This window comes from Hesperophylax consimilis, chromosome 12 (assembly GCF_061612785.1).
Source record: "Hesperophylax consimilis isolate HC1 chromosome 12, BYU_Hcon_1.0, whole genome shotgun sequence".
In the NCBI taxonomy this organism is placed as follows: Eukaryota; Metazoa; Arthropoda; class Insecta; order Trichoptera; family Limnephilidae; genus Hesperophylax; species Hesperophylax consimilis.
Window position 1 is genome coordinate 17,754,585 of NC_142847.1, and position 133,251 is coordinate 17,887,835.

At 33.9% G+C, this 133,251-nt stretch overlaps 4 protein-coding genes across 9 annotated transcripts; 3 read left to right on the forward strand and 1 right to left on the reverse strand.

The window, feature by feature from the left end:
* Positions 1–7,078: 7,078 nt before the first annotated feature.
* LOC149419252 (acylamino-acid-releasing enzyme-like) lies at positions 7,079–26,047 on the forward strand. 4 transcript variants are annotated; one of them, XM_089637752.1, is made up of 15 exons: positions 7,079–7,123; positions 7,473–7,519; positions 9,387–9,598; positions 11,618–11,784; positions 13,113–13,261; positions 13,542–13,679; positions 14,085–14,214; positions 16,492–16,637; positions 17,028–17,205; positions 17,545–17,660; positions 17,748–17,898; positions 21,336–21,473; positions 22,529–22,826; positions 24,546–24,755; positions 25,264–26,047. In XM_089637752.1, exons 2-15 carry the CDS (start codon positions 7,508–7,510, stop codon positions 25,361–25,363), a joined length of 2,145 nt encoding a protein of 714 aa, XP_089493878.1. In that variant the 5' UTR covers positions 7,079–7,123; positions 7,473–7,507; the 3' UTR covers positions 25,364–26,047. The 4 variants fall into 4 exon arrangements, with proteins under 4 accessions (XP_089493878.1, XP_089493877.1, XP_089493879.1 ...); XM_089637751.1 differs by having other exon boundaries at positions 7,116–7,186; XM_089637753.1 differs by lacking the exon at positions 7,079–7,123 and adding an exon at positions 7,179–7,237.
* A 3,481-nt stretch (positions 26,048–29,528) lies between these two features.
* On the forward strand, positions 29,529–36,165 carry RpL29 (ribosomal protein L29). The gene is made up of 4 exons (XM_089637755.1): positions 29,529–29,568; positions 29,766–29,820; positions 31,895–31,959; positions 35,913–36,165. Exons 2-4 carry the CDS (start codon positions 29,784–29,786, stop codon positions 36,030–36,032), a joined length of 222 nt encoding a protein of 73 aa, XP_089493881.1. The 5' UTR covers positions 29,529–29,568; positions 29,766–29,783; the 3' UTR covers positions 36,033–36,165.
* A 2,116-nt stretch (positions 36,166–38,281) lies between these two features.
* On the forward strand, positions 38,282–61,146 carry LOC149419254 (sodium-dependent nutrient amino acid transporter 1-like). Of its 3 annotated transcripts, none has more exons than XM_089638170.1 (14): positions 38,282–38,580; positions 39,442–39,576; positions 40,654–40,906; positions 41,328–41,547; positions 43,210–43,253; positions 43,897–44,044; positions 49,930–50,008; positions 51,093–51,196; positions 52,524–52,716; positions 54,770–54,946; positions 55,035–55,134; positions 57,236–57,412; positions 59,058–59,149; positions 59,847–61,145. In XM_089638170.1, exons 1-14 carry the CDS (start codon positions 38,530–38,532, stop codon positions 60,033–60,035), a joined length of 1,962 nt encoding a protein of 653 aa, XP_089494296.1. In that variant the 5' UTR covers positions 38,282–38,529; the 3' UTR covers positions 60,036–61,145. The 3 variants fall into 3 exon arrangements, with proteins under 3 accessions (XP_089494296.1, XP_089494299.1, XP_089494298.1); XM_089638173.1 differs by lacking the exon at positions 38,282–38,580 and adding an exon at positions 38,638–38,765 and having other exon boundaries at positions 59,847–61,146; XM_089638172.1 differs by lacking the exon at positions 38,282–38,580 and adding an exon at positions 38,971–39,347.
* A 105-nt stretch (positions 61,147–61,251) lies between these two features.
* LOC149419255 (sodium-dependent nutrient amino acid transporter 1-like) lies at positions 61,252–106,327 on the reverse strand. The gene is made up of 14 exons (XM_089638174.1): positions 106,097–106,327; positions 80,634–80,744; positions 79,478–79,733; positions 78,002–78,215; positions 74,800–74,843; positions 71,876–72,023; positions 71,196–71,274; positions 69,286–69,389; positions 67,959–68,151; positions 66,546–66,722; positions 64,579–64,678; positions 63,579–63,755; positions 63,071–63,165; positions 61,252–62,711 (listed from the first exon to the last, which is right to left on the reverse strand). The coding sequence occupies exons 1-14, from the start codon at positions 106,106–106,108 to the stop codon at positions 62,505–62,507; spliced, it is 1,917 nt and encodes a 638-aa protein (XP_089494300.1). The 5' UTR covers positions 106,109–106,327; the 3' UTR covers positions 61,252–62,504.
* Between the last annotated feature and the right edge of the window lie 26,924 nt (positions 106,328–133,251).

Below are 133,251 nucleotides of genomic sequence, written 5' to 3' on the forward strand. Positions count from 1 at the left end.
ACGATCCATCCGCGAAACTATGGAACAAGGAAGCTCCGAGCCCCGAGCTACTTGCATCAGTATATAGCTTAATAGGTAAATTAGGAAAGTAATTAGTTAGTATCCTATTACTACTCATTAGGCATTTAATCTTGTCCACAGCGTCTGAACACCTATGATCGAACTCAAACCTCGTATTTTTCTTTAAGAGATTATGTAACGGTTCGCAGATTGAAGACATATTCGGAATGAAATTCCTATAAAAATTAAAAAATCCTAATAAACTTTTTAATTGTTGAACATCTGCTGGATACGGTGCTTTTTTAATAGCTTCTAATTTGTCACTTTGAGGTTGAATACCCTTTTCCGAAATTACGTATCCTAAAAAATCAATTGTTTTAACAAAAAATTCACATTTCTCCGTATTGACGCATAAACCACATTCTCTTAAGCGATTACACACCGCGCGAATATTATTCTCGAGATCCCGCTCATTGATCCCTGAAATTATAATGTCATCTAAATAAAATGCCACGCCTTTTAAATCTTGCAAACAACTTGCTATAGTTCTCGCAAAAATTGCCGGTGCTGATTTAAAACCGAAGACCAGCCTATTAAACTGGAATAATCCCAAATGCGTATTAATGCATGTAAATCTTTTACAATGTTCCTCCAATTCTAACTGACAGTATGCTTGTTTTAGATCCAGTTTCGCAAATAATTTACCTGAACTTATCTTATGAATAACCTCTTCTATCTTGGGTAATGGATATTTTTCCAAATTCGTAATCAGATTAAGACTTCTTTTGAAGTCAGCGCAAACCCTAATGTTACCGTTCTTCTTTACGACAGGTACTATCGGTGATGCAAAATTGCTACTCGTTACCGGTGATATTATCCCGTCTTTTACCATAGACTTTAATTCCGCCTCAATTTTTTCTTTAATTGAAAAGGGAACCGGCCTTGCATTAAAAAAAATTGGACTCGCATCTTTATTAACCTTAAAAGACACCTTAAATTTATTAAATTTACCCAGCTTTTCAGTAAAAACATCCGGAAATTCACGAATAAAATTATCCTTATATTCCTCTTCAGGGTCCACCGAATTAATTGTATTTTGTACTGAAGCGATTTCTAACCCAAAAATATCCATGAAATCTCTACCTACAATTAGATCTGAACCTCCCGCAACAATTATAAATGTAACATTATTGTTTTTATTTTTGAACTTCACGTCAAAAATAACTTTGCCAATAACTTTCAAAGGATTCCCTGCGTACCCAGTAATGATACGGTTATCCGCCAATAATTTTAATGAACCAAAATGACGCTTAAAGATTTCTTCCTGCATTACACTTAACGAAGATCCCGAATCGACCATCGCTCTAAAATGCTTGTCGTTAATTATAATGTCTGCTGTGAACGGTTTTATTGAAGCTATCACATGATTATTACAACAAAAATCCTCAACAATTGGATTTACACTATTTGAAAAGTTATTATTCACACAATATTTTTGCAGATGACCTACTTCATTGCATTTGTAGCATCTCGCATTGCGAAATTTGCATGAATTAGTACAATGACCCGTTTTCTTGCAAATTCGGCACTGGGTTTTCGCACCCGATGGTACTGTATACGTCGGTTTGTTTACAGATGAACTCGCGGCAAACTTTTGTTTATTGCCCTTAGAAAAATGCCTATTGCTAGTATTCTTACTGATGATGTTAACCTCTGATTTAACTGAATTATTTGGAACGTCTAAAACTGACATACTATTAGCTATTTCCTCTAGTTCGCTAAGTGACAATTTCAGCCCTTCCAAGTAAATCTTGTCTTTAATGCGACCCGGTAATAATCCAATGGCAAACATATCTACTAAATTTTTCTCCAACCTAGCTTCAAACTCACAATAAGTTGACAAAGACCGTAATCTAACCCCAAAATCTTTAATGGATTCGCCCGCCTCTTGTCTTGCTGAAAAAAATACTTCGCGTTCTTTAAATACTGAACGCTTTTTACTACAATGTTTTTCAAGAAGTGCCCATAATTTTTCAAATGAAACGTCCGTAACTCTAAGTGGAAAACACAAATTTATTAACAAAGAGAGTGTATCCGGCTCCAAAAGATTTAACAGAAACGCCCTTTTTTTATCCGCGTTAATCTTATCATTTATAACGAAAAACTGTTCTAGACGAAGCTTAAACACGAACCAATCTCCCTCGAGATGATTAAAACTCGGAATTCTTCCCGATTCCATATCTACACGAAGCACAGACCACAATAAAAACACATAAGAAAAAAAACAAAACCCGGAACAATAACCTCCAACAAAAAAAACAACTACTTAACTCAGGAACTCTTCTCTCCGCCGCCAATCTTCCAGAAATTCCTTCAAAAGTTGTTATTATCCACCGCTCGCCTTGGCAATAGATAGATGCTGCAAACACCGCACGTCCTGGCAATGTTTTATTGTTCCAAATTAGCTCCACCGCTCGCCTTGGCAATGGATTATTTTCCTTTGTTAAAATGGTCCTCTGGTAAATTGCCTCTTAATTCCTAGAACAGAAATCGTCGATCCTAGGCCTCCACGGCCCTGGATAACCAATCTTGTCTCCCTTCTCCACGAAGGAAAACACAATTGGAAGTCACCCCGTGACTTAGCCCTCACGTTCCCGATTGACAAAATTTTGCTGCCGTGTGACAACAAAAAAAAATTCTCCAGTTATCCTTCGACTGCGCCAGCTGTGATGTTCTACCCTTCAGGGTAGTCAGCCGTGGACTTCTTGCCACAGACTTCCAACACTCCTTGGATGGAAGATACCTCTTTCAGTAATAAATAGGTTACTTGTTATTAACTGGTTTATTAAGAATATCGCGTGTACAATATAACCGCGTTGGTCAACCTTTATCGGAACTAGCTAGATTCGATCTCCAGCGGGATTCCAAATGAAACCTAACCTGAAGCTGAGACGCCCTCTGTCGTCGGAGGCTAAAACTAAGAGCACTGCCATCTGTGTCTAAAAGCCCGAAGCTTTATACACAACAAACACATCATTTTTTGGTTTGACTGCGGATTGAACCTTCTTCCTCATGGACTGGAGCCAACCGCGCTAACTAAGCCAAATCCCAATTAGGTAGGACCTACATTTTTTGCGTATACTAAGTGCTGTGATGTCATCAAATTTAAATTTCAAATGCGTATGTGTCCACGTGTGTATGCGTGATTGCCACCAACAATTGATAGAATTCATTGTCATTGACAACGAGTATATCTAACCAATTTCAGCTCAATTAGATCTCGGGATCTAAAATGGTTAATTTCATTCATTCAAGATATTTAAATTGAAATACAAATATTTTAAAATAACAAATTTGTGGTTTTCGTGTCAGTTATAAACGTCTTTATTCGATCACCAATTTGTCCAAAACTACTTATGGCGAAGGTGTTATGAACAAGGGCGACCCTGTCTGCACAATGTAGACAGAGGAACTATACCGCCACCCGGTTGTTGGGCAGGCAAGGAAAGGGAATCTTCTTACGAAAAATTAAATGATTATCACATGGAACGTTAATAGGTTTAGGAAAATTCAATATTCGGCAGGTAGGGGGTCTACGGAAAAAAAAATTGACAAGTGGTCTACGGGGCAAAAAAGTTGAGATCCTCTGATTTAGACTGATGAGTTGGTGTAAAAAAAATAAGAAAACACAACTCCGAGAGAGTTTCCACAACTCTCCAGATCTCTTTTACACGAAACAATTATGAAACGCAGATATTCCAAAAATTGTGCGCAAGATGGGTCCAAAAACAACCGACAGAGCAACACAAAGTGAATCAGCTCGTTAGCGCTCGCGAGTTTCTTTAGCGATTTGAATTGGAAGGTAAGGATTTTCTGAGCTCGACTGTAACTGGAGAAAAAACCTAGGTGACTCATTACACTCCAGAGACAAAAAAGATAGTCATCACAATCAATTCAAAAGCTCCACTTCGGGTAAAAAAAATCATGGCCACTAGGTTTTAGAACCGAAAGGGGGTCATTTTGATTGAATTTGGGTGATTTGCCCGTGATAATATCCTGTGCGTTATTAATAATAGTTTTTTTAAATATATTTAACAAAAATATATAGCTTAAAGAAACCTAAATGAAGTTTCAATTTCGTCAGAAGTAAAGTAGATAGATGATACTTTTATATTTACTAACTAGCTGTACCCCCGACGCGTTGCTGTGGTTCAGTCTGTCTGTGCAGATGGAGAACAAATAAACATGTTTTTACCTATCAAGGGTGACATTTATATAATATAGGTATATAAAACACACGCGTATTCGAATGCAACGTTGTATCAAAATTTCAAAGCAATTGGTGGAGAACTTTCGGAGATTTAAAATTATGAACAAACGAACATTTACTATTTTATTGATATAGATAGATTTCATAAAACTCACAAATACAAATTTTCGTGCAAAACCAGAAGAAATGGTATGTGATGACGTCATAATCAACAGATTCAGTCGTGCCAACCAAACAGGGCGTTTTGATGTGTTGTTGTATTTTTAATTGAATATCGATTTATAAATTCTGCGTATAATAATATAGAAAGAACTTTTCGAATAACTCTTTCCGCTCTTTTTAGGTTTATGGTGTTATTATTCTACTCAAGGGAATTTAATATTAATACTATTCATGTAAAAGAAAAGGAGGAACGAGTAAAAAAAAAGAAATTACTTAGTTATAAACACAATTAAAAATTTATTAAAAAAAATGTATAAAGAAGGGTTAGTCTTAATCTAGGCTTAATAATAATCTTAAATTATAATTCTTATCTGGAACCGCGGATCTCCACGTTCGCACTTATCACCGATAAAACAAGCGGCAACTTGGGTTGGATCCGAAGTGCGGAATTAGTTCAGCCTGGGCCAAGGCTCCGAAGGGCGGAGTCGGCAGGCAGCGACTCCTGAGAGGGCAGCTTCCTGGTCGGAAGAGCCTCGGCGCCCGCTCCAAGGGGGAGGACAGGAGGTTTCTCGGCGGAGGCGAGACGGTAACTCCTGAGAGGGCAGCTTCCTGGTCGGAAGAGTCTCGGCACCGTTCCGAGGGGGGGGGCAGGAAGTTTCTCGGCGGAGGCGAGACGGTAACTCCTGAGAGGGCAGCTTCCTGGTCGGAAGGGCCTCGGCGCCCGCTACAAGGGGGAGGGCAGGAGGTTTCTCGGCGGAGGCGAGACGGTAACTCCTGAGAGGGCAGCTTCCTGGTCGGAAGAGCCTCAGCTCCCGCTCCAAGGGGGAGGGCAGGATATTTCTCGGCGGAGGCAAGATGGTAACTGCCGAGAGGGCAGCTTCCTGGGCAGAAGCGCCTCAGCGACCGCTCCAGGGGGGGGGGGCAGGAAGTTTCTCGGCGGAGGCGAGACGGTAACTCCTGAGAGGGCAGCTTCCTGGTCGGAAAAGCCTCGGCGCCCGCTCCAAGGGGGAGGGCAGGAGGTTTCTCGGCGGAGGCGAAACGGTAACTCCTGAGAGGGCAGCTTCCTGGTCAGAAGAGCCTCGGCGCCCGCTCCAAGGGGGAGGGCAGGATATTTCTCGGCGGAGGCGAGATGGTAACTGCCGAGAGGGCAGCTTCCTGGGCGGAAGCGCCTCGGCGACCGCTCCAGGACGGGGCGAGATGATGACTCTCGAGTGCCAAAAAATCAACTGTTGGTTGCGGAATCTGTCTTCAGCTGCGCGATCCGGTGACCGTAGCACGCCTGTGGTGGGGTGCTGGAACTAAAGTGGTTCCGCTTTACACCACTTCGGTACGTTGTCTGAATCCGTGGCGCTGGCATCGCCATTCTCAACGCTAGAGTTATTATTATTTTAAAATATGTTAAAATTACATTTGTACAAAAGACCTTCAAACAATTGCAATATAGTCTAGCCTTGGGCGAAGGTTTTTATTGCTGGGTCGCTGGCTTAACGTTACCCATTTCAGATTTACGACTTTATGGGTATATTTCTAAGTTGGCTTTCTAAATTTTTATTGCGCTTGCCGGCCAGGCTATTCACTAAATATTTAAGTTCTAATAATGCGGACTGCCGCCTCAATCTGCGTGTGAAATTACAGAGACAAATGCTGGCGCACGTGTTCACTTTGGTCTTTCTGTGAATTCAAGTCACGTAGATACCTAGGGACATATCAATGGTTACTAAAGACCGATTCTTTATTCAGTTACTTTTGGATGTGTTCATCAAAATATTCCCTTACAGGGGAGCGAAGTTCTAAGAAAATGAGAAGAAAATTCTCAAGTAGAGGAGGGGTGGCTAGAGAAATTCTGAATGAAGGAATTAGTTCCTCAAAATTCAAGCGTATTTGTCACATTTTCTAAATTTTTGATAGATTGATTCTTCAGAAATATATTATTTTCGACGGTACCCGTGACAGCTAAGGAACCTGCTCTCTTGTAACTGGGACAGGAAAATTACATCTCTACGTGAACTTAACCATAGATTTAAAAGTTAGTCGTTTTCGTTCGCCGAAACAGCTGACGCTGCTAGCGTAATCAATGTTGCCAACGAAGGCGATTTATCGCCATTTAGGCTACTCAGAACGAGAATCGGCGACGAAAAAATCTAAAAGGCGACAGGTCGCCTATTAGGCTACTTCAGAAACAAGTTATTTAAATCAGCCAAATCACAAATAATAATTTAAAAAAAAAAAAACAAAACAAATATAACAAAAACTTCTTGAACTTACCTTTTAAACAAAAATACACCGGTATTTGATGTAATATTTTTTTGCGACGGGAAAAATGTGAGGAATTTTTCGAAATGCAATTCCGTAGCAACCCCCCCCCATGGATTTCGAAAAATTTTTGTGGTGAATTACATATATGATGTTTTTGTCTGTGCGGAATTTTTTTTCAGCGAAGTTTTGTAACAACCCCTCCCCATGGGGGGGGGTTTTGTGGGGAGCACTCATTTAGAATTTTTTTAAGGGGAATCAAGCTCACGTAGAATATTTGTGGGGAATATGTGGGCAGAATTTATGTGAGTTCATTAGAATTACTGCAACTGAAAAATTCGGCTACATTAGGCTACTTAATGTTTGAAAAACGGCGACATTATGCCAAGATCTGGTATATTTATGCCAAGATCCGTTGGCAACACTGGCGGTAATTTCGTAAGTAAAATTAGTAAACATTTTTGATTTGTGCAATTTTAATTTTATTTGAGGATAGAAAAGGTTACAGGAATTTATTTAAATTGTTTGAGCATCAGGTTGATTGTAAATTTGGTAATTATTGTAATGGTTTCGCGGTTTTAATGGTTTTCTGTCAAAATCTGTCATTCGTGTTGGTTCGCTCCGTTTGTTAAACCTTGTTTATTTGTCTGCTTCATGCAGATGTTTGTTATTGCATTACAAACTCAAGATAAAGGTTTTTAATTTAATATTAAAATTGTTTAGTGGTAGATTGGAAAATAACGGAGATAAGAACATAGGAGACATCTATTTCTGTCCATTGTTTCAGTTCATCAGTCTGAAGAAGTTGAGTAAACAACCAAGATGTCATCGCAGGTAAACAAATTATTATTATTAATTTTTACATTATTAGACTTACAAATAACATATTTTCTCTAAAGTCTTGCAAATAAATTAATAATTGTACACAAGTTTTGAATAGATTTGCCGAATTAGGCTGCAAGCAAGCATTTAAAAAAAAATAACATTTGATTTTCAACTCAATTACTATCTGGTTCTGGTACCACTATTGGGGAGATGGAAAACATGCACAAATAGGTTATTTGGTTCTTGGTTTGGGTTATATATCATTTATGCGTATTTCCTAACCTTCAAACTTAACTTTTATTACGAAAAAATGGAACTTCAATGCTTTTTTTACCATCTCCCTTGACATAAATAGTTATTTCGGTAAAGGTTACGAATTCCGCTTCACTCTTAATACGCAATATTTCACTTTCAAATAAATGGATTTAGCTTTATTAATTCAAAACATGATTTATTATGTCGGGGGAGACGGAAAAATAAGCACTTTTAATTTTAATTTCGTTTATTAAGTCACTTACGCGATATGTCACACGAGATTTCAAAGAAACAAAATAATATGACATTTGCCGGAAATACCACAACTAGTTATTTACCTAGCCAGTGCGCGGGTTAGGTACAGTACCTACCTACTAACTAATTCAGTTAAAGAAAATAAAATCTTGAAAATATTAAATTAATATATATATTATATAACCTAACCTAATCTAACTGTGATTTTCTATAGCAAAAAATGCCCCTTTAATAACGCCTGCTCGCGTCCCCTTTAGAGTTACATCCCAGTTTTCAAATAGTATGTGGGCTACGCTAGGTTTGTATAGACTGGTTTGTGATTTAATTCTAATACCTATTTTCCATGTTCTAACCTAACCTAACCTAAACGGAATACGTTTAATCACATTTTATTCTATTTGTTTGTTATTCGGGTTATTTTATTTAATTATCTGTTGATTATTTGTTATAAATAATACATTGACTTACATATTAATATGGATTAATTATACACGATGATATTATTTATTTAATATGGCAATACTAATTTTTTTGGTTGGCAGCAATATCTATGAAATATTTTGTAGGTACGAATCACGATATTATGAATATAATCCAACTCTTGATATGAACATAGTCGCTTTCGGCGGCGCCGCATACTAATTGACATATCACGTAAGTGACTTAATAAACGAAATTAAAATTAAAAGTGCGTACATTACCGTCTCCCCCGACATAATAAATCATGTTTTGAATTAATAAAGCTAAATCCATTTATTTGAAAGTGAAATATTGCGTATTAAGAGTGAAGCGGAATAGGAGAAAATTAATGTTATTTCTTGTAGTAATTATGTTAATTATTTATTTTGCATATCAAGCGGAATTCGGCAACTTTATCATTGTTCTTGTAGTAACCAAGTATTTTAAACAATATATTATATAGTAAGCGTGAAGCGAAATTTTTTATAACATAAAGCTCGAAAGATGAATGAAATAATTTCTCGACAAGTAAGTAAGTTGTAATACAGTATTTGTCTTTAAGTATTGTCTTTCTACTGATTTATTATAACTATATTATAACTTTATTATAACTTTTTTAATGTTTTATGTGTTCTATTAATGGTTTTTTGTCAGGACGATTCTAAAGGTATGTAGGTACACTCTAAGCCTTTGTGAAAAAAATATAACATTATTTTCATTTGAAAACCTTTAGCATTATTTATATTATGATAAAAGAACGTGCCACTCTAGAGTAGAACAAAGGAATTAAATAGTCACATCTTCCAGTTGTTAAAGACTATTAACTTCATGAATATTAGCGCGGTAATCTCTGGGAAATAAGAAGTAAAATTAGATTGCAATGCATTACAAATTGCTTGATTTTCAGGTAGACAAAGTGGTGTCCATTTTCCGGACCCTTGCCCAGATCCCAGCCCTGACCTCAGCCAAAATCAGTAACAACGGGTTGACCGTCGCCTCCATCTGGTCCCAGAGGATCCTCGAGAGGAACAAGCCCATCAAAATATGCATAACGCAGACCCTCAACTCTCAACTGGAGTCCGTTGCTGAAGACCCTTTTGGAGTAGATGTGTCTTCTGAGTAAGTCAAATCATTATTTTTTTATGTCATTTATCATTACAATTTTCCATTTTTAATTTAGAGCTTGCCGGCTTTCCGAATTGTGTCATTGGTCTGGGAAAATATGGAGGGTAATGGTAATTATTGGGTATCTACTTTTATGGTGGAACAAAAAGTATTCATTATTTAGGTACTTTTTATCATTAATATATTTTATTTCAACCACCGATTAAATTTTAATTGTTTTTTTTTTGTAATCAACTAAGTTTATTTTTGGTGGTAACACTGAATTATGATTTTTAAATGAAAACAGAAATTTTAAATGTTGTTGGTTTGCAATCTTGGCATTTATGTTAAAATTTCCAATAAAATTGTTTTTATTGAGTAGGTAGTTATTCTTAGTTAGGACAGGACGAGTTTTGCACCTTTGTTTTGTTTCATACATTTTAATAGATTGTATGTGAAATACATTTTTTATTTTACATTAGTAAATTATAGACGTGAACAAAACATAACGCCATTTTTTGTGGTTTGTCAGTGATACATCCGTAATCTGCACATAAGGAACCTACTTTTTGGAACATATCAAAATACAAATTAGAAAGCGCAAAACACCGCAACCAAGTACTAAATAAATTCAATTTGCCACCATTGAAAGGAATGTCAACGTCAATACGCTACACTAGCGTCTCTAGCGGACAGCGTTGTTAATATTGACAAATTTTTACTGGAGTTGGAGGTATTATTAATATTATAGGGTACGGTTATAATTTCTATAGGTTTGTGCATCATAATAGAAGAGTCTAAGGCCGCCCACAGATGAGCGACTTGCGGTGACAGTTGAAAAGTCTTCCTAGTGTCGCATCGCTCATGTGCCCACCTCCATATAATGTAATGGATTCTTATTTCATTAATTTTCTCTTATTCCGCTTCACTCTTAATACGCAATATTTCACATTCAAATAAATGGTTTTAGCTTTATTAATTCAAAACATGATTTATTATGTCGGGGGAGATGGAAATATACGCACTTTTAATTTTAATTTCGTTTATTAAGTCACTTAAAAAACTTATGTCAATTAGTATGCGGCGCCGCCGACGGCGACTATATTCATATCAAGAGTTGGATTATATTCATAATATCGTAATTCATACCTACAAAATATTTCATAGACACTGCTGCCAACCAAAAAAAATTTAGTATTGCCATATAAAATAAATAATATCATCGTGTATAATTAATCCATATTAATATGTAAGTCAATGTATTATTTATAACAAATAATCAACATATAATTAAATAAAATAACCCGAATAACAAACAAATAGAATAAAATGTGATTAAACGTATTTCGTTTAGGTAGTTTAGGTTCGGTTAGGTTAGAACATGGAAAATAGGTATTAGAATTAAATCACAAACCAGTCTATACAAACCTAGCGTAGCCCACAAACTACTTGAAAACTGGGATGTAACTCTAAAGGGGACGCGAGCAGGCGTTATTAAAGGGGCAATTTTTTGCCATAGAAAATCACAGTTAGATTAGGTTAGGTTATATATATTAATTTAATATTTTCAAGATTTTATTTTCTTTAACTGAATTAGTTCGTAGCTAGGTACTGTACCTAACCCGCGCACTGGCTAGGTAAATAACTAGTTGTGGTATTTCCGGCAAATGTTACATTATTTTGTTTCTTTGAAATCTCGTGTGACATATCGCGTAAGTGACTTAATAAACGAAATTAAAATTAAAAGTGCATATTTTTCCGTCTCCCCCGACATAATAAATCATGTTTTGAATTAATAAAGCTAAATCCATTTATTTGAAAGTGAAATATTGCGTATTTACCGTGAAGCGGAATTCGTAACCTTTACCCTTATTTCCGCAACTGCTCCAACGCAAGTATTGCTGCAACTAAATTCTCTCATCTGTGGGCTGTTTATACCATACATATTATTTATGTTTGAATATTGTTGAATCATAATCTTGTTATTAAAAAATTTACCATATCCACCTAATTAATGATTGGAAACGATTTCAGAATCATATCTACTATTTCACCGCAAGAAAATCTCAGAGCGATTGTCAAAGAGCAAACAGATGCAAAGGATGTTAAGAAGCAATACCTGGAAATTTGGAAGTACCGCCACCTGCAACACTGCATAGACCTTCCTGCTTTGGAAATCCACGGAGATGTTTATGCCGATAGTAAGTTGTGTCATTTAAATACCATATAAAATATCTATTTACTAATAATACGCTGTTGGATACGAAATTTTAACAGAAACACCTAATGTGTTTCAGTTTCTAACTAATTTAATAAGGGTATGTGACTGTAAAATTATTTGCTGACATTGTTTGACGGAATTATGTGAAAATAAAATAAATGTAAGGCAATGATAATTTATTTTTGCTTCTGTAGCTGTACTTGCTTTAATCACTCACAATTCATTTTTTGACGCCACGAAGTGAATATCCAATTTTTGAAGAAATAATTTAAATTTTGGATTTTATATAAAAACAGAATACCATAGACTCGCTAAGATAATCCATGTTCCAGGCACTCAATAATCGACAAAGAAAGTACAATGTACGATCTATTTAAAACTAAATTTTCTTTGTCTTAAAGATTTCTAATTTGGATAGTGACACTCTTAAAAATCATCTTCACTTTATCATTTATGCATGGCCAATTTTTTTTCTCTTTGTCTGTAGGGAGTGATTAATGCTATTGTTACATCATTATCTATTTACTATTTATTGTTCTTATGAATCTAAAGAAGATTAAATCATAGATAACATTATTGAGTTATTGAAGTTATATTTAAAAGCTTGTTTCTACCCAGTATCGTCTCAACTATAGATAATAGAAACAAAGGGATTTATGACATGAAATCTTGCCGACTATTGCCAAGCTACAACAAAACTGCACGGACTGGCAAAGCAGCGGAATCAATGAAAGTTATGCGTTTGGTGTGTAGTATAGGCGAGGTTCCGCTGTGCGTAGATGTGATTTGCAGTTGGCAATGGCATGTTTGGTGGTCTGCACTATACTGCATTCATACATCGCCACGACTGTGGTGTTCCCTTATCCTATTGAAGGACCAAAAGTCTCTCAGTTGTCTTTTCTCACATCGACCGATTGCCAAAGTTTCCACCCATCTTCTTGAGATAGAGCTAACTGGTTCATGGCCCATCTCCCTTTTTCTATTGTCTATGGATTCTTGATATTCAGAGGGTCCATAGAGACTTCAGAGGAAAGAGGGGGGTAATTGAAGTCACTGGAGGTAAGGTGACAGATGATTACTCCTTCAGGGCAAGACCAATCCAAGGATTTTTTTGTTTAAATGACTACATTTATTATAAAAAGAATCTAGACCCGCAATGTCCCTGCGTAGAGGTTAGAATACACGATGCCTACAATGTGTACATTGCCTACAACCTGTAATTGAAGTCAGTAAGGGGGCGGCGAGGCAATAAGAAGGCACTGAATTTTTTTGTTGTTATTAAAATGGTTTTAATATTTATAATTTCAGCTGAGTTTGGGGGCTTGAACTGGGACAAAGAGGAGAAGCGTGTGCTGTACGTTGCGGAAAAGAAACTTCCAAAGTCAGAGCCATTTTACAAAAGACAATCTGCCAAAAGTAAATCCAAGAATAACAAAGACGATGAAACTCCAACAAAGGTTTTTTTTTTACTCTACTTATTGCTATAAATTCGCCTAATGTAAGTTTTTATTTTATAAATATTTTCAATTTAACTTCCTTTTCGACTTGTAGGCAATTTACATTGATTTTATTTAAAAATACAGTGTACAGTGAAACCCACCCATTATTAAAAATTTTCGTGTTTTTTTTTTAGTCCCTTGAAGACAGAAATTTATTTCACATTCCCCTGTCTCTTGGAAAGCCTTATATGTATGTATATACTACCATAAAATGTATGTACAAAAATGTTTTTTCAAGGGTAATGAATATGTGTACAAACAAGAATGGGGCGAACAACTGGTGGGCAAGCACCTCTCCTGCATCATCATTTGCCAACTTGAAACTGAAACATTTACAGTGGTTGATTGGCTGTCTCCAAGTTGGTGCCCGGGACAAGTGAGTCAATTTTCATATTTTTATCATAAGCTAAAAATTATTTGTAAACTAAAAACACTTTTAACGACCCGGGTGGTCAAGTTAAAAGTAATGAATAAATAATTTTTTTTTATTAATATGTGTTTCTTAATAAGCATAGTATATTTGTGGCACGTTCCAGAGTGATAGATACTCTCAGTATCGCCCTGGTGAAGAACCACTATTCAGAATCGAAACATTGCTTGAAATGTGTGTTTTTTGACCAGATCCGAATAGCCAGGCACTTCGCAACCTTCCTCCTTCCCATCTCCTTCCAATCCCCACTCCCTTTAGCTTCACAACATACCTCAATTAGGAGTTAGGAGCAGTTGGGACTCTTGTGCAGCCTTTACAAAATATTTAACCAATTTTCCACTCTTCTTTTAGGTAATGTGGTCTCCAGATTCTGAATCCATTGTGGGAGTAGCTTTTGAAACTGAGCCCAGAAGACTTGGACTGATCTTCTGCACAAATCGTCCTGGCTTCATATTCAGGACCACCCTCGATGGAACTATCAGTAAATATATCATCTTTCTCAAACACATATCCCTTTTATGTAAATATTATAGTTTACATTACCTTTACTGCTGCTAAAGGCATTATGTATCATATTACATACAAGGAAACATATCATAGGTACCCAAAGATATTAGAAGAACGAGATATGCTATGTTGGCCGCTGGACCGTAGCCGGAGTACTACCTAATTAGGGTACTTTGAACGGTATCGGGACGTGTACGCACAGAAATCTGTTCTATGTATTAGTGCGGATACCTTAGCGCAAGCGAAGGTGTGCAGTAGTATTGGTGAACAAAACCGGCGACACTCGGCAAAACAATTCCACTCAGTACGAACTGCGCATAGCATATCTCGTTCTTCTAATATCTTTGTAGGTACCCAACATAAAGTATCTAATTCCTGTATAGAGTTTCATCACTGTAAAACATGTACTGTTTGTTTCTATAATATAAAATAAATATTATAATTTACGAATAATTCGAGACAGCATTTTCAAAGAACTAATTATATAATTGAAAAGTGTTCGTTTTTCTAAAATCAAACGTATTTCAATGTATTTGTGGCGGGCTATGCATTTAAGTTACAAAATAAGTTTTGTCACACAAAGTTCATGCTCCGTGATGGTTTTCTGTATGGCGAGGCAACAGCGTTGTACATGAAGTTTTGTTAAATTTCGTCTTCAAATTTTTTGATGCTATTCTATTCTGGCTTCCCATTTGCTAACCAAATGTACAAATTACACCATACAACTTGATGTTTAAGTTGGTGCTCTGTGTTATTGTAGTCGCACATCCCATCGAATCAATTTTGTGGACTGTACTCAATATGTTGAGCAGATGAGCAGATATGTAAACTTTCCAGGTTATTTTAGCAGACTCGATATTAATACACTTAAAGGTGGATACTGCACGGCTAGTCTTAATAGAGTACATATAAAGTTTATTGGTTTTCTTAGCAGACTCGATATTAATACACTCAGAGGATCACTTAAAGGTGGATACTGCACGACTTGTCTTAATAGAGTACATATAAAGTTTATTGGTTTTCTTAGCAGACTCGATATTAATACACTCAGAGGATAACTTAAAGGTGGATACTGCACGACTTGTCTTAATAGAGTACATATAAAGTTTATTGGTTTTCTTAGCAGACTCGATATTAATACACTCAGAGGATCACTTAAAGGTGGATACTGCACGACTTGTCTTAATAGAGTACATATAAAGTTTATTAGTTTTCTTAGCAGACTCGATATTTAGATTGTTGTTGTCAGAACAGGATAGGTAATTGGGTAAGTGAATGAAGTGGGGGAATGCAGGAACATATGTTAGTAGGTATGCATAGTTGCATCAACAGTTATTTTGGAGGGAAGCGTACACTAAAAGAACTAGGCATTAGAAGCAAGGCAACGGAATTCGATAGAGTGTTAAGTTATAAAATTACCGGTTCCACGACAAAACACAATATAAAAAATAATTCAGTCTAAGATTAAGAAAAGTGAAGAAAAAAAAAGTACATATTCTTACCTACAATAACCTAACCTGATCTTGTAAGTTTTTAGATTCTCACGGCCAAAAGCATTTTTGTTGTTTGTTTTTGGGGTGTCATGCCGTGTTGCGCTAACTCCTTCTTTAGCCGACGTTTCGGACAGCGTTGCAGTGTCCATCATCAGGGCAGATCCGGTAGATCCGAAGATGTGTAAATTTTGGTTGTCAAGTTTGTGCTTATTTGTTTGTGGCCTGGGCCCGTCCAAGTGCGAAATGCCAACGGAAGTGGCGACATCTTGTGGCGAATTCTGAAAGCACAGTATGATAAGCTGATGATGGACACTGCAACGCTGTCCGAAACGTTGGCTAAAGAAGGAGTTAGCGCAACACGGCATAACACCCCAAAAACAAACAACAAAAATAACCTGATCTTACTCAGAAAAGACTTTGTCTAATGAGGCGGGTACAGAAAACCTTGTAATAATTAAATAAAGTAATAAATGCCCGGATTGCCAGTAATGAAACTTATTATTTTATCATGTTCCTTTAACCTAAATTACTCATAGGTGGGCTGTATCATTTTGAAGTTTTGTATGAGAAGCCTAATATAATAGTTCATACATCGATGGTGATCAAAACATTTCTTGAACTGGCTTTAGCTCTATTGAGTGACCAGATCTGAATAGTCACGTAACTTCCAGCCTTCCTCTTCTCCTTCTTCCCCTTTTATGTTTTTGTTTATGAAAATTTATGATTGAAATGAGTATAATTATCTCATATTTTTCCAGCCAAAATATCTGGCGAGGGCAATGCGGTGAGGTCACCTCGCTTCAGCAGCAATGGGGACTCCCTGGTCTGGCTGCAGCGGCCGGTGGGAGGGCCGCACCACGCCTGCCACCAGATCGTCAAAACCGCATGGCCATTGGAAGACACCGTAAGCCATTTAATTTTTTCATTATCATCTTTATCCTTTTGTCCTATTCGAGTCAGGAACCCATTGTCTCGACAAGGTGCCTCCGGGAGTGGCTGTCCTGCACTACTTCGGCCGCCTCCATCCATGGTAGGCCTAACCTCTGTTTACGCTGCTTCTAAAGTCGCTTCGACAAACTATACCTGTTGTGGCCCACTGGACATCTTCCCTTTGGAATCGCACCCCGCATTTTCCTCAACTCTTGCAACTCAAATTTCTAATTTCGGCAGCTTGAACCGTGCAACGTATCCTCTCGTTTATCATTCAGATTTGGTGACCACATATATAAAAGTGGGGCGATATTTAACTTTATCAAATAACTATTATTTAATTCCGTCTAATTTTTTTTTTCAGCCGAAAGTGGAGACAGTCATTGACTTTGTGGCTGTAGAAGTTCCCATTGAAGGTGGAAAATCTTTCACTGGAGTGTACGCTCAAGGGTTTCCCAAGAGATGCTTCTCCTCGGACGGGAAGAGACTATTGTTCTCCACTGCACAAAAGACGGAAGTCAGAAGTTATGTGGTTGACATAAGTAGGTTAAAAAAATTTGATTTAATTTAAAAATATATGTTTGGGGCTTGATAAGTTTTATACAAAATGTATTTCATCTTTTTTGTGTTTAACGTTGTCTCCTTTGAGGAATGCACACTTGGAGCAGCGACTTTCCTATATTTCCAACCCAATAAAAAAAATCTACCGTCAAGCTCTGCAAAATAGTTGTTGACGGCGTACATTTCTCCTGATTCGTCGATAATTTCTTCCAAACAAGTCATTTTTTTTATTTTGAGAACAAAAAAAATCGCATTGGGTCCCTAAAATATGTTGAATGTGGAATTATTTAGAAGAAATAAAATATTCATATTTCTTGCAGATACTGGGAAAATAACAGATATTTCCGATGAGTCCTTCCCTTGCAGTACTACAATCATTGATGTTCACCAGGATATCATTCTGGCATCAAGGAGTTCCTTAAAACAACCATCCCAAGTAAGCTAATATTGTGTGATGGTGATGGTTCCATGTAGAAGCTGTGCAGGGCTTGCTATATATTTCATGTATGTTCATCCTTTCTAGCTCGTAATTGCAAGGTTACCGAAAGCGGGAGAAGAAGGTGCCATTGTCTGGAAGCTCCTCAGCAAAGAATCAGTTCCAGTTCCAGAAGAAATCAGCTCTGCCACTGTCAAGTATATGGACCTGGTGCACGAGGATGTCAGTGAACCAGTCAGTAAGTAAAATATTATCTCATTCGGAATTCAAAATTTCAAAAAATGATCAGTCTGGTGGATTCCTCTATCTTAAGTGGTAGTAAGAGATTTTCAAATATTGTCAAGTTATCCGTAACCCGGGAATGTTACGTTATCTTTTAAAAAAAAAAAAAAAATTGACTGATTGTAGTCCTTAACATCTGATGCGAATATTGTCCTTGTTCTACCAGTATTTTAATGGAAGTTCGCCTGAAGGACTAAAATAATTGATCGCTTTGACTTGACAAACACGTTACCAACATAGTTGACATTTCATTTATTTATTCCTCACTCCTGCAACATTCATCTCTTCAAGATTCTGTTTTACTCGTTCCTTTCCTTAAAAAGGACCTTCACAAATCCTTCACGCTCAAGCCTTCACTTAAGATTGTTATTGTTAAATTGATTTCAACTATGTGTATTAGTGCGGAACGAAAATTTTATTTTTATAATTTTTGTTTGGAATACTTAGTTGTATTAAGTTGCCAATTGCCATCAATTACCTCAATTAAAAATATAAATAATATCAGACAATGGTAAAAGCCCCCGCCAAGACATAGAACATTTACAAAAACGACAGTTTATGGGCTATTTGCGCCGCCTACAAAATAGTACAGAATTTATTAAAATTGGTTTATATTATTTAATAACATATTCATATAGTTAACTAGCTGTTGCAATCAAATATATCATTATTTTAATATACTTTGGCGCTGTGACAGAGGAGCAAAGTGCGGGACGAAGCAGGGGGCATTGTTTTGTTTAAACTAGTGTCGATAATTGTCTCAAGGTGAAAGGTCGCGCATCAATTATATTCATGAGTACTTGTTGATAAACGTTTTTTAAGTGATTTAACATGACTTCTACAAGACAAAATTTAAAATGTCCGATATTTGGTGAAAGTGCAGAGTTGAAAGAGAATATCCTACCTACGTATGAAAATGTGATGAAATTCTATGAATGGGTTCGACAAGACTTAAAAGTAAGGAATAACACAACAAAAGAACCTACGTTTTTGGAAATTGCCGAAAGAGTTGGAACGAAAATTGAAGAATTGTGGATAAAATCTTCTATTCCAATTGTCACAAACAAACGAGTCTTACAGTTACTAAAAAGTTATCACTCAAAGTGTTATAATTTGAAAAAGTCTTTGAAGAAACTTAAGGAAGAAAAGTTAGAAGAGTTCAGAGTACAAAGTAGAGCGCTTTTTGACATAGCTGCATGTAAATGTAAAGAATTTGTAAGCTGTACTTGTTTGAGAGAAAAAAAAGTGCCAAAAGAGGAACAAATGTTTTTAGAAGACCAACGTACTAACAGACTAATGGTTTTAAGAAGAACGGATCTTATGCAGAGTAAAAAATTGCTGAATAGAAGATTACGTGCTCTAAAACGAGAAATCAGGCATAATTCAATGACACGAATTGAAGAAATTCCCTCTGCTTCGTATCGGCTAAATAGATCTGAAGATAGTTCTAATACCGACCTTCCTTCTTGTTCTTCAGCCGCAGATGGTCTTGTCAACGCTGACACATTGAATCATAAGCCTATAAAGCTCACGGATGCCAGTCTTCATAGTTTGACGACTGTATGTGATAGATATGGAGTATCAGACCGAGCTGCGGCGGCTATCGTATCATCTGTTTTATGTTCTACTTTTGATGCCGACTCTGGGGCACAGTCGACTAACGTCTTAGATAGGATGAAACTAAGAAGAATACGACAGAAAGCACGCGAGCAAATTTTAACCGAAGAAAGAGTAACAGAAATTCCTGCATTATATTTGGATGGAAGGAAAGACAAGACGGCTAAAACGGTTTTAAAAGGATCGAAGAGATTTAGAGTGATTGTACAAGAGGAACATATTCACACATTTCGATTATAAAAGAACCAGGTTCTGTTTATGTTGGGTATGTGGTTCCAATATCGGCAGTGCAAGAAATATTGAAAGAGCTATCCACAGCTTTTTAACCAATGAAAAGATATCACTAGAGGGTTTAATGGCTGTTGGCTGTGATGGAACAAACACAAATACAGGGAAAGTGGGAGGCGTGATTCGTCTTTTGGAAAACCTCGACCATTGCAATGGATAATTTGTCTCTTACACGCCAATGAGTTACCATTGAGGCATTTGTTTACCTATTTGGATGGCCCTACTGCAGGACCTAAATCATTTGCAGGTCAAATTGGTAAAGCATTAGAGATATGCGAGACGCTGCCGTTGGCCAACTTTGAGAAGATAGAAGGTGAACTACCTCCACAGATCTCAGTACAGACCAGAAATATTTACAAGAAATTACTACTGCTGTCATAAATGCATCATGCTTTCCTGATTTATTACAGAGAAGCCCAGGTAAACTACCCCATGCCCGCTGGTTGACAAGAGCTAATCGCATACTGCTTTTGTATATTTCTACAGAAAATCTACAGCAAAATCTTTTGACTTTAGTAACGTTTGTCGTAAAATCCTACGCTCCTGTCTGGTTTGCTATCAAAACACATTCATCCTGCAAAGATGGTTCAAATCATTTATGGAAGCTCATTAACAGCACTAGATATTTGTTCAACGAGTTGTTAGCGATAGTGGACCCTGTTATAATTCGAAACAGTTACTTTGCTCATCCAGAAAACTTGTTGTTGAGTATGATAACAGATTCACGTAAGCAAATTAGAGAACTCGCTTCAAGACGCATTTTAAAGGCTCATCAAGTTAATAAAAATTGTGTTTCACACGTGTTTGAGGTGCCAAAGTTGGACGTAAATGTACATTCTTACATAGACATGATTGACTGGCAACAAAATATATACAAACCCCCAATACTGATGAGTATTTCCGATGAGCAGTTACAAGATCTTATTGAAATGGAGAAGATACAGTGTTGGAGTTTATGAGACTGCCTTGCCACACCCAGGCTGTGGAAAGATCTGTAAAGGTTGTGACACAAGCAGCTCTAAGTGTATGCGACAAGGCAAGAGGGATTCATAAAATCTAAATTAGCATCTCGAAAACTCATGCCAAAGTTTGAGACAAAAAAGGGTTTTTGTTACAAAAAATGATGTTATTCATACCAACATAACTTTCTTAACATGTGTTTACTTTTGAAATAAATTGTTTTATTAATTAAAATCTACTTTTATTTTATCATTTAATGCATAACATATTATATTTACGTATTATTTTGTTTAATGGGTGTTAAATACAAAACGTCTATAAAAAATTAAAAAATTAAATTTCAAGTCTATGGCGGGAACTAAAGCTGTCGAGCTAGAACTTCCAAATAGAGGAGTGTTATTTACAATTACATAAAGCAACTTTTACCTGGTGTTCCAATTCGACATTCGAAAAAAATAAAATTTCATATAAAAGTGTTCCACCATGTATATGGGTATATTATGTATTAATTTTCTGCTTTCTGTGCAGAGGACTTCACGGCGCTGTTTATTGGGGGTCCCCAGACCGAGGGGCTGAAGCAGCCACTCATCGTGTGGCCCCACGGAGGGCCCCATTCTAGTTTCACCAACAGTTACAGCCTGGAATCTGCAATGTATACTATGCTCGGTAAGAATTGAGAGTTTTGTGCAACTATTTTGTGAATGTGTATCTACAATATCAGTGAAGTCATTATATTTTTTCAACCATATCCCTTCTAGTTTAACTGCAATAATAGGCTAGTAACATTAACATTCTGCATGTGCAGGATTGAATCCATGCCCAAAAGTTTTATATTTGGACTCTTTTATGAATTTAATTTGTGAATTAATTGTCTATAAATATTTTTGATTCATTTTGCAGTAAAACTTACGCAAAAATAGTTTTTATTTTATTTTTTTTTTTTTTTTATAGTGAATACCTCACAAGAGTCCCAACTGCTCCCGTCTGGAGCCAGTGAGACTATGGCATCCCCAATTGGGGGATGTTGTGAGGCTGAAGGTAAGTGGGGAAGGGAAAGAGGAAGGTGGGGAAGTACCTGGCTATTCAGATCTAGTCACTAAACACGGCTAAAGCCATTTGGAGCAACGTTTCAATTCTGAATGGTGGTCTTACACCAGGGCGATACTGGTAGTATCTTCCACTCTGGAACGTGCCGCAAATATACTATATATTATTTTAATTAATTAATTGTGAAATAACACAAATTAATCAAATAAAATTTATTTGCGCACGCCGGGTTCGAACCCGCGACCTTCGGAATGGCAGTCCAATGCGTTACCACTGGACTATGCCGGCCGAATTTTATAATGAATTCTGAAAGTGTTGAAATTTTGATAAAGTATTTTTTTTTTCAATCTTATCAAAAAATTCTCAACATAAAAGCTCTGCCCATGACTCAATTTGTGTTATTATTAATCACTTCCCGGGCTAATTATTTTTTAATAATTTTTTTTTTAATCTGTTTATCTGATGTCAACGATTTAACCCTTAGCAGAAATCACGCACATTTTCATGAAAGCCCAAAATGGTATTAATTTTTTTCACAAATACTTTTGTGATCACCTGGGATTAAGCTTCTTTCTGTAATTTATGTAATATTATCGACTTGTATCCCACTCTCATAGCGAATAGACTAATATTTAACTATTTATTAAATAAAATTTATACTTACTTTTTGCTAGGTTTCGCAATGGTTCAAATAAATTTCCGAGGATCGACCGGCGCTGGTCAAACAAGCGTGGAATATCTCGCCTCGAGGGTGGGAGACGTGGACGTACGGGACTGTATCCTCGCCACGGACAAAGCCATCGAACAATTCTCCATAGACAGTGACAGATGCGTCCTGATCGGGCGGTCTCATGGCGGTTTCCTCGTAACCCACCTCAGCGGGCAGTTTCCGGACAAGTACTCAGCCGTGGTCGCTGGCAACCCCGTCACCGATGTTGCCTCTATGAGTAACTCTAGCGATATTCCTGATTGGTAAGTGATTGTTATCTGGAAAAAAAAAGAGTCTGTTGTTACAAAATTTAAAAAAGTTACCCCATGGGGTCATTTAAATTTTATATATTTAGGACTCTTATTTAAGTGAAAATGTTTTGACCAGCCCGGTAGATCAGTATTTGTAGTTAAAACTGTAATACAGTTAATTCTTTTTTTTACACATTACTGTTCATTCCTTGAATATTATTGGGTGGATTCGAAACTATTCTAATAAGAACAGTGTTATATTATAATACTCATGTAAAAACAGAATTGACTGTGTTTTGATATTTTTATAATATTAACTATAACAAAATTGAATTAAAAGTTTTTTTAATGCTTTAAATTCAGGTTTTTCAATATTGCAAGTTAACTACCGCGGCTCTACCGGCCATGGTCAAGACAGCCTGTTGAGTTTGCCGGGGAACATCGGCCTGAACGACGCCGGAGATTGTATGCTCGCGATGGCGACCCTGATGACAGAAAAACAGTCATCCAAAGTAGTTGCCTATGGGAACTCTCACGGGGGATTCCTCGTTACGTTGCTGGTGGGACTCCACCCAGAAGTGTTTTCTGCGGCTGTCGCTAAAAATCCTGTGACTGAACTTGTGTCCAAGTATAACACTACTGATATACCAGACTCGTAAGTTGTGTAGATAGAGAACTTAGAAAACAATTCACAGCAAAAGTTAGAACTAACACTAGTTTGAGGGTTCAACAACGCTACCTCCTCCTGTGTGATAATTTTTGTACATTTTCATAATTTTTATTTATTTTATTCCTTCTTCCTTCTATTTTACTTGCATACATTTTACAAAACTACTAGGTATGTATTGCTATTTTTACTATATAGAACTTGAATGGTATAATAAATATGATCCTTCACAATTATGTATCTCCAATGTGGAGAAAAGAATATTTATCAGGAGTGAAAAACCTATTGTTTGCCTAGTATTTCAGAAAAAAACACTATTTAATATATTTTTAATTTCTTTATATTATCAATACTACTACATTTTAATAATATGTAAATGAACTCCTCAGCATGGGAGATCCCAGTGAGGAAATCATTATATCTATTTGTCACAAAAAAAAATTAACACTTATTGTAATTTTTACTAAGCAGAATAATGTAGGTGGACCTCCAAATAATATTTATTTATAATAATAATGGTATTAATGTATACACAATAAATAAAACGAAATGGAAGTCTCCATTTTTGACCAAGGGAAGTCTCATTTTCCTGATTAATGTGTTTTTTCACTCTCAAATTTATAAAAAAAAAAAATTCAAATGTGAGAACTTATAAATTCATAACATGTCGCCTATAACAGATTAAAATAACAAATTTTAACTTCATCTTCATTACAGAATGAAGGCTTTTGCAAACATATTCTCTGCTTCCCCCCCTCCCAATTTTTTTTTTAACTTCATCTTCATTACGGAATGAAGGCTTCCCCAAACATATTCACTGCTTCCCCCCCTCCCAAACTCTCATTTTTTAACTTCATCTTCATTACAGAATGAAGGCTTCCCCAAAAATATTCTCTGCTTCCCCCCCTCCCAAACTCTCTTTTTTTATAAGGTTTTTCAAAGGTTAAAATAGGCATTTTTCATTTCAGTTTTTAAGGTACCGTAAAACATAGCCTTTCATGTTGGATTTACTGAATGAACAACTTATGTGGTACGAAAATATTATTATGTATTTACCTGTACAGGTGCGCCTATGAGGCAGGTACAGAATTCAACGAGGTGGGTCCCGTGAGCGATGATCTGCTGCTGGCCATGCGCCGGGGCTCCCCACTGGCTCACGCCCACAACGTCAGGGCCCCCACACTGCTCCTACTCGGCTCCAAGGACAAGCGGGTGCCCTTCTTCCAGGGCCTGGACTTCTACCAGAAGATTAAGGCCAACGGTTGCAAAGCTAGGTAAATATGTATTTATTATAATGGCCTTCGAAATGTTGTTTGTGTGTTTTAGAATTTTTAGTGTCCAGATCTGAATAGGCATTACCACTTCTTTGATATGGTTTCCCCAAAATGTTTTCACTTGCTCTGGGCATTTGAAATAAAGTTTAAAAAAGGTGGTTTTTATCATGAATCATGAATTTTTTTGTATACTTGCTCATGCTGCGAAACTTTGGGGACGATTGTTAGTGACGACTGATAATAATCTAAGTTTTTACATATACTGTAACTTAGTGGCCACCTGGTTGGGCAGCGTTGTGAGGCGTGTTAAAGTAGGGGCTGTAGGAAGAGATTATATGAAGGAGGAAAAACGGATGCCGGTAGCTCGCTCCACATATGAGCCGACTTACACAAAAAACCAGTTAAAGAAACAATCCGTTTTCTTCAACTGTGAACGAGTGTTTACCATAATTGTATTTCTTTAATTTTATAGCCCTTACCATAATATTGTGTCTTTTGTGTGTTCTAGAGTACTGGTGTATGAAGACAATCACGCCCTCAGCTTGGGGGCGGTGGAAGTTGATCATGTAATCAACGGAGCCCTGTGGTTGATCGAACACACCCAATAATACATCGCTGAATGTGTTTGTTCTTTGTCATCAATTAATATTGATATAAAAACCATAGAGAACATGAATCTACCCAAATTTGAATTTACTGTATTTTTATAGCCTTCTATCGATATATTGTAAGACCCCCTTTTTAGAATATGGCTAAGTGTATGTTTAAGGTTTTTTTTTCTTCTTTTTATATTCACAAATCCCACCGATATACACACAACTAAAAGCAACATTATTTACTTTATATAATAAATTTAGTTGTATGCAAATTTGATTTTTTTTAAGTACCATAACAAATGTTTGAATCAGTTTTTTTCATTAATAATTTATTAATATCAAATAAGCTTTAAAACAATATTGTGATTTGCCCGTAATACTTGTACTATTTTGATACCAGAAAAATATAATATCTGTAATATATATTTTTTTATTTTATTTTTTTTTTATTTAATATTTGAAAAAAATATTTTTTACATTGATAAGTATACAGGATATAAACAAGAAAACAATAGAAATTAAAGTAGCCCTTCCTCACCATAAAGAGACAATGCTCTTGTGTTTCGTGAGGGAATTCTAGCTCAATTATATATATGTTAGTATTAAAGTAAATAAATTATTAAGAAACAACACAAGATTTAAACAATATTACTTCTAGATGTAAGTAGTGAACGTATTTTGGACTTATAATAGTAAGGTAACTTTTAATAAATATATTTAAAAAAAAATCTTACTCATTTTCTTATTTTTGCAATCCTTTGAACACAAAAAAAAAAAACAAAATGTGTAACAACAGAACAATTATTTAGAAGATAAGCATTTTCGCCCTTCATTTACACATCGCTGTAATTTTATTTAATTTATGCTGGACACCTATGCCAGTGACATCAACTGTAAATTGCAGGTTTCTTCTAGAGCAGTCATACTCAACCTGCGGCCCGCCGAGCTATTTTGTGCGGCCCTCAATACATTTAATATCAGGAACATGATTTACAAAATCTGGCATTCTATATCACGTTTCACGTTAATTTGAGATTAATTGCGACTTTGACGTACAGACATTGAAACCCGAAGAGGATAGTATAAGTATAATATACTATCAATATAATATGGTATAAGAGTGTTGCTACTGCACACCATAACTGCACACCATAACTGCACACGCTAGATATATCTCTAAAAAACAAAGATTTGACAGACAAATATACGCGCAAATAATTTTGCTTGTGGCAACACATAAATTTTTGACAGTTCCAAATTTAAATGGTTAACAGGGTTACTACCAACGAAGGCGATGATTATATATCTATTTGATATAATTTTTTTGCAGCCGGAAATTTTCTAAAATGGAATTCTCTAGCTACCCCCCCCCCCCCACGGATTTCGAAAAATTGTTGTGGGGAATTACATAAGATGTTTTTGGCTGTGCGGAATTTTTTTCAGCGAAGTTCTATCAACCCCCCCCCCCCCCCCATGGATTTTAAATATTTTGCGGGGAGCAATCATTTTGTATTTTTTTGGTGGGGAATTATTATGTTTTACAGAAATTCTCTAACAACCCCCCCCCCTTATGGATTTCGAATAATAAAAGGGGGAATCAAGCTCACACCGTTGGCAACACCGACCAGTATAGTGTTGCGGCCCGCGTAGCTTTACAAACATATGAATGTGGCCCGCAGAAGAAAAAGGTTGAGTATCACTGTTCTAGAGGGTACCTTAGGTAAGGATTTTAAAATGAAACACAGACTTCGGAAAAAACACAGAAATCCAGTTGGACAAGGACTAGCGATTTATTGAGCCAAGTATGTACAGTTTCTACACTTTTTAATGTGGTTAGTTATTCTTGTCTCTAAAAGGAATGCATGGAAGCCTGGATCAAACAAATAAATAGCCGAAATTTAAATACCATGTTCCCACAGCTTGTCGTGCGAGTAATTCTGCCTTGCAAAGGCAATATGGCAGGTGCGCTGTGATTTAAAATCTTACCAAGATGAGTAATTGTGTGAGAACAAATAAACAATTTCTTATTGATAAAATTTTATGTAATAATCCTCTGCTGTCCGGTACAGCTGCTTTCGATTCAATAAGTATTCTGTGTTCCGTGTCTCTCCCACGTTTTTGAGAGTATGATTTCAAATGTCAGATAAAAATGAGCTTTGCCATACATGCACAGTCATATGAATATATAGACTAGAAATTAAAGGTGAGGGGTAAAATCAACTGTTGAAGAACGAAGGGGGTAAAGCTGACTGTGATTCGTCAATAAATCAATCTGACAGTATATAGGCATCTCGCATTATAATATCACCATTTAGTTCTTAAAATTAAAATCTGCTTTTGAATGAATAGACATTTTTACATGGGAGCGCAAATTACTCGCCACGTTATGAACAAATTTGCGAAGTCCAAATTCGGCAAAGAAAAAATTCTTCTATTGTCAGAGTCGAATATTTTGTTTACATATTTAGTTAAGACACTTTTATAAGTGTTCATAATTTAGTTCCCAGTAACCAACGATGCGTACAGATATATCTCGATGTGATAGTATATGTTTCTACAAACTGATCCATATTATACGATGTAATTACGCTTAAAATAATGCTTACATATGGAATGTAATACGACAATTGGGTTTATTCTCTTTTTCACATCTATTTTTAAAAGTTTTCATAGCTAAGCCACCATTTTGCCGTGTTATTTCGTAAAATGCCTCGACCATAGCTCGACGCTAGTTCGAACAAGAATGATAACGTCACATTCTCAAGATTCACGGGAAGCCATACGCGAGCCCAGCCGGCTCCAATGGAACCGGTATGGGGAGTGGGGAATAATACGCTTTTAATCACTTAGGGCAGGTCTACTAATATTCATATGTCTATGCATACATGCAATTTATTAGTTCCACATATAATCTTAATGCCAGGTGTATTTAGAGATATTTAAATGGTACAAGTCGGCGACGCCCGAGGAATACTTAATGCAATATCTCTGCACCGTAGTGAGATACGGAGTGGAATTAAAGTCGATGTAATGTAGTTTTTTAACAGTAATATTGTGGTATACAGTAGTGGATGGTGAAAGAAGTCGGAGACATTAGCAATAGCGAAGCATTGCGGGATCCACTAGTAATTATTAAAAATACTCATTTCAGTTGTACCTCTGTCTGTGACTCCGGCAACTCCAGTTTAATGAACTCTTAAACTTTTGCTTTGAATTTAAGCTCCATTTTCTAATTTTTTTGTTTAGAGAATAAGTACGTATTGCTATAAAGTACCTGCTTATAATATAATATTTTTATAAGAAAATTACTCTAATTGCCATTTACGAAATTGGATCTGATTTGTCAGGAATTCAGACTATCCCGATTGAAGTTTATTTGTTTGTTCTACTTAACGTCCCTTTTTCTATTTTTGTACTGTTTTGTATGTGAAACTTATAATTTTGATTATTATTCTATTTTTGTACTGTTTCGTATATTGTGAAACTTTGTATATCAAAATACCAATGTAAAATTGTACCTATTAACTCCCACCTATGAATTGTAAGTTTTTCTCGTCCCACAATTTGTAAACTCATTGTAGGATATTTAACTCATTTACAAACTTACCGGTATTGCTCTAGCAAGAAATAAAAATAATTTATAATATGTTAAATTTAGATGAAACATGATGCGAAAAAATTGGTTCCACTTTGTGACCTCCAATGCTCTAACGCCGATCGACCGTAAACTTTTGAATACGCTCCCCCCGCACTGCTACTCGCGTAATAATAGTGGAAAACGTTTCTAAGAGATATTGATATGCAATAAAATTTCGCATTTCGATTTTTCACTAGAACATAATAAAACTTATGTATTCAGAATAAGGATTTGTTGATCTGTTTTCTAAAGGAATAAATTTTTTTACAAGCCTCAATATTTTGTTGCACTATTATGAAGTGCGAATAACTTACTGATATCAAAAACCGGGGTGTAATTTAATAAATACTGGTGTAGAAATAAATCAGAATATTTTATCATACGTACGTAATTCTTTATTATTTTTATAAATAATTTTAACATTATTTTCATATCGAGTGAACTTCAAACTTGGCGACAAAAATATCATATTAATCTCTATGAATTATGAATATTCTCTTGTCTGTGTTTTTTTATGAAATGAAAACAATTTTTGTCTATGGCAGATAGTCCTTTTCCGGTTTTAAAATCTGTCAAGAAGGCAAGTTTATTGTCGGTTTCAAATAATTTACGATTTTACGAGTAATCTTTGTGTTTTGTACTTAATCGATGCTTTAGATTTCCTTATAATTTGTTTTTATTTTATTCAGTGATCGTATTTGTCACCTTCCGTGAGTTAAACGTCAATGTTTTCGTAAATCCCCCTGTGGCTTCTAACCTACAATATTTGTTTTTCAGGAATAATCCACATTCGCCATGGCCAAGTCAAAGAATCACACAAATCACAATCAGAGTAAGTAAATGTGATATATTTTTAACCCTTCGTATAGTTAAACGCATATTTGGTTTATCTGTACTTCATACTTTTGATATCTCACCTTCTGTCAGTTTATACGTTGGTTTGCCAACTTCGCTTTTAGTAAGCTGTGCAATAAACGAAGCTATTTTAATGAATTAAATATCAACTATAATACTCATCTTTGTTATAAGATCATTTATTTTAAGTGTAAGATCTTATTTCATGGTGAAATTTACAATTTTTCGTGTTCCTAAGTGGCAGAAGTTTTTGTATAATTATAATATCCTATCTTTAAAGTTACTGCCTTCAAATTCTAAAACTAAAACCTTGTGAAATATCGACTATTAGTAATATAACTGCATGGTTTTGACAGATGCCAACAAATTGTGAACAATCCCCAATAAAAGTTTTATGAATCTTGTCGAATTCCGCTGCACGCTTAACACGCCATAAAATTATAAACAGCACTTGGTTTCAACTAAATTACTACGAGAATTAACTATTTATGTGGTGGGAAATGGTGAAAGATGCATTAACCCTATCCCCGCGGGAGACGCACGCCTGCGACGCACTGTGCATGCCCTGTACGCGGGTGGCACATCTGTGCGACGCAAAGTTTCTTCGGCGTTATGGGTATGAAACATGCTTGAGCACGGTAAAACTTATACTCCTAAAAAATCTCACATCTTTACACTACTGACATCTTACGATATTTATCCATAATACGTATCCTAATCATGGATACAAAGATTTGAAGGGATCTTCCAACTCAGAGCGAAAAATGAATCAGTTTGAATTCTTCCCGCGTCTTTACACACGTTATTGCGCAGGCGCATTTTATAAGATTCTCAAACAGAGACGCTCGCCGTGTAGATTACATTGTTTTATCGAATTATTGTTTGCTTCTTCGTGGATATGAACTATTTTAATTACAGTGTACATTAATCTGATTTATCATATTTTAAAATAAGTTCAGTTACATACATTCATTCAAACTATTGAAGAAATATAAAATTTCGTCAGTGTTAGATTATTTTCAAATAAAGATACGTGGTTAAAACTTTTTTATAGTGAAAAATCAAGTGTAAAGTTGTACAAGTTTGACTTTTTATCAATTTTTGAAAGTATTTTTATTGCCAAAATACAAAATGTCGGGTCGTGGTCTTAATTTGGTGCTACTTTAGAAATAGATTCAGATTTTGAAATTAGTGACAGTGACGTCGATAATAATTGCAAAGCTGCTGAAATACATGAAAGCCATGATTCTGCCGTTATGCGTTGAGAACTGTTTCAAAATCACGATAAAAAAATATATTAAGTGATACATATTTACGGTGACATAATAACAGAAAAATTATTTCATTATTTTTGTAAATTTAAGTGTAGTTATTTTTTATTATATGAACCTTTTTAAGTGTGTCAATATTTCATGTATCCAGTCAAACGCGACATCGCACCCATAAATCAACCACTTACATCGCACCACAGTTGAAGAGCTCTACTCCGGCATGTTTATAATCATGTGTATCGTTATCCTTGAAATAAACATGGCCGCCCGGGCATACCATATCAGTTACATTATGAATATATACTTCGAATTTTTATCAAGCCCCATTGATGTTCGGATTGTTTATTTATACTTGAAAAGATAATTCAAGACATAAGCGACGTATTTTTTAAAACAAATTTTAAAATCCATGCGTGATTATTGTTTAAAGTCATAAATTAGATTGATGATAAATAGCCCCGCGTGTGAACGAAGTGATACAAATTAATGACGCATAGAAAAGGTTAAAGTTCAATTTTTTCCTCAATAAAAGTTCGAAGGTTAGGAAATACGCACAAATTATTAAAATAAACCAACTAAACCCTAAAAACATACTTTGTGTATGTTCACTTAAACCTACAACCTAAATAGTTGTCTCCATTCGATGTAAGTTGATATCAAGTTTTGTTTTTTAAATAGCCTTTGCATACAGCGGAATTCGACAAGTTTTATCTAAATACTGTATTTGAATGTTTTGAGGTTTCGTGAATGGTAGATAATTATTTTCTTGTTAATTTCCAGACAGGAAGGCCCATCGAAATGGAATTAAGAGGCCAACCAAGTTCAGGTTCGAGTCTACCCTCGGGGTGAGTTTACAAAGTTCATTATGTGAAGTGAAAGTGATTAGTCAATAAAATCTGTGATTTGGTGAGAATTTACTCAGATGCCCCGAGATTCCCTCGAGGATATGATAATTGGTGATTCTGTGAGAGTGTATTTTAAAGAGAGAAAAATAGTGAACCTCAGTTTTATACAAATTGTTTATTAGACTGATGGGCTAAGTGTGAACTGTGGACGTGTCTTTGGCATATCTCGACTATACCGGTGTTAAAGGGATCAATAATGAGTATCTTGCATTGAAATACTGGTTGAATAAACATTCCTGGCACGAGGTCACCAAACTTTAATCAAATTATGTATTTACTAGCTGAAGTGTACCCGCTCGACTTTTCTCTACTTTCTTATATGGTATGCATGTATTATATCGTCACCTTAAAGCAATAGTGGGATATCTTGAAAAATGCTGTTCTGAGATAATAGGACTTTTAGGTTTGCGTGAGCTCTAGCAGCATCAAATTAACTAATCTTGCAGATTAATGATATGGTATAAGAGAGGTTAATTATTTAACATCAACACAAAATTGTAATAATAGAAAAATAATTAATTTTTTCATACTAATTTTGACAAAGTATACGTAAATCTGGAAATATCTCACTGTTGCGTGGAGTGTTTGGTAATCATCTCAAATTATCTCAGTGTAGCATTGTAATAATATTACGAGTTTAGATGGATAAATGAATTAATAATTGTTCCTCGCGAGATTTTTTCAATGTGGACGACTGTTTCAGGCTAATAATTGCTTAAAATAATTAATAATTGCTTAAAATAATTAATAATTCTTATTTCTGCATGTTTTTCCATGATGTTTATAATCATAAATACATTTTAAACAGTACACACCCACTCACTCCTATAGTTTGTCAACACGACAATTGACGATAGTAAGGTGGTATAAAAATGAAAAAAAAATATATATTTGTGCTTATAAATTTATTTATGAGAAGCGTGATATAATGTATGTAACAAAAATAACAGAAAAACCTTAAGAATAAAAGTATGTAACAAAATTAACAGAAAACCAAGAATAAAAAGTAGGTATGTATCAAAAATAACAGAAAACCTTTAGAATAAAAAGTATGTAATTTTTTTTACAGAAAACTTTAAGAACAAAAAAATATAACAAATATGTGTTGATTCCCTGGAAACCTACAATGAACCTTCATCGTTATTTTCTTCTTGTACATCGCAGTCTGTATTTGCAGTATTAATTAATTCAAAACAAATTATGAGGTTTTTTTGGTATAACACCACTTTGGCAAACAAATAAGAAATCACGATTTTTATTCGGTGGAATTGTAGGTGGAACTGTATAAGCTGGTCCTAGAATTATACTATTCTCATTCCGAACATTCTTTAGTCGCTCTCTCACATTAATACTCTGATTAAATGGATCCTCGGTGTAGGTGCTTTTGTATTTGATAACTGACGGTTCGTCTTTAGTGATCTGTAAAATCTTAACTTTATTCCAAATACATTTATTTTTGTCCATAAACATCCAGAATTTTTTCCAGTCTTCTCACATACCTTCTTCCAGTCAATGAAGTGCGTTGTTTCCATTTCTGTTAACTTATAACGAGGTTCATTCTTCTTGGAACACTTTATGATCATCGCTAACTCCGTTGGAATAAATATTAGGCCTTCTTTTAAAACCCTGACCTTTTCTCTGTCTATGCAATAATGAATGGAGTCTCCTTTGTTCTCTGAGTGCCCAACAATTAGGTATATATGGGTAATGATTTGAATATCAAGTGTTCATAGTGCATGCATGTACATAGAAAATAAATAAAATTGTTTTTATTCTGTGCCACACAGTTATCAGAATAAAAGTTCACTTCCCGTTTCCCTTGTCAAAGGTCTTTTAAAAATGTGTACACGCAGGTAGACATTTCAATTGCGCATCTTTTAGCTACACCCTCATGCCGCATGTACAATGGCCCTGTCGTGTTTGATATTGTAAATACAGAAGTTATAACGTTTAACTTGCTCTTATAAAAATAGATATATTGCCATTTGGCAACGACATAACAGCTTGAAAGTCATAAATGGCAACTACAGTATCATCAGTATGGTCTTGGTAATGTTTTTATCTTTTTCTTGTCGAGATAGCTTTACATTCTGAATGTGTTCAGAATATTATTATTTTTTTCTAATATCTCATTTGCAGTACTATAGTTGTATTATACACAAAATGCGCAAAGGTTCTTTTTTGGTTTAAAAAAATATATATTGAATTTGGTATTGAATATTTCCTGTATGTAGAGTGTGTAACATAGAGATTACCTACCGAGACACACTTCTATTTGTTCAAATTGTACATCTTTTGGATATTTGGAGATCCGAGCTGATCCTGCACGACAATAGTGCGATTCCACACTACTAAAGCTGTTGATGTGATTCATAACACCATCAACTAAATCATCCTTTTGCAGGAAGCTGTCTGTTTTCTTTTTTAATGCAGTGCTTATGGTATTATTGCTTATATCTAAGGTTGCCATAAAAAAATCTTACACATACGTATGTTATGTCCATCTCTCTCAAAATAATAACCACTATTAGCTAGCATTCATGGAATCATAAATATTAAAATATTTTAATCGATCAACTTCCAAAACAGATTCAGAACATTTGTATTTACAATTAGTACACAGTACAGGCTTAATTTGTTTTGCTCTGCGTATCTTTCCTGACTTTGCTACATACTCCTGACCAGTATTCACCTTCAGTTTCTTTATGTTTCTCTTCCAAGATCACCCAACTTGTTGAAAACTATAGAGCTACAGTGAGACAATAAATTTATTTCAGTATTTTAAACGACCTTTTGAAAGCAACAGTGGGACAACATCAATATCTCAGTGTTGCTCTGAGTGACCGAACATTTCAATACTGAGATTTTACTTGTAACACTGGCAATTTTTTTTTTACAAAATATCCCAGTAATGCATCATGTAGAGCTCAAAATTTTACATCGAACTGCATACTTATCTCAAAAGTGTATTTTTCGAAGATATCCCACTATTGCTTTAAGGTGACGATATATAAACATAAACCTTCTGGAAGAAATTCTCTAAATGATGGTGAAAACCCTATCAAAATCCGTAGCGTAGTTTAGAAGAACTAAGCGCACAGAAAGAAGCAGGTAACATGATTTTATTTTAGTGTAATAGAGATTGCCAAATTTCTATTTTTGCACTTGTGTTATTATTGAGTTAAAAAATTGAAATGCGTAATATTCACATATATATTCAAACTTTTGCGTGTAGCTCTGTCTGTGTAAAACCTACAGAAGTAATATTTACACTAGCGATGAGTTGTTCATGAGCGAGCCACACAATTACGACTTATTTGTACGACTCCCATTAAAACGTACCATGGCTCAATTGAACAGTTAACCCTTTTTATCAGGAGATATTTAAGTAAAATAGCGCCTTTAAAATTATCGATGTATTATTGTTATTACCTACTCAGAGACGCCAATGGTGTCTGGCAGTCCAACATCTGAACTTGAACGTATGTACCTAAACCTACCAATTACCTCGCATATTATTTATCTCGTGTTACGAGGTGGCGTACCCATAACAAGAGTCATACGCTTATTTATATGCTGGGGTCCGTATCAGGGGAACGGTAGCGGGGGAGTCGTATCGAGCGAGCCCAGTATGCTATACGCTCTGAGCTCACGGCTCCTGTTTAATTGAGCTCTACGAAAATATTGAGCTGGTATTGTAGCTCCCGCTCTTAATAACATGAGTCGACCCATCGCTAATTTAGCGCGATACCAAAAAGGTGATAGGAACAAAAACAACTTGTGCGCTTTTAAGTTGTTATTGATCATTGATCAGTGTGTCTTAGCCACATCACCACCCAAACTAAATTCAAACTTGTATTTATGGTTAAAAAAATATTTGTTTTTGTCTGCAGATGGACGCCAAGTTCTTGAGGAACCAGAGGTTCTCCAAGAAGCACAACCTGAAGCCCGTTGAGCAGAAGAAGAAGGCCGAAGAGAACGCCGTCAAGCGCGCCGAAGCCAAGAAGCCTTAGACACTAGGATTTAAAACATAATTTTACTTTTCGGTATTTTGTGTCCTCGTGAACACACCTCGTGATATTGTAATTTCTGTTACAATGTGATAAAAGACGATCTTTGTTCATGGAAATATAAAATACTTACAAACATACTGGTTTTACTTGACACCTCTTTATTTTACATTATTGACTTGTTGAAGGATTGCAATTTTTGATACATATCTGCAAAATTGTGTGATTATGTTCTCATCAGATTAAGGCTGTGTTATTTTGGTTGGTATTTAACGAATTTAAATTAAGCCAAAACTTTGTTCCATTCATTTTAGCCGTAGCTTCAGTCCAAATTTTAAAACATAGTTTAAATAAAATAAAAATTTTGTGCCCTGCCGAAGACTCCTGATTTATTGTAAATATGTCCCATGTAAATAACATGCAAATACTTATATGCTGTTTCATTTTCAAGTACTTTAAGAAAAGGAGTTTTTTTTTATGAATGGCACAGTGTGTTGAATTATTCTTCATAAGCACAGAGGCACCGACTAATAAAAATATCAACCACGCATGCTACTCGGAGCTAACAGGTTATACCTATGGAGGAGTTTAACAAAGATGACAGAGTTGGCAAAATACAATGTTCTAAATCTTAATCTGCGCACAGGGGGCCTTGAGGAGAGGATTCTGTGCGGATGATCTTTTTAAGGGCAGGCGGGAGAGAAAGTTCTGGAAAGGAAAAGGGTATGAGGGGTCAGTGTGCTCAGGAGCGACAGATGCATGAATCTGTCCCAATTCAGTGCAAGTTAATAGGTCGAAGGATCGGGAGATCAACCGCTCTGGCCTGCAACTGGTAAGCAGATGCATATGCCGTCAAGACCTCACCCTACGTACACGGGCATCCCTGCTAAGTCATCAAATGTAGTATACGACCTGGGGTGACCTATGTCAAAGGTGTTAGTTATCCAATGAATGGTTTGCCTCCCGAATTCATATATGATTAAACCCCATGTTGATGGGAACAATTCACTAAATTGGGGTTATTACACAATGACTGACTGAATGAACTCTTAAGGCCCCCATACATGATCGGGTTTGTCAAACCTTATGGAAAATCTTGTGTCTCGGTTTGTGTGTGGCCAATTCATTCCGTCAGAGCCCGTGCAGTAACCTCTGTGGTACTTGTGCATGACACTTTTAATCACCTTTTGTATTTGATGTTTTTTTTATTCAGTTATCTTATTAAATTTTGTTGTATAGTTTGCTGGCCGGCCCAGGTACTATCTGAAGCCATCGTGTCGAAAGGCCTCACCGTCCTTTCCTTGAGTCATTTTTATTACCCTTTCCACGTTTTCTTAAAAACTTCTGGGCAAACGAGTCGTCTGTAGCGGCGTAACACAATAGTTCATTTTCATCCATACACGCATTCACCCTCGCAACAAATCGGTCAGAACTGACGTGATTGCATTGTGTATGGCCACGCACCCTTTCAGGTCAAACTGAAGCAATTTGGCCTGACTGTGTATGGGATGGCACCAGGCAATGAAAAAAAAAGTACACGAGAGATTCAAGCTTGAAAAGCAACTGAAATTCCAGCCCTAAGTATATATAATGAGTAGTGTTTTCAAAATAATTTAACTAAGAACTTGTTAGTTCTTCTAAATGGTTTTCACCTTGTGGATGGCATTATTCATTTAACTTAAAGACAAATAACTTTGATTCCATTACTTTATTTTGATAAACAATCGACATGGTTTGCAGACGATATTCACTTCTTATTATCTTTTATTCCTGAAGAAGTGGACACCGTCCACAAAACATGGGTTGTGTATCAAAATAAATTTATGTAAACAAAGTTATTTCATCGCTCTAGTTTGTTTTTGTCCAACAGACCATTTTTGGCGAAATTGAGTTAAGTATGCAATTGTTCTCAGAAAGCATTTACATATTTATACCATAGAAGTGAAAAAAATATTTTTAGTGTGTTTTCAAGACTCAGTTGGTCTTTAGTCCACCAAAATTAAACAACATTCCGAGCGTGTTTATCCAACACTTTGTCCTACATCTAAATTAAAAATGTATTTTCTGCGTAATTTTAAACATTTGGAACTAATTTTACTTAAAAGTAATAATTTCTATCACTTTAAATCATTTAAGTAAGCTTAGAATTGATTGATGCTTTTCTCCCCATTACAAATAGAAATAGAGCGACGATTTGTCTTTTAATTAAATAAGAACCCATGCTGTAACATGTTTCGCCAACCAGAAGTATCCAAGTAAAATAAATCAAAGTTAGTACCTAACTAACAATGTATGAAATTTTTTTATAAAAGCAGTGCAGTGCCAAATAACTTTTTTTCTCAAATATTACTCATATATCACTATTTAGGATAATGAAATCCATTTAACCAGATGACAAAATAATATTATGATATCAAGTTAGTAAATACACAACATGTCCTTTCAATTCTATGTCATTGGCACATACAAAAATTGATCAATATTGAAAAAACGTACATGGATGATTGGTCAGCTGTACGCAGTAGAGAATTTTGTCACAACTGCAATGTGGGTAAGTTTTCGAAATTATTTTCATTGCCTACTGTGAAAGTAGGGTTGGTTATTGCAAATGGCATGTTTCACATAACTTTGTTAAAGTGCTGCGTATTTTAATTGGTGTTCAATTAGATAGCTGACATCGATTTAGTAATATCTGGAAAAATTTCACACAAGATAGATAATAAGGTTGTTATGGCGGTGAGTTTCTTGTTACAAGATATGAATATTTATCAATATTATTTATTAGTAATGCAACATGTGATTATTTTTGTTTTTAACTGAATTAATCTATTTGGGATGCAGTGTAATGATCGGGCAAATTTTGTTTGCTCAAATAAGTAATCTGCAATAATACGAGGCACTTAAAAATAAACCAGCCTAATTGCACATTTTTTAATCTGCTTTGAATAAATTTGACTGTTTTTAGTCTTATTGAATTATTAAAAAGAATGCATTTCTTTTTAATAATTATCTTTCAGTCATTTTTTATCGACTGCAGAGTGAAGAGCTCAAAACAGATTTCGCAATATAATGCATTTGTTGAGGAAGGTTGCATGAACTGTTTTCTACTCCAAAAAGTTCAATTATCGTATCTATCAATCAGCCGATACAGCTGGAATCAATTAATTGTCTAATTTTGAAACATAAATAAAATTAATATGAGGTGGTTGATAGCCCGGCGGACAGGACGCTCGGTTAGCAGTCAGACGGATAGAGTTCGATACTCACAGCGGGGACTTACTTATACCTCTTTCAAGTCAAGTAATGCTTAGTGAAAAGGTCTGTTCTACAAATATTGTTTTAAATAAATGTGTTTTTTGTTACAAAACATTCTCTGGTGTTATTTTTATCAGTATTTTTTTTTTTACTTTAGAAAAATGAGTTTGGTGAAGGAACTTCAGGAATATCGGAACACAGAAGAAAGAAAGTTTTAAGGAGGAACAAACCACCATCTCCACCTCCTACAGAATCACCTGAAGAAGAAAAAGAAGTTTTCATTTCAAATGTGGTGAGTATATAAAATATAACAATCAATCCAACCGGTCAGTGGCTGAGTTGGCATCGCGTTTGGGTCCCACCCAGGCGTATTGTCTTCTATTCCTCGGCTGGCTAAGTCCTCCATCACAACACAAGTAACATTTTCCGCTTACTGTGGATGTAGGAGGAGATTTTCAAATATTGTCAAGTTATTCGTAACCCGTGAATGTATGTCTTTCTTTACTGGTAGAGACAATTGCGTTGCTGGCCAACAATAATATTTAATGAGATATGCACTGTGCTGTGATGTTTGAATTCAGTATAACCCCAATTTAATTTGTAATGATTACTTATTGAATTCTTGTAGCGTAGTAGGTAGTAAACATTTTAAATTATCATTAACATGCCGGTCTCAGTCATTCTTGACCTTTGTATTAATTCTAAAATATGCCACTTCATTTATAAGGATTTCTCGTGTTCCAATTGCAATATGTTTATGAAGGTAGTGTCTCACTTATTTACAGCACATTTTTAGACAGTTGTGTCACAACTAAACTTAAGACTAATATGTTACGTTTACATACAAAGAAATACGCCGATGTCATGTATTGTGCCTACAAAGGGGGACAACTCTGTACAAACTACAGAGAAAAGTGCGTATTCACGGTAACTTTGCACTTCTGATTGTAGAGGGTCCTGTGTTACGATGGTACAGATAGACTTGACAGTAGTATCGGTAGTGCCAGTTATATTCACAAAGCAAAAGCAGCATATTACGACATACCTCAATGGGTTTGTTTTAAAATTAAATGTTAGATTGTAGGCGAACTACTGTGGTAGGCTGCGCAGGTATGTTAGACTGCATACTTTTCGATTTTAATTGCATAACATAGAATATTTTGTTGGCCTTGAAAATGGCCATTTTTATTATTATCTTCTGTTGATGGTTTGTGGCTAGATTGACCAATGAGAGTAAAAGTAGCTTACCTATATACATAATGCGGAGTATACATTATATTCTATCTGAATTCATCTTTTCAGCCTTTATGAATTGCACGTTAACATTAATGCATTATTGTTATTAATGAAATGTAACTTTATATGTTAGGAAAAGGACGACCGCCCAACATGGTCCCACAGCCTGGAGTTCCTGATGTCCTGCATCGCCATGTCGGTGGGCCTAGGAAACATTTGGAGATTCCCATTGACCGCCTATGAGAACGGTGGAGGGGCATTCCTCGTTCCCTACGTCATAGTCCTGTTCCTTGTGGGGAAGCCCATGTACTATTTGGAGATGATTCTCGGACAGTTTTCTGGCCGAAATCAAATCAGAGTGTGGGCCATTTCACCAGTCATGACAGGTTTGACTATTATTATAAATTCTGTTTTATCATTCACCCATTAAAGTGTAATTTTTTTAATGCGCTTTTAAACACCCATTCGTTAAATTCAATCTATAACTTTATGCTACAACTCTTAAGTTCCCAATTTATTGTATATGCAAATTTTTACAACTTTTTTGCACTAATTATAGCATAATATTAAACCTCCCAACTACTACATCCATTTAAATACCAAAAATAACTCTTTTTCTATATAACTTTGTTTGAATTTTATTAATCTCTACGCCGCTACATGCACATAATATATACGTAAATAAACCATGCCCTCAGCGCTATTTACATAGAAAATGTATGAACGTCATTAAGTGTAGCGTACAACCGTGTCAACATCAAAAAAAATTAATATTGTTTGAATAATTAGAGACACAATTTTTTTCAGGAGTTGGCTACGGTCAACTGATTGCTACATTCTGCATCGTGACATATTACGTGTCCCTAATGGCCCTAACTATATTCTACATGGTGCAGTCCTTTGCGTGGGAGCTCCCGTGGGCTTCATGCATGGAGGAATGGGGCCCAATCTGCTACTCGTCCACATCTAAGAATGGCAGCTTCCACGACAGCGAGAACAAGACGAGCAGCTCGGAACTCTATTTCAAGTAATGATATTGTTTTAACAAAGAGTATTCAAAGCCCTACAATAGCAATAAGCATTCAGAAGATCATTTATGCACTTCTACTCACAGCTGACACAGGAAGAGGGATAAATGTTGGTTTATCCCGCTGGTACTGTTTAAAAAACTATTTGATTAGTTTTGGGCTGTTTGTGCTGTATCAACAGGTGGAGGATTACTAGTATGCAATACTAAATACCGTTGTTGTATCAGATGGTATTATTTTATTCAATATATAATATTGATAGTTTTATACCAACATGAACTGAGGCGTTGTTCGTGGAAAACATCAACATCTGTAGGAAATGTGAAGAGGAGGAAGAGACTCCAATTCACCTATGATGCCAATGTCCCGCTATGCTGGGAATAAGGCTCAGATACCTGGGAAGACACAGTGTGGAACCAGAAGACATCGCCACATATCCAATGACAGCCCTGGTGAACTTCATAAAAGGGACCGGGTTACTGGCAAGGGAATGAGGTAAAATGGGAGATAGTACAATGGGCCTATGGCCTAAGTGCTCGCGGGGAACGTAAGTAAACCGCCTCCAATTTAAAAAAAAAAAAAAAAGAGGCGTTGTTCGAAATTAATTTTTTTTTTAGAGATCTCACTCCCTTGGTGAATTTTTTTATTTAATTTTTTTTTATTTGGTACAATATTTTTTACATTTCAAAGTTTTCCAGTAATGTTGGCCACACTGGGTGGCTTGCCCATGCTGAGGCCTTCATTAAAATGAAGGAAGATAATTTTCAGAAATCAATTGTTCATATGAGCAACTCAATCCACCTTGCATTTGCGGTTGATAATAAGTTAATTATTACCCATAGTAGAAATCTCTATTTTGGTAAAACTATGTAAGAATGTTCATTTGTTGATTTCATTGGAAAAAAGATGTGTCAGAGAATTTCTTTCCTTGCTCATGATTTTTTTTTTAAATAAGGAAAATAAATTGATTGATTTTGAAGTGAAGGACAGACGAATGATAAATGTTTTGCAATATTTTTACAATAATCATAGGCAAATACAGTGGCGGCTCGAGCACTTCTTCGATGGTGGGGTCCGACATTTTTACTTGTACTAAAATTTCACTACCCTGAGACTAAAATATGATATTTATCAAACCAAAATATTCATGTCCAAGTCACGCAAGTAATCAGATGTTTGGATGTAAAATAAATATAAATCTCTGTACTATTTAAATATATATAGATACTATACCAATTTATAACGTAGAATAATAAATATAAAGAAATTCCTTGCGAGATTAATATCAAACTTAATTTGAACGCTTGTGATTCCCGCCCAAAACTACTTAACGTGGTAATACAATGATCTGTCCTCCAGCTATTTGAAATTCACATACAAGTCAATTCGCATGTGCGGTTTATTGATTGCCAACTATCGTGAAAGAAATGCAAGGATGTACCTAAATCCTTAGAAGGACGCATCGGAATATCTTCAATAAAAATAGCATTTTGTGCACTTTATCTATATTATCTGCAGTTGCGATGCCCTGAATATGCAGATAAATATAAACATATTTACACTAAAGTTTATATATATATGTATCATGTTTAAATAGTAATAAATTACTAATACCGAAAGTATTAAAAAATATTTTGAAAATTTTATTTGATTTTTTTCAGAAAATCGGTACTGAGTCAATATGAGAGCATTGCAGATGGAATAGGTAAGTGTTATTACATTTGTTTTGATATATCTTTGGATCTTGAAATGTGATTAATTTTAGAGTCCCAATCTCGAGAACTAGAGATGAATCAAACAAGACAAATTCTTTTTATAATCAGAAAGTGTAACTTATTTAATAAGAATTTTAATGATATTGACATATTTTCTTGTAATTCAAGAACATTTAAAAAATATATCCTTACTTACATAGAATAGTTTATATTTTTTAATAACATACTGCAAGTTATCGTGTTGTTATGAATCCTGTTCAGTTGAATACCATTCATTTTATGAACATTTGTTCCGTGTAGTTGTAGATATATATTAGTGATTATTGCTGTTGGTAGTGTAGGGAGGATAATTTGTTGTTCTATATTGTTATTTATTTGTGTTCTTATATCTTATTTTATTATTTATTTAATATCAACAATTTTGAATTTTGGTACATATTTTACCCCACGGGTAACTGGACCCTTAGTTTTTTGTTATAATTCTATGTTTATGTGAAAATCTGTCATTAGATTTTATTTGTATTGTTTATAAGTTTATTATTTATAGATGTAAAAATCTCCTAAATAATAAAAAATACCAAAAAATAAACTCAAATTGACCCATTTTAATAATATATTTTTTAAATATTTTAGGTTATCCTGACTGGCGTCTTGCTTGCTGTTTGTTTGTCTCCTGGTTCTTTGTGTTTCTCGTCATGATGAAAGGAGTCAGGAGTTCGGGAAAAGCTGCCTACTTCATGGCGCTATTCCCTTATGTCATCATGATCGCACTACTCGTAAAGTATGTACATTTACATCACTATTTCCTATAACGTAACGGGTTCTAAAAATGATGTATGCAATTACAGACCTATTTGTATTCTATCTAGTATACCTTATAATCAAAGAGTATACCTAAGCTCTTTGAAAAAATTATTCTAAACAAAATATCTTCTAATATTAAACATGTTATTACCAATTGCCAACATGGGATGTCTCATCTAGATCAACTCTCACAAACCGTAAACTACATAAATTCAGCATTGACTAACAGGAAAAAGGTAGACTCCATATATACATACTGATTTTTCCAAGGCGTTCGATGAGGTCTGCCACTAATATACTAATCAATAAACTTGTAAAATTGGGGATAAGGGGCAATTTACTGGCATGGTTGATCAGTTACTTATTTATTTATTCATTTTTTAGGAAATCGACACTTTACATTTAATCAGTTTGTACATAAGTATTATATATTAAAATAAAACCAATTATGGATTTCTTCCTTGTGACTTTAACTGAGACAGCATAATATGGAATAAGTTATTTAAATTTGTGAGAAAGGAATATGAATTAAAAAAATTATACTAAACAAAAGATTATATAAAACGAAAAATTTAGATATAAACAATAGAGACAAACATTATTCACAAACCATCAGAGAAATATTCTTTTATGGACCTCTTGTATATGGTAAGTTTGTAACTGAAAATATCAACCTTAGATAATACGCTATTGTAATTATTGCATAGTCTGTTCAGGCAAGAATTCTGCTTGGAGTTCGTTTTGTTTTGATCAACCCTGAACCAGGGCCGTATTTGTACTTTTCACAAGTATAGGCCACTTCGTTTGCGCCGCCCCCTACCCCCTTCTTGGAAATTGCCACCGATAATATCTATCATAAAAAAAAAATTAAAATTAAAAAAAAAATTAAATATTAAAAAAAATAAATATAAATAAAAAAACATAATCACTCACTTTTAGGCTGCCATTAGGTGACACACAATTTTCAAAATAAATATTCAAATGTAGGAAGTTGGTATTCAAAAATAAAATAAACAAACGAATTAGTACAATTTAATTTAATTAGTAAAATTAAATAACAAGAATTACAATTTTTTTCGGGTTTTTTTATTGACACAATCATCTATAATATCTTCATAGCTTATACCTAGTATTCATTAAGTCTGCTTCAATGCTCAGAAGAGCCAAAGAGTTAAGTTTTTCTTGCGACAGTGAAGATCTTTGGTAATTTTTCACACGCTTTAAACAGGAAAAACTCCTTTCTCCAGAACAATTTGTGGCCGGGGTGCAAAGTGCGATGCGGAGAGCTATATCCAAGTTTGGATAAACATTACACAGAGATTGTTTCCTCAAAAACTTAAAAAGATTCAGTAATGATGTCGATTCAGGTTTCTCTGCCGTCTTATTAGAGGAAATGTGAATAAAAAGTGTACACATTCCTGAACTAAATCGTCTTCTTTTTTTTTTTTTTTTTATAGTGAATACCTCACAAGAGTCCCAACTGCTCCCGTCTGGAGCCAGTGAGACTATGGCATCCCCAATTGGGGGATGTTGTGAGGCTGAAGGTAAGTGGGGAAGGGAAAGAGGAAGGTGGGGAAGTACCTGGCTATTCAGATCTAGTCACTAAACACGGCTAAAGCCATTTGGAGCAACGTTTCAATTCTGAATGGTGGTCTTACACCAGGGCGATACTGGTAGTATCTTCCACTCTGGAACGTGCCGCAAATATACTATATATTATTTTAATTAATTAATTGTGAAATAATTAATTAAAATAATCTAAATCATTACAGTAATATTCCACAAGAGACTGAGCTTTTTCCAAGACTCTTTGTGTTGAAAGTTCACTCATTCTTGTTAAAAATGAAAAATTTTCTTTAAAGATTATATATGCACCATGTTTTCTCTCTAATTCAGCTCTCAGTCTGTCCAGAATTATCAAAAAGGTGTTGACTCTGAAAGAGTCTCTGGAGGTTATTTCAATTTCCTCATTTGATGCTTCGTCTATGAAGTTTTTTCTCTTAGGGTTCCTCTTACTCTTAATGTCGCTCTGATATTGCTTAAGTGCGCTCATTTCAATTGCACTTTTTTCGAAAACATCAAATTTTCTATTGTAAATTTGAGAAGAGATCCATAAAGATCAGATACCGTCAGTACATCAACAGATGAGTTCTGAATCTGAGCACTCACTTTATTTAATCTGTCCAAAATAGCATTCCAAAATACGATCATAAATGCCGTTTCCAGTTTTTCCAATTTAAGGCGAATTCCCTTTGCTTCGATTCGTGGGATGGGTTTCTGTGTAGCGTCATTTTAAATCATTTTTAAAACCGTAAGTACTTCATCCCAGGAATCTCTTACACTTTGACAGGCATCTGCTCTTGCTGACCAACGTGTAAGGTTTACTCTCTTCAGCGTCTTTCGTTTTCCTATTTCATTGGCCAATTTTTTCCAACGATCGGTTGACTTCACAAAGAAAGTATATACCTCTTCCAGCAACATGAAGAAGTGACAGGCTTCTGTACAAGACTCAGCGGCCGAGGTTCCCACCAAATTTAATGAATGAGCTGCACAAGGGAAGAACATGGCAAGTGGTGCTTGTTCTTTGATTTTGGCTAGTAAACCATTATAAATTCCTGACATGTTCGAGGCATTATCATATGACTGACCTATTTTACCTCTATTTTACCCCCTCCCAAGTTAAAATGATTTATTACCGGTTAAACCAATTTACTGATAAAAATAATTGTGACAGTAGATTTCATATTCTGTGGGGGTATTTTGAAGTCTGTTTTCCCCACAGAATATGAAATCTACTGTCACAATTATTTTTATCAGTAAATTGGTTTAACCGGTAATAAATCATTGTAACTTGGGAGGGGGTAAAATAGAATCATATTAATAAGTCGTCAAAAACGTGGCTTAACCACAGTTTGAAAATGGCCTTGAAAGCCGAAACAGCTGTAACAATGACAAAAACCAAAAAATACTTGCAGAACTTAATAATTATATTATCAAATTTGATTTTAATTAAATTAAAAAAAAAAAAAAAAAGGGACGTTTTTGTTTATAATCGCATACACGGCTTACCAAAGCGAGCGAGTGCCGCCCCCTGAACTCTGCCGCCCCTAGGCCGCGGCCTATAAGGCCTATTGACAAATCCAGGACTGCCCTGAACAGGATACAAGAGCGTGTTGAACGTGCAGGTACATTGAATGGAATCTTGTTTAGCAACTCTGGGCATTGAATATTATTGTTAACTACTTTATACAGGAATAGTGCATCCTTATGATGCCTCCGTACACTCAGTGAATCAATTTTAAAGTATGAAGCTGCATCTGCATAATTATTAAATCTTACAAATGACTTGTAACAAAGATATTTTAGTAATTAGTTTTGTTTTGTTTTATCTGATAGATCACTTTTTGTTAAGGCAATGCCATACGTAGTAATGCAAAATCATGTGTTTTTGGTTTGAAAATTTGGTCGCTTAGAAATGTTTCAGATGCTTTAATTAAATACTGCGAGTAGAATACATCTTGGCCTTTGAAATAATCGAGAATTCTTTAGATAAGTATTTTTATAAGCCCAGAAAAAAATAATGTATAAGGCCCATGAAAACTGCTTTAAAGTTCGAAATCTCCTTCTTACGAACCCATTTTCGGTTATTATTTTATTGTATAATGTGGCAAATTAAGTTATTTATAAAATAAACGAAAAAAAAAATATATTTATGCCAGAACATCCACAAAATAAAATAAAAGGCACTTTTTGGCCATGTTTTTTCTTGCATAAATCAAAACAGGCGGATGGTGTTAAGCGGGAATTTAAACCTTATCGCCATCTACGTAAGGGTTGTTATTGATAGAGGCTCAACTTAAAATATTACACGACGTAGTGCATCGCGTTTAAAATTAATGACTGTCTGTCCTATGATTTTATTGCTACCAGCGGAGTCCCACAAGGTTCACACCTGGGACCTTTATTATTTACCCTGTTCGTCAATGACGTTACCAGCATTTTCTACAATGTCAAAGTTTTGCTTTTTGCCCACGATATGAAGTTGTTTAAGGTCATTAATGATGCGTACAACTGCATAATCTTGCAAGAGAACCTTAACAACTTTTTCAAATTGTGTTCTAGTAATAAACTTCAACTAAATATTATAATTATTAATTGTGTAATGTTGACTTAATTTCTGTAATCGAAATACTTGACTTAGGCATAATGTTTGATCAGAAACTCTGTTTTGTATCTCACATAACTTCTATCGCTAACAGGGCTATGAAAATGTTAGGTTTTATTGTAAGAATTTCCAACAATTTTAAAAATATCAACACATTAAAAATTCTGTTCACATCTCTCGTCAGAAGTATTCTAGAATACAACTCTACAATTTGGTCACCTGTCTTTAATAATCACATTAATACCATTGAAAGTGTCCAACGCAAATTTTTGAGGTGTATTAATTTTAGGCTTGGAATTCCTTTAAAAACAATTGATATATAATATGATTTTTTATTACATTTTTTTTAGAAAATTTTTTGATCCTATATTTTTATACAAAATTATAAATTATCAGTTGGATAGCCCTGATATATTAATGTTGATTCAATTTCATTTACCTACCATTAGATCAAGGTCCTCTAGTATGTATTATTGTGACAATTATATCACAGTCTTGGGATATAATTCAGTTATAAATAGATTGCACACACTTGGGAACTTTTATGCTAAAATCGCAGATACTTTTAATATGCCCCTTGTGAAGTATAAAGCTGTCCTAATAACACATTTTAACACCACTTATTTTAATGAGGTCACTACATAACAGGTTTATGTTATTGCTTCTTTCTTTACTGTTGTTTAAGGATTTAATGTTTCACTCATCAAAATTTAATACTGAACTATTATGGATGTGTAAAAAAAAAAAAAAACTTATGTATGTAAACGGCACTAGTGCCGTAAATTCTAAATAAATATATACATATATAGAATATAGACGCGCTGTAAAAATCTCGGTAAAGTTCTCGAATTCCCCCGCAACCACGCATTTAAAAAAAAACACTAGATTTCATCTTAATTACTACTGGAAACAACTTTTTAAGTCGGGGGAGGTGTAAAAAATGCATAAAACAGGTTTTTAGGTTGTTAGTTTAGGTTATTTTAATAATTTATGCTTATTTTCTAACCTTCAAACATAACTTTGATTGAGAAAAAACTTTAATGCATCTTTTACCATCTCCCCTAACATAAATAGTTGTTACTTATAGTAATTAAGTTGAAACCATGTGCTACTTTTAAATTTTTTTGCATATTAAGCGTAGGGCGGAATTCAACGGCAGAATTTTATCAATATATCAAAGTGACAAGCAAGAAGTACGTCAATTGTAGTGCTTTCGATTTCGTAGTTTTAGTACTAAACTGTCATGTGTCGCGTAAGGTTGTGTTCTATCTCTAAGTAAATTGCCTAGGTACCAAAATGCCCTCGTGTGCAGTGAGAAAGTGTTTTAATTACTTGGCAAATACTAGTAAAAGTCAAAGAATAAAATTTCATTTGTAAATATGTATATGTTTAGAAAAAAAATAATCTTTTCAAATCTAGACAAAGATTAGTAACGAGTACCTGGGTAGGTGCACCTGTAATATATTTTTGCAGAAAATTCTTTTTATTCTTCGTATGTATTTATTTGATATATGCATACACTGCTTATTATTTGCAGTTCATTTTTAAAAGTTGAACTACGTAAGTCAAGTTATGTCCGGTGATTTTTCACAGGTAGCAACTTACTAGTACAATAATATAAATGTAGAAGATTTCATAATGCCCGAGTTGCCAGCAATGAAATTGAAAATAATATCTTATTTCATGCTTTTTTCTAGGGCGGTGACACTGGAGGGTGCTGTTGATGGAATCATATTTTTCATTAAACCTGATTGGTCCCAGCTGTATAGCCCTAAGGTATAATAATGTAATTACATATCGACATAAATATCTGCAGTCGGGAGAGTCACTTGTGTTAATTTTGCGAATACCAAAAAATATAATTTAAAAAAAGTTAGTTTGACCTCTCATCCGACTTCAGCGAGACGTTTGTCAATGTGTAGATTGGACGTTGCGTTTTTAAGTAAAATGTAATGCATTTTGTAAATTACGCCTAACGCCGGCTAAATGAAATTAGATTTCAATAAACTAAAAGATACTATGCTTGATAAAGTGATATTTTTATCTTTAACTAACCTAGTAGAGGTAATATCCGAAGGAAAAATGAATGCCTAAGGCCGACACCGCAATTGCAGCGCTTCATACCGTGCATGGCAGGATTCTTCAATACTGAAAATGCCGGGATACGGCTCCTAGGGGTTAAAGCATGTTTAAGACAGAACTCATTATTATGGTATAACAATTTGACTAGAAAAATCAGTTCAGAGAGTTCCAATAAATGTAGGGAATGGTGCTAGCGTCCAAAGATATAAAAATATCTAAATAGTTTAAAGTCTGTCTGTTTGTGAGCTTAGTTCTTCTAAACTACGGATTTTGATAGGGTATTCATTATCATTTAGAGAATTTATTCCGGAAGGTTTACATATATAATACAGGCATTTTAATTTACAGAAAGTAGAGAAAAGTCAATGATTTATAAATCAAGTCGTAAAAATATATTTTCGGGCATTACATTGTTAACGCTGGCTAAACCTTATGAGATACATCAAAATATTGTACTACGGAATTATATATCTCAAAAAAGCCTACAGAAAAGTCCGCAATGGTAGATGTCTATGTCCTAAGGATAACCCCCATCAACGTCGGGTACACGTCAGCCAGTATATTATATGTCAAGTGGAGAATTTGAACTGAAATTTCAAAATAAACAAACATGACATGCTTGTATTTTTTTTTCAGTATACATATTCGTGGTATTTATAATTGATATTTTTTCACTAGTCACATAAGAAATCTGTTCCATAGGTGTAGGCAGAGAGGATGGAAATCCACACAATTCTGTTTGTACATACTCTCACAAAGAAATGTGTGCTTTCTTTAGGTTTGGTACGCAGCTGTAACGCAAGTGTTCTTCTCACTGACTGTATGCCTTGGCGCCATCATCATGTACTCTTCCTTCAACAATTTCACCCAAAATATTTACAGGTACCTATGTGTAATATTTTAACTAAATTCCCAACAGACTAGCCAGTTATTTTGGCTGGTTTATCATTGGTCATCAAAACTTATCTTTTTCCACTCGTTTTTCAGAAAAAAAGTGTTTATGGATTATGTTTGATAAATTATTTTGTTTGGATGATAAAATATTTACTCTTTTTTTGTTTCCTATTGTTTCAATGTCATGATATGCCGTCATTTATTCCAATAGATAACGCTGATAGATTTTTAGCACAGTCTAGGTGCACACATAAACTGACTTCTAAATAATAAATCTGTGGCTAAGAGGCTTAATCTTTATGTAACCAAAATATCATTCATATGCGGCACTCTTTTTGACAATAATACCTCATTTTTTTATACTGCTATAATTCGTATTTATTGACAGATTTATGAATTGCTTGTCAAAGATTCATTGATTCTGAATTATGCTGAAACAGATAAATCGATAAACAATAAGACACAAGATAGGCTATAATATTATAAACAGTGTGGCATAACAAATCAGCGCCGCTCACACAAACTACCATAATATTGTAACACCGTCATCGTCTTCAAACTGTTTTATGAAAACAAATATGTGTCAGTAAGGTAAAGGTTCAAACTATTTTTAGATTCTGTTTTCTGGTAAATTCGTACATATTTATGCATAATATATGCACGTAGCACTGGAGGCATGTTTTATTCGCAAATACATATGTGCGCGTAGCAGTGTATATGTTAAATTTTATACATACATAAATTTAATGAGAAATTATTTAAGGACAATACCAAGAAAAATATCTTATTAAATGTAGACTTATTTGACAGTACGCTCTTCATAGTAAATGTTCATTGGTTGTAACCGCATAAATATACAAATTATTTGTCATATATATTTATTTTTTTTGTTTAAGGGCGGAGACGGTTTACACGTAGTTCCCGTGAGCACTTAGGCCATAGGCCATAGGCCACTGTGCCATCTCCCATTTTACCTCAATCCTTGAACAACAACCCAGTCCCTTTAATAAAGTTCACCAGGGTTGTTATTGGGTATGTGGCTATGTCTTCTGGTTCTACTGTATGTCTCCCCAGGTATCTGAGCCTAGTTCCCACCTTTGCAAAACATTGGCACCATAGGTGAATTGGAGTCTCTTCATCCTCTTCACATTTTCTGCATCTATTGGTGTTTTCCAATATCTGCATGTATCTCCTGAGATGGCAGTGTTCCGTTAGTAGTCCTACCAGTTCCCTCAGCGAGTTTCTGTCCATATCGAGTAGTTTCTTGGTTCGTCTAGGGTGTCATATATATTAATTATGAAGTTTTTATGTTCAGGGATGCGATGATAGTGGTGACGCTGGACACCTTAACGAGTCTGCTGGCGGGCTTTACTATATTTGGTATCCTGGGGAACTTAGCGCATGAAAAGCATGTATCCGACATCCGAGATGTGATTGGTAGCGGAGGAAACAGCCTGGCCTTCATATCCTACCCGGATGCCATTGCCAAGTTTGATAAATTTCCACAGGTAACTAAATGTTTTATTTCAATCCTGCCAGTCTTCTATTGACTGTATTAGGTAACTTATGCCCAAGAATTCAACTATCAACGTGCTTACTTCCTATTAGGCCTATATACACAAAAAACTTGTAGTACAAGTGGGAAACTGGTGAATCTTCATCACATTTGGAGTCGATTTGATATAAATTTTTTCATTTGAGCTTTCGTTTTTTAATAAATCAAGACCGAAGTTAACAAAATCGGTCACTACGGGGTTAATATCTCTCTATGTTCCTGATGACTATCTTGGACAACATCATTATAGGTTATTCTATCTTCCTGTCTGTAGGACCAACCTGACAATGGTTTTTCCGGCGGGGAGAAGTTTATCGCTCCTGAACAGTGTTCTGTGCTCCTGTCGGTGAGGAGAGATTCGAGAAGAGTTTTGCCCCATTGACACGATCTTCACTATGTACTGCCTGATTTTTTTTAAATATGTTAATTTTTTTGAAATTATTTTTTTTTCATATTTGGAAATCTTTTTTTTTTTTAAATATCATAATTCGCACACCCAGATGAAGAGTAGTACAACTCAAAATACCTCTTTTTTCAGGAACAGCAAAAAACATTTTACTCGATTTTTATGTGACCGATTAAAAATATTTTTATATAATGTTGTATGTTATTTTACTAGGATATTTATTTGCTCAATTACTTATCATCAAATACACGTATCACTTGTTTATTAATTAATTTCGTGTTATTTTAGTATTCGTGACTAAATCATTGTTTAATAATTTTATCAACTCAAATTAATCAACTATTATGAATTAGTAAAATTAAAATTACTTACTTTTGTAAACAAAACCGGAGTATGTGGAGTCGATATGTAGAACGCCCGAGAAACAAGACAGGTTCAATCACGAATACCAAATCAACTAAAATAATTCACGCTTTATGACTGCAGTTAATCACGAATACAAAACTAAGTCGAAATAATCCAGTCTTTGTGCGTATTGACAGCACCTTCCCCTACTGCTGGTATGTCGTAATTGGTGATGTGTTACTGTTGTTGGTGGTGGGTGTACGTGGAGCAACTCAGAAAGACTAACTTACATCGCCATCACATTATTATTGATGGAGATTTTAAAACAGGTGTCTTTGTAGTTTGTGTAGTTTTCGACGCAGATTCCGAAAATCGCAATAACTCAATTTTGAATTATTTCGAGTTGTGCTACCCTTTATCTAGGTGTGCGATATGTAATTTCTTATATATCGAAAAAAAAAGTTTGGGCTCTCTACGTGATATAGATTCACCAGTTTCCTGCTTGCATTACGAGTTTCCGGACACCTTGTATAATAAAGCAGTCTCTTGCATCCTAGCTGTATTTTTATGACCGTCCTTGTTCCGTCTCAAATCGAAGATATTGCAAAGGTACGCCTAGTTTGCATTTTCCGGTATAATTTCACTTGGGCGCTTTTAAAATTCCCATGGCTATGGCATGACAACAGCACAAAAAGCATAAAATTAACATTTTTTGTCACAATAATGCTGCATCTCTTTCTTACACACTAAATAATAGTGAGACAAATGATTAAATTTGTCTGCTACCCCCACAGGAACAATGCAATCATTATCATACAATTCCTTCATACATATTAAAGAAATGAAATGAGTACCGTTGCCATGGGAATTTTAAGAGTGTCCATCGCCTCTTTGCCATTCTCCGTGAGGGCCCATCACTCTGACCCGTCTATGACCTAGCTATCTCGAGACATGTCTCTATGTAATGTCTCTGTATTCTGTAGAAGCAACGGTTGGGGAAGGTACATAATATTTCATATTAATTTTTATTCCTTTCTGAAATAAATTTAAAATGCAACAAATTTAAAGTAGGCGACACATTACGCTATACGCATCATGGCTTGGCCTATTTCAGCGTATCGCTCACCGATTGGAATGTATGGCGAGCTATAAGCTGAAATAGGAGAATCCACTCAAATATAGAGCGCTTATAGCGTGGTCTTTCACAGGCTTTAATGTAACGATATTCTAATGATGTTTTTTTCCTTTTTTCTAGGTCTTTTCTGTGTTATTCTTTCTAATGTTATGGGTCCTCGGTCTGGGCAGTGCCGTGTCCTACCAGAGTTCCATCGTGACGGTTATCTCAGACCGATTCAAGAATTTCCCCTATTGGAAGATAGCTCTCATCAGCTGCACAATTACATTCTTACCGGGCCTTGTGTATCTTACTCCTGTAAGTCAGAGACAGATTTTTTTGTTTGGTTTTGATTAAGGTTTTCTTTGCAGTGTTTTTATTTATGATTCTACATTTCATTTTGCAGGGAGGTCAGCACATATTGAATCTTGTGGATTATTTTGGAGGAACTTTTCTGGTGTTGGGTCTGTCATTGACTGAACTCATAGGAATAAGCTGGATTTATGGTAAGTTTTGTTTTAAAATTTTTGGAAAAACATAAGTATTCATAATTCTTATTGCGGTTGATGAAATTAATTGTAAACATTACAATTATTTAAAGTGATTTGTTTTTTGGGTATTATGCGGTGCTGCGCTACCTCTTTCTTTAGCCAACGTTTCGGACACCATTGCAGTGTCCATCATCAGCACACCCCAAAAACAAATCACTATAATACTTTTGGCCATGAAAATCTCAAATCATTGCAATTACTTATCATAACATACGGGGGTGTATGTAACAATACATACACCCCCGTATGTTATGTACCCAAAAGAATTTAATCAGCAATTCCTGAGCATATTTGGAAACAAAATTTACATGTTATTTTGCTGTCTGATGATACATTTTTACAAATTATAAACAAAAATATATTGTTCCATCACATGTTGCCACTGAGTACAACCTAGCACAACTTGTGTTATGCTATCCGTCTTGTTCCGGCAGCACCGTACAAATGAGACAGAGCGCATATCTCGTTATCCTTTGCGACATGTGGCAGTGTGATCAGTGGGGATGTGTGAAAGTAAAATCTTTCTCCTACATGCTTATACACCCTGTATATCCCAAAATTATACAACCTACCTCTGTTTTTCATCACTTTGAACTCTGTGTTAGAATTATTCCTACATTTGGTTTATTTCAATTGTGCTATCCATATATATTTTTATATAATTCGCCTATTTGGTCCCCATTGTATAAAACGCATTCTGACAATATTGAAAGGGTACAGCACAAATTTCTAAGATTTATTAACTTTAAACTGAATATTCCTATTCAAAATATTAACTATGTTCTTTTGATGAAACAACTTAACTTAATAACGCTATCAGATAGGCGGATCATCTCTGACCTTGTACTTTTAAATAAAATTATTAATAATTCCATTGACAACCCTGAAATTCTCGCCAAAATAAAATTTTACGCACCGACTAGAAATACGAGGCAAAGTGTTACATTTTTCTGTGACAATTTTAAAACCAACTATGAAGCACATACACCTATAAATAGACTACATGATTTTGGCAATAAATTTGGGAATATTGTAGACATGTTTAAAGATTCCGTATTAGTTATAAAACGAAATCTTTTTAATCATTTTACTGAGATGTATGAATTTACAACTCCGTAGTGAATACACTTTTGTTTTTATATGTATATGTTCCTTAATACATATTTAGCTTTCCGTAATCCACACTATTAAGTTGAATTTACCTTAATTTAATCAAAAATCATAATTTATTGTAAACTATGTAACCAGAGATGTGCTTTATTTCAAATAAATTCATTTCAAATGGAAATGCAAAATGCAAAATGGGTATTTTCCATTTTGTATTTTAAATGCTTTTCTAAAAACCATTTTGCATTTTGCATTTTAAATGCTTTTCTCAATGCATTTTCCATTTTAAATGCTTTTTTGCAACATTCTTCCTACTATCTCCACTCATTTTTTTTTCATAAGCCCCAAATATCAGTCGGTCCTCAACCTCGCTATGAGAGGTAATTTACATTTGTCAAGTTGCTCCCTGGTAGGAGCCCTGGCAATTGAGTTACAAAAAATACTGAACATGGGGCCATGAAGCTGTAATATTAAATGTTAGATAGCAGTTTCTATGTTTTTACGTTGGCAATATTAGTCCTGCGCAAATTTTTGTGGTTTCATTATCTGTAGTCGTGGTGTTTTTGGATTTACCATCAAGTAATATATTTATTCTACATTGATTTCCATTATTAAATGACAAAATTTTTTAAAAATTCTATAATTATTTTAATTGTTTGACCTGAGAAACCATTTTGCATTTTGAAAATAGGTATTTTGCATTTTGCATTTGAAATGCTTTTCTAAAAACCATTTTGCATTTTCAAATGGAAAACTTTTGACCCATTTCCATTTTGCATTTCAAATGGTTTTGGGTACCCATTTTGCACATCTCTGTATGTAACACAACTGTATTACTTGTTAATTACTTTTGTAAAAGCTCATTAGGGCGTAAATAAATAAATAAATTAATATAAAAATAACACTTCAAATTGATGTTAGCCACTGTGTTATAATTTTTGATTTCCAGGTCTAGAAAACATTTGTGAAGATATTGAGTTCATGACGGGCAAACGGGTCTCTGTCTATTGGCGATGGTGTTGGGGAGTCATTACTCCTCTCATGATGATCTTTGTGTTTGTCTATGCCCTGATCAGCCTCGAGATGTTGCAGTATATGAATGAGAAATACCCCCTGAGCGCTTACAGTACGTATTCATGTTTAAATGTCAGCTTACAGCGCCTTTGAGGTGGTTGTGCACAAAAACGGTGCTACACAAATCATCCAAATATTATTATTTATTGAAATACACCAACCCCTCATGCTAATTTGTTCGTTCTTGCGAACAAACAGCTATTACCCCTAGAGTCAATTTGTTAAATTAAATTATTTGTATATATTTTGTTGAATTATCATAAAACTAGTGCAATTTTGACATATTTATCTCTGCAGGTGGCCAAATATGAACTAACAAATTAAAAGGTATTTTGTGTATCCACAAAATCTTAACTAGCAATATCCTTTTGTGTAGCCAGGCAAAAAAAAACAGCTTTTTCACATTCAAGAAGTCTCTAGAACGCTGTGCTCTTGCATCATGAATTGTGTACTGCGTTTTCTGTCTGAAAATTCTAGGTTAACGCAACAAATTTGAGATGATAGTGTAAATTACAATCATGAGCTATGGAGCTTTTATTTTTTTTTAAACACTATTTTTTTATATCTACTGATACATAGTAAATAGTTAACCCTAACAAATCTCATTAGATAATTACAAAATCCTGTGTGAAGCTGTTGTAAAAAAAAGTTAAATTGGTTTCCATAAAGCGTTTGTCATGGAAAGCTATGCGCACGCACAACATCGAAAAATTTTTTTTAACATTGTGTTTATGCAGATCTTCATAATGCCTTCTCTTTATGCTTTGAGGTTTAAAAAAATCAACCTTTTCAATTTTCGACCTAGTTGCTTTCGAACTCTTGCCAATTTTGGCCAATGTCGAAGAATTTTTTTGTTGTTTGACTGAGGATTGAACTTCCCCACACAGGCACTGGTTCTCAAACTGCTGTGAACTTTTCAAAATGCATAAATGTCCGCACGTGTGTGCGTGATTACCACTAAAAGTTGATAGAATTCATTACCATCAGTAATGAGTCTATTTGCTGAGTTTCAGCTCCATCAGATGTTGAGAAGTTAGTTAATTTCCGCTTCTGAGATTAGTATTCATTCACGAAAACAAAATCCAAATTCGAATAGATGTACAGGGTTTTCCAATAAGAGGTGTTATTTTGATATACAATCGTAAAAGATCATTGGTTTCGTCGCTTGTGTGGCACGTAGCGCCGTCTTGTTGAAAATAAACGTTTTCCAGATTAATACCATCCAATTCCGGCCATAAAAAATCATTAATCTTCTCTCGATAGCCCAATCCATTCACCGTAACTGTTGCTCCAGCCTCATTTTCGAAAAAGTAAGGTCCAATGACTCCGCCGGACCATAAACCGTACCAAACAGTCACACGTTGAGGATAGAGAGGCTTTTCAACAATAACTCTTGGGTTTTCCGATCCCCAGATGCGACAATTTTGCTTGTTGACGAAGCCACCGAGGTGGAAATGGGCCTCATCACTCAAGATTTGCATTTGATTCACTCAAGTGAATTTTAATAATTTCCATGCTTTTTTGAAGCGTGTATCAAATGTCTAAAAATGACAGCTTCAAAAGTAACATCTTATTGGAAAACCCTGTATTTAAAAAATCATGAAACAAACATAAATTAGTTTTTTTTAAAGAATAACCTTATAGTTTTTATGTTTTTCTATTTTATTGCTTGTTAATTAATGTATTTTATGCAACAGTTATAGGTTGGCTTTTGGTTTTCTTTGGACTTGTGCAGCTTCCTGTTTGGGCAGTTGTCACTTATATTGAGAGACAATCCGGAACGTCAAGGGTGATTATATATGTATCTATAAATTATTAAAGCCATAAACCCGAAGATTTATAACAAAGACCTGTTCACTAAGCATAACTTGTTCTGAAAAAGAGACTAAAGTTTTAAACTTCATCAGAATGGACGAGTACAAAATCAATGATAGAGGCCTTTTTGAATATTGGCACTTTCAAATGTCCACATTCACGTTAAACCCCGAACCCCGCAATATTTCAGCTTTTGATCAAATTAGTGACCGGATGGTATGAATAACGGTCATGTTGTTATGCTTTTCAACTGATCACAATTTGATTAAAAGCTAAAATGGGCTGAGAATCAGTGTTTAATGGGGACCGTGAATTAAAAATGGCGCTGGTCATCGATTTGATAGTTAGCAAAATATATTATCATTTATGTAAGTTCGATAATTTCAAAATATGTTTTTTTGGTACTTTTAATTTTTAAATTGATTAATGGACTGCTCGTACTTGTTTAAACTGCGAATGAACCATCAAAAGCATGCAAGAGTGCATATATCCCTAGATAATGTTTGTTATACGCTTTTTACAGATAGTTCTTTACAGTATTGGCGATATTGAAGTTTAAAGTACCTACCCAACCAGTATCCGCTGTTTGTATCGAACTCATTCCGATTTTGTGTTTTTAGTGAATGGTGTTATCAGTTCTATATTAAAATATTGCAATTGTTTTTTTATAGACGGTGTGTTCTCTCTTCCGCCCAACTTCTGGTTGGGGTCCAAAAGACTCTCGGAAGTATTTGGAATGGATGCTGTTCAAGGATCAAGCAAGAAGAAAGCGGGACTCGTTGAATTATGGTATCGCCAAGCACATCTTCTATTCCCTCAATGGCTCCTATAAAACAGGGAACACTGAGTCTCGGGTTTGAGAAAGGGAGAGGATTTTAAAGTAATGTTTTATGTCTTTGAAAGTACTTAACTATGTGCAAAATATATTTTCAGTTTGAAATTTTCCATTCGCTGTCAGTTTTTAAAACTCTTTCCTTAACTTCATCTACGTGGCTGTTTTTTGGCTGTCGCAAATTGGCAATTGGCGGCAAACCAACGCACCCAGATGTCGCATATGTGATGCATGAAGTTTCACTAAACACATGTATCGTGTCAAAATGTGCCAGATGACGAAATGATTATAACTGACAGTTGTTGAAAATATCAAACTAAATGATTTACATAATAAATAATAATAGTCAACATAAAACCAAAATTGAATAACTCAAAAAATAATAAATAACAGCTTACAAAATCCGCTCTGGAATTTTTCTGAAATTTGAAGACGATCACAAAAAGCTGTTTTCAAACAACAATTAATATAAAAAGAATATACCTTCTATGCTAAATCTCAACAATTATATATTATTCTATTGAGAAAATATTAATATTATTTTCAATTTACTTCAAGTACTTTTTGTTAAATGTATCAAAATCAGCAGAAATTTCCAGAGCAGGTTTTGCATTTTTGGATCAATTGTGGAAAGTCAGGTTTTTTTTAATTTTGCGCAAAACTGTTGTGAACCCTAAAAATATCTGCTAAAATTGAATAAGTGACTTCTATTATCGCTAAATCCAAAGTTTTTATTGCGACAAATGTTTATTTGATGAAATTTAAAACAATTTTAACATACAGGGATAGCCGCCGATGGATCACATATTTGACAGCAAAACTTTTTGACCGCTCTTCTGCACCATTTTGCTGGTTTTTCAGTTTTGGCTGTACTATGTATTGCAATTTTCTTCTATTATTATCTTTTTAGAAAAATCTTCTAATTTTACAAACACACTTTTACTCTGTTGAGGTAATTATGAGCATTCAACTTTATGTGCCCAATATTTTAATAATGTGTAAAATATTTTACATATGGTATACATAGTAAGTGTAAAAATACATTTCGAATTCCTCTATTTATTATTTTCTCTATATTGTTGAGTTATTTTAACAAAATAATATTTTTTATATCACAATACACAATTCTTAATACATTTCTTTGTGGGAGCGTTAAAAATTTATAAATATTATATAAAAATACATATTTATTAAATCTTATGTTAATGTTACAAAATGTCTATGTATGTCTGCAGTTTTTTTTTATGGTGGTAATTTAAAAGTTGAAACATAATTCATTTGATATAAACACATTGAAAGGTGTTATGTTTATTATTTATCGTAAGTGTTTTATTTATACTAATGAATTTAAGTGAATCCTTACAATAAAGTCTTAAATATATATTATTAATCTAAATTGTAACATATGCAATACTGTTTTTTTTATTATCAATTTTTTAAGATGAAATGTTTTTAAAGTTATCATTTGGTTTGACAAAGGACAAAAACTAGCAATAAAGCAAGATTTTTTTCCAAAATACTTAGATATTTTTATAAAGGCCACGAATTTTATTGCGCACTATTTGCTTATCATTATTATATCAAATAATATGAAAACCAAAGATTCTTAAATCCTACTTTTATTACACATTTTATAAATTATTTTGTTAAAATACAATAAATATACTATACAATCTTAAAAAATGGCTTTCTCTAACACTATTTCATAAATTGTTTGTTATGACCATAAATATGTATTACATATATAGTCCAAGGGTTCCTTTGGGGTTGGAAGCTACTTCCTTTTCTTAGTTCTTCTTGAAATATTGAGATAAGCACGAATCTAGCAAAACAATTTAAATTATTTTCAAAATTCATGGCCACAATTTTGCCAACCGAATTTTACTCCACTATCGACCGGTTGGGAACCCCTGGTAGTAGCATACATAGGAGAAAAATACTGATGGTAACTTAAACTTAACAGGTAGTGACTATTTTTTTGTAAACTTCTTTACTGGAGTTCACCATTATTAAATACAAGCAAAACAAAAGTTTGACCTTTTCACCTCATTCCCAATATTAATTAATCAATATAAGGATGTAGCTCTCAGAACTGATTAAAAAAAACTAGCAGGAATCAAAATTGTAGTACAGATGTCGTTCTCCATTTATAAAAGCTTTTTTTTTGTTTACCATTTGATGCCAAAATTCCATTTGGTTTAGGATTTGTGCACCGTATAACGAAGTTAGCGGCGAATGGGTTAAATACCAAATTAACATGGTAGTATTTTTAGGATAATTAATTTGATCAGTGTCTTTCTAACAATACTTTGTTTCTAACATGCAATCAATCCCTCTTAATAAATACTTTTTGTTCATAACACAACATTTATATAATATTACAGTACAAAAATTACCTATTGAAATCACAGACCAACGTACAGCTTGTTATAAAATACTACGTATAATCTCTAACTAAAGTAATAATAATTATCAATGATGATGATGATGATGACTACTACATCTTTTCATTTTCACGTTTCATTCTTCTCCTGGTGATGGCTCCGTAGGTGCCGTTGAGGGAGTAGAGAATATGCTTCCAGCGGGGTAAGTTCAGAGACTTGCGCTCCCTCTTGGCCTGCTCCTTGTATGCTAGCCATTCCCGCTTTATCTTGGAATCCTTGGGGCCCCATTTCACCGAAGCCTTGTAGGATTTCTTAAACATCTGGAAATTATAACAAAATAATCTTTATTTCACCACCATACTACAACAGTAAGATAGCACACAGAGCCTACGCAGCATTAGGACCGAAGCAATTCGCAGCACTTGGCCTGAACATTGATTAACCGGTAGATGCGCTCAAAGCATCGAGCTTAAAAGCAACGAGTCTGAAGCACAGAGCCCAGAGAATAAATGTGTTTAATTATTGAAGAAGAAGATAATATTAATAAATCTAATCGAAACATGAAACAGAACAAAACACAAAATAAAAAGATAAAGGTTACTAGGAATTGAACCCAGGATCTCTTGTGTTTACTATTATTGAAAAACCAATAAAGTTAGTATAAATACGGTGTGTTTACCTCTCCCCAACTTCCTTCCCTGTTGATATAGAAGCGGACGAGAGCCCAAATTGGGAGCTGCAACAATCCAATTGCAAAGCAAGCCCAACCCGAAGCTGAAATTAAATATATTATTAGTATGAATTTGTGTTGTTTTTTTTTAAATAATGACAATTACTAAAAATGCTTTTGTATTTTCAATAAATGTGAATTTTCAATTTTCATGGTAAAATTTGTAATTTTTATATTTTTTAAGCATTTTTTCTGATATTTTAAAACAATAAAATAATATTATACAACATTCTATATATGTATTTGTCTATGGTTTTGAAAAGCGTTATCATAAAATGGAATGCATTTGAATTTACATTGAAAACGCCACGTAGGTACTGTAATTCATTTTTCGAATTTTAAAAAACAAAAGAAAGCATTCCACTTATCTTAAACGACATGTCATGTAATAGAAAATAGAAGAAAGACGGAGCTCTTATAGACAAGACCTTTTAAAATTATCAAAAGTGTTATTTACCGTAAGCTTTCATGGGCAGGACATAGTCGCCGTAGGTGGTTCTCTTGAGGCTGATGAAAGCATACAGGAACACCACTATCATGATGAAGGGAGTGATGATGCCCCAGCACCACCTCCAGTATTTAGTCACCACCATTCCTGTCATGAACTCCATGTCCACACAGAAGTTTTCCAACCCTAAATCAATTAAAAACTTATTTAATTTATGTCTCATTTAAATGATTCCAGTCGGGTTTGACTACAGCCTGGAGCCAGTATGGAACGGCTTCCGTAGTTGCAGTAAATTTTGGCACATAATTCCTAACACTAACGGACAAAAAAGGTTAAGCTGGGATCCCATCTGATTTATTTTAGAATATATTTCATAGAACAAAACGTTTGAAAATGAAAAGGAATTGTTGCATGTTCAAACTTGCTCTATTATAAAACTATCTATTCTATGGTCGATTCTATATGGAGTAGAATGAATTTTAAATTTTTTTTTTTTTATGTGAAACCGCACAAGAGTCCCAACTGCTCCCAACCGTCTGAAGCTAGTGAGAATATGGCATCCCTGATTGAGGTATGTTGTGTGGCTGAGGGTAGTAGGGAGGGGAAGGTGGGGAAGTACCTGGCTATTCAGATCTGGTCACCAAACACAGCCAAAGCCGTTTCAAGCAATGTTTCATTTCTGAATGGTGGTCTTACACCAGGGCGATACTGAGATTCGAAATTGGGTTTCTACTGGGCATTCTATGACATAAAAAATGCCTGTTTTCACTGATCTAGATGAGGCCGGAACGCCCCATTAGCTAGGCAATTCTATGTCCTATGATTTTGGTAAAATAGAGTTTTTCAGATCACTTTTAGCAGGTAAACACAGAAATTGCCACTAGCCTAAAACTATTATTGAGTAAGTACTAAATGGATTTACACGATAGGTAGGTACTAAGAAGAATTTTTTTTTTTGTGTCAGTTATCTTACCATAGATTAGAATAAAAATGGTAGTGAATCAATTACCGTAAATCCAGAATATTCCAACAATTTCAGCGATGGCCATACCCAGGATGAGGAAGGTTCCTGGGAATTCGTCCACAAGGGTTAATATGTATTGTCCTCCCTGAAACGAAAAACACAAAACTTTTTTTAACAATATTCACGGGAAATGTTACACTCATCATTTCAATAACCATTACTGAGCCACTTGCAGTACTTGTTTATTGGCTTGAACAAAATCTATATGTTATGAGAATCTGAAAATGTTCTAATTATTTTTAACACGCTATGTTTTTTTATAATATATACAAATTCATGTTTTTAGCTTGTGATGTCAGAACATGAAAATTAAAAATATGTGATTTTTTATGCTTTTATTCACTGTGTTACTTTGGGTAAAATTTTCGTGCTCCGTTTACTACTAAATACGCCCAAATTATTAAAATAACATTCGCTTTAACTTAATTAGTACAGGAAACAATTATTATTTGTCAGGGAAGATAAAAAAATATGCTCAAAATAAATTTTTAGTTTCGTTGTTTGGGTTATGAATAATTTGTTCAAATTGATATTGAAGCGGTATCTTTTGGCACCAAAAACTTTTCTATCTTCCCCAGAGTAAATAGTTATCTCTCGTAGTAATTATGTTGAATCAAGTGTTATTTAAAAAATTGTGGGTATCAAGAAGTAAGCGGCCTACGCAGGGCTGGCCCTGTGCCAAACGGGCAATTTGTAACATCAACGCGAGTAAAATTTTGCCATCCCTTGTCAAAACAAATAGACGCCTAGGTAGGTGATCACTGTAATCAATAATATTAGAATGATTTGTATTTTTGTGTAGCGGTTTTATGAAAAAAATATCTCAAAGGCGATGTGTTATGACTGTTAGGTGTTGGGTATTATCAGCAACTTGGCAATTCGGCGCCTGGAGCAGACTGCTCCAATTGCGCCCGCATAGGACTGGCCTTGGGCCAATTGAAAATTTACCTTATTTTGAATAAGTACAGCAATACTGGGTTTAACCTTAGGAGTTTTTACTTTTGGCATTAAAAAAATGACGATTTTAGATTGTGCATGCTGTTACCAGTTAATTTTAAAAAAGATTTGAAAAAAGATTTTTTCAATTTATATTTGTATTTCAGGCTAATAATTATTGCTTATAATAATTTGTTGTAGATACATAATATATATATATTATATATTTTTTTTTTTGAAGTGAAACTTCTTTAGGCGCGTAATGGGTTTTCGGGGACGGAGTAAAACCGAGTCAGGATCGACACGAAAATGCGGGTACCCCCACCACCGCTCACCGTTCACTGTCCCTCTCTCACCATATGCGCTTGTTGAGGTGGGGGAGCCGCTCACGAACGTTTTGCTTTGAGTTACGAGCGAGATACGAGTTCGGTTTAGCAGGTCGGCCGGTAGCGCACTTGCGCGGCCACGCCCACCACGGCCAGTGAATCAGTTAGCAGCGTGCTCCCGCTGTGATAAGTTGTGTTCGCGTTTTGTGTTGCGTTTACATTTACATTTATAGTTGTAGTTCATTTAATTAATTCATTTAATTTTTGATGAAATGAAAATAGAGAGAGAGGAATACTAGAAGTTTCACTTCTGTCTTGCGTAGGCTTGACACACCCACTTTTTTTTTTTAAAAAGAAAGACAAACATTCCCGGGTTACGAATAACCCAACAATGTTTGAAAATCTCCTACTACCACCAATTACCAATTTGGTTGTTCAATTTTAGTTACTTATACTTGGGCGATTCACTGACACCATCTGTAGACCAAGTGGGTTTAATACATAATGTATACCTACGTCTGTTCAAACATCAACAAAAATTTACTAAAATTGATTTGTAATTTACTAAAAATTAAATCAGTATTGCCGATATTAACAGACTAATCTTTGACTAATTCTTTGCCTGCCGTCTGGATCTGTTGGCAGTAATTTACAACAATCATTTTTTTAGAAGTGATGAATTTTTCATACCGGTGTGACATATACGAGACCAATGAGAAAGCCGGAGCAACAGGCTACCAATGCCATCTGCCAGTACTTCCTTGTCTTGAACCTGTCAGTGAGTGCTGTGACTATGGCACTCTGGAGGGAGACAGCACTGCCCAAGCCGAGGACAAACAGCATGAGGAAGAAGAGCACGGCGAATACCTGTAAAGTATTAAATATAATATAAATATAGCAAACAATTTAAGGAACCTTTTCTGAAAAATTTTCTATTTAATTATGACATTTTTGCTCATTTAAACAATATTTATCAATGATGTTACAAAAGATTTACATGTACATAAATTCTATAGAGAAAGGGAGGCTCTATTATATTGAAACCATGGCCAAAAACACCATTGAAGGGTGGATGCCAAAAAAAAAAGTAAAACATCATTAAATTGTTTTTTTTAAATTTATTTTTTATAGTGTAAAGTAAATCAAATTTGATACTATTGTGTTCTGAGAGTATTTTATTATTGTGACAGCTGTTTCGGCAAGGAGGTTGATAGTGGCCTTGAATACTGAAACATCTGTGGCAATTGATTTCTGAATTGAGAGTGTAATATGTGTTCACTTTGAAATCTCGAAAGAAGTTATATTTAAAGTGTAACTAAAAAATAAGGTAACAATTATTTTACTAGCAATAATTATTCGCCTGAAACACTCATCCACATTGAAAAATCTCCTGATAAGGGATACATGACGCCTACGGGACTCGAACCCGTGTCCCTTCGATTTCCGGTCGACAGCTCTGACCACTGAGCTATGGCGGCTTATCTCTTATCCGCGAAATAATTCAATATATACTAGTGTTTCATTCAACAATTACTGCTTGTTACATTTTTTCACCTGAAAACAACCAACTTTATTTTATATGAGAAAGGCATTGTAAGTGCTAACTCTCTCACTAGATGGCGTCGAGACAAATTGTCTACATTTTTAGGTGAAATCCTAGAACTTGTCAAATATTAATTATTATAATTATTGCTTGTAAAATAATTGTTACCCTTTGTGTTAGGCATAAAAAAATCTTGTCTTAAACATTAGTTTACCAAAAAAATATAATAATTAAAAAATAAGGTATTCACTTCCTTGTAAATAGAGTAGTGGAAGCATGGAACAAACTTCTACAACATTTCATCGACGTAATTAATATAAACCAATTTAAATCTCGATTGGATTCTTATTTGGAGATAAGAAAGGATTAACTTATTATATTTAAATTTTAAAAAATTCAATTACTGTTAAACTTATTGTGAAAACTGATATGAGCGCATCAGCAGAATGCTACCTGCTCATTAAATAATAATACTGAGAATCCTTGAAAAATACTTCATAATGTAGATGAATGTTGAAATGCAAAATCCTTTACTTTTCAAATTTCTAAGACCGTCTTACCTGTGGCACCCAGTCGAACTTGGAGATGGCATCCGGGTAGGAGATGAAGGCCAGGCCGGCTCCGCCAGTTCCAATAACACTCCTGATGTCTGAGGTCCCCTTCTCGTAGGCCAGGTTGCCCAGGATCCCGAAGATGGTGAATCCGGCCAACAGACTGGTGAAGGTGTCCAGGGTTGTCACTATCATTGCATCCCTGTTGACGTTTTTAAACATTCTATTACTTTACTGTGAATTAAAATCTACTTATAAGTGGCAGTTTTACAGACCTATTTGAAGTTATGGGCATGTGTTCATTAGCAAAAACATCTCTCGATATTCTGGTTTCATGAATTTCGAAGAGCTTTTTCACTCTGTATTAGTTTTTTTTTCTACTCTCCCGGATTACGAATAACCTGAAATTATTTGAAACACTCTTACTAACATCTTGCTAAGTGCAAATGTTGCGTATGTCTTGTATTTTCATGAAGGACTTGGCTAACAGAGGAACTGAACCCACGACGCCTGGATTTGTCAACTTAGTCGCTAACCAGTCAAGTTCTCTTTCTTCTTAAAATATAGTGCATTGTATTATAATAATATTATCTAATTATTAGGATTAACTTATTAAAGTTTAAAAATGAAAATAGAATAAGACACCGAACATAAAAGATAACAGTCGCAACTGGGACACGATACCAGATCTTTTATATTAATACCGGGATCATGGTCCATTGTTTACTGTTTAATTATTTACATTTACCAGTTGTCCCGGTAAGATGTAAAAGAGCTGGGTTTGACTCCCAGTTGGACAGTTATTTTTTTTTTATTCTCGTTGTCTTATTCTATTTTCATATTTTCATTGTGAGTTGTTGAAGAATAGTATCTGCATAAATATCATAATTATACTGGTCCCAGTGAGAGATTGTACATGAAGCTATCGTTCTGGTAATTTCTGTCTTTATCGTTTTCAAACAAGACGTCTGAGAAAGAAGAGGACGAAAGTCGATGACGTCCATTCCAGCTCTCGCTAGAACTAGTTTATATGATCTTTATAATATAACAATCATATAAACTAGTACACTACATACTACATATTATGTAACTTTCACAAGGCTACATATTTTTCCCACATTACGAATTTTGTGGTTTCTTTCATTGATTAAAATGGATGGTTTGTCCTTGATTCTCCTACATCTAAATAATCAGATTGTAAATCCTTTCAAAAAGTGTATTTTAATAAAATAAATTAATCATCGCCATCTATGAACACGTAGAATATAATGAGCGTCGTGTTTAACCTTAATGAAAATGATTGTTTTGATAGATTATTGTCAATATTTTTTCTTACCTGTGGATTTTGTGATCAAACTGATTATAGGAAGAGAACATGATGATGGCACCCACGCAAACAGAGAGTGAGAAAAATACCTGCGTCGTAGCGGCATACCAGACCTAAAAACAAATATTGTTATTTAATTATGACAACCAATTCTATCTGACCAACTCGCTACTTTCCAACTGGAATGGAACGTATTTGTCTAAATGTATGAATGAGACAACCAAGTATGATAGTGAGTATGAAAATAAATGCGTACGACTGTTATGTTCCTCGTCTTTATTAATCCTACCTTCCGAGCATCTACCTTCTCATCGACATTCAAATTACAACGGTAACTTCTGCCTACACAAAGTATTTATTGACTTACCTATTCGTACCATCACAAATTTACGTGGCGTTGATCGCTAATTCCTAAAATTAACAATCACCACACCAACCAAGTCCAATCCGTATGCCACTACGCTCTGGAGACCATTCTCATTTCAGAACAAGACGCGAATAGAACAGCAGTATAAATACCTACAGTTATGCGAAAGGAGGCAAAACTGTTTTGAAAATAGTGAAGGTGGGTTAGGTTAGGTTGATAATAATGGTGAAGTTAATAAAACTACTTTTTTCATTTTAATATTTCAAATATTTAAGTTGTGTCAGTCGACGTTTGGTTTAGGGCAAGAACTGAAGACAGCAAAAAATAATATTGATAGTTTTCCTTGCATCGTATTCTTAGTTCTATCATAAACTTTAATTTGTACAGGAAAGATCGATGAGACGATCTAAGCATCGACAAATCTCCTAAGCAAATTCTGGCAAAACGGGTGACTGAGCATTGTGCAACTTGAGGCAGATAAGCATATAAAACAGTAATAATAATTACAAATATGTTACTTATTATTCTCAGACACAGAAATGTAAATATTTTGTGCTAAGGTAATCCATCAAACCTGGATTAAACTCACTATTGTTTACATGTGATACTCAATGTGCTGAAGATTACTGTCTAGCCTCTTTACACAGCAAATCAAAATGTTTTCTAAACTCCAGTGAATTGTCATAGAATTAATCCACTTGTAAAAATATTTTTGTTTCATTTTATTGTATTGTGGTCGTGCAAACTAATATTACAAATAACATTAATTTTTATTTTTTTTAAAAAGAAAGACAAACATCCCGGGTTACGAATAACCTGACAATATTTGAAAATCTCCTACTACCACCACAGTAAGCTGAAAATGTTGCTTGTGTTGTTATGGAAGACTTAGCCAGTTGAGGAATTGAACACACTACGCCTGAGTGGGACCCAAACGCGATGTCAACTCTGTGAAATGTACCTACTTAGAAATAAAACTTACTCATGTACACATAATCATACAATGTTATAGACATAGACTTAAGATATTTTGATTCGGTGGATCCTGCAGACAAGCTGGCATGTGACAGCTTTGTTGGTCTACCTATTTTGTTAATAAAAAAAAAAAAACAAAAACAAAAAAACTCGGCCACCGACCGGCATTGTATTTGAATTTTGAATGAAGGGCAAAGAAGATCATAATAATATTTTTTAAACAAACATTTTCCTTTCCAAACATAAGAATGGAATGGAATGAGTGGAAAATAAATTAATATGTATATCCTTTAATATGTATGTATATCCTTGACGCATTTTTGCCCGCTCTCTTTTAAAACATTGTCTAGTTTACACCATATGGAGGAGGTCAAGGGCTCTAAGAAGATGTGTTTTTACCCACAATATGAACAAAGCCTTTCAATGTACTAAATTGAGAACTAGTTTCTTGAAGATGTATCCATTTTTAAGGGGTTAAATTAGCAGAAGTCTTATGTGGGGTAAGCGAATGAATAATTTAAAAAATTCCCTAAGGTAGTAAAAAAGAAACAATAAATAAAAAACATTGGTATATTACCTTTGGATTGAGGAGTTCCTCCCATTGTGGTTTGATGAAGAAGATAATGCCGTCAACAGCTCCTGGTAGAGTGACGGCTCTGGAATAAAAAATAGGTTCTTATTTAGAGGTTTATTAATTAACAATTTAAAGGGACTTTTGAAATCAGGTAGCTACTGGAAGACAAAAGATGTGGGTAGGTTTGAATTCAACTTTTCTTCGCATCATCATTGCCAATTTTGACTCCCAATAGCTTTATTTTAAACTTACTTACTTACTTGTCTGCCTAAAACAGGGAAGGACAAAGACAAAGGTGTTATATTTCACCGACATTCAAATAGCATCATTAAAGTAAATGGGGTACTAAACCTCAAATAGTTCAGGAGATGGCGATTTAGGGAGACCCTTTGTCCTCTCCAGCCGGACTCTCGAACCAAAGCCTTGCACCACAATGGGAGAGATGGATTCAACCTGTACTTCTGGACACACTGATCCTAGATTCCTACTCACCCCTCATACCTTTTTAATTCCTAAAACTTCCTTTACTTAAAAATACCCACCACACAACTTCCCCAATGATGACACAGGCCCTGAAGGAGTGCACTTTCCTTAATACCTCCTAAATGGAATTAATGTTCAGTAATTAAAAAAAAATAATTTTAACAAAAATTTGTAAGAGCTCTTAGAGAAAGTAAGGTTACCTGATCAGTAGAGCGAACATGATGATGTAAGGGAAGATGGCCAAGAAATAGGCGGCCTTTCCTGAACTCTTCACTCCCTTGATCATCACCAGAAAGATGCAGAACCAAGAAGCCAGAAGGCACAGGGTCAACCTCCAGTCGGGAACACCTGGACACATTATATTCAAATAAATAACACCATGTTTAGGATTAAAGAACACTTATGGAAGCCATGATTGCACAGGCATACATTCGACGTAAGATTACAGATAAATCATTTTCATAAGAGACCCTTGCTTGCGTAGTGGTGTAGGTACTGGATGGAGCAAAACAATTCAACCTAATGATATTTTTGTTAGCTAAATTTAAACGCAATTCATAAACGTTTCCAGTATCTTTGGGCATTTGCGGGGAAAGAGGGGACTGCTGGCTTGTGTTTCAAACTATTTCTAAAAACTTTTTAGAAAATTTCGATACTATCAGTCTGCACAAATACATTAAAAATGTCCTCTTTAAAATGATTTACCTGTTCTGTGCATACATACACACACAATGTAGGAAGGTAGTAGGTAGGCCTGGCATTATTTTTTAAACAAATCTAGTTTTATTACGAGATCGATGAAATTTTGCACACTTTACCTTCAAAACAAGAGGAAGGCTACTGACTGTTTACATGAGATTTCGAAAATCGACCCCATATCTTTTACCCACCCCTGAAAGCAGAATTTTGTTACTTATTGAAGAAATTTTGTGTAAAAATATTGTCTTCACCTGATTTCAAAAAATCTACACATATCCCGGCAACGCCGGGGAGTTTTGCTAGCGAATGAATATATTAAGGCGAAGCTTAATGCTAAATCACTTCTTCTTCTTCGATGGCGCTACAGCCCATATCGAGCTTTGGCCTCCTGCAACAGTCGCCTCCAACTCCTCCTGTCCTCAGCGGCTGACTTCCAGTTTGTCACCTGGAGAAGCTGTGCTGCATCCCCTCTTACCTCATCTTCCCACCTCAGTCTGGGTCTTCCCACTTTTCTCTTTCCACCTGGGTGACCAGTCAGAATTCTTTTTGGGACGCGTGTATCCGGCATTCTCTGTACATGACCAGCCCATCTCAGCCTGAGGAGTCTCATGTGTGCAGAGATGCTAGGGGCCTTATATATATCGTACAATTCTCTATTGTGCCGGATACGCCACTGTTCGTCCTCTTTCACCGGTCCACATATTCTTCTCAGCACCTTTCTTTCAAAAGTATCCAGCATTTCAGCCATCTTTACTGTCAGTGTCAGCGCCTCACATCCATATGCCAATACAGTTCTTACAATGGTCTTATATATGGTTATTTTGGTTTTTCTGTGAACACTACGTGACTTAAACACTGGCACCAAAGAGAAGTATGTTTTGTTGGCTGCTGTGATTCTTCTTCTGATTTCTGCTGGATCCTCATTGTTCTCTGTCAGGCTGGAGCCCAGGTAGGTGAATTGATCGACCACTTCGTATGAGTAGTTGTCTTTAAATAGTGCACTACTTCTTCTTCTGTGCGAAGGGTTCTTGCTCTGTACCATCATTTTTGTTTTGTCACCATTAACTCGCAGTCCTACTTCCCGCGCCGCTATTTCTAAAGGGTCGAAGACCTCCTTAATGGCTGAAATTGATCTTCCGACAATGTTGATGTCATCCGCATATCCGACAACTTGACTGCTCTTGAAACAAATATTGGAGCCAGTGTCTATTAGTGTTTTTCGTATTACATGTTCGAGCACAATGTTGAAGAGAGTGGGAGCCAGACTGTCCCCCTGTTTAAGTCCCTGTGATACTGTAAATTCTTCCGACAATTCTCCGTCTATTTTGACCTGACATCTTGAGTCTGACATTGTGGCTTTTATGAGCCTAACCAATTTAGGTGGAATCTGGAATTGTAGTAGTATGTCATATAGACACTCCCGATCTATGCTATCATATGCTTGCTTGAAATCAATGAATAGTTGGTGTATGTCTATGTCAAATTCCCAGCACTTTGCCAAGATCTGTCTGACGGTGAACAGTTGGTCTGTTGTGGATCTACCGGTGCGGAAGCCTGCCTGATACTCTCCCAGTAGGTTTTCTGCATATTTATCAATTCTTTGTTTCAGTATCATGGTGTAGATTTTATATGCTGTGCTAAAGTTTTATCATGCCGTGAAACTAATAAGTAGTAGGCGAAGCTTAGTGCTAAATCACTATTTTGATTAATCTTTACAACGAATTGGTGTACATTATGAATACCAAAAAATATGCTTTAGATAAATTTAAGGTTTTTCTATCGTTTCGCCTGAGTAGAATACAAATAAAAAAATAAATTACTCAATAAAAAATATAAATGTAAACTACTCAAAAAAATATTTTTTCAATAGAAATGTATGAACGCGTAAAGGAAACAACTTTAAAAAATACAGTATTATAGCTGATATTATCTGTGACAGTTTCACTTGATTAACTTTTTTGCTTTCTTATAAAATTATTTACAAAATAAACAAAAACCAGTTTTGTGCTTGAAATCGAACGTTTCTAGACTCCGTTTGTCAAGCGATTTTAATACCTATTACCTACAATATGAGGTATACCCAGAATATACACATTTTTGGCTTGTAGCTTCCTCGTCCTTAAAATTTCGGCCTATCTTTCAAAGTGCGTATTACATAAAGAAAGTTGTGTAAGAAATATTGTCTAGAGGATTAATGGGTGATTTATTACTGGGTTCAGTTTTATTGTCGAACTGCGTACAAGCAAAAATCCATCAATCATTTCAACACATAATTCTCATTCATCCATGGCACACTTAACTTGAGCCCTGTTTAAAAAGTAATCTAATTTTAATTACATAATTAACTTCTTTATAAATTAATTATAAGATCATTCATTACACAAATGATTGTAAATGTGTCTTAAAATGTAAAGATAAAACTTACCAATGCCATTCTCTATGTCTGGAACTTGCTTCAAAACTTCTAGCCTGGAAATAAAACAATGTTATCAAATGAATAATGTTTATAATACCTAATTATAATGATTATCCATAATCAGATGAGACTTTGTCTGTAACATTCTAATAACACTTATTAATTACAACGTTTTTGTTCCTGAAAAAAAATGTATATATCGATGGATTAGACTTAAAATATTGTTTCTCTGTAAATGTTACTTTGAGAAAATGGAAATTGATAGTTTTTAAACGTTCGAAAATTAGATTTTCTAGTATAAAAGTAAGTTTTTAGATCCATTTTAGAAAATAAATCTGTACAATACGATGTGGAGGATTTAATGTTTATATCGTTGGGACGTTAAGTTTTGGAGATGTAATATTTAAACTCAAAGAAATATAGGTTATCCTTCAGCACTTAACTAATTTTTGAGCAAAATTGGAGATACCATATTTTAACTCGAAGGCCATTCGTACACGGAGACACTTTCAAGCGACTTTAGTTTTGTGAGCGTTGCATATGCGTTGCTCGTGGGTATTGGCCATACTATTTTGCTAATGTTCGTACACGACGGCACCCGTCGACTACGGGTTTGACGTCAGTTGCATGCTACTGACAGTGCCGGTAGCATACTATGCGGGTAGCATTCGCATCTACTATTCGTTTTTGTCAGAAATAACGTCCGTATATGATTTTAATGTTAAATTTGTTCTGGGGTTGGAAGAATATACATGTTTGTATAACTATAATTTACCGAAATTTCGGAGAATTTGAACAGTTCATCAAATTTCAACGTTAATTTGCGAGTTCTGTGAAAGTCCTATTCAAGTTCTGATATTATATCATTATAGGCTAGTTGCTTGACAGAACTGAAATAATAACAGAACTAGAAAATATCTTTCACAGAACTTGCAAATTAACGTTGAAATTCGATGAATTGTTCAAATTCTCCGGAACAACCCGTCCTTAGAGTATTTTACTTGGAAAGAATTTAGTGGAGAAGTGAATTGAGATTGAAAAGACAAGTCAATTTGACATCATTCTCATGTAGTTCATGGCGACAATGAATGCTCCATAATTAACATTTATTTCGTTGTATGGTTGAACCCAAATTCATCTTTTAGATCTTTTTTATGTTTAAATATAAAGAAGAACAATATTATTGTCTTCGTTGCTAGAGTTACTTGACTTCACTTTTCAATACCACAGCTGTACTTGAAAATATGATCAAGTTCAGTATAATTTGGGTAGCGCCGTGAACGAAAATCAGCTTTAAAGAGTAGCATATCGGTAGGCTACTTGTGGTTGCACCACAATCACATTCATTGTAAAAATCTCTGTGTACGAGAGGCCTTAGCCATCTAAGCCATAAACAAACAATTAATTTCATTAACATTTAAATTTTACATTACCTCCAATGTGCCAAATTTAAGGTAGGTATCATTATCTATCATTTGGCACTTTGGTGACTAAGTAAAATATAATTAATTGTTTGGCCTTCTCTTCCTAAACCTAATTATCAAATAACGTAAGTCATTATTTCATAAACGAGATATGGAAAGTACAATGGAATATATAATTTCCCTAATCAAATAGATTAAAGAGATGCAAGGTTTATCCAATCGTCAGAATAAAGTAATCTTGGAGAGATTATTAGTTGTTTATCTTTTCCAAATCCTAATGATTAGTAACAATGATTGTTCAAATTACCATGCATGGTTCAGCATCAGATCAAATTGACTTTGTTAATTCTCATGACAGTCCACAAAAGAAATTTCCACTTAATTTAAAATTGCACTTTGTTCCGATCCTTCTCGCATTATGAAAATACCTACTTCATGGTTTCATGGTAGATAATTTTCAAAGTTTTGATGGGATCCTCGTGACGTCATACGTACCTCGGTTTTGTCGATTAACAGTAAGGTCAATCCCATATAAATATATAACAAGATTTCCGAAAATTTAATTCTTTAGAAATAATTTGTATACCACAGTGGTAACCCGTGTGCAAGTCTACGCTGAGCAACTATACACAAAATTTTCCGCATTCTAATGCACGAGGCCAACCGATCCGCGAGGTAGCGGTGTAAGGTCTATCAGAAAGTCTAAACCTACCGGCCAATCACAGTATAAATAGAATTATAATCGTTTTTAAATGACGATTTATTAATTCCAAATATAAAAAAACACATATTTTTAGAATCGGCGTTTATTGATCTGTATTTCCTTATTAGTCAACAGTCATCTGTACTATCTGTAGTAGTATTTACTTACATCAGTACAATATTTTTATAGGTACTTTAAAAAAAATTCTTCTTTTTGAAAAAAAATAGTAGGTACGTTATTTTTATGTCTGGTTTAAAACTTCAACTGATAATTTCAAATTTTATGTTATTTTTATTTTTATTTGATGTTTTTTTCTCCTTTTATAACCTAATTTTATACTATTTATCATCAAAGAAAATGTACACCTTAATTTCATGTTTTATTCTTACCATAGAATTGTGAAAATAATTACTATAATAGTACCCACGCACATACTTTGCCTAGTGGGAACAGCGCCCCTGAGGTAATTTTCACGAAAACGGTGCTATATAAATTAGCCAAATAATATTATTTTTTTTGTGTAACTGTTCATCATGTAAATATTTTTCAAAACTTTCAGTAAATAAAATATTCCTTATTATTTTCGTTTATATTCGTATTCTTTGATTTCTCCCCTTTCAACATTATTTCGTCTCTCCTTTACCTCAATTCTAGATTAAATAGCAAAGTAACAAATTTGGGAGGCGGGTGTGTGTACCGCCGCCCCGCAAACCATTAATTGGATAACAACACCGTTGGCAGATACATCTGCCCACTAGCTGCGTGCCGGCTGGAACAAGAGAGGAGAGGGAGACCCTTTCACCTCTCCCGCCAGACTCTCTCGACCCAACGACTTGCACCGCAGTGGGAGGGATGTTTTCATATGTCACACGATATGCTGTACCTCAGATTCCTAGTCAACCTTCATACCTTTTTCCTCTCATTCCTACCTCTCCTTACTTAAAAGACCTTCCACACAGCATCCCCAAAGATGATGCAAACACTTTGTAAAGTTAATGTTGATAGCTCTGACTAGGTGACAACTATTTTAGTTCATATTCCAAGAACGCATTTAGTACCGTTGGGTTAGGTTAGGTTAACTCACGTGAAATAGAGCTCTGAGCTGCTGGTGGTGTTGGCACTGTGCGTAATATTAGTCTTGTCCGAGGCGTCGAAGCAGTCCCCCCACTCCGGCCAGCAGTAGGACCAAGGCAGCTCGGCGCTGAAGGACATGGCCAGGTAGAACAGGGTGATGGCCATCAGGGACACATAGTAGGACACAACGGATGCGTTGGCTATCAACTGACCAACTCCGACACCTGAAATCCAATAAAACATTCAACAAATGAAACAATAATGATAATCTCAATCGACGGTCCCAATGAATAATTTCAAATATGCGAATTTAGCAGTAGAGCTGTTTAAACAGTTTCATTTCTGAATTTTTACTGTATTTTAACAGACTCTTGATGTTAACCTCAAAAACAGTTAAAATGCAGCAACGAAACCTTAAACAGCTGTAATGCAAAACTACAAATTCACACATCCGAAATCGTTCTTCGAGACCGTCAAATTATAATCTCTGAGGCAAGAATGTATCTGGAACTAATGAGTCTATGGCATTCCCAATTGAGTAATATTGTGAGGTTGAAGGTAATGGTGAGGAGAAGGAGATGGGATAGGAAGGTGGGGAAGTACCTAACTATTTAGATCTGGTCACCGAACACGACAAAAGCCATCTGAATCAATGTTACAATTCTGAATGGTGGTCTTACACCAGGGTGATACTAAGAGTATCTTCCACTCTGGAACGTGCCACAAATATACTATGTATTATTTTTTAAATGAGTAAATTGTGAAATAACACAAATTAATCAAATAAAATTTCTTGGGCATGCCGGGATTTGAACCCGCGACCTCCAGCTTGCTAGCCGAGAGTGCTAGTCATTCGAAAACACAGTCCCACAATACGTTTTCTGGTATAAAGTAAACAAAAATGATTTAACCAGAAATGTTATTTTAAATTCATTTTGAAAATTATTCGTTTGTGTTTTTGTTTATTTTTCCCTTCGAATATTGTGCCTTTGTCCATTAACGCTGAAAGATTGGACGCCGAGACGGTTTGTATGAAAATTGACAGTCATTGTAATATTTCTTAACACTCCTGAACAAAAATATTCCACACAAAGTCAAACGGCGTACTTTTCACAAAGTATGCGTAAGAACACAATGTATAAGTCGGTTGGTACAGCAGATTAATCTTTATAATCTTATAAGCAGATCGGTTAGAAGTGTTCCACAAGGATCGTACAGAGTCCCTTTCATAAGGAAGACACGAGAATTAATTCACCAACGAATCTTTATTTTTAAATTAGCAAAGTACAGGAAATTCACGAGGATCGAACATAAATCCTTGCACATAGAAATACAGGAACAAAACGTTCCAATGAATCTTTATAATCGTACAAGCAGATTGGTAGGTGTACAACGAGGTTGAAAATAGAATCGTTCATTAGAAGGCATGTACCAATGAATCTAGTAAACAGATGGGTTAGAAGTATTTCAGGACCCGACAGCGTACCTTTCATAGCCGGTGAAACGACCCACATGCGCACGTTATTCCTGCTGGTGAACTGTCCGATGATCATCTCCATGTAGTACATAGGCTTTCCAACTAGGAACAACACGATGATGTAGGGAATGAGGAAGGCTCCACCGCCGTTCTCGAAGGCTGTGAAGGGGAAGCGCCAGATGTTGCCCAGACCCACGGAGAGGGAAATGCAGGACATCAGCAGGTCCAGGCTGTTCGTCCATGTGGGCCTTTCTTTCCCGGATGCCTGTTAGATGATAAAAAAATGTTTAAGTTTATTCTGTGCATAGGCACGAAGTTGCTGTGCAATATAAACATAGATACTTGGTAGAGATATTATATTAATTTCTGCCAAAGACGCCCAGTTTGATGATGTTGACGTCAGTGATACAATTTGTGATTAAAGATAGGAGCGGTAGAAAGTGACGTAGATACCCAGTACTGTCGGGCGCAAATGGAGCAGTCTGCTTCAGGCACCGACTTTCCAAGGCTCCAAGGAGCCAAGGAGTCAAGGCGCCAATAATACCTAACACAGCGCCCTTTAGCTAGAATACCAGCACCAGGCGCCGTTTGACTTAGGGCCGGCCCTGGAAATCTACCTGCTTGACTGTCGTTTTTTTCAGCTACCCAATATATTCACCAAATTATAAATTAGATAAAACAATACTATGCCACTTCCAAAGCAGTTTAAAAAGCTAGTGCTTTCTAGGGAAGATCTTCCACGACCTCTTTTCAGGGGTGGCCGTGTGCAGGCGCAATTGGAGCAGTCCGTTCCGGGCGCCGACGTGCCAATGCACTAAGAAGTCAAAGAGACGATGCGCTGATAATTACTAACACCTAAAAGAGCGCCCTAGAGGTTTTTACTAGCGCCAGGTGTTGCCGTTTGGCTCTGGGCCGGCCCTGTCTCTTTCTATCCTATTACATTACCCAGAAATTTTACAATGCCCTTATTATCAATTTTATGAAATACTTAACCCTTCATTATATAATATTTCTTTCAGCAGCAGACCCCCTGTTAAATAAATATGCACAGGGAATTGAAGAAAAAATCCTTGTTGTTTGGGTAAAATTTTAAAAACATCGTAAATTTTTTTTTCCAAATGCATATTTATGTGTTTCAGAAAACAGAAAAAAAAGTTAGACTTACACTTTCTGCAGTGCTGATGTTATCTGGGGCAGTCTCACCCAGCTTGTCCACAGCCGCTCCATTGTTCGTGCCCTCGGTTGTTATGTATCCGAGATTGGTGTGACCTTTTGTCTGCGGAAAAAAAATCACATTTGTAAATTGTTATTCATCAGTCCTGCTTCAGACCCTCAGTCCATCTTCAGACCCGATCCAGTGCTGGATGATGACGACAAATCATGCTATCTTGCCACTTAGCTTGGTAGGTGTATGTTTGTTACACTGGTATCCAGTTTCTTGACAGAAAAAAAACATAGCGTCTAGAGATTTTTTCGTTTCAGTCAGATTTCAGTCAACAGATTTACATCAAGGTCACCTCAACGGCGCTTTTGATTTAAATAAATACTATCCCTTTTCCAAATAAAAACATACCAGCGCAATTGAAACAAATACCAAAACTACACATTCAAACCTGCTGTAATTATAACAGTATGTTTGTAAAAAGAAATTTCTAATCATAGTTTTAAGGCGATGCCATACGTAGTAATGCAAAATCATGTGTTTTTGGTTTGAAAATTTGGTGGCCTAGAAACGTTTCAGATGCTTTTATACAATTTTAAATACTGCGAGTAGAATACATCTTGGCCTTTGAAATAATCGAGAATTTTTTACATAAATTTTTTATAAGCCCAGAAAAAAATAATGTATAAGGCCTATGTAAACTGCTTTAAAGTTTAAAATCTCCTACTTACGAACCCATTTTCGGTTACCATTTTATTGCATAATGTGGCAAATTAAGTTATTTATAAAATGATGGAAAAAAATTAAATATTTATGCCTGAACATCCACAAAATAAAATAAAAGGCACTTTTTGGTCATGTTTTTTTCTTGCATAAATCAAAACAGGCGGATTGTGTGCGGGAATTTAAATCTTATCGCCATCTACGTAAGGGTTGTTATTGATAGCGGCTCAATTTAAAATATTACACGACGTGGTGCATCACCTTAAGAAAATAATTTTATTATTATTATTTTTTATTATTAATTTTTAAAAGAAAGACAAACATTCCCAGGTTACGAATAACCCAACAATGTTTGAAAATCTCCTACTACCACCACAGAAAGCCGAAAATGTTGCTTGTGTTGTGATGGAAGACTTAGCCAGCCGAGGAATCGAACACGCGACGCTCGGGTGAGACCCAAGCGCTATGCCCACTCAACCACTGACTGGTCGTTATAAGACAAGTGCCTTCTGGGCCTGTTTCGTGATTCAAATATTTTCCTATTTTTTGTGTGAGTAAGTCGACTCGTATGTGGAACGTGCTTCCAAAAACTGTTACACCTCCTTAATTTATTCCAGATCTCTTAAAAACCCGCATTAATAAATCCTTTCCTATAGCCCCTTCCTTAACCCGTCCCACAACCAGAGATGTGCTTTATTTCAAATAAATCCATTTCAAATGGAAATGCAAAATGCAAAATGGGTATTTTCCATTTTGCATTTTAAATGCTTTTCTAAAAACCTTTTTGCATTTTGCATTTGAAATGCTTTTCTCAATGCATTTTCCATTTTAAATGCTTTTTTGCAACATTCTTCCTACTATCTCCGATCATCTTTTTTTCATAAGCCCCAAATATCAGTCGGTCCTCAACCTCGCTATGGGAGACAATTTACATTTGTCAAGTAGGAGTCCCTGGTAGGAGCCCTACCTTTACAAAAAATACTTATTCAAATAGGTACTGAACATGGGGCCATGACGCACAGTGGGCTGAAAATCGTCTTTCATAGACATAGAGACTTGAATTTTCAAGGGTATTTTTTGGCTAGAAATGGATTCTGCTGATCATTACTATGCTATAAAATTTCGTATTAAGCAATTGCGTGTACAAATGAAGGAGTTATCATTTTTTTAAGAAAAAATTGTATGGCACTGACATTAAAAATGAGGCTATCTCTGGAATCATAAGGTTGGCCATTATATCCTTACACACAGATATACTACTATTTATTTGTATTTTTTTGACATATTTCGTATTGTGGTGCAACTTGCGATTTTTTTTTTTAAATCGTCAAGTTGAAAAAAAACTTTTTTACGTTGATGATTCATGTTAATGCTTAAATGCTTTACATATGAATATGCTTTGTCTAGTTTACAATATTTTATTTACACTGCAAGCCAAAACACTAATGAAGCTTTAATATTAAATGTTAGATAGCAGTTTCTATGTTTTTACGTTGGCAACATAATCTGTAGTCGTGGTTTTTTTGGATTTACCATCATATAATATGTTTGTTCTTCATTGATGTCCATTATTAAATGACAAAATTCTTTAAAAATTCTATAATTATTTTAATTGTTTGACCTGAGAAACCATTTTGCATTTTCAATGCATTTTGAAAATTTGTATTTTGCATTTGAAATGCTTTTCTAAAACCCATTTTGCATTTTGCATTTTAAAATGGAAAAGTTTTGACCCATTTCCATTTTGCATTTCAAATGGTTTTGGGTACCCATTTTGCACATCTCTGCCCACAACGCTTACCAACTGGTGGCGATAAAGCTCCCCGTCTTAAACCGTATGGCACTTTTGTCAAATAAAAATAAATAAAAATTACGTGCTTAATTTTAAAATTGATAATAATTTCATAAATAAACAGTATTAAATTTGATAAACGGATGTTACGCATTCTACGAATTATACCGTTGATGTATGAGTTATACATTTTATTTTGATACCGTAAACCGTTCCTACTTTGCACCAATTTTGGCTCCACTTTCATAAATTTTATTGTAAATTGAGAAAGGCGTATTGTACATCTCTTCTATTGGTTTGACCGATCAGAAGCACATTTAAGCTTTAGCAAGACAGGAAATTTTTTTAAGTTTAATGGTTTGTTTTGATTTTTTAAAACTTTGTTTTTGGAGCAAAGTAGTTCCTTTGATAGGGGTAACTTTGCTCCACTTTGTCTTTCCTTAAGTTCTACGTTTATTTATGCTATGGAGCAATAAAATACGTTACTTTTTTTACTTTGCGCTATCGGAAGATGACCCAGGATTAAGAAAAATGAAATTATAAATGAAAATCACATATATTTTTGAGAGATTCATCAACATAACTTTGGTTCATAGTAAAAAAATGCTTGGTTAAATTTAAAAATAACTTTCAATGTAATTTTCAACAAAGCAAGACATAGTCCTTTGGTAATCAAGTAGAAAACGCAATAAAATTTCCAAAAAATAACATTTAACATTGCAAATTTATGAGTTTTTATGAGTTGAGAACATTTCTCCTTCGTATAAAAAACACGACATACCGGCCCACCTCTCTCACTAACGGTTGCAAATCTAGTTGATTTTGGCCTTCGAAAGCATTAGGTGGTTCATTTTCCAAATCAGAAAGTCTTTCAGACGAATCTCTAAATGACATTTTATCACTAGCCTCACTACAGCTATGATTGCTACGAGTTTTTCTGGAACTCGTGCTGGGCATGATGTTTACCATTTCCCCAGTCGTTTCCGATAAAATCTGTTGCACAATATTTTCTTCTGGTTCTGTTAGTAATTGCTCCGCAACGCTCATTCCTGGCACTAGCTTTTTACGTCCTTTCTGGCTGATGCCGTTAGTCCATTCGACTCTTTTGTTTTGAAGGTACTCTAAGAAAGAACTGTTTATGGCCTCTTTATCTATAGGACCAGTACAGGGACGTCGATCTAAGAGAGGTTGCATATTTAGGGGATAAATTCCTCCATTGGGGTACATTGCTCCAGGAGCATTGTATCCCCAAAAGTATGTGCAAAGAATACCCAATCTCGAAAATATCCTATTTTTCCAAAAATATACACCAAATTAAAAAAATATTTTGTCCACAATTAGTTTATGAAATTCCTTATAAAATGAGATAACACTCACCTCTATTCGTTCAAAAAATTCTCAGATGCAAATGGATTTTGACGGAGAACGTAAACCACAGCAAGCTCACACTCAGAGGTCATGACAGAGAATGTCAAAAAAAGTTCGACTTCCGGCAATCTGTCATATTAGTTTTGCCAAAGGAAGAATAGTATTTACCGATTTCACTTTTTAAATGACTAAAATACGCGAGTGCTTCCATCTAGAAAAAGTCAAATCTTTTTATTTTACTGGAGCACAGTTACCTCGCAGGAGCAAAGTAGGAACGTTTTACGGTAGTCCTAAATAATTATTTATTTTTATTATAATGTTTGTATTTTAGACACTTTTTAGCAGTGTAGTAGGGCGTAACTGCGAGTTGTATGTTCTTTTTATTGGTTGTTAAGTCTTTTCAATTATTTTATGACCTCTCATAAAATGCCGCGCCCCTTTCAATTTCGAAATATTTTTTGACTAGTGGATCGCCTTAAATTTCCAATTCAAAACTGTCCTTACAAAATTTAAAATTCTAACGATGTCAGACGAGCGTCGACGGAGCGCGAACATTTGTTTCCTTTCAAATTTATATATATTTTTTTGTTTTGAGTTTTGACAGTTAGATTTTGGCGGGAAAACAGGTTAGGAGGGAAAATGAGTTGTAAAACTAGGGATGCAGTGTCAAAAATAACGCCATGACGTGTCCTGGTATGATAAATAATACCCTCTAGTATCTAGTATTGATTTTCAATCATTTTGTACAAGGGGGTATAACTCCGATCGACAATTGGAACCGAAATAGTGTGACGTCATAATGATTGCCCATCTATATCTACCAATGAAAAACTCTGAAAGTCTATGGAATAAACTTTCAGAGTTTTTCATTGGTATATATCAGAGGTTCCCAAATTGATCTATATGGACCCCCAGGGGTCGATATCGGTTTGCTGGGGGTCTATGTAAGCGAGAAAAAAATTTCGGGGGACCACAAGATTCAAATGGGGGTACATACCAGCGGACCCCCATTTACCTCAAATCAATGTTTAGGAGTTCCGTGAATGACACAATACACCTAATACAAATAACTCAGTTTACGTAATACTAATAATAGACTGAGAAATTACTTATTTCATATTTTTATGTTTATATATCGTAAAGTTGTTTATTGAGGTATATAAATAGAGCTTACGTTCCTTTTCTCGTCAGAATTAATATATTGAACCAAAACATTGCACATTGGAAGCCGCGAATATTCCTAGTTCCCCAACTTGTTTTTGAAAAACGTCCAGGGTAATAATGACGTTCAACATTTAAATGTACTTCACACAGACTTCAAAACTAAGTTTGAGGCCATTTTGGCTGTGGAAATGGAATGCTGAAGAATCGGATATCATACGACAAAAAGAACTGATCGAAATAAGCGCTAGCAAATAACTTAAGGGGCAGCACTGTAGGGCCAGCTACAGAAAGAAATTTCCGTTGCTTTTGCTGCTCCATTTTCATTTGGTGTAATACCTATCTCACAAGGGCGCCCTTGTCTCCACAATACAAAAACAGAGGAACTATATCGCCACCCGGTTGTAGGGCAGGCAAGGGAAGGGAATTTTTTTACGAAAAAAATAAATGATTATCACATGGGACGTTAATAGTTTTAGGAAAATTCAATATTCGGCAGGCAGGGGGTCTACGGAAAAGAAAATTTGGCAAGTGGTCTACGGGGAAAAAAAGTTTGGGAACCTCTGGTATGTATTATAATAAGTAAGCTCCGAATGAGAATTTTACTGTCTATGTATTGGCATATCTATGTTTTTTTAGAACCAATTTGTTTCATACAAAAAGCACGAAGATATATCGATCTAGTAAGTGGTTTATTTATGTTCATACTATAATATATTAGTAAAGCACATAGTGTCTCACGTCCAGATATAGGATGGATGTAAATAGGTACTTATATACATAATTAGACTAGTTTTGTGGTTCCAATAAAACAATACTTTATTGCTATCAATAATTCTAAGAACAATAATAATATCTTACCTAATATCGCTTTCAATAATTTAACCAATATCTTATCTAGAATAACTTACCTACTTACTTAGTTTATAGTCTACCCACGTAATCCAATGATATTGCCATAAAACAATTTATAAATTTAATTCAAAAATCTTTTTGTCATTATTTTATAATCCCAGCTAATTAGACGTGCGTGATTTAACTGACACTAATATCTTTGATTGTTTAATTAATTAATTTAATCCCTGGTACGCGAATTATAAATTCATTAGAAGAATAGTGTTGTCAAGTCATCATAGAAAAAAACTCGATGTAATACAGGGTTTTCCAATAAGAGGTGTTATTTTGAATAGCCCGCTATTTCAGTAGATTATACTTTTGAAGCTGTCATTTTTTGACATTTGACAAGTATAAACTACGCCATTAATAAAAATGGAACGATACACGCTTCGACAACGCATTTAAATTATTAAAATTCACTTGAGTGAATCAAATGCAAATCATCTTGAGTGATGAGGCCCATTTCCACCTCGGTGGCTTCGCCAACAAGCAAAATTGTCGCATCTGGGGCTCTGAAAACCCAAGAGTTATAGTTGAAAATCTCTCTATCCTCAACGTGTGACTGGTTGGTGCGGTTTATGGTCCTGCGGAGTCATTGGACCTTACTTTTTCGAAAATGAGGCTGGATCAACAGTTACGGTGAATGGATTGCGCTATCGAGAGATGATTAATGATTTTTTATGGCCGGAATTGGATGGTATTGATCTGGACAACGTTTGCTTTCAACAAGATGGCGCTACGTGTCACACAAGCAACGAAACCATTGATCTTTTACGATTGAATATCAAAATAACACCTCTTATTGGAAAACCCTGTATTATGCATTAATATTCACAATATTATGTGTTATAATTAATTTATTAAAAAAATATATATTAAACTATCAGAAAATATTTTTTTGCTTTGTGCTCAACTGTCTACAATATTCATATAACCCATCGCCCTTGAGATTATTTTTCATAAAAACGGCGCTACACAAAAATAGAAACCATCCACCGATCACCGATCTAGACGTCACTGGTTTGACAAGGGGCGCCAAAATTTTACACGCGCCAGGCGCCGTTTGGCTCATGAACGGTCCTGCTTACCATTAAATAACAAATTTCATAAATATCAAACCAAAGAATTGCGTATCATAAATTAATGCATGAGTACCTAAATGAGCATCTCCTACCCTTATCCAATATTCCTCTTCCCTTAAGAGGAAGTTACAAGCCAAAATTGTGTATATTCTTTATATACCTTGTATTGTAGGTAATAGGCATTAAAATCGCTTGACAAACGGAGTCTAGAAACGTTCGATTTCAAGCACAAAACTGTTTTTTTATTTATTTTGTAAATAATTTTATAAGAAAGCAAAAAAGTTAATCAAGTGAAACTGTCACAGATAATCTTAGCTATAATACTGTATTGTTGAAAGTTGTTTCCTTTACGCGTTCATACATTTCTATTGAAAAAATAATTTTTTGATTAGTTTACATTTATATTTTTTATTGAGTAATTATTTTTTTATTTGTATTCTACTCAAGCGAAACGATAGTAAAACCATCAATTTATCTAAACCATATTTTTTTGATTTTCATAATGTACACCAATTCGTTATAAAGATCAATCAAAATATTGATTTAGCACTAAGCTTCGCCTACTACTTATTAGTTTCACGGCATGATAAAACTTTAGCATACAATAAAATATATATAAATAACTTTGTGTTGTATTATTGTATAAGCTGTTTGTTTCAAAATAAATAAAAATAATTGACGGTTCGTGTAAAATCATTCAAGAAAAGAAACTGTACCTATTTAATACAAAATTTAAGAATGAAGTATTTGTGCATTTCCATTACCGTTGTATTTTTATTTTAGTTTTCATTATCTACAGTTTAAAATGGTCACAAAATGGGGAGCCCCTTTTTCTCCTTCGTATATTCTGGATCTCTTTAAGACCCGCATTAATAAATCTTTTCCTACAGCCTCTCAACCCTGCCCAACCAGGTAACGTTATAATTCAATGTCTTTACAACAACAGGTGAACTCTTGAGAGGTGTAACATAAAATAAAAAGTGGAAATAATCAGTCGATCAGGATCAGGATTTATATAATGCATAATGTATATTGCATATTCCTAATACCGTAGCAGAAGTCGGGGACGCCCGGGGAAGACATGGCACGATCAAGTGAATCAGATACTCGAGTCGGGCCATGTCAAGAGTCAGAATAATAGAAGAGTATGTATGAGACGATGTATGAATGTGAATGAGGCAAGGAGTGTGTGCCAAGACCGAGTTGTTTGGTGTCCGTCCTCTCTGCCTACCCTGCGGAGAAACGGCGTGATGGTTAGTTAGTTAGTTTTATAAAAACTTACTAGACATTTTAACAGCAAAACACTTCATCTTAGAGAGAAAACATCCTTATTTCGGCGTCTTGTTTACAAAATGTTTTCGAAAAGCTTACAAAATTTTTCTTATACACAAATTTCAGTTGTTAAAAAGCGTATTGTTCTGGAAAATTGCAAAGGTCAGATGAAAAGTGTTATGCTGTATTCATTAAAAAACTATAGTTTGCTTTTTTAATTTTCCACAGCAGAAAAATGCTGTAAGTAATCTTTTTGAAATTATATTTTACCTGGTGACCTTCGAATGCCGCAATTCCTTAGATAAAACCCAAGGTTTATTGTCACACTTTTAGTTAATTTATTCTTGTCAGTCTAAAATGTTATATCAGGGTTTCGACGTTATCACCAGAAGGGCTAGCCATGGTTGGGGTAGATTTACATGATTTTGATACTAACAATTCATGTTGGAATTCCATCAGACCAGCCTGAAACGGTAACGGTCAAATTCAAAAAGTGGATGCATTTTTAATTTTTTTTCCATATTATTATGTCATGTCACATATTAGGTTTAGGTAACTACTTATACAGTTTCCTCGAAGTATCAAAATGTTTTATGATTCTGGCATTACGGTCATTATAGTCAAGATGAATAATTATCATAATCCTTTATAGAAGCCACTCAATCCTAAAACAAACATATATAATTCAATGCGCGATTGCTAAAAATAGAGATTATTTAATTAAGTGTTGCCATGTGACAGTCTTGTTTAGAAAATGTAAAAGTGAACCCAAATAAAACTCGACATAATCGTTGACATTTCCTACTTCTCCACAATTATCTAAGTAATATTATAAAATATTGTTAGACTAATAAATTATTAGGTACTAAAAAGTTATAATAACTAACAAGTGTCGCTTGGGGTAGAGTGCTAGCGGAAAGGTATGGTAATTTTATCCCAAGTTACTTTTGAAATCTATCTCACATAGGTAACCTAACTTTTATGAACTTTATATTATAGTAAACCATTAAAATTATCAATACAATTATTCGAATAAGTAAATAACTGCTGCTGCAAAAATCAACTAATAACAACAAATAATACGTTAATACAAAAAAAACTGGAAGCAATTGAGTCTCGCTTTTCATCGAGATATGCAAATTGAATGTCTATGTAGCCAAAATTTTGTAGCCAAATAGGCGACAGGCTAGAACCTTCTAGCGAGTTGGCGTGTTGTGCCAGACCGACTTGCAACGTATTGTCGTGGGTAGGTTGCGTTGTTTACGATAGTTCTCGGTAGTAATTTGCAAGTACCTAAGTAGGTCGAGCTGTTTACTATTCTTCTCTCGACGCCACAGTGCACTTGAACAATGATGACTTTAGGGCTTTTAGGCCGAGTTTTTCACCCCAAATCTATATGTACGTACCTACTGAACACAAACATCAAACCAGAAGTAAGGGAAGAAATGATCTTACCGTTCCAACTAGCAACAGAGCGGCTTATCAAAAACTATTATCATATCACGGTCCTAAAATATATATCAAAATCCCCTCACAGCTGAAACTGTGTGAATTGTCATCCTTCGGTCCAAAAATAACAAAATGGTTATTAGATCTAGGCAGGACTGATTCCGAGATATTACAAAAAAATGTAATCTGATAATTATTTATCACGAACGCCTAGTTGTATCTTCGCTTTTACATACTTATTTTCAAACGGGAAACCTTCCTAGTTGGACAGTCAAAAGCTTCCTTGCATATAATGTTATGAATATTATAAAAATAAATAGCCAAAACGTCAGATTTTATCATTTTATGTCATGGTGGGATCATTTTACTTCGAAGGATCATTTTAAGCACGTGTCTCCCATGTTTGTGAGTGAGCTTGGAGTCATTCATATCTATCATCTGATTGGAGCAGTTTTATTAAAGATTGCAGTCAAATTATCTTTTTGGTACCTGCAAAAATAAATTACGAAGCTGGTGTTTAAAAAGGCTCTTTAGAATGTACGTACATAGTTATCTTTGACGAAAAGCATAAAAAAATCAAAACCCGGATCACGAGTGTGTGCAGAAGATTAGATAGCTAGGTACTTTGCGTTGGTCCATTAAAACTGAGTGCTTACTCGTTCTGTCAAACACACAAAGCAATGTAATTAGGTAGGTACCTAATTAATTAATATTACGCGTTATGTAAAACATTGTCTAGCTGCCTACTTATATGATTAGGTTATCGTGGCTTAATTCCCAATATCAATCAAGCTTTTCTTTGGAACACTTTTAACTTTAGACTGATATCAGTTACGTCTTTTGGGTTGAAAATTTGTTTAGATCTATGGACACACGCCTCCGAAACCCACATAAAATATATATTTTCGCTTTATCAATATAATTGAACCATAAATTCATCATTTTCTACCTTTTCAATGGGTATCAATAACACTTTACATGTTGTTGAACCTGTATAAAATATATTATGTTCATCTCTATCGCTCAATCAATAACATTTTCCATGCTATTGAACCTTCGACAAAACATTACGTTCTTCTCTATCGCTCAAAATAACATTTTCCATGTTGTTGAACCTTCGACAAAGCATTACTTTCTTCTCTATCGCTTCAAATAACATTTTCCATGTTATTGAACCTTCGACAAAACATTACGTTCTTTTCTATCGCTCTCAATAAAATTTTCCATGTTATTGAACCTTCGACAAAGCATTACTTTCTTCTCTATCGCTCCAAATAACATTTTCCATGTTATTGAACCTTCGACAAAACATTACGTTCTTCTCTATCGCTCTAAATAACATTTTCCATGTTATTGAACCTTAGACAAAACATAACGTTCTTCTCTATCGCTATAAATAACATTTTCCATGTTATTGAACCTTTGACAAAACATTATATTAATTTCTATCTCGCCATGTTAATATAGCTTATTCTGTGATACCACGAGATTCTCGACACCGTGTTATTATTAACTTATCATAGCAATAAACTCATCACTTATCATCTGTGCGTGTGTAATAAAAGGTTTAACGGGGAAATCATTAAACTGATAATAGTATTTACAGTCTTGACATATTTTAAACATGCTTTATTAGTAGACATAATATACAGGGTGTCCGGGAGTAAAGTGCGCTAACGTCGGGGGGCGATTCTATAACATGATTTTAGAAGTAAAAAGTTAAAAAAAACTTTTTTCAAAATTCCAACATTTTAAGGTAGTTTTAGGTTTTATGGGTAAATAAATATACTTCTGTAGAAAAATATTTTTTCTATGGGAAAATAATAATTGGAATTTCGAAAAAAGTTATTTTTCTTTTTTACTTATAGCGTACTTTACCTCCGGACACCTGTACATTATTCATAGTGCGGCATCTCTGATAAAGATGTGATGAAAATATAGAGAAATAATGTGGCAGATTGATAGCAGCAAATCCGAGAAATAATGATTTTTGAAAAAATGCGTTTATCCACTATACTTGTAGCATTATAATGGAGAAATGAAAGCCAAAATCAAATTTTGTTTTCCTTGTGTATTTGATAATGCATTTATTGATATATTCATATAATGAATGCAAACCATTATTATTCATTATCATCACAGGTACCACAGAAATTAAATTAATTACTAATATGAATTTTTTAGTGTGATTCTTCGCAAGTGGGACTACGGCATCCCCAATTGAGGGTATCTTGTGAGACTGAAGATGCTGGGAAGGGAAAGAGATTTACCTGGCTCAGATTTGGTCACCAAAGACGGCTTAATTCGAATGCTTTGTATTTTAGTGCATGGACGTTTTTTATGAAAAAAATCTCAACGGGCGATGTGTTTGGACCGTTAGCAGTATTGCCAACTTGATTTTCAAAATAAAGCCAGTCGTCTCCCGAAGAGCTGACGGCCTCAATTTAGAGCTAAATCTAGCTCTAAAGGAGCTGAGTTGGCAACATTGACTGTGTTGGTGTTAGGCATAGACATATGAATATTAGTAGACCTGCCCTAAGTGATTAAAAGCGTATTATCCCCACTCCCCATACCGGTTCCATTGGAGCCGGCTGGGCTCGCGTATGGTCTCAAGTGAAATTTGAAAACGTGACGTCATCATTCTTGTGCGAACTATGGTCGAGGCATCATCGGTTCATTTTACGAAATAACACGGCAAAATGTTGACTTGTGATATGAAAACTTGTAAAAATAGATGTGAAAAAGAGAATAAACCCAATTGTCGTATTACATTCCATAAGTAAGCATTATTTTACTTTATTTTAAGCTTATTCACACCGTATTATATGGATCAGTTTTAGAAACATATACTATCACATCACAATGTAGCGATTCTCAAGTGTGCTCATCGTTGTTTACTGGGGTAAGTAAATTATGAAACATTTGTAAAAGTGTCTTAACTAAATACTCTGAAACTAACTACGACTCTGCAAACAGAAGAAATTTACTTTGCCAAATTTGGACTTCGCAAATTAGTTCATAACGTGGCGAGTAATTTGCGCTCCCATGTAAAAATGTCTATTCATTCAAAAGCAAATTTTACTTTTAAGAACTAAATGGTGATATTATAATGCGAAATGCCTATTTACTGTCAGATTGATTTATTGACGAATCACAGTCAGCTTAACCCCCTTCGTTCTTCAACAGTTGATTTTACCCCTCGCCATTATCTTCTCGTCTATTAATTCCTATGTCTGTGGTGTTAGGTATTATCGGGGCCTTGGCAATTCGGAGCGGGCCGCCAAATTTTGCCCGCATAGGGCATAAGTTTATATAACTATATATAGATCCGCCCGGATTCGAACCTACAGGGTTTTCCAATAAGAGGTGTTATTTTGATATTCAATCGTAAAAGATCAATGGTTTCGTTCGTTGCTTGTGTGGCACGTATCGCCGTCTTGTTGAAATTAAACGTTGTCCAGATCAATACCAGATAGCGCAATCCATTCACCGTAACTGTTGCTCCAGCCTCATTTTCGAAAAAAGTAAGGTCCAATGACTCCGCTGCAACATAAACCGCACCAAACAGTCACACGTTGCGGATAGAGAGGCTTTTCAACAGTAACTCTTGGGTTTTCCGAGCCCCAGATGTGACAATTTTGCTTGTTAACGAAGTCACCGAGGTGGAAATGGGCCTCATCACTCAAGATGATTTGCATTTGATTCACTCACGTGAGTTTTAATAATATCAATACGTTGTTGAAGTGTGTATCGTTCCATTTTTATTAATGGCGTAGTTTCTACTTGTCAAATGTCAAAAAATGATAGCTTCAAAAGTAACCGAAATAGCGGGCTATTCAAAATAACATCTCTTATTGGAAAATCCTATATATGACATTCGGAATCAATACCAAAATGACAATAAACCCCGAGAGGCCTTACACATAAAATAAGTTTCCTAAAAAAAGTATCTACAGTGTTTATCCTCAATAAATCTTATCTACTTACACGACTATATTTATAAACAACATCTTTTGAGAGAGCCAGATTTCGAAGAAATTACGCTGACGAAGTAACTTACCCAATTACGTAAAAAACGCTTTACCTGTTGAATACCAATATAGTTTAATTCATGGAAGTGGAATTTCCCATTAAATTCGTTCGGATAATCCACACAACGCACGCTTAGCCGCCAAACGGGCAAAATAAAGCGTATTAAATCAATCGATACTATAATTGATTGATATAAGCGAAGTCCTGTTTTAATTCGACTGTTTTCATCTCGTCTGTCTGCAAATTTGATTGAACGTTAATTTCGGTTTCAAGATGGTGGGGGTTTTAAAGATTCAGTAAAATATATTTTTTCTAATGCGAAATTGTAGTGTTTTTTTGGAATTTCTTTTTCGCATTTTTTTTCAATTATAGTACCTACCTGCCTGAAGAAAGTGTGAAAATAGAATTATTGTCATTTAATAGTGACGTTTCTTTGGACAAATTTTGTAATAATTCCTTATTTAAATATTTAAAAAAAAAATGTCTCATCAATTATAATTATCGAGTAGACAGGTACTACGTAAAATTCTTATGATTTCAGAGGAAATTTCGGATTTGATTTATTAAATGAGATAAAATTAGAAACATTATTATTTGTACTCAAGTTCACAGAACTATTATTAATATTATATTCGTACATTTCCATTAGTGTTTAACTATTGCTTGATACTTGTTTGACTTGTCTAGCTTGTGTCCCGAACCAATTGAGGCCTGACACCTGACACTTGTATCGATACACACATCAGGTAAATCCTAAGAGATCTCATTGAAGGGGAAATACTACAATACATATGCAATATATATTATATATGTCATTATCCTTATTACATAATCTTTTTTGTTATTACGTCCATAGAATATGTAATTATTTGTGTAGTTGGTAAGAATGAGATTTATTATATGACTAATAATTTACATATTATATATTGTTGTTAATTTTTTAAACAATTCGTGCACCAGCATGAAACTCTTCAGATAAAAACGAAACACATGTTTACAGTTGGTGTCGGCAGCATAAGAACGGGTCGAAACGACGCCCATGTACAAGGAGTTAATATGATTCCGTACTCAATAATCTTGAGATGATAATAATCAATAATAATTCTTGTGGCACGTTCCAGAGTGAAGATATTCTCAGTATTTCCCGGGTGTAAGACCACCATTCAGAATTTATTTATTTATTTTATTTTTTATTTAGTTTATATAGATATATCTGATATAAATTACAAATAATACAAAACAAAATTAACCTTTGTCTGTCCAACTGGGAAGGATTCCCGTTTCAGGACAGCCAAATTGTGTATTTAGTACATAATATTCTTACAATGGAATGGCGATGCAATCAAAACAAATTTTGAGAACATTGTTGATTGCATTCAAAGTGACAGGATGGTTTCTTTATCCTTGAAAGAATCGCAAAGATGTCATTTATTACCAGGGTCAATTTGGATAACATTAGTAATTGCATTCAGAACAGATGAATGGTTTCTTTCGGGACATCACAAGTCTGAGATTCTTTACAGGGCATTTTGGAGAACATTTACAATTGTATAGTTACAATTTCCACATTTATAAATCAGTATAAGACTTATTAATTCTATAGTACTATATTTTTAGAATTTCTTAGGTGATAGAAATTACACATTACTAGACCAGAATATATGCCGTATGACATATGAATTCCCAATTTTAAAATTTCGTATCTTTATTTAATAAATGGCTAGTCATTATTATACAGTAATCAATTAATTATAGTAATTGAAACATTGCTTGAAATGGCTTTAGCCGTGTTTGGTGACAAGGTCTGAATAGGCAGGTACTTCCCCACCACCATCTACCCCATCTCCTTCCCCTCTCCAATACCTCCAGCCTCACAACATACCCCAATTAGGGATACCATAGTCTCACTAGCTCCAGACGGTTGGAAGCAGTTAGGATTTGTGCACTCACATTAAACATTGGTATGAAGGTATGCATATACATTATTGGTGCATGTGCACCGTTCATGTCATCAATAAATATTATCTTTGACAGCTGGCGGTTAATTCCTTTAAAATTACAGTTTTTACCAAGGCGTTTCCGCCGGCATTGCGCAGGTCTTTCCTACTCAGAAAATGTCCACTTTATAAGCGACCTAGAAATTATGACAAGTTAACTATGCATAGATAAATTATTTCCGTAGATTCGGTAGCTACCTACGGTATAGTGATGCCGCGAAGTAAAAAAAGTTTAAAGCACCTACCTACCTAATTGCTATGATAATTTAATTTACCAACGTAGTTTTATGAGTAAGTAGGTATGAGAGTTTGAATCCTAGTATTGGATACTTATTTATAGTTCCTGCACGAGTGACACGAGGGACCAGGAAACAGGTTTTCGGTTCTAGTTCACTAAAAATAACACTGGATAAAACAAATTCGTCATCCAAATACCCAGTCACTGGGTCACGGAGGCACGTTTTTTGCTATTAACTATTTTTTGCTTGATTTGAGTTGAAAACATCAATGTTGGAACAAAACAATTAACTCTTTTTTTTAACTGTAAAAAATGAGTTTTTATTCATACGTTCGGTAAATATTCTAAAAAACGAGGAAAAACCATTTTTGTATGGCTAAATCCAATTCGCGGAATTTTTGCTTTGCGCTGTAACCGGGCTTTTTTAATTTTTAAAACAATAAATCTTTTGACAAGTAAATACTGTAGAACATTTCGTTCTTACCTAATTGTAATGCTATTGAAATTTGAGAAGATTTTTTCTTAAAAAAAATACAAAAATTATACAAAGTGTCCGGGGGTAATGTGCATTCTTTTGGAGGTGATTCTACGGTGAAAAAACAATGGAATTTTAAAAATAAAGTTAAGTCATCTTTTTTACTTCTACCATCATGTAGAATCACCTCCCGAAGTTTGTGCAATTTACCCTCGGACACCCTATATAATATCGTTTTTGACTCGTCAATTTGTTTTTATTATTTTAGCTTGGAATTACCTATGGAACCGGTTATTTTTAAATCGTACCACTGATCATATTCGCATAAAAAAATGCACACTCGTATAATCATATCCGTTAATTTATCCCGCATAGCCAACTGCCAACGGCACTAAACTGCGTAAGCAATGATGGTTTTCCACACAAATTAGGCTATCAATGATACAATGACCCTTTCAGACGACTCTAATTGCAAATAAATCCAAAATCTTAATGCGAATGCGAAAATACGTTACATCTCTACTAGACTGAATAAATAGACTTGACGAATATTAATTTCCGCAAATTATGGTAAAGGAAGGAAGCAACCGCAAACATCGCGAAACGCTGCTTGCGATTGCTTTGTTCCTTTCCTGTAGTTTGTGGCTCGGCTCGCGAAAATTTTGTCCTGTTTATACGCACCCTTATACTGTTTTAATATCTCAGCCAGGGTAGAGCTTGCATGAACACAGCACTCTCACAGATGCGTTGCTTGCATTAAGCATATTTCACAAACTTAGTAATTCCTAAAATTACATGAAAATAACAACAAAAATTTCAAGAAAAGAACTCACTGTAAAAATTTACAAATAACTGTAAAAACTTTTCGAAAAAGTACATATTCAAATTCGAACAACGTACATAACACCTACTTTAATTGTTTTTATTGTCCAATAAAAGTAGGTATTATGACCCCTAAATGACAAATTTTCGGAAGACAAAATAGTGTTTCTCAGTGATGCTTCGCAAGGAAATCACCAATACTTATATAGATTCATAAGTGAGTGTTCTTTGGCATTGCGCGATTTATCGAAACTCGATGGGTTCTTTATGGGTGATATTTCATATTTGAAGAAGTATACAGATAAACATTAACAGACACCCCAATAACTGCTATCAGATAATTATCGGCATTCCAAGATAATGATCGGAATTCATATAATGGGTATTAATTTTAATGAGCTATGTATGATATCGATAAAATCCAGTTTGAATGGAAAACTGCTAAGCTTTAATAAATCCTGAATATTTACGATACGTCTGCGTAATCTGTCGATGGTCGCAAATTTACTCATTGACAGAGAACAAGAATTAATCAACGTTGAGATAACAGAGGATTTATGTCGTATATTTATTATAATTATAAGCGATTTATTCATATATATATCCGTGATCTTTACGTAACATCGAAATCTCTATTTTTTTCTTTATTAATACGATGTTTTTGGGAATTTCACGTCAAGGGCGCTGTACAAAGCATAATTGTCACTGTCTGATAGGAGAATTATTTCAGACCTGGTTGTGTTACACAGAGTCATTAACAACTTAATTGATAGTCCATGTATAAATTCCGTGTGCCGACTAGGAATACAAGACAAAATATAACATTCTTCTGGAATACATACACGACCAACTATCAGAGACACTCACTGACCAATAGCATGCATGATCTGGGCAACAAGTATGGGGGTGCTATTGATTTATTTATTGACTCCATTTATAGAATTAAGCATAATCTATACCAACACTTTGTCGAATCCTACAAATTAGATTAGCGTTGGTAAATTAGTTTTAATGTTTTGTCTTATATGTTATGTAGTGTTTATGTTTACGTTTTACTAATATTGCTTCATATTTAGTTTTTATTCATTATTATTTCTTAATATTTTCTCATTATACTTGTAATCACAATTTTACAATTGTGTATTTTGTACCTACTTGGATTACATCTATTTACTGTCAGTATCTCCTGTATAATACAGATATTCTCCTATGTACACTGCATCATGTATAACTTTTATGTAAAAGCCTTTTTAGGCGTATATATAAATAAATAATTACAAACATTAAACTATGGGTAAATTACGCTACAAACCTTACCTATTCGTCAATCTTTACAGGCTTTAAATCTGAAGAAATGAAGAAAGAAAATAACGTTTCCTTTAATGGTACAATAATAATTGTTCTTAAATTAAATACAAAATCTACGTTTTGAACCTTGAATTATAATTGGGGTTTTGCATAATGAGTCCTTATCGAAAACATAGAAAACGGGGCGTCAAAAATAGGTACTTCCCTACATTTAGGCTGACATTTAACTTCAGTTTTGTGATTTAATCGGACAAGATGAACGAATTAAAAAGGAGCGGTTAATTTTAATTTACATAATACTATATCGAAATATAGATACCTACAAGCGTGTGGAGATATTGAAAACACAACATGCAAAGAAGATCACTTCCATTCCGATCAGGTTTTAGAAATTATTTTTTTCTTTTTGTTAATTTGCTAATTTCCAAAATATGACCCCTTCGAGAGCTACTTTCCCAGGGGGTTACACAAAATTTCCACATTGCTACGCCACTGAATCTGATCAAAGTTTACTTAATGTGCAAATTAAATGCAATGCAATCATCTACTTGAAAATTAAGGCTTGATTATTACAAATTAAAATAAAATGATAAATATCCGATAATTTTTATATTGATTAAAAAAACAAACACACCGCCTCAGTCTAGACCAGATCAATTTGTTTTATGGAATGACCGATAAGGTTGAATAAAACACTAATTAGGTACTTATAATGTAGGTAGTATATTTCTAACAAGTGTTGAATAAGAAATTTTTTCCAGTTGAATGCACCTACGCAAATAAGACGTGAATTATATTGATTTTATTTCAATCATTGTGTTGATTCAGTGTTTAGGTAGGTACTCGTTTCTGCTGCACTTTTTTTATAAGTTGACAAATGTTTCGAATCTCAAAAACCTGGTGCTAGTTGGTTTATGTCACACCAAATAAACCTAAAACATTTCGGTTATAAGAAAATCGCAGCAGGTCGTAATTTGCTTTCTTGGTGACTAGATGTGAATATCCAGGTACTTCCCGATTCCCAACCCCCATCTTTCCCATCTCCTTCCCCTACCCCAACGATTTAGCCTCACAACATCCCCAAATTGCAGTGGCGGTTTGTGGGGTTGAAAAATGGGAATTACGAACATTTTTAAAAAGGTATTATGTATTATTATTACCTTACTTTACCTAAAAAAACAATGCAAAATATTTCCTACGTCAAAATATAATAAGCAACTTTAAGACTGGTATAAAATATATTAATTAGTAGATAATATTTAAATTGAAGTAACCTTATGGCTGGTATACAATATATACATTGGTATCTAATATTTAAATTGAAGTAACTTTAAGGCTGGTGTAAGATATATTAATTAGTACCTAATATTCAAATTGAAGTAACTTTAAGGCTGGTATACAATATAAAAATTGGTACCTATTTTTTTTTTATTTACGTAACTTTAATGTTGGTATACAATATATAAATTGGTAACCTAATATTCAAATTGAAGTAACTTTAAGGCTGGTATACTATATACAAATTGGTACCTTATATTTAAATTGAAGTTTTATTATATTTTGAATGGATGGATGTACACGTGGGTCTTTTCCACTTTTCTCCTCTATTTTTTATGGAGGCACAGCCTCCCCTGCTTCATTGGACGAACTACCACTGCCAAATAGGGGATTCATTAGGCTCTTCTCGAGCAAATTACGTTAAATTGAGTTTGTATTTAAATAATAATTTTTTGGCCATTGATTTCCAAAAATAGGAAAAAATAAATTTTTATTTTTAATTTTATTTTGTAAATAATATTTTACCCCTGTAGTTTTGAACTAAGACGTTTTCTATAAAAAAATTATAACGTTAATTCAAATCTACATCTATTCATAATGTTTATACTTTTACCACCTTACTAATGGGCGTGTTTTATATGTTGTGCAGCTGAGAAATAACCTCAACATCAGGATATCAGTTGCGTAGGGATTGAAACACGTTTATTAGCAATACCCTAAATCTTTAATAACTATAATGTTGTTCACCATGAAACAGGTAGTTGCCTAGTATGATGATTCAAAGTGTCAATGTCTTGTAAATGTCAATTAAATACCACGTATTTTATAAATAAATAAAAATATTATAATGAATACCGAATTCAATAAGACCCATAAAACGAAAAATCATCTTCTTGAGAAATTATGTTTTTAGATTAGTAAAATTATTATCTAGATAAGTACTTTATTTTTCACGCCTTTACGTAATATTTACAATAATTAGTAACATTATGAGTAATATACGGGCATATTTACCATACACAATAATTTCCTTATGGTTTTCACACCATCATGATTCATGATCTACGGTAAAAACCAGCTGAAACTAGTTATTAGCTGTTGTACATTATTTACAAACGTGAATAATTTTCCAGTTTGTTTAGTAATTAAATATATCACAATTATCCATAGTATTAAAAATCGATTGAGTAATAAAACTGATTTGCGCTATAAATGTGTACCTACTTGCAACTAAGAAGTTTTTATTACGTTTTACGCGATTTTGTAACGCGATTTCTAAGTTTTAATTTAGAATAAAAGCAAGACAATCAGATCACCACTCTTGTGAAACGAATGAAATTCCAAGAAATATAAAAGACAGAGAGAACAAGTACGTCATTTTCCAGGGCTAAGAAGTTATAGACACTTATTTCTAGAGTGGTAGTTAATCTCAGTATAGCCCTGATGACGACCATATGGCTGGTTTATTGAAATCCTGTTAAAAACGTGATTGCAATCCATTTCCTAATAAAATATTGTTCCATTCAGAATATATCGGAAGACGTGTTCATGCAGCTGTGCTTTTCCTGATAAATATATATCGAAAATATAGTACTATAGGATTCATATGTCTTATACTGATTTATAAATGTGGAAATTCTAACTATACAATTGTAAATGTTTTCCAAAATGCCCTGGAAAGAATCTCAGACTTGCGATATCCCGAAAGAAACCATTCATCTGTTCTGAATGTAATTACTAATGTAATCCAAATTGACCCTAGTAATAAATTACATCTTTGCGATTCTTTCAAGGATAAAAAAAACCATCCTGTCACTTCGAATGCAAACAACAATGTTCACAAAATGTGTTTTGACAGCATCGCTATTCCATTGTAAGAATATTATGTACTAAATACACAATTTGGCTGTCCTGAAACGGGAATCCTTCCCAGTTGGATAGACAAAGGTTCATTTTGTTCTGTATTGTTTGTAATTTATATTTAATAATATAAAATAAATAAATTAAAAAAGAACTGCCTAAAAAAGAACGAAAAGTTACCAACTCTGATCACCGGGATTCATGTAGACCAATTTAAAAAATCTCAAACTTCTGACAGTGACGGACATATATATAATGGAGTTATGCCTGTTAGTTCGATCATCTCCAGAAAAGTTCCACAAAAAAATCAACACATAAACACGCTACAAGGTTCACAGAAAACTTATTATTCCCAAAAGCAAACAAAACTATATTTCAAAAAGGACCACACTACATGGCCATCAAAGTATATAACAACTTTCCACGTAGCATCAAACAAATAACCGACATACTTAAATTTAAATCATCACTAAAAACATTTCTTTTAAACAAATGTCACTACACCTTAAATGAATACCTTACATAAATTAAATACCTCTGTTTTTTATTTATTATTTATATACATTTTTTAACATGTAATTGTTTGGTTACGTCATATAATTCGTATTTGTTGGGTTAGCTGGAAGAAATAGGGTGTAACCTATAAGCTATACCCTTTATACTCTGTATTTTTGTGCAGTAAATATTTTTTTTGAATTTAAATTAAATATTTGAATTTTTATGAAAACGTTTTCCGACGTCCTGTTTGTTAGGAAACCTGTTCCCGTGTTAGTGGGAATATAAAAAATTTGAAGAGATTTTTAATAAATTAGCAATATTTAATATCATTAAGTTTTCTCCGTGCAACATAAATGGTCTTAGCCGTGTTGGTGACCAGATCTAACTATCCAGATAATTATCCGGCACCCTCTTGAGCCTCACAACGTTCCCCAATAGAGGATGGCATAGTCCCAATGGCTCTAAACGGTTGGGACTCTTGCATGGTATTCACGTACAAAAAATAATCAATTTAGACATTAATTGTGAAGAATTAATTTAGCGATATATAAGTATCTACACGGTGTCCGGAAGCTCGTAGGATGTACCTAATACTTGTATCTTTTATTTAACTCGGTTTTCCTCAACGCATATGTTAACGCTATGATATCATGTCACGAATATATACACCAAGTAATTAATGACATATATGAACAATACATATAGGTAGATAAATATATACAGAGTGTTAAGGCCCCGTAGTAGGAGTTCAAAGATGGTTTTAAAGGGAGAAATGTAAATGTTTATGCAAGAGGGAGCGCGCTAATATTAAAAAAAACTATAACAATTAAGCGAAAATTGTGAAAATATTAAATAATTTAACGACTCGTTTGAAATAGAGCAAAAATCTCTCGACAAGCTTGCGTTTAAATACTTTAGTTGCATTTAAAGATACACTGTGAATTTTTCATTTCATTTATAACATATTAAATAACAGAACAAAACGTGTTTTTAATAAATTTCTGAGCTTACTTTGCGATTTATTTCTATGTAGGGAACTTCAAATATTAACATGTCGGCATAACAAATATATATATTATCATATTATTGTAGAAAGCAATATTATTGTAGAAAGCAATCACTTTGTGGTTTGACATATTTAATAAAATAAAATACTTTTTTGTTAAAATCGTGGTTTTAAAAAACCACGATATTTATTAATTTAAGAACCGACCGGTTTCGCTTTACTTAAGCATCATCAGGGTACAAATTAATACTAAATAAGAAGTATTATATATTATCTTCTAAAGTTTTTTTCTTTTTTATTACTTTAAACTTAAAGTTAAAGAGAAACTTATTATAAATCGTTAGAAATTGGGAATGCGGGGCCCAAGAATGAGTGACCAGGTGACGACATGACGTGAGAAAGAATATTTTGGTTTATTTGGGATTTTTTTGAATATAAAAAATGACACCATAGATACAAATGCCATTTAAATTTTTTACTCAAAATAATGCCAGGATCACTGGTTAAGGTTAGGTTTCGTAACACCCCGTATGTGGGCATTAAAATAATATATGCTGTTCAAATGTAAATAAAGATTTTTTTTTCAGATTTAAAATAAAACTTCATATCCCGGGTATTAAAAAGCAATATTATAATAAAAGTGCAGCTGTTTCGGTAAATGCCACCAAAATTGTTCCACAACCGAAAAAAATTACACAGAGGGGTCAAAAATCAATGTACTATGCTTCTTTGAACTAAAAACAATTTTTACAAAAAAAAATCTTTCTTAATTTGAAATGGTTCAAATATTAAATGTTTTAACCAATGACTAAAATAAAACACGGTTTGACTATATGAAACCGTATCGAAACAGCAGCCTACAGTTTCAACCATGAAAAATTATTCGGGAAGCCTAACGGAATTGGAGAATAAATAAAAATGATGATCTTTGTTTATACCACTATTAATATTAATTCGAGTTGCGCTTTCCATTTCTTTAGCCAGCGTTTCGTACAGCGTTACAGAATCAATTGTCATGGCTGACAACTGCCAAAAATCGGATCCGATTAATGTTTTGTTGAAATTTATCACTTCAAAAGAAATATCTTCGAATCTAGACAAGTTATTGTAGATACCTACAAAGAGGGTTATCTATATTAAATTACCTACCTATCAAATATTATTTAATATGGCTTACTTTTACGTGTAATTTAAAACTGAAAATACCTTTTTTTTTTGGGTAAACTAGTAGAAGTTGACAACTAATTTGTTAAAGTTGAAAACAATAGTGTATATAGTAAATAGTGGTGTGGTATGCGGAATGCAGCGCTGTAATAAAGCCTCTCAGTGCAATGCAGCCTTGTTATGAATTTGCACAATGACTGTTGGGAATGTTTTCAGAAAGGCCACCTAGTATTGTTTTGGCAACATGATCGCTGGAACTGATGAGCCGTAACGCTTGCTTTTTCTTGTTGAAAAGTAATTATTTACGAATAGAGAAGGTAGATAATTACATGTTGTTATCGTAATCCGACTTTCCAACGAATTTTATAACGTTCTTGTTTAAAATAAAGGTCGGTATTTAATGGTTGCAAAACAGAACAGAAGCTTTCTATTTATTAAAAAGTATAAATTATAAATTTCGTACATCAGATAATTATAAAAAACCTCCATAAACTTGTCGAATTCCGCTGCACGTTTAGTACGCAAAAATATATAAATAGCACTTGGTTTCAACATAATTACTACAAGAAATAACTATTTATTGTGGTGGGAGATGGTAAAAGATACATTAAATGTTTTGCGCAATAAAAAAATCAACTTACAAGTTGATGTAATGTTTAATTTAAGAGTCTCAGCGATATAATAAATATTAATATCGATATTTATGCATTCTAGGTAAATTAAGCATTGTTAATTTCAGATAAAAACCCTTCGATTATGCATTATAAATGCAATGATTAAATTACACTACAAAAATTACAGAAAATACAATACATTTACAGCCTTACTAATAAACGCATTTAAAATTTTACACAACTGACTAATAAGAATTTATGCATTAAAAACGTTCGTTTAGCAGTTGTTTAAAAGTAGAAAAAACTTTTTTTAGTAAAACAAATTTTAATCAATCATATCTCACAGGATTAGGCGATAAAACTTCACGACACAAATTGTTTTACAGGGGTAATAAAACTGTAAATAAAATGATAAAACAAATTCTCTTACCTCGTCTTCCATAATGTATAACTTTATCTATCAATAACTAGGAACAATTCACTGAATTTAAAATAAATAGTATTAATATCACAGAAGGAATAACAGTTAGACGTTTTAGCGAGAGCACCCGCTCTCGACTGAGTAAAAGATATCAATGCGCACGTTTAGCATAAAGAGGGCTAATCCACCAGCAGCGAATAGTGAGTAGACGAGAGCTAAACTGATTATCGCCTGCCGCGACAATGAGAACACCGACACTGGCTCAGAAGTGCGGAAAGCGGTTTATGATATTGATATTGTGACATAGCTTATATAGCCGCGAGACACCTGATAGGACACCATGACTTATGCTATATTGGTGCAGATTTATTTGACGTTGGGTTTGAGTGCAGAACTTAAATGCATCAAAGGTATAAACGGGTATCCAGTAACCCTTTGTTGCAAATTTCAATTTCCGGAAATCGTTTTTTGTAGTTATAAAAATGATGGATCTGGGTCTCTTTTTCAATATGTTAATGAGTAAAGTCTCAAATTGTAATTGTAATCGCAATAACGAATCAAAAGTGGACTGAAAAAATTAATTGTGAACTTGGAAGTTGACACAACTATGGTTGGAGATGGTGAACATGGAGTAAGGAAGGAATCCGACTACCCCTTTGATGTTCTTCAAATATGTTGATGGTTGGTTTCACTCACAGGAGATATGATTCATTTCATACACAAGCTTCCATAACATCCAGGTTGGATAAGAAACACATTGTGGAAACCGAATATGCATGTTCACTGCACAGCCTTCTATCCTGAGTTGATATCAATAACAAATAGATGTTAATCAAACAGGCTCCATCAATAAACTGCTTTGACATTTACTTTTATTCTTGTAAAATGTCACACAAAAACGTGGGTACATTCGGATAATGACAGGTACTTGTAGGTAAAATAGGATGGAAAAAAAGTGCGAAGATAATGTTAATGGAAGATAAATAGACTCTCAAACGAAATTTTGAAATAGAAAAATCAGAAAAAGATCAGAAAAGAATTTTGCAATCATACATAAAGATAGCAACCAATAAAAAAAACATGCGTTAAGAAAATGAAGATGATTTTGGTAGTTCTTAGTCGAAGTATGATACAGTTAAATATGACCGAAAGATTTAGGGTCGGATTAGCTCGATGGTAGACCAAATCCCTGGCAAGGCTGATGTCCTGGATTCAATTCCTAGATGTGACTGAATCTTTTTTTTGTTTTTTTCTGTTTCAAATTTTCGTTTGATACTCGCTAATATTGTCTACAGTGAAAAAACAAATTATTTGTCTTCAATAACTAGGTAGGTACCTACTCTAATTATCTGTTGCATATTTATACGTACACTATGAAAGCAGCATTGTTTGCAAAATGAAAATGTATTTTGTGACTGCTAAATGTATGAAGATATTGTATTAAACGAATCGGAGATAAAAACTTATTTCATCTGTCCGTAAATTTGTTTGTTACGTTCCGGTACCGGTTCAAGATGGTGGCCGTGTTAGATACTACCTTTTTATCCCACCAGAGTTCTCATGATCGTGGTTCCTACTCCGAGATTACTAATATGGTACCTACCGGTCTATGGTACCTACCTATTTCCTTATATGAAATAAATTATATGGTTTATACATAAGTAGGTAGGTATTTAAGTGGCTACTTACAAATCTTATGATTTCAGAGAAAATTTTGGTTTGATATGTTAAATAAGAGAAAATGAGAAACATAATTTTTTGGATGCTTAGGTCTGTACTGTTCACAGAACTACTAGTAATGTATTCGTACATTCCCATTAGTGTTCAACTCGTGTTTTGGACTCGAGGTCTACTGTGCACGCATTTTCACTTTTCCCTAGTGGTTATATTCTAGGTAAATATATATTTAAATACGATTCCTGAAAAAAAGTTATCTTTCAAATAGTATATTTATTAAAAACATAACCTCAAAACTAAAATTATATTGAGCAGGTAAGGAAGTCATTTCAATAATCTACTTCACTTTGTCAAGTTATGTACGAGTATACGCCTTTCGATTAAAATGATAATTAAAAACTGTTGTCATAAGGGTACCTTTGCAAAACAATATCTTTATGATTTTCAACTACTATCTAGGTACCGATAACTCCCACTTAGAAATAATTGGTTTATAATTATTACTACGGGTAATTAATACAAAGGTTATACATGTTGTCCGGAAACTAGAAGTACAAGCGGAAATGCGATGAATCTATCTATCTATCATTTGTAGACAATTTTGTGATGTAAATGGAGTCCGAAGTAGGACTTTTTTAAAGTAAAATTTTAAAAAAAATGTCGCTATGGGGTTAATATCAGCTGTTAAATGTCTTTTAAAAAAGTTCAAATCAAAATTTATATCACAAAATCGACTCTAAATGGGATGTAGATTCACTGGTTTCACGCTTTTGCTACGAGTTTACGACACCGTGTATAAAAAAATCACAATGGTGATAACATTTTATAGCTAGTGGATAAACCAAATAAACTTATACGCATATAGTGTGGCTAGTATAAAATAAAAATACACGTAACAAACATACATCAAATAGTGTGGCTAGGAGAAAAAAAATACAGGTAACGAACATACATCACATAGTGTAGCCAGGAGAAAATAAAAATATAGGTAACGAACATACATCACATAGTGTAGCCAGGAGACAATAAAAATATAGGTAACAAATATATATCACGTAGTGTGGCTAGGAGAAAATAAAAATACAGGTAACAAATATATATCACGTAGTGTGGCTAGAACAAAATAAAAATACAGATAACCAACATACATCACATAGTGTGGCTGGGAGAAAATAAAAATACAGGTAGCCAATTAGCCAAGTTCCTCGATATATAGCCTAATCTATACCTGAGTTAACTTTAACAGTACCTAACTAATTAACACTAAGTAGTTCTGTAAATGGAAAAGCTCGCGTCCAAAAAAAGCATGTTTCAAATTGTGTCAATTAATCAAAACCAAAATTTCCTCTGAAACCAAGTTTTGTATGTAGGTACTTGAACTACCTGTTTGTATACGAGTATATAAATTATAACTATTTTTTTTAATTTCAAATAAGGAATTATACATTTTTTCCAGAGAAAGATCATTATCTCAATGACAATTTTTTTTTTGAACTTTCTTCAAGCCGGTAGGTAGAAACCAAAATATTGAAAATATGGTAATACGTAAGACAAAAAGACATCTATTTCACATTTCAGCACATAATCTTTACTGCACCATTAACATGGCTATCACGGAAACGGAAAGTACAAACAAATTTACAGACAGACGAAATACAAAACGGTCGTGTTAAAACATAACTTCATTACGATCAGTCAAAAAAATCAACTAACCAAACATCCCGTGATACATATTCTTCGATTTTTGTTATTTCCAAAATTTTATTGCAAACCGGTTTTACAAAATTAGTTCGAAAACTCCCTGGAAACCTATTTTTGTCATCTACAACTCGATCTTGAAGTAAACTCCTTGACTCATTCATTCAAACATCGTCTCTTGACGCACCAACTCTTGGTATGACCTGAATAAATATTATACCGATGAGTCACCTGATCGTGTCTTACTGGGGCATCCCCGACTTCTATATTTATTTATATACTCTCACTGGTCGTATATTTTATTCAAAAATTATCCTTAAGTAAACTCAAATGCAGGTTGACTACGAAGGCCTCACACATCCTACCTAGATTACGACTATAATTTATTGCGACACGCAAAGAGCGTGCCTACATGTGCATAAATAGGTAATATATTTTATCGCAAAAATGAGACAAATTATTTCAATTAGTTTTCCTTTTAAATTACTGTATCACCTTCATCAATATCCATATTCTAATCATAATAATAATTTTGATATAATTGTGCTGACAGAATGCTGGTTGAACGATAAATATGTACCAAAAACAATAGAAAACTATAACACACACCACACAAAAAAACACAAAAATCAAAATGATGGCATAGTCATATACATCAATGATAAAATAAATACAATCGTCAAAGAAATACTCATAATAGACTCCAACTGCATACACATAGCATATGATAAAGAAACGTGTATTCTTGCGATGTACAGATCTCCATCCAAAAACGACATCACACATTTCCTAACTGCACTTAACAATACTTTAAAAGAAATCAACAAAAATAAAAATATCATCATCATTGGAGATCTAAACATAAACATCATACAAAACGGACACCCACAAAACATAGAATACCTAACACTACTAGCACAGCATGGACTGGAGCCAACGATAAAGATTCCAACACGAGTCACACAAAACACAAAAACTTGTATAGATCATATAATGATCAAAACAAAACTAAAAACCAAAACCGTAGTACTTGAAAGCACTATCACAGATCACTACATGAATATGATAGCAATAGACACCGAAAACACAAAACCCAACCAAGACAAAATATTCACAAAAAAAATAATTAACTACTCAAACTTGAAAGAAAAACTCAAACAAATAGACTGGAGTACAATATACCAAATAGAGAACGTGGAGGAGGCCTGGGATAAATTTCATAACATGTTAGCACAAGAAATAAATAAAAACACTATCATAAAACAAGTAAAACTCACACACAAAGCTAAAAAAATTAAACTATGGATAACACAGGGAATATTAAACTGTATTCGTAAACGAGACAAAATTCACAAACAAATTAAATATACACCCTACGACATGGAACAACTTAACTACTATAAAAGATATAGAAACATCTGCACCAAAATTATTAGAGTGGCTAAGGAATTATATTATGGCGAAAAACTTAAAAAAGAAAAAAATAACCCAAAGGAATTATGGAAAATATTAAAAGAAGTCACATACACACAAAAATACAAACAGAAAAATACTATTGAAAATCTAAATATTAACTCCAAAAAATTAGATGTCAATACAAATACAGAAACTATAGCAAATCATGTGAATAACTTCTTTGCAAATATAGGAAAAGTTTTAGCGAACCGTAAATTGCATAACACAAACACACTAACACAAACAAATAGATCAAATATCAATAAAAAAACCGACACAACACAGATTTACAATAAAAACAACCTCGGAAGAGGAAATTAACAAAATAATAAACACATTAAAAAACCGAATTGCTCCTGGATTAGATGAGATAACAACGGATTGCATTAAGATATTAAAAAATGAAATTTTGAAACCTATAACACACTTAATCAACCTTAGTATAACACACTCCTGCTTTCCTAGTACTCTTAAAAAAGGACTAGTTATCCCCATTTATAAATCCGGAGACAAAATGGAAATAACTAACTATAGACCAATCACTCTGTTAAACTCGCTATCAAAGATTTTCGAAAGAGTATTAAAAAACCAAATTATAAAATACCTTGAAGAAAACAAATTAATCTCGGATAACCAATATGGATTTAGAGACAAAATAGGCACAAAAGAAGCTTTAGCATGTACAGTAGATTATATACATAGCAACTTAGATCAAGGGTACAAATGCATAGCGATATATCTAGATTTAGCTAAAGCCTTTGACTCAATCTGCCACAATTCACTTTTTAAAAAATTAGAAAACATGGGTATCAAAGGCAAGGAACTTCAACTATTTAAAAGTTATATGAGTAACAGAACTCAACAAGTCAAAATTAACAACCATACTAGTAAACCACTGCCGATTACATATGGAGTTCCACAAGGAAGCATACTAGGGCCCGTTCTTTTTACTATTTACATAAATGAACTTTGCAGCATGAAAATAGACGGTGAAATAGTTAGCTATGCTGATGACACAGTTTTACTTTTCAAATCTAAGGATTGGAATAATGTATATAACATAGCGAATTTGGGAATCTCGCAAGTGAAAACATGGCTAGACTCAAACATACTTACACTTAACATATCAAAGACAAAATTCACAACATACAGTATAAATAGCACGGGACAGCCAAAAAACAATACAAACACCATAAAAATACACGAATGTTTAAACACTAACATCTGCGATTGCCCTCCTCTAGAAAAAACAGAACAAATAAAGTATCTAGGAATCGTAATTGACCATAACCTTAGATGGATACCTCACATCAAACATATCACAAATAAACTTCTCAAAACAATCCACATTTTCCTTAACATAAGAAACATATATAAAATAAAACAATTGAAAACAATATATTTTGCACTCTGCCAATCAATAATAGAATATGGAATTATTGCTTGGGGAGGAGCAACAAACTCGGCTATCAATTACATAGAAACCGCACAGAAAACGATCTTAAAGGTAATACTAAAAAAACATAGACTGACCGATACAGACCAAATATTCAACAGCTGTGACGTACTAGATATACGCCAATTATACGTTAAAACACTACTAAACTACATTTTTAACAAAAAAAATAAATTTCAACATACACAAAATAACACTAACAGACCAGTTAGACAAGCGTACAAAGAAAACATTAAAACTCCAACAGTAAATTCAACATTTGGACAAAGACACTACCAATACCATGCTATAAAAGCTTTCAACAGTCTAAAAATTGAAATTAAAATTGAGGAAAATAAAAATAAATTCACACACAAAATTACAAAATGGATTAAACAACAAAAAAGACAATATTACCAAAATGTCATAGCATAAAATAAAAATAAAACCTACACGTAACACACAAAACCAACATAAACACACATCACTCACAAACACACAAGATTATTTTCATTGTATTATTTTTTTAATTTTAAATGTATTATTATGTATTTTTATTTTTAATTTTAAATTTATTATTTTCTTTTCAAATTTACTATCTTCTCTTTAAATGTAATATGTAGATAAGATTTTCATATTATAAAATGAAGGCCTCAGCACGGGCAAGCCACCCAGTGAGGCCTACATTACTGGAAAACATAAATTGTAACAAAATAATGTACCAAAAATAAAAAATAAAAAAAATCGTGATAATCATTGTCTCAAGCAAAATCAATTATAATATCTGGAAAAAGTTGCATTTGTTAAAAAATCTCAAAATTAAAGGGCACTAATGCAAGATTTGCATTTTATATTGAATATTGGAATATTATTGCAATAATATTCAATGCCCAGAGTTGCCGAACAAGATTCCATTCAATGGAATTCAGGGTTGATCAAATCAAAACGAACTCTTAGCAGAATTCTTGCCTGAACAGACTATGCAATAATTACAATAGCGTATTATCCAAGGTTGACATTTTCGATTTGATTTGATTTGGATTTCGATTCAATTTTATTTTTGGTTGATTTATCGTATTATCCAAGGTTGATATTTTCAGTTGCGAACTTACCAAATACAAGAGGTCCATAAAAGAATATTTCTCTGATAGTTTGTGAATAATGTTTATGTCTCTATTGTTTATATCTCTATTATGATATGATTTATATCTACAACCTCTCTAGATGGCTATAAATGTATTGTTTTGTAAATTTTACGTTTTATATAATCTTTCGTTTTGTATAAATATTTTAATTCATATTCCTTTCTCACGAATTTAAATAACTTATTCCATATTATGCTTTCTCAGTAGAGGTAAAGTCGCAATGAGGAAATCTGAAATTGGGTTTATTTTACTATATAATACTTATGTACAAACTGATTAAATGTGAACTGTCGATTTCCCGAAAATGAATAAATAAATAAACAATAAGTTAACAAAATTGCCTTGATAATCATGAAAAATTAAATCTTTATTTTATAAAGTAAAACACAAATTAATATAGTAGCACAAATCAATACTAGGTATTTGCTGTACTTTTTGATTAAAATAATAATTATTCAGTTTGGTCTAATTTGGCCCCAAATCCAAATTTAATTTTTGTATGAAAAAGGCCACGCAGCCGTTCCTATATTTATTTAATTCTTGATTTTTTTGTAGCTAATTTCTGTTTTTGACCCGGTGTAAAAAGAACTAGTTGTTTTTGTTTACTTGACACCCAGTCTTAATACTGTTTTCTTCTTAATGAAAACTCTTCTTAATGTATCCACCCTGTGGTGGGGCAGAAGTAATGACCGGTTTTGATGAGGTAAAAAAAAAACAAAAACACTTTTTTACTACCATTAGTTTAAAATCCCATTTCCCAATCCCAAAATCCCCAGCAGCAATACATTGATGAAGTCTATTTCTGAATATTATGGTGGAAGAATAGCATAATAAGTAGGCGTAAAGATTAATAAAATCATAAATTCATGTTATTTAAAGAAGTAGAATAAAATACAGTACACCTAGATGACATAAATACGCCCAAATTAAATAATAGCGTGGAATCATAGTTACAATGGTAGAGCAATTATAGTGTTAAGTAGATATATAAAAATATATACAAATTCGTGCCGCTAAAACTCAGATACAAGTCCCGGTACTATCAATGGTGTGGTAGCCCTCTATCCCCCATCCATGAAGTAGGTTCCCGTTTTCACTCGAGGGGCGTGCTTTTGAAGATAAAAGGGCTGGAAGTTTCGCCCTCTAGACATTTCTAGAATAGTCCAGAACATTCGAGAGTATTCGAGAGCATTCCATAACATTCCAGAACATCCCGGAATATATATAGAACATCCCGGAACATCACAGATCATGAACTAAAAAAGGGATTACAGGCTGTTTCTTGATAAACTTTTAGTAAATTCGTAATTGTCACAATACATTGGTAACGCTTATTGGTAAAAACAAATCACTCTCCGCGTCTGTCTGTGTGTGCGCTTAGTTCTTCTAAACAATGCAACGGAGTTTCATAGGGTTTTCATCATTTAGAGAATTTCTTCTGGAAGGTTTGTATATATATAAAATGGATATTATATTTATTGAAAGTAGAGAAAAGTTGAGCGACGCCGGGTACAAGTATTTATTATTTTACAACAATGTATGCGTGTACCAATACATAATTGAATAAGGGATTACAAATTACAAATCAAACCTTGAATTGAAATTGCCGGGGCACCCATTTAGATGGTGCCTACAATTTGTTAACCCCTGGAGTCTTTTTGGGAGATATTTCCCCCAGACTGACAGTCTCATAAATGTCATGCGTTTTGTAATACGGTGAGATACATGTTCGAAAAGAAAAACAAGACACTATGTATTTTAATTTTAAAATATATCATAGACGCTCCCGAAATGCTTAAAATAATTTGATGAAACAAAAAAAACAAAATTTATAACATTTTTTTTATTATTTTTGTTTTTATCTATTCACTTATACCTACATAAAGTTTGTAGGTATACATATAGACATTGGGTTCAAGTAATACAGACAGATGTTCCATATATAAAACGTGGTAGTAGAATGAAATGTGATATGCAACTATATACATATACATGATTGAAGCTTAGGTAGTAATGGCAACACTGTCAAGTCTAGTATTGACGTTTTTCTGTATCTCCTTCAAATTATCAAAAAATTAACAAAATCAACAATAGAAAATAGCTAAAAAGTGGTCAATTCATCTAAATCGAAGATTGCGCACTGTCCAGTGTATTTCTTTTCACAAAAAGTGTGTTTTTTGCACCAAAAAGAGTTTTTTGTTTTTCCTCGAGAGCTTGTGTCATAAACTCAAAAATCGGTGCCATAGTTCTTGAATATCAAAGAGTGAAGATCTCAAGTGTAGCAAAGTTATCCATCCTTAAAGGAAACAATTATTCAATAGTGCTCTTTTAGTGTGAATTTAGACGCTCAGCGAATTTAGAATGAATACTCAATGTACTGCATGCGAAAAAAACATTGAAGTTCCGGCCGATTTTATAGCATGTTCTGTATGTGAAGATGGATATCACATTTTGTGTGCGGATATAGTGGAAACTTCTCGCCGAGGTGCAAAAAATCAATCTCAATCGCAACAATGGAAATGTAAGAAGTGCATTAAAATTCCGAAATCAACTAAACAGAAACTTATCGATAATAACATGAATGAACTCAATCAAGACCTGACACCTGTTGCCAAAAATCAAAAACGAATTGCACAAACAGCGAAGCTTACAACCACACCTACAATAACCAGTGAAAATCTAGCTTCATCATTCACAGATGGCTCTAATCAGCCGTTAACATTGGAAATATTCTTGAAGGAACTTGAAAAATTTAAAACAACAATGATTTCTTTTGTAGACAATAAACTAAGCATCTATGATCACAAATATGAAGAAATATTAAAACAAAACAATGATCTACTAAAGTCATTCCAATTCATGGCGGATCAACAGGAAGATCTAAAAAAGCGTGTGACTTCTATGGAAAAATTACAGGTTAAAGATAATGCTGATCTAATCGAATTAAAAAACCAAAACAACATTTTAATTAATACAATCTCACAACAAGACGTCAAAATCGACAGACTAGAATATATGTCTCAAATATGTAATATTGAAATAAGAGGGATTCCAGAATCCATCTCTAATAACTATTTAGAAATTCTCAATAAAATAACAAAAATTATCAACTTTGAGGACTCTTCAGGAAATGTGAACTCGGTAATAAAAAAAATCTATAGAATGGGGCCTAAAATTGCTGAAAAAAATCCCAGATCAATCATTGCGACCTTTAATAACACACTAGATCGAGATAATTTCTTATGCAAAATAAAAACATACACAAAGGCCACAACTCCCAGCACAAATAAATTAAATACATACGATCTAGGAGTATCGCAAGATGCCCAACGAATATATATATCGGATCACTTAACACAAAAAGCAAAATTCCTCCTAGGACAAACTAAACGATTCGCCAGAGAAAATAATTTTAAATATGCATGGACATCTTCAGGACGTATCTTACTGAAGAAAATTGACAGCTCAAAAATCATAACAATAAATAATGCCAATGACCTGCAACGTTTAAAAAGTCAATCTATCTGACTTCTATTTCACTCTGTCATTATGGCTGTTAATGAAGATATCATTTCATGTTCTCATATTGTAATATATTGTTATAGAATATTTATATACTCATTTATTTTTATCACAATCAGTAAGATCTCATGCAACCTCATACTTCTAGTAAATCTATATAAATCTGGGAAAAAAATAAATGAATATATCTATATTCCTTTTATGGTCAGATTCTGGAATAGTTCGCAGGTAATTGTAACTTATTTTTCTATTGCAACACACCCGTCGCACCTACATATTTACAGATTGAGTACTCACCGTGCTCTGATTAAGAATAATAAGTCGGTAATTATGAAATTCATTACTTGTTCATTTAAGACTCATTTCATAATTTTCAATAGGATAATGAATAAGCAATGTGATGTATTCTATATTTACCTACCACCCTTAGCTGTTGTTATCACATATAATTTGTCATTAGGTAATAACATACAAATAACAACTGTGCATATACCTGAAAAAAAAATTTTTCATTGCAAATACCTACGCACTATTTTGGCCACATCGCTGTGTATTTCAAATGTTTTTGTATGTATTTATTTTATGTCAACATATTCTTTGCAACATCTTTACAACCTAAGTACGCTCCATGCTCTGAGCTATATTTTTTTGTTAATATCATTTAATAATTGTTGTTTTGTTAATATCATAAAATCATTGCAAATACCTGCGCACTATTTTAGTCACATTCTGTGTATTTCTAATGTTATTGAATGTATTTGTCATTTTAGTTGCGTTCTTGATACTAACTTATTTATCTTACCAATCTATTACCACCAAAAGATCTACTACCACTCTATAACCACTTTTATTGCTATTATTCACTTTATTATAAATATTTACTTTAAGATTGATAATTATGTAAACATAATTTCCTTCGTTTGTACCTTCACGGGATATACCTACATTTTCGACAAGTTTTCACGGGCTCAAATTAATATTAATATACACCCATTATTATTCTTATTATTATTATTAATTACATCGCATATTATTTGCTTTTGTTTTATGAGTCACACCACCAACAGCAACATGTATAAAAAAGTATTAATATGGATTCTATATTGGATGAAGAACTAAATGACGACAAGGAAATCAATATCAACATAGATGACCCATCAGTATGTAATGAATTTCTTAACCATTCTGCTCTCTCTATATATTGTATGAATATAAGATGCATAAAAAAAAATTTCGATGATACTATAGCTGTTCTCGACGCAATACAACATAGATTTGGCATTATCGTTTTTAGTGAGGCTTGGTTGAAAGATTCAATCTATATCCCAAGTATTACTGGATATTCATCACATAGCACCAAAAAAAATTATTTACAAAATGATGGAGTTGTCGTTTACACTCGGAATGATGTCATAGTTTCTGTTGAAGAAATAACTATTCCACATGCCAACTGTCTTAAATTACAACTACCTTATAATGTATGTGTTTTAGCAGTTTATAGATCTCCTTCTCAAGCACACATTGATACCTTTCTTGACCACCTAAATGACTTACTACGTTCTGTATCAACACATAACCATGAAGTGATTTTATGTGGTGATATAAATATAAATATTCTGGATATGAACAGCATAAAAAGTGAACAATATCTTTCACTTTTGATTTACCACGGTCTAAAACCATTAATTATTTCACCGACTAGAGTAACATCAAGTACTGAGAGTTGTATTGATCACATTATGGTTAAGTCAAAAGACGATCCTCAGAGTGCTGTATTCAGGACCAGTATTACAGACCATTTTGCTACATTATTGAAATATCCTAAATCCAGAGTAACAAAATCAAAAAAAATAGACGTAAAGCTTAGACTAACTGTGGATAATGACCTACTAAATTCGACACTGAAAGAGGAAACATGGGATACAGTCTTATCCACCAGTGATGTCAATACTGCAGCTGATAATTTCATAAGACGTCTAAAATTACATATTGGAAATTGCTCATATACTAAGAGAATCCATTGTAATAAAAAGCACTTGAAACCATGGATAACTTCTGGAATTGTTAACTGCCTCATTAAACGTGACAAATTACACAAGAGTTGTCGTAAAGAACCAAATAATATCGAACTGTTTGCACATTATAAAAGATACAGAAATTGGTGTTCTAAAATTATAAAAACGACCAAACAGACATATTATAAAGGGAAGCTTCACGAGGTAAAAGGAAACATAAAGCAAGAATGGAAAATAATAAAACAAGCATTGGATTTGCAAAAGGAATCAGTGCCCATAAATAAACTGAAAGTAAATAATAACATTGTATCCATAAATGATAATCCAACAGTCATTACTAACCATGTGAATAATTTTTTTAGTGATATAGGTCAAAATTTTGCTAATCTTTTGTGTAGTGCAAATAACACCAGTGAAGAATCTTTAGTAAAAAATTATAATCCAACACAATCTATGCAAAATGCCTGCTTTGAATTCAAACCAACGAATTGTAATGAAGTTTTAAATGTGATTAATGAGCTAAAATCAGGTTTTTCGAGTGGAAATGACAATATAAGTGCAATGGTCTACAAACAAAATGCTTCTGAACTAGTAATACCTATTACACACATTGTAAATGTTAGTTTTGAGAATGGCTTGTTCCCTAATCATTGCAAAAATTCCGAAGTTATTCCTTTATTTAAAGGAGGAGATAACAAAGATGTAAATAACTATCGACCTATCTCCTTGCTAAATACGTTATCAAAAATAATAGAGAAATTAGCTAAAATTAGGTTGATGTCTTATGTAAAAAGATATGAAATTCTCTCAGATAATCAATTTGGCTTCCGAGAGAACATGGGAACAAGTGATGCTGCTTTAAAAATGATTACCACAGTCGTAGAAGCTCTTGATACTGGCAATAAAGCAATGGCCGTCTTTTTAGACTTGTCTAAGGCATTTGATACCGTATCCCACGGTTTACTCTTAAAAAAACTCAGTTCAATGGGTATTGTTAATAAATCTTTAGATTGGTTCAGATCATATCTTGAAAATAGAACACAGAGAGTAATAATTAATGATCACATTAGCTCAAATAAATCAATTGTATATGGTGTTCCTCAAGGTAGTGTTCTGGGTCCAATTCTATTTTTGTTATATATTAACGACCTCTGTAAACTGAAATTTTCTGGATCTTCAATTGTATTTGCAGATGACACTGTCTTGGTGTTTGCTGCTGACACGTGGAACGAAACGTATGCTAAGTGCGAGGCAGGATTAAGGGCAGTTAAAAATTGGCTTGATCAAAACTTGTTAACCTTAAACATGAACAAAACTAAATATATTACTTTTAGCATTTCCTCTGTAAATCAACCATCTTTGGAACGTTCATTAAAAATACATTGTTGTGTGCAGGAGTGTAACTGTCAATCTTTGGAAAGAGTAGACAACATCAAATACCTGGGTTTAATTATTGATAAAAATTTAAAACGGAACAATCACATTACTACATTAAGAAACAAAATAAGAAGGCTAGCCTACATTTTCAAAAATCTAAGAAACATATTGGACAAAGTTACATTAAAAACTGTATATTATGCTCTAGTTCAATCAATGCTTTCATATAATGTTGTCTGTTGGGGTTCTTGTAACAAGACTACCTTAGAGCCTTTGAATGTTGCGCAAAAATTAATTTTAAAAATAATGTATAAGAGAAATTTTATGTATCCATCAAAGTTATTATATAGTGAAAGCAAAATTATGACAATAAGGCAGTTGTACATAATACAGGCTCTCTGTAAATTTTTCAACAACACTATTACTGCCAAAAGATCTCAACAAGTGCGCAGCACTAGAATGGGTTCTTCTTTAATGTATCAGCCGGTGTATACCAGAACATCCTTCGGACAAAGGAGTTTTTCATATAAAGCTCCGTTGCTATATAATATGCTTGGAGAAAATATAAAAACTATAGGTACGTTAAATTCATTCAAGAAAATGGTCAAAATCTCCGTACTAGCTGAGAATGATGATTTTGGATCACCCATGTTGTCGCTTATATCATAATTCCTTGTGGAAGCTCTGTTTCGATACAATCCTTATTTACTTACTGCGCATGCACTTATTTACTTCTAAAATAACTTTTGGTTATTTATTATTATGTTACTTATTATTATTATTATCTACTTAATTATCGTATTAATATTTACTTTAATTATTGTCTAGCTAAAATATTTACTTACTTACTTTTTATTATAATATTATCTACTTACCTATCGGTTATTATTTACCTTTTTTTATCTAGTTATTTTTTATTTTTTCTTATTTCTTTATCTTATCAGTATGGTTTCCTATGCCTGTGTCTGATAAGCCAGCACAGGTACCTTGTACTTTAGTTAACAGAAGAATATTATTGTTGCCAACTTACTTAATAATGCTTCTTTTCTTTTCTTTTCTTTTGTTGACTTTTTTGTTTTTTGTTTTTATTTTTTTCATACATTTCTTACTAAAATTTTGTTTATTTTTGTCTACCGGTCTCGAAACGTCCGTGTCATAAACTTTTCTTTTTTTGTTTAAATTTAATTTAATGTTGTTATTATTTTAAATTTACATATATGTATTTTTTAAATGATATTATTGTAAAGCTTCACATCTTGATACAGGAATGCCCTAGTGAGATGTGCAGAGTATGCTTTTTATGTAAAAACTGTTTTTTGAATTAAATAAAAAAAATTTAAAAAAAAAAATGTTCTGTGAACACCTCATTAGGAGAACCTGTGCCGAGGTGTTCGCATGGGTGTTATTCTGCCCTCATAGGTGGAAACACAATATCCTCCTTGGGAGTCTCCACCCTAGTTCCACCCATGGTGGCAGTATTTTACATTATTAGGTTGGAAGTTAGAAGCTGTGTTGACATGTTCATCATAATATTATATAGACACAATGTAGTAATTTGAGGTTACGTTACGTATCAAAATATTCTGTAGACACATTGTAGTACAATAGTACAGATACATTGTACAAATGTAGAACATGATTTAAACACTATTTTTATTTAAAACTAAAAAAAGTGATGTGACAACAACTTTTATGATACCTTTGTCTTAAATAAATGCTTTTAGTTTCATATAAAGTGGTAATTAGAGTTGAAAACCATCGGTCATCGTAAGCGACTTCAAAAGCTTTATCTATGTGCGCGTTAAATTTATGTTTGCAATATTAAAATCTGAAAGATTCTTTCATCTGTTATCAAAAACAGAGAAATTGAACGTCAAGCGGGAATATTCGATGACTTGATAATATTTTGTCAATGCCCGCGGGGTTAGGAAATAATTTAAATGCGTACCTAACCTTGGAGGAAATATATTCACACCTGACTATTTAAATGATTATTTCTGAAACATATATTGGAATTATTTTGAAATTGCTGTTTGAGGCAGATGAACTCAGACACTGGCAGCGTTTATAGGTAACCAAACCTTTAAAAATTATATTTTAAGGGCTTTTCTTTATGAACAAAACTTTTGGTATATTTTTTTGATCTTTGGACGTGCATACATAAATCACATTTTAAACTCCCTGGTAAAAGTCAATCAATCCGAAAACTAGAAGAACGTTTTTCTCACCACTCCATTTCTAAACTACAGACTCTTTTATCATCAAAGACAGAGCCCGCATAGAGTGAGGTAAATATTGAAATAACAATATCCTCAAATATTTACCAAAATGGTGTTGAGAAAATGAGAAAAAACACATTTATGTGTGTGTTTTTGGAATGAAAACTCATTTTTTGGTCGGAAACAAAATTACACGCCTACATAATAAATCTGATTCATATTTTCTACAAATTACCTAAAAAAGCATGATTATTGAAATACTTTCACTGAATAATTTAATCATAATTATTAATTTGTGATGTCATGTCTTGTGCTCCTCTGACCACTTTTGCCTACGTAGGTACAAAATTACGACACATAGGTTCCTATTTAATAAATTTTTAAATATTTATTTTTTCCTGTTGGTAATTTAAACCTATTAATTTTTCTATAATAATATATTTTACCAAGAAATTAATTACCTAATTACCTACGTCATTAATATTACTGTATAGAAAGTATTCAACTACCGGGGAGTGATTCATAAACCTTGGACTGAATCGATCGTTCAATATATTAACAATATATTTTCTAACATTTGCCGCAAAAGTTAAACAAGTGCCCTTTTTTCCTTTTTGTGTAACAATTTTAATTAATCAGGAAGTAGAGGGAGGACCCTTTGAGGTTTTTAATTAATATAACATACTCATATATATATACCTACCTGGAAAAAAAATTACAACAAAAAATACCATTACCACCACGAATTGTCTAAGTAAATGCACGGTTTTTCCGAAACCACCTGGATATCAGGATATCCTATGTTATATGTTCCTGTTGTGGAATGTATGCAGTGTGTGAAATGTTTTACTGCTAATTTCTCGCGGATTGTTGTGGTCTTAACTCTCACCAAACACCTTTATTCGGGTGTAGGGAGTACCTACAATTTAAAAGTTACAGAAAAACTATTTGGCAGCTATTTTTCAATCGAATCTAAATCAATAATTTACTTGATAAGTGAGGTTATCTGGGTACTGCGATGTAGGTACTATTTAAATCAGAGGTTCCTAAAGTGGTCTATATGGACCCCCAGGGGTCGAATTCGGCTTGGTCCATGTAAGCTAGTAAATAAATTGGGTGTCCACGCGATTTAAATGGGGGTACACGCTGGCGGACCCCCATTTACATCAAGACATCATCAGCATTCAGGCGTTCCGTAAATAACATAATTAATATATAATTGCCTCCCAGACAAACTTAAAAATGAAAAAAAGTGTAGGTACCTACATTTAAAAAAAAATTGTTCATTTTATGCTCAATCAACAAAACAATGAAAGTGAATAATATCGTTTTGTAATTCAACATTTAAATGTACTTGACACAAAATTCAAAACTAGGTTTGAGAACATTTGGACCATGGAAATGGAGTATTGAAGAATCCGATTTCATATGATAAGAAGAACTGGTCGGAATAAGCACTAACGAAGAACTCAAGAGGCATTTCTAGCTTCCGAAAGAAATACCTGTTGCTTATCCTGCTTTATGGTCTTCATTTTTATTTTGTATATCACTTCATAAAGGTGCCCCTTTCTGCACAATCTAGACAGGAGAACTATATTGCCACCCGTTATTGGGCAGGCAAGGAAAGGGAATCTTATTACGAAAAAAATTAATAATAATAACATTTGACGTTAATAGGTTTAGGAAAGTTCAATAGTCGGCAGGCAGGGGGTCTACTGGAAAAAAAACGAGTGGTGGTCTGTTGGGGAAACAAGTTTGAGAACCTCTGATTTAAATGAATATTAATTTAATTAATTAAATGAACTACGGAGGTCGTCAAACTCACCTGTCGAAATTGCAATTTGCATTGCAAGGATTCATAAATGTTGTTTATCTGACTATCTTCTACGTATAATAATTACCTTCTAAGAATCTAGGATATAGGCTAACCAATAAGTGCAACCCACATAATATTTCTTTTGACGTCAGTGATGGCTCGGTATGTAGTAGATAGGTGCATTATTAATCTTTGGGATGTTCGTGTGCCCGTTTTTTCCTCGTTTACGTAATATGTGCATTAGTACCTGTTATTTTGATTATTCACTTTTAAATTCTTTTGGCATCACTTCACTATATATTATATGAAGTTTTCATTGTAATAAATAGTTTTCTCAACTGTCATGAAATTCAACATCCTTTTCTTATCTCTTACTTGGAAAAATATTTATTTTATTTAGTTACTATAAGTATGTAGGTACCTACTTCTTATGACACTCTGGTTTATTTGTGATTCGAAGACAATGAATCCCGACTTGAACAACAACTCAAGCATTGTTTGTTTGTTTTGAGGAATCCTTTGTTGTTTTTTTTTTATTTCAATAATGTTGATAAATAAATAGCGTTTCTTCACTTTATTTATGAATAAAATAAAATAAATATTTTTCGTGTGAAATCTCACTTTAGGAATATAATTTTTTTTAAATAAAATACATTTTTTAAATAGTTTTGATGCAATTATAATCTGAAACAGTTTAAAATGGGATAATCATTTAATTAATGTGCATGGATTTCTATTTTTCCTGAAGATTTCTTAAAGCAAGTGCATAGCAAAAATATATTTTCATTTTTAAATACATCAATTTAAATTTCGCTTTTGTTTTCGTGCAAATGAATGCAAATCTTGGAAATAAACTCTTCGTGGATGACAATGCATTCTAACAACTTTTGGTGACAATCACGCGTACACGCGGGCATATACGCATTTTTCTGAAATTAGATGACATTACAGTAGTTATTATACGAAATAAATGCCGGGCACACCCGATCAGAATATTATTCAGTTGATAGCTCGGTTTACTACAGTCCCTGGGGAGAAAGGTTCAATTCTGTCATAACAAAAAAAAACATTTAGTAAAATAGATGTGTTATAGCAAAAAAAACTTTTTTATGAAATGAAAACAAGCAAATGAAACAATGTTATTTTCATTAATCTTTATCAACTTTCACAAACATTATAATAAAATACTGAAATGCTGTGTGTTTTACCAAAATATTCAATTGTAAAGACATGTGTAACCTTTACATTGTCATATTATTACTATAACTTATTAATGTCACATAGTTTTTATGAATTTATCCGGGCTTATAACCTTTATTACCATAAATTGTCTAAATCATGTCATAAATCTACTGAGACAGCATAATTCCATAGTATGCTGTCTCATTAGAGGTAAAGTCACAAGGAGGAAATCCATAATTGATTTTATTTTGGCTATATAATACTTATGTACAAACTGATTAAATGTAAACTGTCGATTTCACGAAAATTAATAAATAATTAAAGGAGTAGGTAGATACTTATTATTCCCTAACATGGACACGTCAAACCAACCTCGTTTTATAGTTGATGTGGGTGAGTAATCTTTCACAAAAAAACATCGGAAGAAAACGAAGCAGGCGGGGAATCCCAGGAAGTACGGGAAAACTAATGCAAAATATTCCGCTCACCAACACAAACAGCAAAATGATTTATAAAACGCCAGAAAGCACTCTGAAGTCTGAAGCAAATACCTGAGAACGAAATGTTTATAAATAGACAGCGTGGCTTGAATCATCTTGCGGCGGGAAAGAACGTCATGATAAATATTACTAACATACTAAGTAATTACCACTACTACCTATATACATTGTGTGTGTTCATGTGAACAGAACAGAATAATCATTTTAAAGGGGGAACATTATTTGAATTACTGTATTGATACACTCCGCATTGAAAGTTCCTTCTAAATATTTTAGAATGAACTAATTTGGAACACCCACCCGCAGTCCCCTCTCAAACGCCAAACCGCGTACAAACACGCACCGCGGCTGACGTTTTTACCTAATTCTATTTCATGGTGGTACTGAATATACGTAAATGCAAAATAACGAAGGCGATGCACTACGTGGTGTAATATTTTGAATCGAGCCGCTATCAATAACACACCTTACGTAAATGGCGATAAGGCTTAAATTCGCGCTTAACACCATCCACCTGTTTTGATTTATGCAAGAAAAAAACATGGCCAAAATGTGCCTTTTATTATATTTTGTGGATGTTCAGGCACAAATACTTAAATGTTTTTGGATCATTTTATAAATAACTTAATTTGCCACATTATACAATAAAACCATAACCGAAAATGGGTTCGTAAGTAGGAGATTTTTAACTTTAAAGCAGCTTTCATAGGACTTATACATTATTTTTTCTGGGCTTATAAAAAGACTTATCTAAAAAATACTCGATTATTTCAAAGGCCAAGATGTATTCTACTCGCAGTATTTAATTAAAGCATCTGAAACATTTCTAGGCAACCAAATTTTAAAATAAAAAAAAACACATGATTAAGCATTGCTACGTAGTGCATCGCCTTAAAATGTATTACATATTTATCGAACATGGATAATTGTATGCAAGAATTGAAAGAGGTGGGATTGGGCGCGAATTTGAGTAATCTGAAAGTATGTTGCCTGTTGTATGCTGATGATGCGGTGCTGATTGCTAATAGTATGGATGATCTGCAGTCTCTCGTGTCAAGAATGAACGAAGTATGCGTAAAGAATGAGTTAATGATGAATGTAAGTAAGTCTAAAGTAATGGTGTTTGAAAGAGAAAGTACGAGAATAGTGTGCAATATAGCTGTGAATGAGGAATACTTGGAGCAGGTGGATGAATTTGTGTATTTAGGAAGCATGTTTACGAGAGATGGAAGGCTGACAGAGATATTGAAAGAAGAGTAAATGCAGGTAAGTTATATATATAGTTAGTTAGTTATCGAACTAAAAATAGTGCAATTTTAATATTTGCACTATAATCATTGATTTCAAAAAACGATTTAAAACCGAACATTCCGAAAGTTCCAACTGGCTACAACATCATTATGACATAGGAAACGCCAATGACGCCGTGACGAGACGCCGCGGAATTCATCAATAAAAACTGTCGTTTTGGTGGAAAATCTAAAATGGTACATTTTGAATCGTTATAGAAACACATCAGCCAGTGATTTTTTTTTTCAACAGACATTTTTTCTTATAAGAATATATGATTTGTTTATTATTTAATTTTATCTAAGTCTATACTTAATCTCTCGCTTAATAAAATTTGGTAATCAATAATAATATGTTTAGGTATCTTTGCCAAGGAAACTACGCACATTGCTACCCTATCTACATAATATTAGGTAGATAATAATAATTATTATACCAGTTAAAACCGGGAATTTTATCACAGAATCCGTTCCACGTATTTGAGACATACCCAACCTACCGTTCTTCTAATTAAATTATAAATTTAAGAATTAAACAGGTAAAAAGTTGTCCAAATGTTTTTCATTACTTTTGATGAAAATTTCCAGGAAAGGTGCCGGGGAATCGATATACTTTAAATAACTGTATGCATAGATCTAAAAGTCATTAGCTCGAGGCGAGAGTATCTTGTAATAAACCCACAAAAAAAATTATTCACGTTGTAAACTTGTTTCATTTGCTGGTTTTTTATCCATGTAGGTACCAAATTCTACAAATTTTTGTCTGGAGAAATTTATATAACTGGACAGTGACAAATGAGTACGACTTTTTTTATCAAGATAATGTTAACAATGTGACCGCATGACCATACCCTTATAAAATATTAGTCATTCAGAATATATCTGAACACGTGTTAACGCAGGTGGCCTTGTCCGAATAAATATAATGGACGAGATGCGAAAATATTATTGTTTTTAAGAACACGTGTTCCGACTTCCTCATAATATGTTCGTGTTTTACTGATAGTTTGTTATGAAATTTGTCCATCCATTCGTTATAGACCTCCAGTCACGTTTTTAACAGGGAAACAACTAATTTGACCAGATTAATATTATATAATAAATTAACAATATTTCGTTATCAGTAAGTTTTCTCCATGTGCTAATCATTTTTTATTATTTTACCTGTCTGAAAGACTTTCAATGAGAAGTTTATACTCTTCTTAATACATTGGCGTGTAGCAAAATTAATGGATAATATTTATTTATTGGACAATTTGTATAGCGTCGCTTTTGTGAGATATCACCTCAGGGGCGCTTTACAGTTGATGCAGGTATTACAGAAAAAAACATATTACAAAAATAAAGTTAAGTTAAGTAAAATGAAGTACAGGAACAGGTGACAAGAAAATAGAAGATACAGACTCTGCAGCAAGAATCCTAGTTGGTGAATAAGCTGGACCAGCTACTGCAGAGAGAGAGTCCACCGCGTCCGCCATCAGTGCCAGCACGTCGTTCGTCATCCGTTCAGGTATGTGTCTGCTGCTAATAAAGCGCTGACACAATATCCTCTCAGATACCAGACTTTGGCAGCATCGCTGTGACGTCCGACTATATTGCCTTTCGATTACTTCCCTGCTTGCTACAGATGTGGTAATAATTAATAATTAATTACACTAATTACATGATGTTATGTTACATATGCCATCATTAAAATACACACACCATTCAAATCTTTCCCCAATTTGAGGCGGTGCGCGAAAAGTTAAGGAACCCATGCATAGGTAAGAAGTAAGAACTGAGTTACATGGGAATATAAATACTATGACAGTCTTATGAGTATTGACAGTAAATGCAGAGATGTGTCATATTATTATCAGATATCTACATAAAAATTCCGTTAGTGGATTTAGGATGGCTGGAACAGTTTTACTTTAACTGCATGTTGTTGGGTATGTTGGTTGAGATGTCAATTATAATCTATCCAGTTCCCATATAAAAAAAAGATGAATGGCGAAAACTCGTTCAGATAAGCAACAGTAACCACTTAAAGAAGATGGGGAAGTGTGGTTCAATTTACCCCACATTGTGGTCGATTGAAACAGTATGTGGGGTTGATTAAAACAATCAAATATTTATTTATTGTCATTAAGTTTAATTTGTAGAACTCCATTTTATTTTTTTATTTTTTATATATTCAATAATATTGTTATTGGGTTTATAAAAACAGTTTATTTTTAAACAAGTTCTGCTGTGTAATTATTATTACGCGTGACAGCTGTTTCGCCCTCTGAAGGCATTATCAAACTGATAATGATAGACAGTTTGATAATGCCTTCAGAGGGCGAAACAGCTGTCACGCGTAATAATAATTACACAGCAGAACTTGTTTAAAAATAAACTGTTTTTATAAACCTAATAACAATATTATTGAATATATAAAAATAAAAAAATAAAAAAAAAACCAACAATCAAATATGTTTGGAATATTTTGAATTTCCGACTTTATGTCCGGGTTAAATCTTCCCCATAGGAAAAACTAAATCCTTCCACAAACTTTTCCACAAATAATCATCTAGTCAATCAACATTATGCAAATACATTATAAAAGCAAAATAAATACAAAACAACACAAGAACAACACGTCAACTCACCAGAGATCAAATGGGAAAATAATTCACCGACTCCAGATATTTTCACACCAGAGGGTTTGGCTCGGTAGAACTTCTAACAAGGGCTATAAATCTGATCAATAATCTGATAATACTGATCCCTCAACATAAATATTTAAAAAATCTTTCTTTATCCTACATGTATTTAAAATGACTATTGATGTGATTTTAATCAATGCTAGCATTTTCACTATAATAACAGTGCTCAATGAAAGTCATTAAACATAAAATGTATATTTTGTCAACATTAAAGTAGGTACTCTTAGGAGGGTCGTTTCACTGAATTTGAACAATTCTTCAAATTTCAAAGTTCATTTTCAAGTTCTGTGAAGGTTCTATTATTAAATCATTATTGACCAGGGGCTTCACAAAACTGAAATAATAACAGAACTCGAATAGAACCTTCACAGAACTTGTTAAGGGACTTTGAAATTTTATGAATTGTTCAAATTCTGCGAAACAACACGTCCTTAGTTATACTAACTATGAGTATTGGTTATTTACCTCGATTTTATTAGCAATCAGAGAAGAACGGTAATAAAATAAGTTATTAAGTCTAAACAATAGTGCTCGTTTCAATCATAACACTGTTTCAATCATAACACTGTTTCAATCATAACACTGTTTCAATCATAACACTTTTTCAATCATAATACTGTTTCACTCTTAACACTGTTTCAATCTTAACACTGTTTCAACCACAACACTGTTTCAATCATAACACTGTTTCAATCATAACACTGTTTCAATCATAACAGTATTTCAATCATAACACTATTTCAATCATAACACTGTTTCAATCATAACACTGTTTCAATCATAACAGTATTTCAATCATAACACTATTTCAATCATAACACTGTTTCAATCATAACACTGTTTCAATCATAACACTGTTTCAATCATAACACTGTTTCAATCATAACACTGTTTCAAACATCACCTTGTTGAATTTACTGCTGACCTGTGAGGGCTTTTCAGTGTAAAATTCAATACAAGAAATCAATATTGTTAAACATAAGGTTGGTAGTAGAAGAAAATCATTTAAAAATAATTAAATTTGTGGTTTGTGAAATGTCATATTACAAAATATCATATCTCGAAGGGTATGCCGGTCTAATCATGGCTGTAAATTGCAGACTGATCAAAAGCAACAACTCTTCAAAATTAGTTATAACTTTTCGTAGAAGTCATCAATATTCTCGTTATTTATTGTTACAGCACGGCATGCTGCTAATTCGTCAAGTCCCGCATACCCAATTTCTACCGACTTATAACAAGTTTATTTTTAAGATATTAATGTAAGGTTTGAAAATTATTAAAAACACCTTTTGTTCTGTTATTTAATATGTTATAACGATGATAACATTCTGTGTATCTTTAAATGCAACTAAGGCATTTGTCGAGAGATTTTTGCTCACTTCAAACGAGTCGTGATTTATTAAATATTTTTCCTATTTTTGCTCAATTATTATCTCTTTTTTATATTAGCGCGCTCCGTCTAACATTCGTATTTGTCTCCGTCTAACAAACCATTTTTGAACGCTTAGTACGGGGCTTATCGTTGTTTCAGTAACAAACGCCCGCTTTCTCTGTTTCTAGGCTAAAGCAATTTAACTTTGTCAAAGGTTTTCCTACCGTCTGGGCAAATTTCCAGTTTGTTTAATATCAGTACTTTTTGATCTTCATTCGTATCGTATTCCACCTTTGGAACTAAAATGTCGTAAATACTTATTTCTGTGCGTGATATTCAATAATCTCTTATGTCCACGAGTGTGCTGCTCGAAGGCTGCTGTCGCTAGTCGATACTGTAGGTTTCAAATTGTCTGATGGAGTGGTGCGTGTTGCATCACATTCGTAGATATCATAGTTTGCGAGAAAATTGAGATGTTTCAATCATGGCGCTTTTCAACCGTTCCCAGTCTACCCTATTCACACAAGACAGCAGCAATAACTATTTGTTTGTTTCTTTTTTTTAAATTTAGCTTTCACCCTTCAAGCGTGTTCGTTGTCCGTAGTTATTTGCCATCGATTCAACCGCAGAAGAAGGAATAGCGAAGTAATATATTATGTATTAATATGTTTTAAACTTGTTCATACAATAGGGATGAAATTGAGGGTGCAAAATTGAAAGGGGAAGACCATTTTATACAAAGCTTGATAGAAAATTTTATAGCCTAACCATTGTAGGAGAACCTATAGATATGTAATAAAAAAGTTCCCACTTTACTTTAAGATCACTAAAGCTCCTGGTGCAAGCTTAAAATTATATACTTTCTTTTATTCATTTTTTATGATTTTTTTTTACCCTTCGGGAAATTTTTGTGGCAATACAAGAACAAGGGAGAAACATAAATGTATCCTTAGATCTACAAGTTTTGGAAGTCTACGAACTTTTGTCGTTAGGGCGTAGGCAGTGGCGGCGTAAAGGGGGGCGGGGGGGCGGTCCGCCCCGGGTACCAAGGACCAAGGGGTGACAACGACAACACACTTGTGCAGCCAAATAAGACCTGCGTCACACACAGCTATAAAAGCGCAAGCAGATATCTTTTGAACCGCGAGCGCTTATCTTTTCTACCGTCACACGACGCTATAAAATATTTCTTCCTATGGTAGGGGAAGGAGTCAGACGAATTAGAGAGCTGCCACGAATTTCCATTTCTTTGTACTGAATTGACAGCTGTCATCCGCCCGTTTAGGCAGCTCCGTAATTAAAATCATAAATATACCACTCTGATTAAAATGCTCCGTTATATTCCTGGCACGCCAAAATCTATCTTTTAGAGGGCATAGATAGGGAGTTACATCAGATAATAGAGGAAATTTCTTAGAATTAGTAAATCTACTGTCGAAATATGACCCAGTGCTAAAAGAACACATGCTGAGAATTGAACATGCCACCTGTATAAACCGGAAACGGGTAGATTCATATTTGTCCAAAGACATTCAAAATGAGTTCATAAACCTTTTGGGGAAGGAGGTGAAAGATAACATTGTGAACGACATAAAAAAGCCAAATATTTTGGAATTATTTTTGACAGCAGATATATCACATGTTGATCAGATAAGTTACGTGATCAGATATGTTCATTTTCAAGGCGATCAAGTTGAAGTGAAGGAATCATTTCTAGGTTTTTTCCCTATAGCTGGAAAAACTGCAGTTGATCTTGCTGAAAATATCCT

Bases quoted from the DNA above. Each gene is read 5' to 3' on its own strand.
- LOC149419252 (XM_089637752.1), top strand. The intron at 17,661-17,747 runs GTAAGCTAATAT...CATCCTTTCTAG, and splicing joins CCTTAAAACAACCATCCCAA to CTCGTAATTGCAAGGTTACC. The intron at 22,827-24,545 runs GTAAGTGATTGT...TTACCTGTACAG, and splicing joins TCTAGCGATATTCCTGATTG to GTGCGCCTATGAGGCAGGTA.
- RpL29 (XM_089637755.1), top strand. From the start codon at position 29,784: ATGGCCAAGTCAAAGAATCACACAAATCACAATCAGA. The intron at 29,821-31,894 runs GTAAGTAAATGT...GTTAATTTCCAG, and splicing joins TCACACAAATCACAATCAGA to ACAGGAAGGCCCATCGAAAT. The intron at 31,960-35,912 runs GTGAGTTTACAA...TTTTGTCTGCAG, and splicing joins GGTTCGAGTCTACCCTCGGG to ATGGACGCCAAGTTCTTGAG.
- LOC149419254 (XM_089638170.1), top strand. From the start codon at position 38,530: ATGATTGGTCAGCTGTACGCAGTAGAGAATTTTGTCACAACTGCAATG. The intron at 43,254-43,896 runs GTAAGTGTTATT...TAAATATTTTAG, and splicing joins GAGCATTGCAGATGGAATAG to GTTATCCTGACTGGCGTCTT. The intron at 44,045-49,929 runs GTATGTACATTT...GCTTTTTTCTAG, and splicing joins ATGATCGCACTACTCGTAAA to GGCGGTGACACTGGAGGGTG.
- LOC149419255 (XM_089638174.1), bottom strand. The intron at 71,275-71,875 runs GTAACCTTACTT...TTTTTATTCCAG, and splicing joins ATGTTCGCTCTACTGATCAG to AGCCGTCACTCTACCAGGAG. The intron at 62,712-63,070 runs GTAAACACACCG...TATAATTTCCAG, and splicing joins GGGAAGGAAGTTGGGGAGAG to ATGTTTAAGAAATCCTACAA.